This window comes from Scleropages formosus, chromosome 5, assembly GCF_900964775.1.
Source record: "Scleropages formosus chromosome 5, fSclFor1.1, whole genome shotgun sequence".
In the NCBI taxonomy this organism is placed as follows: Eukaryota; Metazoa; Chordata; class Actinopteri; order Osteoglossiformes; family Osteoglossidae; genus Scleropages; species Scleropages formosus.
In genome coordinates this window covers 19,442,941-19,564,802 of record NC_041810.1, presented here as the reverse complement: position 1 = coordinate 19,564,802, position 121,862 = coordinate 19,442,941, and the positions used below count along the sequence as shown (strand labels likewise).

Sequence of the window (121,862 nt, the reverse complement as noted above, 5' to 3'; positions counted from 1 at the left end):
AGAGCGTCCCTGGGCCTGGGCACCGGTCGGTCTGGATGGTTCCTGTGGAAATTCGAGATCAGCTTCGGGTCCAGAATATCCTGCCCAGGCACCCAGCATCTCTCCTCCAGGTCATACCCCTCCCAATGCACCAGGTACTGCATGGCCCCACACCTGGGCAAAAACCAGGCCCACTGATGCAGCTTCTGGCCGCAGTAACTGCAAAGGAAATGGCTTATGTCCTGGTGCAGTCTCTCCACCTGGCAGTTTACCTGAGGGTGGTACCCAGAGGTCAGGCTCACCGACACCCCTCACTTGCGCCAGAATGCTTTCCACACCCTTAATGTGAATTGGGGACCTTGATCTGACACGATGTCATCCGGTAGACCGTAGAGGTGAAAATCATGCTGGAACAAGGCCTCTGCATTCTCCAGCGCCGTGGGGAGTTGAGGTAGCGGAATTAGGTGACACACCTTCGAGAAATGGTCTATGATAGTCAGGATGACAGCGTTACCTTCAGACAGGGGATGATCCACCAAGAAGTCGACCCTTACGTGGGACCAGGGTTGTGCGGGGACGGGCAAGCATTTGAGCAAACCCGCTGGTTTCTGGTTTGGGCTCTGGGCCTGTGCACAGGCCTCACAAGCATCGACATACTCTTGGATGTCCTCCTGGATGGATGGCCACCAGAACCGTCCTTGTAGGAGGGAGAGAGTCCGGCGGTGGCTGGGGTGCCCAGTAGCTGATCGGTGTTGTCCGGTCAGGCTCCAGTTCACCACAACCCTGCTTGGGACAAGCGGTTTCAGACAGTGAGTGCATGCGTGTCATAAATTGTTTTTTTCCTACATGGACTAGGCACAGCTGTACCAAACTCTTTTCCAGCTACACAAGTGTATTTAGAAAAAAATGATATCCTGGTGGTTGTACACAGGGAGAGCGTGAATGGAGACACAGGGGCAATCAAAGAGACAAAATGTTTGTTGTTGAGTGATATGCCAAGCTGGAGCCCCAGTTACACACCTACATATTAGATTTACATTATTTTAGCAGATGCTTTTCTCCAAAGCAACATACATCTCCTAGAAGATACAATGTGTGTATTATATTAGCAGAAAGAGAGACTTAGATATAGATACATGATTTTTAAGTACAGTTTGTTTCTTTGCACCATGTTTCATTCCGCCATGCTAGGAATAAGTCTACATCTAGGGAGAAGCTGGTGACGAGGCAAAAAGACCCAGGTGTGCCCTGTAAACTGAAACTTAAAAGCTTTGTAAACAGACTGGACTTGGAAAGAGTTGAAAGAAGCAAATCCTGTTTTTCCTCAGCTCATCAACCTTCCTGCTGGAACCCATCCTTGGTCCTGATATGACCTTTGCCCAGCAATCTCCTTTATGTCATCTGCTCCTATGCAGGGCAGAAGTGGTAACTTCCTTTTGAAATGTAGTCCAGTACTGCTCCCTGTATGTGGTGGTGCAGCAGGTTTGACTGGTACCTTGCTCTATGGGGCTCGAGTCCTGCTCGAGGGGCATGGCACTCTCCATTCAAGACACAAGTGGCACAGAACCCATCGGAACCTGCAACCTGGGGACATTGTGCTGTTACACCAAAGTCAAGCGCCTAGGAATGAGTGGCCAATGGCTCTGGTCACGTCAACCTCTCCAAGCAGCGATGGAAAGGTCCGCACAGTTGAAGTGGGGACATCATCTCAGGGCACCTCGAAGACTTACCTGTGGCCCATCTCCGACGTCGTCCTTCTGCTGAAAAATGACTGGGAAGAGCGGGATTGAAAGGGACAGAGAGAAAACAGCTTAAATTTAGTGGCATTAGTCATGCCAGACGGGGAGTGTTCTGCCCGTAGATTTGTTTAGTCTATGCGATTGATTGCTTTGTTGAGCGGAACCTTTATTTCCGTTAAGTTATACGCAATTTGTGGACATGCGCTATTTCCATGATGCGCTACTGTTGGGATAGGCATAGTGGAAGCGTCTTGAGTTCTGTGTGCTTTTCCTACGCTCGTGGAAGCAATAACTGTAAGTTGTGAAGTTCTTGCAGACACTGGCTAAAATGTTTACGTGCTTTTAAGTTTGACCTTTGCAATGTAAACTCTTGTTTATTCAGCCGTAACTCCACGTTACTGTCCTTGTAAAACGCGTGTGAGTTCGCGCTGTGTCATGCTAAGTGTGCTATCGGCAAACGATTTAACTGGTTATTATAACGATTGTTGTAATTAGACTAAGTTTCTTTTACTGTTTCTGCTTATTATAGTTTCACTCGCATTTTCACATTTGGAGACAATAAAGGAGCAAGACGCTCATAATCCTGGCTCGTGAGAATCGAGTTTGGCTTGCTGTTAAACTGCATTAACGTACTGGGTGTGCACAACACGCAGGGAGAACAGTACACTGCATTATTTAGGAAACGCTATTATTATTATTATTATTAACAACAACAACAACAACAACAACAACAATAATAATAAAGGTCACCGTTGATAATCTAAACCCGTTTTACACATCAGCAGTGCCAGTATGACTTGTACTGAAGGAAAACAGCAGAAGCTTGGTGCCTTTATCATGTCAGCGATCTGCTCCTGCATCCCTTTCGCTAAGCCCATCTCTGTCGACACCCTTTACGTTGACTTGCATTTTAATTAAATTGCACTCATCCGCCAAAAAGAAAGAAGTGGAAAAAAAACCTTCCTGTTTCTACAGCTTGAGCTCTGTGGTCATTAGCGGCCTTTATGCGCATTTAAAAAGCTGACTTTTGTGTCTTTAACCAACTAAATGTTTAACTAGTGAAGCAAGAACTATAATTTTTTTCACTATAGACAAAACATACTGCTAGAAAAAAAATTTTAGGAAACATCAACTGCTACAAAAAGTGTATATACTACTGTTGATTAACTACAGTTCTCATACATCTGAAGTAATACTGTCACTCCTCCAACCATGTGCCCGACGACCGCACCTGTGGGTGATTAGGGAGGACAGGCCTAAAAGCGACAATTCGGAAACACCTGATTGCCGAACCTCATCTTGAGAAGAAGCAGCTCCTAGCGGTCTACAGCCAAGGCCCTTTCTCCTTGTCTCCTGTCTTGCTCCATTCTCCTTCCTCCTCCTGTGCTCCTCCGGTTTGGTTTCGCTGGCTCTTCGACCCTCTGCTCCATGACATCCACTCTGGCTTTTGTGTGCTTCCCTGATCAAAGTACGAAGATCAACCAATCCTCGCCTGTCCCTGACACCGCTACTAGTCTGCTCCTTACAACTACAAAGCACTTTCGCTTGAGTCTGTCAGCTTGGTTTCCTGAGTGCAGCATGACAGAAGGTTCCACCAACACAACAGACTCAGCGGTGCTTAACTAGCTTCACCACGCCGTCTCTGCGCAGGGTGCGCTGCTAGACTCGCACGAGCAGTCCCTAACTCGGATCGAGGAGATGCCCCAGGGGCTTGTGCAGGCACCCCAAGACAGCAGTATCATGCAGATGGCATAAACACCTGCCATGCAGGTTACCAGGCAGCGCTTGTACCTGCCACGCCCAGTGCCCCTCCTGGAGACCCTCACATTGCCATGCCCAAGAGGTACGATGGTTCACCAGACAATTGCCAGGGATACCTCATGCAATGCAAGCTCGGTTTCTCCAGCTCCCCACAGACATACCATGTGGACGAATACAAAATAGCATTTCTGGTTTCTTTCCTGACTGGTCCCGCATGTCGCTGGGCTTCGATCATTTGCCCTTGGCGCGTGCAGCCAGAGATCAGCTGGTAAAGATCCGGCAAGGTAATCGCTTGGTGGCGGAGTATTCATTAAAATTTCAGACTCTGCCTGAGCAAAGCGGCTGGTGCTCTGCTTCACTTCTAGCCAGTTTTCGGAGTGGGCTGCAATCCCACATTCAGGCAGAGCTCACATACAGAGGAGAAGACTGGACCCTCAGTTGTTTCATTGAAGCTGCCATTATCATTGACAACCTGGCCCAGGAGCAGACCCCATGACCATGGTCATCCTCTCCAGTACCCCACCCTGCAGGGGCACCTCAGGAGCCTATACAGGTAGGACACAGCCAGCTTACCCCTGAAGAGAGACAGCGCCAACTCCGGGACTGGCTGTATCTCGACTGCAGCTCGCCCAACCACTTCAGAGCAATCTGCCCAGCCCATCCACTAAGCGAGGGTGCTTCCCTGGATCACAAGGTTAGTGAACCCTGATGTGCTGAGTTCCACCGGGTTTGTAGACTCGCACACCAGACTGCTACATCTGACGATTGGGGCCTGTTACCAGGAGGATCTCACGTTCTTCCTGATTTGGTCCCCTGGCATGCCGATTATTCTTGGCTTCACCTGGTTAGTCCAACATGACCCGGTGTTCAAGTGGAGCAGCAGGGAACTGGTTGCATGGGGGCCTCAGTGTGTCAGAAACTGTCTGTCCCTGCCCTGTCGGGCCACGTCCATAGAGAGCCCTGACGTGATCCATCTGATGCCAATCTTGGCTGAGTGTAGAGACCTCAGTGAGGTCTTCAACAAAAGCTGGGCAGCATCCCTTCCACTGCCCCAACCATGGGAGTGCTCCACTGACCTCCTGCCCAGCACCTTGCTTCCCTGGGACAGGGTGTACCCCCTGTTGCTTCCTGAGCAGAAGCCCATGCAGGAGTATATCATGTTTCCAGCATTCTTCTTTGTCGGAAAGAAGCATGAGGGTTTGCGTCCCTGCATCAATTATCGGGGGCTGAATGCCATTACAGTAAAATATCCTCATCCCCTACCTCTGATCACTGCCACCTTAGAGCAAGTGCATGGGAACCAAACTAGACCTCTAGAGCACGTAAAACCTGATTTGGATCCTGAGGGGGACGAATGGACGACTACGTTCAGTAGCACTCTAGGTCACTATGAGTATTTGGTCATGCCATTCGGGTTATCTAACGCACCCTCAGTCTTTCAGGCATTTGTCAACCATGTTTTGGGGACTTGGTCAACGATGGGGTGCTGGTGTACCTAGACGACATCCTGATCTACTCCAGAAGCATGGAGCAACACGTGTGATAAGGGTGATACTGAGATGGCTTTTACAAAACCACCTTTACGTTAAGGTGTACAAATGTTTGTTCCACCAGCTATGGCTGTCATTCCTCGGGAAGGTTCAAGCGGTTGCCGAATGGCCTCAGCTGAAAACGGTGAAGACCCGACAGCGGTTCCTGGGCTTTGCCAATTTCTATGGGTTCTTCATCAGAGGATTCAGCTCAGTCGCCACCCCCTCACAGCGCTCACTTCAGGTAAGGGGGCCCGGCTGGCTTGGAGCGATAAGGCCCAACACGCCATCCAAGAACTGAAAGAGCAGTTGACGGTGGTGTCCATTCTTAGGCATCCGGACCCCACCTTGCCCTTCGTCGTGGAGGTGGACGCGTCCGTGGTGGGGACCATGTTGTCCCAGTGGCAGGGCAACGCCCCCAAACTGCACCCTTGTGCCTATTTCTTGCGGAAGCTGTCCCCAGCTGAAAGAAACTACGACACTGAGAACTCAGAGTTATTAATGATCAAGCTCGCATTGGAGGAATGGCATCACTAGCTAGAGGGGGCTGCACACCTGTTTTTAAGAGTATTTAGAAATCCTACTTAATTGTAAATCTCGAATGAATTAAGATGGGTTGGATCAACATGCAGCCTACTGTCATAGCAAAATTTAGTCTACACTGTACTTACCAAAACTATAATAAATTCTATTGAAATATGATAGTTATAGGTAGACACACAGTACAACTAAATAAAATACAACCAACCAATCTCAACAACCACTTGTCCCAAGCGGGGTTACAGTGAGCCGGAGCACACCTGGCAATGCAGGGCGCAAGAGAGAGGGACACAGCCAGGACAGGATGCCGATCCATTGCAAGGCACCCCAAACAGGACTCGAATTCCAGACCTGCCACACAGCAGGCACTGACCAAACCCGCCACGCCACCATGCCACCCCTCCCTCCATAAAATACAATGAAATAATTTCATTTTATACATTTAAGATTAAGATTGTCAGTAATTTTTATACATCGGAACTGTTCACAATGATGACTGTGGCCCTTGGCTAAAAAAAACGGTGTTGCATGAGGAGAAGAACTGTGGTTGAGAGCTGCCCCCTGTTGGAAACTGATACAATAAGAAACCAATAACGGCACAAAATGTACTCAGCTTCCAAAATGCATACCGTAGGTTTACCTGCATCCAAGATGTAAATTTCAAGTCACTGCAAAATAAGTAATTCAAAATTATTATGCACTCATCTTTGGCTCAGAATTTCAGTTTTGCTAATAGATGTTCAGTATTTTTTTTTTATGTATTTACTGCTTACGGACCTCTGGGTGTTTCATATCTTTTTCATTCCAAAAGCTTAGATCTCTGCAGTAAACTGACCCAGTAAAATGTTTAGGATCCTGTTGAACTAGTTGGCAGTGCATTATCATCACTTTACTACAAATGCCATAGCTGTTGTAAAACAGTTCAGACTTCTTTTTTATGTCTTGCCCCAAATTAATTAGAAACATTAGCATTTATTCATTGAGCTGATGATTTGACAAAGTGACTTGCAACATTATGCTACTTACAATTATTTACCCATGTATACAGCTGGTTAATTTTTCTTGAACAGTTTAGGGCAAGTACCTAGTTTGGCAGGAGGTAGGATTCAAATCTGCAGTCTTTGAGTCCAAATACAGCAGCTTTACTCACTGCACTACCAGCAAAAATCATATCAGTTAGTACACAAACAATATTTGAAACAAGAAACATCCTTTAATGAAGTCAGTAGAGCACTTTTGTGTCTTGGCCCCTTGGAAGAAGACACTAGTTCAGTATTCATCATGGAATGGATATTCCGGGTGGTCACTCCACCTGCAGAGCACAAATATTATATTACAAACAAGTACAGACTCAGCCAGTTTGTTTTGATATTGTGCACAAAAAAGTTACTGCTTAGGGTTGTACCCAGATCTTGTGCATGGAATCGTGATGATGATTGGGAATTCTGACAACTGTTACGGTCTGATATGCAAACAATAGTAAATTTGATCAAATACAATGTAATAAGAGGTAATCCAAGAATACTCTAACAGAGGGACAGTACAATATCCACTTTACAATTTACAATTTAATTAATGTTACGTTTGTCTATATGTAAAAATGAAAATGTGGAAATTAGAAAAACCAGCATGAAAGCAATCTTCTATAAAGGAAAAGAATGATCAGGAAAAAAATGATCTGCAAGTACAAGGCTGCCCACTTGTGAGCCATGGTAACCCTAAATCACACACACACACACACACACACACACACACACACACACACACTTTCAAAACCGCTTGTCCCATACGGGGTCACGGGGAACCGGAGCCTACCCGGTAATACAGGGTGTAAGGCCGGAGGGGGAGGGGACACACCCAGGACGGGACGCCAGTCCATCGCAAGGCACCCCAAGCGGGACTCGAACCGCAGACCCACGGAAGAGCAGGACCCGGTCCAACCCACTGCGCCACCGGGCCACCGCGCCCCCCTAACCCTAAATCATTGATAATGAAAACACTGCCATTTACCATTATTCTTTTTACTAGCACCTAAAATAAAAGCCAACTCTAAACATTGTCAGTTTGTAGCTGGTTAATTAACTCATTCAAATAATACTAAGGATAACAGCAGGACTGAAAATAGAACAAGCAACTTTCACGTTCAAGGGCTACCTGCTGGCCCGACACCACAGGATAGGTGGTAGAAGGATCATCGTCACTTACATGAGAAGTTCAACAAAACGAATGTTTTTGTTCAGCCCTTCAATTGCTTTCATTTCATCTTCAGTGAGGGAAAAGTCAAATATCTGTATCAGGGAAACAAGTGGTTTAAAGTTATGTGAACAAAGTTACGTGGTCGTCAATACGGTAGGAGGACACTGCTGGTTACACTCTCTAATATCACTTAGTGGATGAGCCTTGAGGGCCCACCTCGAAATCCTCCTTTATGCGCTTTTGGTTGAAGCTCTTGGGGATGACGACGACACCTCGCTGCACGTTGAAGCGAAGCACCACCTGAGCTGCAGACTTTCCATGCTTCTTCCCAATGGAGACCAACAGTGGGTCCTCCAACAATGGGGGGCACTTCAAGTTGACCCTGTAGCACAATAAAAATTTGAGCCTCTTTATTCTCCCCTACCTGCATGGGACTAGCAAAAACATATAACCCAGTTACAAAATCTTCACATAAATTTCAGTTGCTGCATATTTATTTTGAAAATCAAAATCTGCAAGATCTAGTCAATGAAATGTGAGTTAGAAGGTCATGTGATAATTGCTGGCCGACATTGTTGATCATTCAATAAAATACATTCTCCATGGAGGTAAATGCCTGTGTTGTGCAGCTAAAAAGAAAAAAACTGCAGAAAAATATTGATCCAGCCTGAATACACTTGTTTTGAGAAGACCAGATAATCAGTTTCAGATGTACATTTGGTGAGATTTTACTTGCGGAAATAGGTTTATTTTTTCAATTTTTCCCCACTTGTTTCTCTGTTTTGAAGCCTTCACTGGACATTTGGGACAATTTTGAGAATGCAATTTTTGCTTTTATCTTTGGACATTGAAATATACATATCATTTTGGGCCCCATATATTACTTTTGCTGGTGTTCATGAATATATAATTTGTATTGCTTAAATTGAGACACTCAGCTTGTTCAGCTCTACCTTGATCTCTGGTCTCATTATTTTAAACTGTCAATGAACCACTCAATATGGATCCGAAGTAATTCTTTAGCAATGCTGGAGATGGATAGGCCGCACCCTTCACAAACCATCTTCCAGCATTACTAGTAAAGCCCTCACTTGGACTCCCCCAGGGGAAAAGGAAACTAGGCCACCTAAGAAGCGCTTGGCACTGTGACCTGGAGGCAGATGTCAAGAGGATAGGCCACACCTGGGGACAGCTGGAGACACTGGATCAGGACAGAGACACCTGGAGAGCTCTGGTTAGCGGCATATGCCCCCGGAGGGGTAGTAGGCATAACTAACTAACTACTATGGCTCCTTAGTAACTCCTGACTGGCCGACATCAGTGCAAATGGTCAGGAATCTGTACATCCACGCCTAAGTTGATCTACTGTACACAAGGAGGTGGACAGGTGCTGTACTGCACTGCTATACGTTGGGAGATGTGTCCAGTCCCTGCTGGACTCTGACATCACGCAGGTGGCCTGTGGTATTCCCTGGATTAGGAGGTTCGCTCCTGAACATGGGGGTGTTCCTACCAGGAGGCATCTCTGGAGGTCCCCAGGGGGCTGTATCCTACAATCACAATGTTGTTCTGCCGACAGTACTCCAGCAGCTTGGGCTGAGTAAAATATGGGTGGCACTCAACCTGTAGCAAAACAAAACATTCCAAATTCAATATAAAAAAAAAAAAATTGTCACGGTTCTCTTGTTCACATGTGGTCCTCGACTTATGCAACTAACGACAACTCAGACTTACGATGGACGTCACATTAACCTTATTATATTATTTTTGAGTTAATGTATCGGCTGGCCAGGCTGCTACAAAGCACCATATTTCTTATTGACCCGATACGTGTTTTTAATCAGCAATTGTGTTTTAGTTACAAAAGCATAAGTTACATTTTAATGGCTAACAAGCAAAAATGTGACTGTTGTGATGGTGCAGAAAACAGATTTAGAAATGAAAGAGAAAATAGGGCAACATAAGAATGAAATTAAAAAGCTATTGTATTTATATTGTTATCCAATATTAACATTTTTAACGAACATGTGAAACTAGTGAAAAAATAAACTGCCCTGGAATATTTTTGTACTTCAGACCAAACCCTGAATTTAAGCCATAAAAAATTTTAACTTGATGTTTTGGTGTCATTCATTCTGGGAATTCAACAAAACCTCTGATCATGATGTTCTCAAATAATTCTGATCGGGACAGGATACCTGTTATCTTATTGCACTGCTTGCCAAACGGTACTCAATCTAATCTTGTGGTTGCATATTAACACTTGTATTTGAACAGTCGTGTAGGGCTCAGGACACAGACCTGATTGGAGACAGGCTTATGTTTAAGGCCTGGTTTGTTCAGAATCATCTCCAGCTGTCGGCGGTTAAAGTTAGATACTCCAATGGACTTAGTTAGTCCAGCGTCCTTGCAGGCTTCCAGTGCCTATTCAGACATGTGTTTATACAGTTAAATGAAAGTGTTTGGACCATATTCACAGACACACACACACACTTTACTGCAGTCAAAAGCATAAAATGGCCCTGCTGAAATAAATCTACACAGTCAGTGTTGTTATCATGTGACACTGCGTAAGGAGACAAGGACTCAAAGGTCAAGGGCATCTATGCCCCAATAAAGTGTGGAGCATTGAACTGAATTGAAGACTTTGTCACTGTACTGCAGTGCAAAACAACGAAATTGTAATGATATTCCCTGAGTTCTTCAGACAACATAAAACAATATAAAACAACCATTTAAGTATTAAAAAAAGAAAATTAAAGAATTCAAACAAAATAATACAGTAAAACAACAGGACAGTAGGACAAACAATTAAAGAAACTGTTGGAGTGCATGTGCAATTGCATGTATTATAAGTATATTTTTTTTTTCCTCCAAAGCAAATTACAGTGTTAAGATACTTATTTACCCATTTATACAGCCAGGTAATTTTACTGGAGCAATTTTACAGCAAGCACCTTGCTCAAGTGTACTAAAGCTGGAGGTAGAATCTGAACCTATGACTTTTGGGTCCAAAGGCATCAGCTGTCCCCTTACATACATGTAGGCACAGTGAAGATAGGATATAGTACTTATAGACATGTAAAACAGATCCTCACCATGCAGTAAATGTAAATACATAGATATAAAACGATGGGGCTGGCAGGGAGGAGCCTGACCACACCCATGTCAGACCTAGATTCCCACCCAGACTTGGGTAGATTAACTCGTTTTCTTTTTTCATTCAACAGATATTGTAAAAAATGAATTTTGATGACACGCGTGACCCACCTCCCACGTGGCGCAGAGGTCTGCTTTATGGTAAATGTACTTGCCGTTCTCATCCCTGGGGTAAAAGGTGTCTCCAGGCTGTGGAAGATCACAGACTCAGCACAAACAAGGATGATGCATTTGTTTACAAGTACATTATTGCTACACACCTCATCACACCTGCGGTTCCAATGACAGTAAACATGCTAATGAGAAGTGATCCCTTCCATTGGTGATCCAGATATATCAATGTCTATGCTGACATTCAAACTGCTAACGTTTAGACAATTCTATGGTGGTGGAGAACAAAGTCACTGTGAAGAGGTTATACCTTAAAGGCCAGCGGGAGCTCGATGATGTAGAGGTCTACATAGTCAAACTGCAGGGTTTTCAGGGTTTTCTCAAGAGCAGGCCTCACCAGCTCAGGGGGATGGAAGGTATTCCACAACTGTGGTCACCAGCAATGAATATTAACATAGAGGAAGTCAAATCAGTGCATCCTATAGCATGAATGAGCCAATGTGTGTATGGTTACTAGACTCCAATCACACAGACACACACCTTCCCACAGTAGAAGATCTCTTCTCGTTTGACGGTTCCATCTGCTATTTTCTCACAAATGGCCTGTCCAATTTCGTGCTCGTTGAAATACACGAGAGCTCCATCAAAGTGCCTGTATCCAAAATTGATGGCGCACTTCACGGACTCATAGGCTGTTCCTTTGGGAGTCTGACAAGAGTAAAACCACTGTGAAGCTGGACACTCTAAATATGATGCTGAACACAACTGTGAAGACTGAATTGGTTCTGGAAAGATTTTCAGATGTCAGGAGAACAAGGGCAGGTGGTAGCGCAGCGTTTAAATTGTTCCCTTTAGACTCAAAAGGCATAGGTTTGAATCCCACTCCCTCCTGTAGTAGCATTAAGCAAATCACTTTTCTTAAACTGCACCAGCAATGACGAGTGAATAATTGCAGGTGGCTTAACATTAAGTTGCTTTGGAGAAAAGCATCAGCTAAATTAATAACTATCACAGAAACATGAAAACGCACTGCCGCAACAGCAAATGCAACCCTGCAGGTAAGACTGTTACTGTTCAGGTGAGGTTGTGTAACATTGGCTTTATGAAATTAGTCTGATCTTGTTTTCTTCTCTGTGTAACACCTGTATCTCCTCTAAGCATCTTTACCACATGCACATCAAACATGAATTACTGCACAGGACATTAATTTCATCATCTTTCTAGCAACAAGAAAGTTTTGGAGAATTTTTATCTTTCACCATGTTGGCAGTTGGGTTTTTTAGACTTAGCAAAATACCTTTTTCCAAAGCAAACCACAACTCAGAGTAAAAAAAAGGTGCGTGTAAGCAACAGAAGGATACAGATGACTGAAAATGCTCATATCCTCTTGGAAATAAGTGTCAATATGGAACACATATGGCACTAGGTTTGATTACCAGACTCTGAGCAAACAATGTATACCTTGTGTACCCAAAAACTCAACCTTTCCCACAAAATCTCTAGCTGTTTAATCCCAACAAAAACACATATGGCGTCTCAGAGAAAAGAGGAAAGAAACAGAGCAGTTTTACTGGAATGATTCAAGTTGCACACAAAGCTATACACACAGGGCTCTCCTGAATCTTGAACCGGGCAACCCTATCTTCAACACAAACACAACATTCATGATAAGATTTAAAGAATAAACATATTTTAAAAAATCTTACTTTGTAAGGATCGCTATAGGTTCCCAGTCCAATAAGTGGGATTTTGTTTCCATCACTCAGATAAATTGAGTGGCTCCCAACAGTTAGATTCATCTTTCTCTATGATCCTTTGGAATGTAAGCTTATAGTTAGGAAGGCAGGGGTTGGAATAGTCAGCTTAATTAGTCATGTATTGTTACCTTTGGTCTCAATGAGCTCTGACCCCAGTAACACACTTAAAGAAAAGATAATCAATGCATTTGCGGTCCCTCATAAATAAAGGGAAATTAATGCTGAGGGGAGGGGGCGTGGTGGCGCAGTGGGTTGGACCGGGTCCTGCTCTTCAGTGGGTCTGCGGTTCGAGTCCCACTTGGGGTGTCTTGCGACGGACTGGCGTCCCGTCCTGGGTGTGTCCCCTCCCCCTCCGGCCTTTCACCCTGTGTTGCCGGGTAGGCTCCGTGACCCCATATGGGACAAGCGGTTCTGAAAATGTGTGTGTGTGTGTGTGTGTAATGCTGAGGGCACATAAGGGTGTTTCCAGTCCAGGTAGGAACCAATCATTAGTAAGTGGACCTACAGGAATGTATTGTTTTTTTCCACTGTATGTGGCCAGGAGACCGAAGAGTTGGTGTGGACCCAATTGCAAGCTCGTTTATTGTGGGTACCGAACAAGGAGTAAGCAAGGATCGTAGTAGGGGACAGGTGTGGGTTATTCGAGGCACAGACAGGAATCCAGGTCAAGCAGGAGATCTGGAACTGGGAACGCAGCAAATAGGGAACGAAGGGCAAAGGATGAAAAGGGACTGGAAGGATGAGGAGGGAAGCATGGTTTTATCCCTTTGTAGGAGAAGCAACTTTACTCAACAAGGTTCCACAACCAGGTGAGCCAGCACGGTTTTTTTCTTATACCCTGCTGCTCTGATTCAGGGCAGGTGCGGTTGTCTGGCGTGAGGGCGTGGGCATGACAGTATCCCCCAACCCCTCACGGACGGCCCCTGCTGCCCTACGGGCTCTGGAAGAGCGTCCCTGGGCCTGGGCACCGGTCGGTCTGGATGGTTCCTGTGGAAATTCGAGATCAGCTTCGGGTCCAGAATATCCTGCCCAGGCACCCAGCATCTCTCCTCCAGGTCATACCCCTCCCAATGCACCAGGTACTGCATGGCCCCACACCTGGGCAAAAACCAGGCCCACTGATGCAGCTTCTGGCCGCAGTAACTGCAAAGGAAATGGCTTATGTCCTGGTGCAGTCTCTCCACCTGGCAGTTTACCTGAGGGTGGTACCCAGAGGTCAGGCTCACCGACACCCCTCACTTGCGCCAGAATGCTTTCCACACCCTTAATGTGAATTGGGGACCTTGATCTGACACGATGTCATCCGGTAGACCGTAGAGGTGAAAATCATGCTGGAACAAGGCCTCTGCATTCTCCAGTGCCGTGGGGAGTTGAGGTAGCGGAATTAGGTGACACACCTTCGAGAAATGGTCTATGATAGTCAGGATGACAGCGTTACCTTCAGACAGGGGATGATCCACCAAGAAGTCGACCCTTACGTGGGACCAGGGTTGTGCGGGGACGGGCAAGCATTTGAGCAAACCTGCTGGTTTCTGGTTTGGGCTCTGGGCCTGTGCACAGGCCTCACAAGCATCGACATACTCTTGGATGTCCTCCTGGATGGATGGCCACCAGAACCGTCCTTGTAGGAGGGAGAGAGTCCGGCGGTGGCTGGGGTGCCCAGTAGCTGATCGGTGTTGTCCGGTCAGGCTCCAGTTCACCACAACCCTGCTTGGGACAAGCGGTTTCAGACAGTGAGTGCATGCGTGTCATAAATTGTTTTTTTCCTACATGGACTAGGCACAGCTGTACCAAACTCTTTTCCAGCTACACAAGTGTATTTAGAAAAAAATGATATCCTGGTGGTTGTACACAGGGAGAGCGTGAATGGAGACACAGGGGCAATCAAAGAGACAAAATGTTTGTTGTTGAGTGATATGCCAAGCTGGAGCCCCAGTTACACACCTACATACTAGATTTACATTATTTTAGCAGATGCTTTTCTCCAAAGCAACATACATCTCCTAGAAGATACAATGTGTGTATTATATTAGCAGAAAGAGAGACTTAGATATAGATACATGATTTTTAAGTACAGTTTGTTTCTTTGCACCATGTTTCATTCCGCCATGCTAGGAATAAGTCTACATCTAGGGAGAAGCTGGTGACGAGGCAAAAAGACCCAGGTGTGCCCTGTAAACTGAAACTTAAAAGCTTTGTAAACAGACTGGACTTGGAAAGAGTTGAAAGAAGCAAATCCTGTTTTTCCTCAGCTCATCAACCTTCCTGCTGGAACCCATCCTTAGTCCTGATATGACCTTTGCCCAGCAATCTCCTTTATGTCATCTGCTCCTATTCCCAAGACTCTACCTGCACCTTTCCCTGACCTAAAGACTGTCCCTAAACCCTGGTTTAATCCTGATCTCCAAGCCCACCCCTTTTACAGCTCCTGAACATCATAAAAAGTCCCTTTTGCATTTTCTGGCTCATATTCAGAACAAAGACCCAGGAAAGGAGAGGGTTCCAACTACACCAAGTACAGGCACAAAAGATTACGCTAGAAGGTAAGAGAAAAAAGGTCTAGAGATAAAAGTATAGCATTCAGTCAGAGGTAAAGAGAACCAGAGATCATTTCATGGCTGAAGGATATAACCGAGACATGGGGAATTTACACCTTTATTGCTTACAGCTTGTGCTTGTTGCATAAATGAGTTCCTTCCTAATGCAGCCTTTAGTCTGGGAGGTGAGGGTGTGGTTAGGGTACCAGATGGCCTCATATGGGAATTGTAATGTCCTGCTTGTGGCTCAGCAAAACCCCACTGATTTTAACTACATGTTTCCATATCTTGTGGTTGTGCCAGACAGACTTTGCTTATTTTCTCAAAGCAGGGCAGAAGTGGTAACTTCCTTTTGAAATGTAGTCCAGTACTGCTCCCTGTATGTGGTGGTGCAGCAGGTTTGACTGGTACCTTGCTCTATGGGGTTCGAGTCCTGCTCGAGGGGCATGGCGACTCCATATTTCTCCCTGCATATGCCTTCCCAACATAAAGAAGGCACTGGCAACCCACTTCTGTTCCTCCCTTGACATGAAAACCACATGGGTGGTCTCTATGGGTCAGGTTTATTCATTTAGCAGATGCTTTTCTCCAAAGTGACATACATCTCATAGAAAATACAATGCCTACATTGCATTAGCAGAAAGAGAGACATAGATGCAGGCGTGTAATTCTTAAGTGCAGTTTCTTTCTACCATATGAACCAAAGGAGGTTTGATTTGATAGCACCAACAACAACCTCTCCCTGTGCCCCTTCATTTGTACAGGAGGGGAAGTTCCCTCCCCAGGATCCTTTCACAACCTCATCCCACTTGTGGCCACTATACAGCACTGCATACACTTCATTGGAAGCCTAGCCTTTAATGACATATGAGAGGATAAAATGGCTTTAAGTCTTCTTCAGTCAGTGTAGAACCTCTGCAATGGAAATGTCAGGAGTAAGCACTGTGATGATTATGACTTTGCCCCTGAGATGGATAAAGTGCAGAGAAAAAGCATATGCTAAGATTTTCCTGTTTTTCTTTATTTTTGTAGCCTTTAGGCATCAGATCTTTTTGTCACTTCAGGTAGCCTGAGACAATGAAGACAGTTTTTTAAAAATGTCATTTCCATGATGTGAAGATTATTAAATGTATCGCAGGTGTGAAAAAGTTACTCCCCTCTAAATTCCCCTCATTAAGGGGTTAATTGCAGTTGGCTCTTTCAATAAAATCAAAATCAAAGTCCACAGGCCCTGTTTTGGCCCTGATGTTGTGGAATGATCTCCTTCTTTCCTTCGAAACTGTTATCCTTTTAATCATTCAAGAATGGGCTCAAATGCTTATCTTTCAGATCAGCTGTACTTTTCTCAGAATGTGTTTTCTGCTCTCTACTATAGTTCCCCTCTAAATTTAATTGAAATGAAATGGTCCTCTTCTCCAATCCTTAAATCTTAAACTGAACATTAGATTATGAAATCTTTAACAGCATAATAGTTCTTACCTGTCTGAGCTGTCAAAGAATGAATTAGAAACTCCATTGAATTCCATCAATTAATTATTCCTAATTAATTCCATCAAGTTCAACCTGCTGCAGAAACTGCTGATCTAGTTCTACTCAGCTGTCCTGTGTTCTGCTATAAGTGTCTGGTTTAGTTCGGCTACCAACTTGGACAGAAATGGGCTACAAAGGACATTTAAGATGGCTGAGAGGATCATTGGTGCACCCCTGCCTACCCTTTAGGTCTTGTACAAGTCTAGAATGAGGAAGCAGGTGGGCACAAGCATCACTGATGTTGCATGCTCCGGGCACAAGACAGACACTTCCTACTCTGCTATAAAAATTTATGTAAAGTAGAATACATATAGTCAGAGCCAAGCCTAATGATGATAATTCCAGTAAGGTTTGATCATTTTAGAGGAGAGGCTCCAGCCTATGACCCAAACTCACACACATCGTCTGAAACCGCTTGCGGAAAGCTGGAGCTTAAGCGGACAACACACAGGGTGTAAGGCTGGAGGGGACACACCCAGGAGGGGACACCAGTCTGTCCCAAAGAACCCCAGACAAGACTTGAACCCCAGACCCACCGCAGAGCATGACCTGCACCACCGCACCCCCATGATCCAAACTTTTAATTAGGTTTAAAATCTATATTAAGCAAAGTAACTGGTTGAAAATTGTAGCTGATGATGAATGGATTCTGTTGCTATTTCACTGTAATTTTTAAATATTGATATTTAATAACATTGCTAGCAGTAAACAGTAAAGTGACAGCTTAGCAAAGAGTGACATTGACAAGGCCGATGAGATAAACCAGTTCTCAAACAGGTTTGATAAATGTCTCTGCTTAGTGCTTCCTGGCACAAGACCCTTCCCCCTTCACCCTAGTTCACACTTCCCTATATCAACCCCCTCTGCTCCCCCGACACTTCCCCCTTCTCCATAAACATGGATACTTCACACAAGTCTTGTCAGCTGTGGCCGCTACCATACCTCCCCCCTTTACACCTCAGCACTACAGCCCTCTTTGGCACCATGGCTTCTGCCTTTCCCCCATCTACCACCACACAGCCACTTAGGGTCATTTTTGATGGTTTAGGATGATGTCCAAATGGTGTGGAAAAACATCCTGCTTGGTTTCAGGCAGCTGTTGGCTTTAAGTCACTATCAACCTCTTGCTATGATGTGAGACATCATGAGTACTAGGAAGGCTCTGGTTTCCTCCCACAATCGAAATACATTTGTTTTAGGTGAAGGTGGAGTCTTTCTATTGTATTGAACTGTCTATACTTCTCCCCTCTGGCAGGCGTTACAGAGCACCGTCCACCAGAATGACCAGACATAAGAACAGTTTTTCTCCCTCAGGCCATCACTCCCATCAACAGTCAACACTCCCCTGTAGGTCCTGTCAGTGCAACATCTATTGCATTGGGTGCAATTTTAACTTCTGTGCAATGCTGACCTCTTATACAACTTACCTCTACTTCTTATGTGCAATATTCAATATCCAATCACTTTTGTAATTTACTTCTTGTTTACATTTTTTTCTACTTACACTACCATTCATACTCTAGTGTAAATATCTTATTTATTCTGTGTCAGCTGTTTGTTGTCTGTAAATACTGGAAGCATGAAGAACCACATCAAATTCCTTGTGTGCGTCAGCACATCGGCCAATAAAACTCATTCTGATTCTGAATGACTGTGGGTATGATTATCTTGCCCCAAATGTCAGTTATGAACCCTCTTCAGCCTGCATTTAACAAGCAGTTATTGATAATTGAGGGGCATGTCTTCTTTCTTCCCACTTCTTAAGCACATTAAAAAAATCCCTTAGTACTGGAAGGGTAAACTGCAAAGACCATCAACTAAATAAAAACTCAAGAGAACATATTACCTCTGACCAAATAGGTATGACAAATACTATGGGGCTTGCACTAGCAAGTCAGACAGTTGTTTTGAGGGAATTCTCACACTTAATCTGTCAGATATTTTGTAACACATTTGGTATTTTGGGTTTTATGTTCCAGTTTGAAAATATTGTCCTGATGCTCTCCCTATCCATAAGACTCTGGGTTATTCAGAATTATGTTTTTATCCTTTTGATATTGATAATTAAACATTGATTTTGTCACGCCCACGCCATCACTCTAATCAGATACACCTGGAAGGATATAAGGCAGAAGCAAAGCTTGTTTGCCAACACTGCTCTTTGTAGCTCACCCTTGTTCCCATTCCTCCTGCCTGAGTCCTTCTCCCATGGCCTCTACCTTCCTGTGCGCTGATCCGTGTTTGACCTGTTGCCTCTATTCACTGACCACGATTCTGGATTGCCTGGTAAACAATGTTTGCAGTACAAAGACCCACGCCTGTCCCCAACCACGGTTCCTGTCCTGTCCTTAAATAAACTCCTGTGTGCTCCGCAATTGAGTCCGCCTTCTACTTCTGGACGAAACATGGCAGATTTAATCATTGGACCCTTTAGATGTAAATAGAAATAAAAGTATAGATTTTATTAATAGTTTTCTAGAATGTTCTGGGCCTTAAACAGTCTGTAATCTTGGTGTTGTTATTGAGAAAGAGCTTCAAGCACAAACATACGATGTCAAGTAATCCACTGGAGTATATTAAACAGGGTAATTTCATTGCACTAACTGAACCGCTATTAGTAGTTTTAATGGTATCTTTTGTTCTAAAGATGCTCGGTCCCTGTCGGCATATGTCTTTAAACTTTTTCTTTCAACCTCATTGCTGAGACAGATTGGTGTCATCTGACAATGGTGTGAATGGAGCTGACGCATTTACAATTGTAGTCCTGCCTTGTCTACGCTGCTTTAAAAAAATAATCACAAGCCGTCACAGCCCAAGTAAAAATGCAGATAATGACTGCAGCTGTTCCTTCTCTGCAACAAGAAGGAACGAGCAGGAGCAACTGGCTGGCTAACAATGATATGTCTGTTCGTAAAGTATTGTTTAGTCTAGGTTTCCATGTGTTCACATTTTGCCCCAAAAAGGGCAGAGAAAAGATAGTGTCCATTTCAGTCGGCTGTGTTCATGGAAGATGTCAACAAAACGTCCCAAAATGCTTTTTCTTCTCTTCTTAGAAAAATGAGTGTGTTTATACATTGTAAGACATATCATGTTGCAGTGATGTAAAAAGACTGCTAAAGAGGTTATAGACAGATTACATAGTTAATTTGTCATTTTTTTCCAAAGAACTCATAATATTCATTTGAAATATGATATTTAAATGCTTTTAAAACTTAAATTATTAAAAATTCATTTAGTTGAAATGGCACACGTTCCACAGACAAGAACCACAGCTGAACAGAAAAAAAACTAGATGATTCATTGCAGAATCCTGACATATCATGGTCGAGCGGGTAGGGCTGGTGTTTTATAGCACCTGCATTGTGCCCTTGGACACCCACTCAGTCTGTGCAATATCTCTTCTGGCAGGTACTCTGGGTTCCTCTCACAGTTCAACGACACATGGGTCAGGAGACTTGATGACTGTGAATTGCCCATAATATGCAAGAATGAATATGTGTATGTGTGTTACATTGCTGTGACGTGTATAAAGGGGTGAATTACAGTCGGGAGTTTCGTGCAGTGTATCTAGCATGGGAAGTCACCTTGGATAAATATGTCAAATAAATATTACATGCTAATCATTTGGGGGGTGCAGTGGCACAGTGGGTTGGACCACAGTCCTACTCTCTGGTGGGTCTGGGGTTCAAGTCCCGCTTGGGGTGCCTTGCGACGGACTGGCGTCCCATCCTGGGTGTGTCCCATCCTGGGTGTGTCCCTTACGCCCTGTGTTGCCGGGTAGGCTCCGGTTCCCCGTGACCCCATATGGGACAAGCGGTTCTGAAAGTGTGTGTGTGTGTGTGTGTGTGTGGTAATTATTAACGGTTACTTTTGAGAAACGTTTGCTAAATGAATAAATGCAAGGGTTCAAGAACCGCATGTTGGTCTTCTTAAAAAAAAAAATAGTAAAAGGGAATTGGAAATTTGCAGCTCCGACCTATCATGCAAGCTCACGCAAGTGTTCGAAAGTCGACTATAGCGACTTTCCACCTAGCGGAAAAAGATCTTTAGAAGCTGTACATTTTCCTTTAGCTAACAACTAGGGGGTGGTTAGTTTTGTTTGAACCTTCTCATTATCCATTAATGACAAGTGGTTAGGAGCCCATCCCAGAAGCAGAGCATGTGAGGCAGGGCACACCCTGGAGTGGAAGTCAGTTGATCCCAGGGTAACTGCACACACACACACACACACACACACACACACACACACACACACACACACACACACTAACTACTATTTAGTTACCACTACCCTTGTAATGCATGTCACTGGATTGTGGGCAGAAACTGGAGCACCTGGAGAAAATGGACACAACTGCGGTGAGAACGTGCAAACTGCACACAGTGAACTGAATTTAAACCCACGTCTGCTGCGCTACCATTCCATCCCCCTTATGATTAATAGACTTTTTTTCTCCATTTGACTGCTGTGTTGTTCTCATTACGTGTTTGCTTTTTGACGTTTCCTCAAAGGAAATCACGTTCTGAGGAGCAAACAGCATCAATGTCTTGCCATAATTAGAGCATGTCTCTCTGACATCTTCTCCTGGATGACTGATCTACAACTCAACCTTTCAATAACTCAGATCCTCCATCTCCTTGCCGGCCAATCCTGCTGTTGCAAACTCTTATCAGACAGCACGCACACGTGTTTTTCTTCCCTTTAGTCTCACTCGACCGGTGTTCCACAGGGCCCAGTCTTGGGCTCTTTATTTTTTCCTGTCTACACACTTTCCCACAGCTGTCATAACCTCTTGCAGCTTCCCCAGTCATTACTACGTTGATATCCAGGTCTTCCACTTTTCCCCCAGCAATTCCCTATGCATCCTCTCATATTGCGGCTTCCCACTCGGAAATCTCTGACCACCATCTACACCTCTAGCTCTCCTGAGGTTCTTCATTTCCTGTCCGGACCATCTAGCTGTTGGGAAACCTCTATCAAACAGGAAAAATCACTCATTTTAGCAGCTTCATTGTTCAAGTGCCTGCGAGTGGAAATTGACTGAAGACTCTATTTCTGCCAGTGCACTGAAGTCATAAGCCAGTTTTGCAGACACCTCCTTAATAACAATTAAAGAATCTACCAATACACGACATCACATTCCAGGGTGTACCCTACCATGTTAAGTACCCTGTGCTTCTGGGACAGGCTCTGGATGGCTGTGACCCTGCATTAAGACAGGCAGTTGTCACTAGTGAATGAGTAATATTTTTATAACAGTTTTCTGACAGTGTAAATTATGGAATACTTATGATCAGCATTTGTCTTTTTCCGCAGCTTTTCTCACAGTTGGAGACTGAGGGCCCCAGATCTGGAAAACTTTCCTATGGAGTCAGGAAATGTCCTCCTTCTAGATGCGCACCTGTTCAGAGGGAATGGCTTAGATAGCCTGTGACATTATTTTTGCTTAACATTTGCTTTTTTGTTGTTGTTTTCCTTCTAATGATAGATATGAGATGCATTCATTCCTGAGAAAATGCACGTAAGACATTATCTGATTTCGACTCTGCTCTAACAGATCATAAAACATTTTCAAGGCCGATGGGTTATCATTTGAAACATGTTTTTATTCAGGTTGCACAGAAACTGCATCTAATGAATGAGACCTTTGGAAAACAACATCCTCCCCCAGCTTAATCTACCCATCGCAGCACATGGGTATTTTAACACAAACATGAGAACATGGTTTGAAACATAGTTCCTTTATTTCTGCTTTTCCATAAAGCCCAGAAAGGGACAACATACAAAAGCTGGCGGTACTCAGAAGGGCGGTGCAAGTGTTACAATAACACAGCTGCCCGAAAAGTGTCCGCGGAGGCCAGGGATCAGCCTTGCATGAGTACCGTCTGCACAGCACAGACAGATGACATCATATAGACACGCTGAGCTGAGCGCAAGCCATGAGCACCGTTGTCCAAATGCAAAATGGAAAAACAAACAGACACCGCAAAGGAATTAAACCACATTCACGAAACCAGAGCATCTGACTGCGGATTGTGCAAGAACTGCAAGGAGACTGCGACGCCGTCCAATATTTCAGACGGAAAGCGTCAGCGAACGCAGCAGACGGTCCTTCAAAACCGCTTATAAACTCTTTGTGTTCATTTTCATCTGTCTACTCTAAGAAAGTATAGAAGGATGCTTGTGGTACACCTTTGTTGCATACCTGTGTATGTGTTTGCTTTTTTTTACATTCAGGGCAACAGTGATTATGTGTCACACTTTTACAGTTCATTCTCAGCTCTGTCTGTGGAAACTGGTGTGTGGGTTTGCATAATATTATGTTTTTTACATAAAGAGTGGTAAAATAGAACCCTGATTTTGACAGAGATCTAAGATCAGGTTTGTGACAAATGCTACTGGCAACAGTTGAGGGAATAAAAGAGCGACCGCTGCAGAGGAATCTGACCCCAGGGGGGGCCGTTTCATTTAAGGGGCCCATGACTGGGTGGCACAGACGTGGCAACATTTGGGACGGTCAGGCTTCAAAAGCGAATAAATACGGAAGATTGTTGCCATTTAAACATGACCTCAGCCGCCGCAATTACCTTAACGTAAAAGCTTCCCACTTCCATTTGCGTGTTTCTTGTTAAAACCTCATGGGGGCATCTTAAGGAAGGTGCTGTGGTGGGAGACAATGTGGGTAGTGAAGGAGAGCCGCAAACGTTAAGTACTTCTCAGATCCCTCTGGCACTTTGGTTGACCAGGCTTCCAATCTGGTTCTTGTTATGAGGCGTGCGGGGGCCATATATGGTAAAACAGCTTTGCTCTCCCAGCCCTGCGGAGGAAGGAAAACACAAGATTGTTGTAAGGGGCTTCTTTTTTTTTTTTTTTTCTTTCATTAAGCTGTTTATTATAAGTTAGAGGTTTCCATGTCATCAGTCGCTTTGGTTCAGACCAAACTCCACACAGGAAGCAATGCCTATAGTCAGTCTTCGTCTCAGGAATGCAGTTAATTCACAGGTAGGGTAATGGGTCTTATAAATAAAATTGTCCCTCAAAAATCATTCAGGAAAAAATGAGAAGGGAACTTAAATTTAGTTTGTTTAAAAGATCAAAAAAACAAGCACACTGTTGTTGCATTGCCTGCTCTGATGATAAGGTAATAAGCAGTGAGCGTCACTTCGTAAGAGCACAAGTGGTGTGTGGTGTGTGGCGTGTGGTGTGTGGCGACGGCTGCCCGGCTGGACCTGGCCTAGGGAACGGCGTAGTTACCACGCGCATGGCAGCGTTTCTGGAGCAGCCGCTTGGTGGAGCAAACATGTGGCTCCAATTAAAAGATCATTTGTGCTGCTTGAATTCGGAGAAGTGATTGAAACTGCAGAGGACCTCCACTTGTATCAGACGATTTATAACGTCTGGAAATTACCGCTGCTCTTCCAGCTTACGGCACAGCCTCTGTGTGCGCGCGCGTGTGTGAGATCGTTAAAAATGAGTATTGTTCAACATATTCATACAAATTAAACTTCGCAAGAGCAATAAGTTTTACTTCATTCTCAAGCAGCCCAGTTTAACAGACCCTAAAAAGGATACGGGTATAAGTCACTTTTTATGCGAGTAAAGAAGTCCTCAGCAGTTTGTCGTTTTTAGGGGTCCTGGTCTAACTTATTTGTCAGCCCAGCCCCTAGAAATAATATTGCTAATAATTTAAGCAGAAAAAAATATGCGCTTGAAAAAGGTAGGGGATATGTCAGGGAGAATGACATGTATAGTGTGTGAACTGCGCGGCAGCGCTTCTTCACTTTATACTCCTCGGACGCTTATTGAACTAGATTTTTGGAGTGAAGTTTTCATTATTTTTGTTTTAATTCATCCTTGCATTTGCAATCCACACTTGATTGCTTTTACTGGCCGACTTTGTCTAAAATTGTTCAGGAATATGTGAATATATTTACCTGAATTGCCATACGGTATTGATTTTCCATCCACATTTTTAAATGAAGGCCTTAAAAGGACTTATGTGATAAAACCAGCCGTTTAGGCAGTAAAATGAATGTTAAAAAGAATGTAAAATGAAGCCCCCAGAATGTTTTGTGTGAAGATATACTGTAATGTAAAGTGTAAATGAGAGCCGTTCCCACTTGGAGGACCTGTCAGTACAGAAGGAGAAGGTTCAGACCCAGCCCAGGTCTGTACTGCAGCGCCGGGCTGCAAGCGCTCTGGTTTCCACATGGCTTCGCTGCCAAGAACATTGAATCGTGTCTGAGTCAATTCAACCTATGGGATGTCATATGAGAGAGTGTGACAGAATGTAAGAATGTACCGAATTCCATAAGAAAAGTCAAGAAGAAATAATAGAAATGTCATAAACATCAGTCGCAGTGGAACATGCATGAAAGCTGTTGCATATTTGATAACTTCATGAATATATGAAGTATATTCATGTACTTTATGCACAGGAGCAGTGCTGCTGTCTCACGGTACCTGGGTAGTACGAGAGGATGTGGGTTCAATCCCCGTTCAGTCTGTGTAGAGTTTGCATGTTCTCCCCGTGTCTGTGTGGGTTTCCTCTGGGTGCTCTGGTTTCCTCCCACACCCCAAAGACATGCTGTTCAGGTTCATTCATAGTGTGTAATTGACAGAGAGCATGTGTTCCACTGATGTATGGATGAGTGACCCATTGTAAGTAGTGTATCTAGCAGTGTAAGTCACCACGGTGAATAATGTGTGTGTGTGGGTGTGAGTTCATTGGATGTCGCTTTGGAGAAAAGCGTCTGGTACATATTAAATTAATATGATTATTGAAATCGTCAAGAAGATAGAAAGGTTTTTTTTTCACCATAACTTATGCATCCTGTGAGAAAGACACCCATTCACGTGTATACATACACGCATGATAATGTATAGATATTCAACGTATGTAGATACAGACACTGTGATATAGTGAAGCGGTGAAGGTGCACAAGAAGATGTGTTTTTAGGTTTTCTCGCGCAGCACTTTAAAGCTGCTCATCTGATGATCTGTTGGTAGACGACGCCCCCCACCCCCAACCCCAACCGCAACCCCAACCCACCCCGTACCACAGCGAGACAACCGGAGCCGTATTGGGAGAGAGTCCGGCGACGCGCGCGCCCCCACCGCCGTGCCCGCGCTCGTTACCTTTCAGTGCGCGCGACAGCCGCCTACCTGACACAGACTGAGATTCCGAGCGCCGATTTCCGCGCGGCCGTCCTCGGACCCGGGCTTACAGAGAAGTTCCAGCCTGCTTGTCCCAATGGGAGCCTGGGTGGCGGCGCTCCTGTCGCTGTGCTCGCTCCTCCACGGCCGAGGTAAGTAAGTGGCTCCCAAAATACGGCGCTACGCCTACGGTACGGTACGGTACGGTACGGTAAGGTACGGTAAGGTATGGTAAGGTATGGTAAGGTACGCCGGTGCGATCGATGCGCGAGGAGGAGCCCCGGCCGGCGGCGGCGGCGGCGGCGTCGCTCCGCGTGGCTCCATTCAATCAATGAAGTCATCGCGCGTCCCACCGCCCGGGGACCGTTTTCGGCGCTTCTCCGAAGAACCCGGAGTCCTTCTTCTCTTGTCCAAAGCGATTCCTGCTGCAAGCCACACAAGAGAGAGAGATTTCTGCACATTTAGCCGCAAATTTAGTCCTTTTAAATATGTTTACTCGCGTAAAAATAAAACTTCCGCCACCCGGAGTGATGCTGCGACCTCCTCGGTGAGGCACACTTCCAGCAAGTCGTCTTTCTCTAGGCATCATTCATTCATTCATTCATTCATTCATTCATATGACATGTTACGAGAATTGACAGCTGTATTGATATAATTTCTTTAAGACTGATCTCTATCTATCTATCTATCTATCTATCTATCTATCTATCTATCTATCTATCTATCTGTTTTACTTCTAATAATTAATTAATCATTGATTACATTGTACTGTACTATAAAAGTAATATAATTACATTACATTAATCTACATGTCATAGTGATTAACATTTAAAATACTTTGAAAAATTGTTTCCCCCCCTTTTTGTCCTACTCTTTACCCCCCCCCCCCCCCACGCCCACTTCTGGTAGCCTTGTCATAGTCATAGAAGCACACACACTATCTGAAACTGCTTGTCCTAAGTAGGGTTGGGGGGGAGCCGGAGCCTAACCCAGCAACACAGGGCATAAGGCTGGAGGGGGAGGGGACACACCCAGGACAGGACACCAGTCCATCACAAGGCACCCCAAACGGGACTCAAACCCCAGACCCACGGAGAGCAGGACCCGGTCCAACCCACTGCACCACCGCACCCCTCAGGGAAATACTTCAGCACTTAATTAGGCTTAATATGTTGCATTGCATTGTGTCACTGTGGGCTGTGTGAGCTGCTGAGAACATGGTAAACGGGGAAGAGACATGGTGCACGTGCCTGGACCCCAACCAGGGTCCAGTGTAGTGACTCTAAGTCTTTTCTCTTCTGCCATGCGGTATTGGACACCTCCGCAGCACAGGGCAGTGAGATCAGAGAGACATTTGGCTTTCAAGGTGGTTTGGGGGGGTTAAAGGTTATCAGGAGCTGTGACAGACCCCTGCCAGGATGCCAGTGTGTTTTCTACCCTATGGGTTGTGTGATAACCTCAGATGCCTGCAGGATAATTTATTCTTGGTCTCCTTCAGCCCTAAATTGCTTTTTTTAAAGAATTATTTACATTGGCCATCGAACCCCCCCTCTGTTTCGGGTGCAAATCAGGGCATAATTGAGTGTATAATGAAACAATAAGCTTGAAGCTGCAGACAGAGAGTCGTGTCACTGGAAATCAGACCCAAGCCCCAGTTCCAATGACACTGAGACTGTATTTGAAACAAAGATCATCAAGTACACAAATGGTTATTAAACACCACTAACTGCGGTCAAGAAAAAAATGTTTTTTACTCATGGAGATTTATCACTAGATGTCATTGTGGGAGGAAAAACCTGCTGAATTGAAAGAGGTAAATACGCATTGTATCAAAATTATTAACTTATTATCATGAAGTATTTGCTGTGGAAAGCTGAAAAAGTCTTAAAAATGTCTTTTTCAAGTCACCTTCAGTGGAGAAACGTGTGTGGTCTTTGGGTAATTTTGTGATGGGCCAGTGGCACTGAGTTCCAAAGAATTTTGATAATGAATAATAAATGATGTCACAAGAATGACCAGATCTGACCTCATTTTAAAGTTTTATGGGGATGTTTTGTTTACATTTTTTGTAGAAAATTACAAAAAAAATCTTTATGTGCTCGAGAGGGCTCTTGGTCCGTGTAAAATGACACATTCTAGGTTTGGTTTCGTTGACTCTTTTTCTAACCCATAAGCATTATGCATTTCGTAATTATTTTCTAGGTTGTTCCCCTGTGCTGTTTAATCGGAACCCCTCGCAGCTGGATTATGTGAATTGTTGCGCAATTTCCTATGTTTTCAATTATTCATATAATTTGTAGAGGTAATTTCTAATGCTCCGTAAGATGACCTTTTGCCAGAAGCTTGATATGTGTTTTGCCCACGCTAATGCATGGGAGTCTTTTTATGTAACACTTTTTTTTGTGGGATTCTATTAACTGCTGCAAGAAAAAAAGATAATTTCAAAAGATAATTCCATGTAACTCCCCCGTTATTTAGAGCAGTTCCAGTTTCTGCTGACAACTTGTACACCAGCTTGTTAAAAGACCAGCAGGGTCTGCTTCGTTTCCTTTGCAATGTCACCCCATGACCGTTTCATCATCGCACATCTTTTAATTGAGATGATTGCTGGCTGAATGCTATTCTGCATGCCGGTTTGTTCAGATTGCAAAAATGCTCTTGGATGTACAAAGCTGGGAAATCTCAGTGAATATTTATTGGGGCATAAAATGACTGCTGTCTCGTAGATTGTTTGTAACCACTCAGCCTTCATGGACTGCTTGGAGAAACAAATAAAATCTTTCTGAAGGTCCACTGAGACAGAAAGCACTAAGTGAGTTCCAGCTTGGTGACTCAATGCCCAGTGACATAAATCGGCAGCAGTCGTTTAAACCTGCTAGTGGAAAATGCCTCCACCTCTTACATAAGGCACTGCGAGGGGGCGGGGCTTGAGAAACCATCTGCTGGTGAAGTGATTCACGACAAATGGAAAAACTGAAAAAATCTGATAGAAACAGCACATTATAGTTTAATTGGGGCAGCAGGTGGCGCAGTGGCTAGAGCTTTCACCTTGCACTCCAAGGGCCTGGTTTCAAGCCGCACCTCCAGTTATCGTGCCCTTGATGAAAGTATTTCCCATGAATTCATACAAGAAATACGACCCAGCCGTATAAATGGGTGAATCATTGTAAGCAGCCGGATGAATAAACGTAATATCTGCAATGATGAAAGGTGTTTGTGTCGAACCCCTATGGCTGTAACAGAGATGATGTGGCACAGTGCAGCTGATCCTCTGGGGATGATTGATCCCTATCTCTTGTAGGGGTTATGAATTTCTATACTGGCATGTCGTTTCAAGTTTTTTTTGAAGACTTCCCATCACGATGCGGGACAGTGTTTGGGTTTGCCTGCAGTGATAAGATCATTTAAAGTCCCACAATTACGGAAAAAAGCCCGCATGTGTAAACCATGGCTGTGTGAATTACGTTGCTCCAGGTAAATCGCACACTTGGCCTTTTATTTATCTTGGTGAAAAGGATTGAAAATGAATATGTGTCTCCGCACACAGCGCTGTACCTGTGTGTTCAGTGCATTGCATTGCTTTTCTAATGCGGGTTGCGTGTGTATCGTGTCACACAGTTGCCGCACAGATGTCGCTGGAGGACTGCTGCACAAACGGGCAAGGGCATGGGGTGGACAAACAGGAGTGTGCGTCTCTCCCCCTCATCTCCGAATCCACCAATTGCAGGTGAGTCTCTCTGACCCACACATCTCTCCTTAGACTTCTGCAGATGAGGCAGGTGTCTGGGGACAGCAGGGGGTGTAGTGGTTAGTGCTGCTGTTTTTGGTCTCTGAGGTTGCAGGTTTGGATCCCATTTCCGGCTATAGTATCCTTGAGCAAAGTATTTACCCTCAACTTCTCCAGTAAAATTGCCCAGCTGCATCAATGGGTAAATAATTGTAAGCAGCTTTGGAGAGAAGTGCTGTGTAAATGTTTCTTTGTGAACAGTCATATCCAGAGATTTACCCACTCAGGTTATGAGCATTCAACTTTATTTTTGAGATTTGAAGCGTGAGTTTTCTTTTCTTTTCCCTTACTTTGTCTCGGGAGGTGTTTTGTCGTGTATACTGAGCAGCTGAGAAGGGAGAGACCAGACCCCTCATGGGGTCGTCTTCTCAGTTAAAGTTCGGCTTCTGCCGCATTAAGTTCTCACCCCCCATCAGCCTTTGTTTGACAGTTTCACTTGTTATAATCTTAGTGATCGTGGTCCTGTTTGGACTGTCCAGTCCATGTCCACTTGTTCAGAGGGTGTGAATTCACTTTCATTGATTTCTTTTGTCTCCACTCATCTGTTTTTGGCATTAAAGTCTGAATTGATCTATAAACACACACACACATTTTCTGAACCGCTTGTCATATACGGGGTCGCAGGAACCAGAGCCTAACCCGGAAACTCAGGGCATAAGGCTGGAGGGGGAGGGGACACACCCAGGACGGGACACCAGTCCGTCACAAGGCACCCCAAGCAGGATTCGAACCCCAGACCCAACAGAGAGCAGGACCCGGTCCAACCCACTGCACCACCACGCCCCCTGATCTATAAACACTGAGTAATTATTCTTTGTGTTTCTTAAGAGTACGGTGGATAATAGCTGTGAAAGAGCTGAAAGTGCAGATGCACAGACATAGAGCAATAATAATAATAATAATAATAATAATAATAATAATAATAATAATAATACATTCAAGATTCACAGGAAAAGATGTTATACCTGCTGCGTATTTTTCAACGGCTGTACCTGAAGCCACAGAGAACAACACTCAGCATAGCCAACACACATCTCCATGACCTGAGACCAAGAAGCTTAACTGACTTCTCCAACCCACCCACCAAAGCAAAACTAATCCCACCAACCCAACCAACAAACCAAATCTTACCCACCAACAAATAACCAAACCAAGCCTAATCCCAACAACACAAATAACCAACCATAAAACCAAACCAACAAATCAAGTCTAATACATCAACTTAAAACCATCAAACCGTACCATCAACAATACCAAACCCACCAAAGCCAAACCAACAGACCAAGCCTAACTCACCAACCAAACCAACAAACCTCACCAGCCGGGTACCAACATGTGTATTTCATTGAGGTTATCAAGTGGGCACATTGTCCATAATAATAATAATAATAAAGTCATATAGTATTATAGAGTAATTAATGAGGGTAAGCCTCCTCCTATATTGTACTGTGATAAGTAATGCTAATTATTGCAGTAATTGTCCATTTTAATGGGATTTATTCATATTTTAGCATAATGCATGCCAGTTTAAGGGCTCAGGAACACATAGATTTTTTTTTTTACTGTTGAAACTAATAAGACTCTACAGACTTATCTGAGTACAGTGTCCTACGTTCTGCTGCTATTATGTTGTTACAGCCTGAGCGTGATGTCGTAGGAGGACCGAGCGGTAAATCCAGAGCTGACATGAAATCTGCTTTTCACCTTAGCTGGAAGCTGATATCACAGTAGCAGAAACAATACTAGTAGGGGCAGACGCTGGTGTTCTGCCAGAGGTGCATAACCAAAAGGACGGAGTTCCAGCTTCTCGCGGCAGCAGCATTTGTACTGGCAGCCAGAGCAATAGAGGATTTGCACAAATCATATGGCGAGCGGGAAGAGGGTGCTATTGGAAGAGGGAATTCAGAGGTAGTAAGCGGGGAGGGGGCTGACATTGCTTAATCCCGGAAATACCGTGGAGGTGAAGCGCTGCTCGGAGTGATGAGTGCATGAGAAACCTGAGAAATGGTCTGTCATGGAAAAAAGAAGATTAAGGAGGAAAATGGAGAAACAGTACCCAGCGTGTGTCCTTAAAAGGAGACGTGAGGCCAGTTCTCGGTTGGGCCGGGGCCCTGGGGAACAATCACGCTCATTAAGAAAGGATTTCTCGTAAGCAGGGATGATGTGGTCCTGTTGGGTCAGAGAGAGGATTCATTCTACTTCTCTAAGCCCTAAAAAGTGTACAGTGGCTCAGCAGGTAGTGCTGGTGCCTCACAACACCTGGATTGTGCATTTGGGTGTGGGTTCACATTTGGTTCCATCTGGGTAAAGTTTGCATGTTCTTCCTTGTGCTGTAAGTCACCTTGGATAAAAGTGTCATGTAAAATAATTCATTATTTTATGTCACTTTGGAGGATAGCATCTGCTAGATGTCAATGCAATAGCTTACTGAATGCCTGCGAGGTAGGAGCGATGATCAGACTCAATGTTCTTGACACACGTCTAAATGTGTGTTTTTCAAGGGGTTTCCAGCTACCCTTACACCTTTTGGTCACATATGCACATTATCACAGCTCTGGTTCTCAAGCGGGGTGTGATGGCACAGTGGGTTGGACTGGGTCCTGCTCTCCAGCGGGTCTGGGGTTTGAGTCCCGCTTGGGGTGCCTTGCGACGGACTGGCGTCCCGTCCTGGGTGTGTCCCCTCCCCCTTCAGCCTTACGCCCTGAGTTGCCGGGTTAGGCTCCGTGACCCCGTATGGGACAAGCGGTTCAGAAAGTGTGTGTGTGGGTGGTTTTGAAGCACACACGTTGTCCTCAGTGTTAATTCACCAGCACCATGAGGGATGTATATGTTGTGCCTTTTGATAAATTAACAAAAGTGAAAACTGCAGTCGAACACCTGGAAACTACTTTGCTGCCTCTGAACCTGATATGAGACATTTAACTCAGTACTGGGTGTTATTGGTGTCAGAAGTGTGATCAAGTGAAATCGGTCATGGATTTCAAACCAGCGTCCATCCAGAATTTGCACACGTGTCCCCGAGCACTGTTAGTCATGGTGTTGCTCTTTCCTGGCAGGATTGCTCAGGAGCAATGTTGCATGGCAGCGCTGGAGGACACGTCCTGTACCCAGGGTATTAACATGGCCAAGGACGAAGGGGACTGCAAGTCACTGCTTTCTGGAAGCTCCTGTGAGACCAAGACTGCTAGGGTGTGTGAAACACTGTCTACAGTGGAACACTAACACTAACACTAGCAAAACATAAAAACATCACAAATAGCATTTTTAACCTTTAAACTTGTGTATAATATGTTTGCGCATTCACATTTCTGTCATTACGTCCGTTTTTGCAAAACAGAAATGGTAATATGCTCATAACTCTCTCCATTTTAGAGCACAGGGACATAGTGGAAACCTTTATACAGTTCATCCATGCATGACCGCACCTTGGGTGACCCACTGTTGGAATGAGTGGATAGTCCAGTGCATCACAATTTGTAGATATGTAATTTATTCTCCAGAACTGTTTAAAAAAGTTAAAAATTGGCAAAGCGGAACAAAAATTGTTCAAAAACCTTTTAATAATAACACATAAGATTATTATTAATGCAGACACAGTAGGGACGTGTTATCAACATGTTCCAGCACGGCACTATGGACATCAGTAATTTTTTTTCTCTTGAGCGGTTGGTTAAAAAAGAACTTGCTGTACTATCATGTCAAAATGATTTAAAATAACATATATGGTACATAGGAATGACTGGTCAGTCCCATCGAGGGGCACTTTGACCTCACAAACCTAGTTGACCGTGCTTCTGTTCCCCATCTGATGCTGCTTTGACCGCAGATGTGCTGCGAGTGCTGTCTTCTTGGCCGAGCGCTCCAGGACCAGAAGCTGAGCTGTCACCTGGGTCTGCCTGTGAGCCACCAGTGTGGTCAGGTGTCCCATGCCTGCTGTTTGGACGGAGCCCCCCAAAATCTAAACAACACTCCACCAGGTAACCGTTAGAACCATTTTGGAAACCGCAACACCGAGGACAGAGCATGACCGCACGGTAATACGAGAGATGAGAGGTAGCTTTAGATGTCTGAAGGATTTTTATATTAGATACATATCAGTCATGAAGAATCGGTTTGTATCTGTATCTATAAGTAATTTAATAATTTATTTACAATGAACATTGTACAGTCCTGCTTAGAAGTATGCGAAGCCTTTGTGCCCCTTAGTTTTACCATGAAATGGCTATTTAATGAGAATCAGTGTTTCTCCTGTGACATAACAGGTGTGTAATGACCAGTTCCATATGTTGCTTCAGAGGGAATTATGTGTATAGGAGAAACACACAAGTAGTGCAGCTGTAAAAATACGTGAAGTACAAGTTGCACTGGTTATACCAAGTAGGTAAGTAGAATCAGGGGTGTAAATCATAGTCATCTGTTAGTTTTATACATTTAAGATTTAACATTTCGATGTTATACGTTTATTTAAATATTTTATACAAGAATAATGACCATACCTATATGTTTCACGTACTTTGAAGCAGCACTATATTGTATATGCACAGAACATATAAACAGAATTTATACTTTAAACCCAAACTTATTTTGTTAAGGGAACTGACAGATGTGAACTATTTACTACATAGACCTACAGTTTGTGTCAGAAAATGTGGTGGTGATGTTTCATATGTGGTTACATAATGTATAATTTCAATGTTCTAATAAAACTGTTTATTATTAGGTAGGATTTGTAAGATTTTTTTCTTCATTACAATTTATTTTTCCATTTTAGTCTGTTATTTAATTTGGCATCCCCACATTTTGGTGCTCCTAGCTTTGCCTCATTATAAAAGCAGCCCGGTCCACAGCACTTCCATGGTTTGTAAAAAAACAACCAACAAAGTAATATAATAACCAATAATGCAAATGTTTCAACGAGAACAAAAGATGAAAATGAAGCGTCTCTTTTTCCTCAAATTTTTATAGTGGGAAGAGACAATAAATATAGATTATTGTCTTGAGTGATCGTGATTGATACCCGGTGTATCAGACATCACGTGCCACGTGTCATGTCCTACAGTACTTCTCCATTTCCGGTACATGTATAGTGTCGTTACCCGGTAACAACGATACATCTGGGTCTGTGAACTGTGCTGATTGCAGTGCAGGTCCAACATGGCATTATGTTCCCATACAGCCACCGACACCGAGAAGAAGCAGGACGATGAATCGGACGAGCAGTGCAGAGGTTCGAAGCTCTCTCTTTCTCCCACACCATCCCAGAGACAGCCATATCTTGCACATTTATTGTTTCTATGTTTCTGTAACGTTTTGTCTTATCTATTGTATCAGTGCATTGATCAGACAAAACCTTTACCAAACACTTAAAAGCAGAAGTTGCAGGTCACTATATCGATCTACTGGACGACAGTATAGTATTTAAATTTAATTAATTTAGTTTCTTGTTTTGTACATATGTATGTGTGTTCTTCTCCATTCCAAATATATATATATATATATATATATATATATATATATATATGTATAGGTGTATGTATGTATGTATATATATGTATATATGTAGACCCTGGCTTATGACATTTGTGACTTACAACAATCCGGGCTTATGATGGGCGTCCCATGAACCCTGCATCATTTTCAAGTCTCGACATTCAAGTCAGGATCACTTCATCTGCTGTACGATAACATCTGCTGGCTATGCTGCCGCAAGGCACCGTCTTTCTTGTCGTTTAGGCTTCGGTCAGTGTTTGGACGTTTAGCGGTAATTGCGTTTTGTTTTGTGAATGTGTCTTTCATTGCCTCCAAGGTATTTAAACAGTGACTTTCAAGCAAAAAAAAAGTGCCTGTTTTTTGCAAAAGCAGAAGACAATAGAGGTCAGATGAAAGGAAAAATATTAGCGCGGCATGAACATGTAATTATGACACTGTATATATATATAATTATTATTCCATGTTGGTATTATTTTAACACGACTAATGTGTGGAAATACTGTAGTGAACAAATATAACAAAGGCCTATTTTACCGCACAGTATTCATGCATCTTAATTATTTATGTATCTTTATGGTTCATATAACATAGAATAAGGGGATTTTCAAGTAACACCAAAGCCAGCTTGTGATGAGGTCATCAGAATGGAACCCCACTGTAAGCGGAGGACCCCCCTTGTATGGACAGGATACCCTTAATAAAGCTTTGTTGCCCAGGACACCATGTTCATGTTTGCCACGAATGACCGATCCTCTTCCGGGGTGTCCGAACTCTGTTTTTTAGCGGCCGGCAAATGCTCTCAGCGCTGTCTGGGAAACGGCACCTGTGGCTGCTTGAAGGGCTACAAATTAAAGCCGGACGGCCACAGCTGCGAAGGTGATCATGTCCTCTTTCTCTCATCATGCTGAAAATAATGAGTTTCCCATGTTATTGTGTGGCTCAGCCTTGATGTCTAATGTACCACATCTGTTCCCTCTAATCCCATCCCTACACTGGCCCCTCCCCCAACCCCGCCCTCACACTGGCCCCTCCCACTCAGACATTAACGAATGCCTGCTCGGCTCCTACAACTGTCGTGCCGGCGAGCGCTGCATCAACACCGTCGGCTCGTACCGCTGCCAACGTGTGGTCAGCTGCGGCACCGGCTATGAGCTCACCGAGAGCAACATCTGTAAAGGTGGGTCTTGACGCCCCCTGGTGTTTTTGATTGGGAAACACAAGGACCAAGTTTAGCTCAACGTGTGGCCAAAACACATCTGGATTACAGCAGCTATTCTGCTAAAAGGTAACAGGCTACAGGGAACCTCAAAACGAAACAGAAGATAATCTGCAGTCAAAAAATATATTTTTCTTGCCGTGTCACTCTTAACTCATCTGTCCTGAAAAGTAATTTTGCAGTGATATTTTGTAAGACCTTATTTAATGAACACTGATTAAATAAATGTAAAGGATCTATATTATATTATATATACTTAAATGTCTCCTCCGTGAACCGCCACCTTATCGTGGTGGAGGGGTTTGAGTGCCTGAATGAGTCCAGGAGCTATGTTGTCTGGGGCTACATGCCCCTGGTAGGGTCTCCCATGGCAGACAGGTCCTGGATGACAGACGAGACAAAGCGCGGTTCAAAAACCCCTTATGACAAAAAAATCAAGGCGTCCGTTTACCCCGCCCGGTATGGGGTCACCGGGGCCCCACCCTGGAGCCAGGCCTGGGGGGGGGGCTCGCATGCGAGCGCCTGGTGGCCAGGTCTATGCCCACGGGGCCTGGCCGGGCTCAGCCCGAAGCCACAACGTGGAGCCGCTCTTCGGTGGGCTCACCACCTGCCGGAGAAACCATAAGGGGCCGGTGCGTTGTGATTTGGGCGGTGGTCGGGGCCGAGTGCCCGGCCGACCCAAACCTCGGGCGCCAACTCTGGTTTTTGGGACTTGGAATGTCACCTCACTGGCGGGGAAGGAGCCTGAGCTGGTGCGGGAAGTTGAGAGATACCGTCTAGATATAGTCGGGCTCACTTCCACTCACAGCTTGGGTTCTGGAACCACTCTACTCGATCGAGGGTGGACTCTCCACTATTCTGGCGTTGCCCAAGGTGAGAGGCGGCGGGCTGGTGTGGGCTTATTAATAGCCCCCCAGTTCAGCCGCCATGTGTTGGAGTCTACCCCGGTGAATGAGAGGGTCATCTCCCTACGCCTTCGGGTCAGGGAACGGTCTCTCACTGTCGTTTGTGCTTATGCGCCTAGCGGCAGTGTAGAGTACCCGGCCTTTTTAGAGTCCCTGGGGGGCGTGCTGGAAAGCGCTCCCACTGGGGACTCTGTCGTTCTACTGGGGGACTTTAACGCCCACGTGGGCAGCGACAGTGATACCTGGAGGGGCGTGATTGGGAGGAACGGCCTCCCTGATCTGAACCCGAGCGGTGAGTTGTTATTGGATTTCTGTGCTAGTCGCGGTTTATCCATAACGAACACCATGTTCATGCATAAGGGTGTCCACCAGTGCACTTGGCACCAGGACACCCTAGGTCGGAGGTCGATGATCGACTTTGTAGTCGTTTCTTCTGACCTTCGGCCATATGTCTTGGACACTCGGGTGAAGAGAGGGGCTGAGCTGTCAACTGATCACCACCTGGTGGTGAGTTGGATTCGATGGCGGGGGAAAAAGCTGGACAGACCTGGCAGGCCCAAACGCATAGTGAGGGTCTGTTGGGAACGTTTGGCGGAGGCCCCTGTCAGAGAGGTCTTCAACTCCCACCTCCGACAGAGCTTCAACCAGGTCCCGAGGGAGGTGGGGGACATTGAGTCTGAATGGACTATGTTCCGCTCCTCCATTGTCGGTGCGGCTGTCCGGAGCTGCGGCCATAAGGTCTCCGGTGCCTGTCGCGGCGGCAATCCCCGAACACGGTGGTGGACACCGGAAGTAAGGGATGCCGTCAAGCTGAAGAAGGAGTTCTATCGGGCCTGGCTGGCTCATGGGACTCCTGAAGCAGCTGACAGGTACCGACGGGCCAAACGGAGCGCGGCTCTGGCGGTCGCCGCGGCAAAAACTCGGGCTTGGGAGGAGTTCGGTGAGGCCATGGAGGAAGACTTTCGGTCGGCCTCAAAGAGATTCTGGCAAACCGTCCGGCGACTCAGAGGGGGGAAGCGGTGTTCCACGAACACTGTTTACAGTGGAAGTGGTGCGCTGCTGACCTCAGCTGAGGATGTTCTCGGGCGGTGGAAGGAGTACTTTGAGGATCTCCTCAATCCCTCCGACACGCCTTCCGTAGAGGAAGCTGAGGCTGGGGACTCGGAGGGGGACTCGTCCATTACCCTGGCTGAAGTTGCTGAGGTAGTCAAAAAACTCCTCGGTGGCAAGGCTCCGGGGGTGGATGAGATCCGCCCCGAGTTTCTCAAGTCTCTGGATGTTGTGGGGCTGTCTTGGCTGACACGCCTCTGCAGCATCGCGTGGAGTTCGGGAACGGTGCCTCTGGACTGGCAGACCGGGGTGGTGGTCCCTCTTTTTAAGAAGGGGGACCGGAGACTGTGTTCCAACTACAGGGGGATCACACTCCTTAGCCTCCCTGGGAAAGTCTATGCCAGGGTACTGGAAAGGAGAATCCGACCGATAGTCGAACCTCGGATTCAGGAGGAGCAATGCGGTTTTCGCCCTGGCCGTGGAACACTGGACCAGCTCTATACCCTCACTAGGGTGTTGGAGGGTTCGTGGGAGTTTGCCCAACCAGTCCATATGTGTTTTGTGGACCTGGAGAAGGCATTCGACCGTGTCCCTCGTGGCATCCTGTGGGGGGTGCTTCGGGATTATGGGGTTCGGGGCTCGTTGCTACGGGCTGTTCGTTCCCTGTATGACCGGAGCAGGAGCTTGGTTCGCATTGCCGGCAGTAAGTCAGACCTGTTCCCGGTGCATGTTGGACTCCGCCAGGGCTGCCCTTTGTCACCGATTCTGTTCATTATTTTTATGGACAGAATTTCTAGGCGCAGTCAGGGAACGGAGGGTGTCTGTTTTGGTGGCCGCGAGATCTCGTCTCTGCTTTTTGCGGACGATGTGGTCCTGTTGGCTTCATCAAGTCAAGACTTGCAGCGTGCACTGGGGAGGTTTGCAGCCGAGTGCGAAGCGGCGGGGATGAGAATCAGCACCTCCAAATCCGAGGCCATGGTTCTCAGTCGGAAAAAGGTGGATTGCTCCCTCCGGGTTAGGGGGGAGTTGCTCCCTCAAGTGGAGGAGTTTAAGTATCTTGGGGTCTTGTTCACGAGTGAGGGAAAAATGGAGCGGCAGGTCGACAGACGGATCGGTGCGGCGTCTGCAGTAATGCGGTCATTGTACCGGTCTGTTGTGGTGAAGAGGGAGCTGAGTCGTAAGGCGAAGCTCTCAATTTACCGGTCGATCTACGTTCCTACCCTCACCTATGGTCATGAACTCTGGATCATGACCGAAAGAATGAGATCGCGGATACAAGCGGCAGAAATGAGTTTCCTCCGCAGAGTGGCTGGGCGCACCCTTAGGGATAGGGTGAGGAGCTCAGTCACCCGGGAGGAGCTCGGAGTAGAGCCGCTGCTCCTCCGCATCGAGAGGAGCCAGTTGAGGTGGCTCGGGCATCTGTTCCGGATGCCTCCTGGACGCCTCCCTGGGGAGGTGCTCCGGGCTTGTCCCACTGGGAGGAGGCCTCGGGGCAGACCCAGGACACGTTGGAGAGACTATGTCTCCCGGCTGGCCTGGGAACGCCTTGGGGTTCCCCCAGAGGAACTGGAGGAGGTGTGCGGGGAGAGGGAGGTCTGGAGTACTCTGCTCGGACTGCTGCCCCCGCGACCCGGCCCCGGATAAAAGCGGAGGAAGATGGATGGATGGATGGATGGATACTTAAATGTTATATAAATAGAAATTATGTTTAATGCGATGAGGGTAAGTTTAAAAAAAAAAAAAAAAGTATCCGCATTTGAGCAGAATTTTGATAGTGATGCAATATTTTTTACAAGCGTACTTTCTGACTTGTACACTATAATTGTATAATTCTCTATATGTAGAAGGAGGACTTAGTTATTTGTTTTTAAATGCAGCTCACTGAATGTGTACATGTGAAAAGCGGCAGCTATGTGTGTACGCGAGGCCAAACGGCGCATTTCCAACCGGGACCTGTCTGCCTCCCCCGCCTCTCTCAGATGTCGACGAGTGTGAGACGGGGACGCACAACTGTGGCCCGGAGCTCGAGTGCCAAAACACGCAGGGCTCCTTCCGCTGCCGGCCGCGCGTGCGGTGTGGGTCGGGCTTCATCCAGGATGCTCTCGGCAGCTGTATCGGTGAGCGGCGCGGCCCTGCGGTGAGCTTTAGTCAGCTTGTGCTCTACCTGCCTACAGTGGCGTTGTCCCTCTCCTCTCCCCTAGATATCAATGAGTGCCTGAGTCAGACAGCACCCTGCCCCTCTGGCCAGCTGTGTATCAACACCGTGGGGTCCTACACCTGTCAGAGGAACACCGTCAACTGCGGGAGGGGCTACCACCTCAACGAGGATGGCACTCGCTGCGTGGGTATGCTTCTGTCCCGGCCGGCATGGCTCCGGCTACCCCGCTGAGGTTGACCACGGTGGAGACCAGGCCCGATACGAGTGTTTGCACACGTCCGCTCTGATCGACCGCTCTCTCCCCAGATGTGGATGAGTGTCAGGGGCCCGACGCGGCCTGCGGGGGCCACGGCTGTATCAACCAGCTGGGGTCCTACCGCTGCGAGTGTCGCGCAGGCTACGCTTTCAACAGCATCTCCCGCTCCTGCGACGGTAGGGAAGGTTCCGCACTCGTACGTTCTCCCATTGGAGCGCCTTGCTGAGTCAGTCTCGTGAGCTTTAAACCAAACCAGATGAGGAAACTGTCTGCTATGGTAATGAGAGTCCTTTGCGATTGTGATCACGATGGCGTCAGCCGTGATGATTCAGCAAAAATTTTGCTAATGTCATCTTAGATGCTTTAATGTCTTTCACAATGGTTGTTTTATTTTAACTTCCTCAAGATTTTTGAAAAGATCCAGCTACAGTAATGAGAACCCATGGTGCTGTATGGGTTACAGAGAGAACAATGACATTTTCACTGTATGAAATACAAAGATCATGTCATCTTCTCGCCTCTTTCATCTTCACTTCTTAATGAGGCATCATGGGAGAATCACACTCAATTTCCCACCTTGTCTGTGATTATGGCAATCACTTAAGCCAATGTAACAGTAATGAAAAAGCCATCTAGATATCATGATTTTACTTACGTATAGTACTTATTACTTATTTATAGAAGATTTTTTAAACAATATTTATGCATCTTTTCACATTTTAACAAGATGTGGGATGCTCTTAAAATAATTTAAAAAAAAAAAGAAACTGTTATTACAATTACTATTATTAAATCTGATTATAGAGATTTTAAAAAAGGATGCATTAAGGTGATAAGATTTTTAGAAAAAAATCTCGTATAGACTGAAATTAATTTCTTTCTCTAAAAATATTGAGGCTTCTACTAGAGATATTGTGTTTTTCAAAATAGTGTTGATGACTGGTAGCTTGCTGAAGGCTAAGTGACCGGAGACACCAGACATCCCGTGTCACTGGCATTGAGACTGATATACCCGCTCAGTGGTCTTTTCTGCCCAGCATGTCTCGGATTACTCCGACAGCCCAGAGGCATTGTAATTATTTGCCACATTTCATTCAATAACATGTCCTTCCATAACGGTCCTCCCTAGATATCAACGAGTGCCGGCACTATCCAGGACGTCTCTGCGCACACAAGTGTGAGAACACTGTGGGCTCCTTCCAGTGCAGCTGCACGCCAGGCTTCAAACTGGCCAGTGATGGACGGAACTGCGACGGTAAAACAGATGTACACCATTTCCTTGTGTTTTTCAACTCAGATTTTCTTTTTCTTTCTTTCTTTCTTTCTTTCTTTCTTCAAGCCATAATCTAAGGTAACCCATTGGCCAATGGTCTTTAGTAGCTATGTGTCACTTGATAAGTTTATCACAATTTTCTGTTTGTTCTCATGTTTGGGTCTTTATGTATCTGACTTTGATTGTCATTTTGAAATAATTTATAACTTTTTCCGGTGCTTGACTGGGCACGGAAATAACCAGGAATAGGACATGGCTGCCGAACCTGATCTAAGGGGACACCTAGCTTATTACTTATCTTTTGAATGTGATCGTGATACCAGCAATCCTAATGACATTGTGTTTACTTAAATTGAAAAATCAAACATATATGGCCAATATGAATTTCATTCATCAGTTTTTAAAGGAAGTGCCCAGTGTCGTGAGCATTACAATGGTTAGGTGGTGGAGTGAAGGATCTGGCGTGTAAGATTATGTGTTTCATTGTTCTTGAACACATAGGCAGTGTTGGCTGACTGGAAAGCAATCATTCGAAGACTATTGTGGGATGTTATGTGACCGGAAATTCTGTAGTGTGCTGTGAACTGATGTTTGATGTGGTGCAGATGTAAATGAATGTGAGAGCAGCCCCTGCAGCCAGGAATGTGCCAATGTGTACGGTTCCTACCAGTGCTACTGTCGCCGCGGTTACCAGCTCAGCGATGTGGACGGGGTTGTCTGTGAAGGTAAGAGCTGATGCCCGGAATCGTATCTTTGACACGGACATTTTACCAAAAATCTCTCACCGGATACTGAAACAAAGTGGAAGACTGTTGATGGCACAGCTGTCTCAATATATGAGTTCTGTAACAGTGACATTTGAGCTGAAGATGTGCTGAATTCCTCACAGTACGTCAAATTAATCTTTGCTTAAACAAAATTAACAGGAGTAAACCCATGCCAAAATGTATAGTGTAAATTCTTAAACCCAAATCTACTCACCAACTACTAGAACATAACACAAGGGCAAAAAGACTGCTTGATGAGTAGTCAAATTATGTCCAAGAAAAACTGAACTGATTTTTAAGGATATCTATAACATGTCTTTCAGATAGGTTCTTTAATGTACACATATCTGTCTTATACTATTAAAGTGGACATATGCAGAAATAGTTTGAATACCATATTATCAGTAAATATAGTCTTACTGCCTTAGGAAAAAGCTATATTTACTATTGCCTGACTAATCATAGGTCAAGGCTTGTGATAGCTAAGTTATCGATCTGTACTACTAGTATTACTAGTTATTATCAATGGCATAGATGGATGACTGCTGCTGGCCACACCTCCCTCACCTTAAGAAAACTCTGGATGTTCTGTTTTGTTTTAAATCCTTGTCTGAGTGATGCTCTACAAAGTACTTGCTCCCTTCCAAGGATTGAGTCATGAGACAATCCACCTGAGTTCATCCAACTGAGTGTGTTTGTCCTTCTCTTCCTCAGACATAGATGAGTGTGCCCTTCCCACTGGAGGACACATCTGCTCCTATCGCTGCCACAACACCCCTGGTAGCTTCCACTGCACCTGCCCTGAGTTAGGATACAGTCTGGCACCCAATGGGAGGAACTGCCAAGGTAAGAATCCAATGGCTTCTTGAAAGGAGATATTGAAAGGGAAAAGGGGGAGGGGACTTGGTGGGGTAGAGGGTATCTTGGATAAAAATAGGTGGGGCGGTGTTCTGAGGGACTAGTTAAGTGCAATTGAGCTGAGTGGATTTGGCTGGCTGGGATTAGTGTCAGTGATGCTGAACTGGGACTATACTGGGAATGAGACTGGGTTTCATGAGTTTAGGACGGTTGAGGGTTTCTTGGTTAGACTGGTTTTGGTAAAGTCAGATTGAGTGAATTATGACTGAATTACAGTGAGTTGAATAGGATTGGGTTGGATTTATTTGAATAAGGCTAGTTCACTGAGATTGGATTTATTTCAATAAGGTTAGTTCACTGAGATTGGGTTGGGTGACTTTGGGTTTGGGTCAATGAGTTTCTTGAAATTTAGGTTTGGTGGGACTGGAGGATGGATGGATGGATGGATGGATGGATGGATGTACGGATGGAGGGACGGAAGTGATACCAAGTCAAGTCCAGCTCATGGACTTAGTTAAGGTCAACTCTGAGACCATAGACCATGACAGTGTCTCCTCCAGGATGGTCAGTCCATTAGACCAACTTGCACTCCTCAAATGTCCAGTTTCTGCATTTTTTGGTCTCAGTCGCAAGCAGGTGTACTCAAACTTTTGACTGCTCCTGTGTTTCCACTGTGGGCAGACGTTGCAAATGTCATCCTTGGCATGACTGTACAAAACAAAAATATCATAAATCTTTCAGCCCAGGTCCTTATCAAAGATGTAATGTTTTGAATGTTTGTAAACTTTTTTCATCCTTTTTTGACATCATCTCTTGTTCACATTTAGACATCGATGAGTGCGTTACTGGAACACACAGCTGTTCAGTGACAGAGAGCTGCTTCAACATACAGGGGGGCTTTCGCTGCCTGTCCTTTGAATGCCCAACGAACTATCGTCGTTCTGGGGAAGCGTGAGTACCGATGTTCCTAAACTTGTCTTCGGACCCTTGGCTCTGATCCCTCATTACAGACATATGTGTCTTCCATGTGTCATCCAGTCATATCCGTTCAAGCTTGGTATCAATCTGAATCACTTGCAGTATGTTTCACCCCTGGAGTTTTCCAGTCCTAAGGCTGGAACGGAGCAGAACACAGCGTGACATTTTTTGGGTCGTTTGAAAGGTGCATTTATCGGGAGTAACAAAGATTTACAAAATGCATCAAGCGAGCAGCTTAGGGATCTTCATGAGACCTCCTTGCGCTGAGGTGTTGAAAGCTTTAGTGAAAACTGTCTGATCTTTGGTGATGGTTGAGCATGACTGTTGTCCTGAAAGATCGATGGCCTCTGTTGCTTGCAGCTGTTTTAGTTGAGATGCAGCGCACAGCTCCGACAGGTTTGTATCTGCGAGGGTCACACCATTGCAAAACAAACTTTGTGCATCCCGTTTAATACCCTCAACCAGCATGCAGTCACAGTGTGGCCTGGGAGCCACGCCATACAGGTCTGGTTCAGCTGGGTCCTGGAACAGCATTAGAAAAGCCTTTCAAAATATCCTTGTCTCAGCAGCAATGTTTTCCGTGGTTTTCGTTCTCTGTTTTCATGTCGGCGCTGGTGTCTACGGGACCACTTGTGACCAAACGTACAGATTCTAGAAATATATGAAAATTTGAATTGTGTTCTTCCATATTTAAGAATAAATATCCATCTTTAAATATGAAAATTTAAAATACATTAAAAAAGGGGAAGGAGTAATCATTCTTTACAAGCGACTGACAAACAACATTAAGCATCATTTTCCTCATTAATTGTCAGTCCTGTTGGGGTGGAAGACACTATATAGTTACATTTATTCATTTGCTTGATACTTTTCTCCAAAGCAACTTACAGTGTTAAGTTGCTTTTAATTATCTGCCTATTTATACAGGCAGGAGGTTTTACTGGAGCAATTCAGGATAAGTAACTAAGCATTTTCCTGAAGGGTATTGCAGCTAGAGAGGGGATTTGAACCTGTGACTTTTGGGTTCAGATGCAACAGTTTTAACCGCTAAACTACTTGCCTATGATCGCAAGTGGAGATTTTATGATGAGTGGCCAAGTCAATTTAGGTGAACCAAATTATTATGTTTGCATCATTGTAAGATTCTTTATGTTCCTGTTTATTCACAGCATTAAAAAAAGGTGTTTTTTCATGTCATAGAAGTCTATGTTCAACAGTACTTCTGCCTGACTTACTAAAAGTCATTGCTGCAGATGGCATGCTCCAGCCAGGAGTTTCTCAGCTATTTCGTACACTCTTTGTAGTTTTTCCTTTTTTTAAGGTAAGGTAAGCATTCTATGCCGTAGCGTTACAAGACGGTGCATAGAAATGTTGTATATGTATAATGAAAAAAAAAAAAAACACAGAAAAATACTAAATGCCAAGTCTATCCTTGAAATAAATTAATTTTCTGTTACCTGTCACATTCAGGCATTGTATATAATGTAATTAGAGTGCCGAAATAAGCATATTTAGCTTTTTTCTAATTCTGTGGCCATTTCACAGAAATTCCCACAAAAGGATGGTGCCCACCCCTGCTCTGTACATATTTTTGTAAACAAATACATTTATTCATTTAGCTGACACTTTTCTCTAGAACAATTTACAATTATACAGCTGGGTAATTTTACTGGAGTAATTTAGGATAAGTACCTTTCTCAAGAGTACTGCGGCTGGAGGTGGGATTCAAACTTGCGATCTTTGGGTGCGAACGCAACAGCTCTAACACCAATGCTACCAGCTGCCCTCAACAGAATAGAAGCATTTCCTCTCCAGCCCAGTAGGTAGCAGTGAGCCTTCCTCTCTTCTCCAGTTGTTGGAGGCTGCTGGCCCCGTGGCCCCGCATGGCGAGCGCCGCACTGACGGAACCCTCTCTCTGTGTGTCTGTTCCTGTGTTGGTCCGTCTGTCTTGTCTTCTCTCGTATGTCTTACAGTCGTTGCGAACGCTTGCCTTGCGGTCAGAGTAGCGAGTGCCTGGCCTTGCCTGTGAGAATAACCCACTACTACCTCACTTTTCCCACCAATATCCCTGTGCCCACCACCATCTTCCGCATGGGCCCGTCCAACGCAGTGCCCGGCGATGACGTTCAGCTTGCCGTGGTCAGCGGCAACGAGGAGGGCTATTTCAGTGCCCAGCGGCTGAGCTCCGGGGGCGCGATCACCATCCAGCGGCCCATCACGGAGCCCAGGGACTTCCTACTGTTCGTGGAAATGAAGCTGAGGCGCTACGGGACCTTCAGCACCTTCCTGGCCAAGATCTCTGTCTTCGTCACACATGACCTCTCCGGTGTCCTCGTCAGCCCGGCCTCCTTTTAGCCGCAGCTCCAGCCACTGTCGTTCTTCCCCGTTCATCTGCGCTCTGAGATGATCGGCAGCGATGTCTGGGATCATCGTGGAGCAAATGGCCCAAAAAAGTCAAAATAATTGGACTACGCTAAATGCCGTTAACTCAGCACGTGTGGCTAGGTGGCGCTCTAGGGCAGAGGGACAAAGCAGGAGTTTGTGGTCCGAACCGCCTCCGTTTGCGTGTTGTGCGAGCGCTCTGCTTGGAATGTTTTCTGGCTCTAGTGTCTGGTTTATTTACTTGTTCAAAAGCATGTTTTTTCTATTAAAATCACATTTGAAAGATACTTGCATAAAATCAAGTTTTCTCCTTATTTTCCTAGCTGCTTTAGTCTGCACTCTCTTGCCACTAATATTTCCTCTTAGATTTTTTTTTCTGCCATGAATATATGTATTCGTTTTTTAAATATTTTTTCATTAATTCAAACGGAGTTTTAAGGAAATGATGTTAAGAGGTGAGTTTATCTCGATGCCGGCATCATCTCTGCGGACCTCACTGACCCATCCATCCTCATGGTGCTTCTGCCGGTTATTTTACCTGTACGAGATTGTTCTGCTGATGGTTCGTGGTTCTGGGTCTGGTGGGGGCGCTACTGTCAGGCCAGACTGAGGTGAACTCCCACATAGCCCTTCTATCAGGTAATTCCAAAATGGTTCGTTGAAAGATGCCACACAATGGCAGTTAATCCGTCATGATCTGTACTCTATAATTACAGACGTGATTAAAGGGTTCACGGGTGCACATCTGAGCTGCGCTCTAGACCACATGCGCCGCATCAGACCACAGTAGCCTCGAGCTGTCTGCTTCTGAACAGGGCTCTGTTTCATTAATATCTGGTGCAAATTGGTTCTGCAGATTTCGAAAAGTAGTGCAATGCCTGGGCTCCGTACACGCAGCATTATCAGATCTTTCCACAGGGTTTGCAAGTATTGCTTCGCGAAGCCGTTCGCCGGTCTTTAACCGTGCTTACGGGATGTCATCAGACTCCTTCACTTTCTCCAGGGACTTACTATAGAATGGACTGAACTGATTTTTTGCTGCCATCAATCAACATACTATTCCACAATCACAAAATGAAAATTAAACTACACTGGTCAACAAAACTATAACCTTTTTTTGTCCATCGAACTAAAACAGGTGTATTTTATAGTATGTTTTACGCTGAACTCAGATGTGCTTTCGGAATTTTTCTGTCAGACAGGGTTTAAAAGTTACAAAGCAATTAAGTTTTGAAAAAAATTTTTTACTTAGGCAGGGGGTGTGGTGGTGCACCGGGTTTGGCTGGGGCCTGCTTTCTGGTGGGTCTGGGGTTTGAGTCCCGCTTGGGGTGCCTTGTGATGGACTGGCATCCTGTCCCAGGTGTGTTCCCTCCCCCTCCAGCCTTATGCCCTGTGTTGCCGGGTTAGGCTCCGGTTTGCCGCAACCCTGCTTGGGGCAAGTGGCTTCAGGTAGTGTGTGTGTGTGTGTTTGTTTTACTTATTCATAAATAAGACTGTTATTGCACCTAAAATATGTACAAACTTACTTGTAAAACGTACGAGTGCATGTTTTTGGCTGTATTTGGCCTCAGGAACATCCCTTTTCAGTGTCCAGCAATACTCTGCCAACATATTGGGACTCCACTTGCCTTGGTACCATTTTTCCATATCCAAAATGTCTTGGTGAAATCTTTTGCCATGCTCATCGATGACTCCCCTATTAGGCTTGTGCTTTCAAAAATAAGATACTTCACAAAAAATGAAAATAGCTGTGTTTTTGTTTCAAATGCCCCATATAGTACTGGTACCAATATACTACACAGTATGATATGTAAATATACTTGTACATAAAAGCTATGGGGGATAGTGAAATTCTGAAAACATATTTGAACTCAGTGTGCAAAAAGACATAGAAAACAGGCATTTTTTTCCTGGGAGAAAAAAAAAAAAAACCTGTTCACCAGTATTATTACAATTTATGTATTTATTTATTTAACTAACTTTTTATTAAAAATGGAAAATTGATATCTTCCATTTACACAGGCATTCAGTGCCTTGTTTCATCTTTTGTAGGACCTTCTTTAGCAGAAATGAAAGCTATGAGTCTTCTTGGGTATGCTTCTACCAGCTCTAAACATCTGGATTTGGGCAATTTCTTCCATTCTGCCTTGCAGATCCTCTTAAGCTCTGTCAGAATGGATGCGGGTGTTAATGAACTGCAAACTTCAGTTCCCTCCAAAAGGTTTTCTAGGGGGTTCAAGTCTGGGCTTCAAGTTTGGCAGAAACTGCTCAAATGCAGGTGTGCAAAGCTGTTAGAAGCTTTGGTTAGGCCACTCAAGAACATTCAGAGACTTATTCCGAAGCCATTATCTTGGCTCTGTGCTGCAAATTGTTGTCATGCTGACAAGGGAATCTTCACCCTAGACCAAGGCTGTTGGCATGCTGGAGCAGGTTTTCTACAGAGACCTCTCTGTACTTGGCTCTGTTCATCTTCCCCTCAATCCTGACCAGTCTCCCAGTCCCTACTATTGATATGCATCCCACAGCATGATGCTGTCACCACCACACTTCACTGTAGATTGTGTGAGGTACTATGTGTTGATTGATGAAAAAAGAATCAGTGTGGTCCATTTTGAAAACAAGTGTACAACACACCGAAGCATGGAAAAAGTAGATGGGTCTGAATACTTTCTGAAAGCACTGTATTTAAGATTATAATACAGGACTGCAAGTTTTTTATTTATTTATTTTGCTTAGCAGTCACCGTACCGTATACAGCTCACAGTTTACACTTTATTCATTCATAAATCTTGCCCATTCATAGAGCTGCATATTAGTAAAACAATTAATATTCAGGAAGGTGTCCAAAGGATACAACAGCAGTGATTTTCCAGGCTATTTAGCTTTTAGCCTTTTCATGAGAATTCTGAATCTTTAACTGTTACACCACCTAGCTCCCTGGCATTACATTAACAGACCTGGACTGATTGTCTAGGTTGCCACAGGCGCCAAACTGGAATTATCTCCAGAAAATTTTAAATTAAGTAGAAATAGTATCAGGAACTGTGAGGTCTGTCACTGGTCTGTGGGTTCTAATGATGGCAAGTTCAGGTTGCTCAGGTTCCAGAACTCAGCTGAACCACCAGAGGAATATGGATGCACTTCTTCGGTCAGGATAACCTTAAAATAAATGTGTGGTGCATTTTTTTTGCACTTCCTGACACTGAGTTATGGGGTCTGGTCTTTGGCCGGTGGTCCACACTTTTTGCGGTAGGGCACCGTCACTGCGACGAAAATGAAAAATGTCCTCCAGTGTTTGTGTTGGGACGTTATCAATGCCTTGACTATAAATAATGGGGAAAAAAAAAGTGCTCACGCTTGACCAGAAGACTTCCATCCAACGATTTGTTTTTCTTTATGGTCTGAAACATTATGGTTCCTGTTGGGCTGGGTCTCGGGAGCAGCCCTGGGATGAAAAAACCCAGGAATGTGAGAGCCTTTATTGCAAGGAACGAGGGGAGTAGTTTGCTTTCCACTTGTCTCTCCATGCGCTCTCTGCTACCACTGCAGCCTGCGTGATTAATGATGCTCTCACTAATTCAGGTCACCCTCACTCCATTGTCTGAATTTCTACACTCTGCTGAAGCACTGGCGTTAAAAACAAAAAAGAGCACTTTGTGGCTTTGGCCCATGAAGAAAAACTTGGACAAGCCTGCTTATGGCTAATTACAAGCCCCTACCCAGTGGTGGATTTATGTTTTTTCAAGACCTTCTAGATCCCCTTCATGACAAAGAGCCCTGCAATTTGATCCCGGGTTCTGGGTCGGTTTCAGTTCTGAGGTCCGGTGGAGAGGCAACATGCTGAGGGTAGCAGCAATGTGCACTCAGTTAGGCACAGTAGATTTTCCTGCGTCCCCTAATCCAAATTTCTGATCACAGATAACACTGTTTGCGGCATAATTATCTTTCATCGGTTGTGTTACATCAGTTACATATCTCCACCAAACATCTGTCCAACATCAGCAGTGCCATCAGCCGTAGCTTGGATGGTGGTAGAAGTGTGTGTGGCGGAGTCTTGTTCTCAGTTTGCTTGCTCTTCATGGAAAAGCTGATTTACGGCAGGCAAATTGCATCACCATGTTGCACCAACGAGGCTGAGAAGATAGGCGACAACAGCATCAGATAGGTCGTAAAATTTGTTTTGCTCAGTCCAGCGGCCGTGGCCCATCGTGTCATCCTCTGTATGACTGAAAGGCACGGCCTTGTCGCTCGTGTTCGAAACCCATAGACACAGCAAATCCGCCTTTTCGCGTTGCCTTTCGGAAACAAACAAAACTCTAAATAATCTGTAGAGAGTGGTTCTGAGAGCTGTGAGAGTTGCTCATGTTCTCTCAAATTTATGAGTTTCTCAGAAAGCCAGCATCGATAAATCTTGCAGCCTTCTTTGTAAAAGTATGGGAGAAGGCACGGGGCCTCTCGAATGCAAATATTTTCTTGTGCAGCCTGTAGATCAAACCATAGGAGGCCTCCATTTCTTCAGAATCTGAATAATTATTCAGTAAGAATAAATGGCCATGCAGTTGAGTCATGGACGAGGCTCCTGGTGCCATCGGCAACTGCACGGCCATTTATTCTTACTTTCTTCTTAGTGTTGATATACAAAATAGTATCCAGATTTTAATGCTTATTTCTACAGGATAATTTTTGTCTGCTGTTTTTGATGATGTGGTACACCCATGATTCACCACACTTTACTACTGTTATCTTCTTAACGGGTTCTTACTTTTGTAAATTGTGGCTGTTAACACAGCTTGGTATTTATTGACTCAGCTTATTGAAGTTTCTTCTACAACTGCAATATTCTAGTACAATATTCGAGCGTAAAGACAAATCATGTAGGCTCACGGTGGCATGAAAGCCCTCTTTACTCATCAGCAGCAGGCCCCGGGTTGAACGGTCGGACATCATCCGCTGCGTGAAGTCCTGCCAGCCCAATGACATCAGCTGCATCCTGGATCCGGTCCACTCCGTGTCACACACGGTCATCTCCATGGCCACGTTCAGGGATTTCAGCAAACCAGAAGGTACGAACAATCAGTGCTGGTTTTCCGTTAAAGTGTCGCCCCACGTCCTCTTGTGGTAACGCTGTTACTCTGCTCCAGCGTGAGAAGAATGTTGACATCTTGTCCTGTGAGAGCTTCCTTCTTCCTTACTTATTTTTATTTCCCATTGAATAGTCTGAACTCCATTTCTAGCCTTTCCCTGTAGAGTCAAACATGTAGAGAACTTGAGCCTGTTGAGAACGGTGATGCTTAGCACTGTGGTGAGGGAGAAGACTGATTGATTTTTCTGTACCCTTAGCTGAAGATTCCTAAGAAACAATAGAGTCTTGATTATCCAGCCTAAATGGGAACGGAGGTGGGCGGGATAATAAAAACCATATAAAATATGAGCTGTATTTGGAAACGAAAAGCGATTAAAAAACCTTCAGTTATTCATTTTCGAACATAGGTGGTAATAGTTTTTTCTGTTTTTTAAAAATAAAACTTAAAGCAAAGCAAAATTAAGCTATAGCTGTTACACTGTCACAATTCAACACACAACTAGGAATGGTAAAACAACAGGGAAAATGCACTAAATATCACTGCTTGATGCTTTGCATCATTCTAAACTGGATGGGTTTCCAATAAAAGGCATTTTGCGAAATGTCCTGCAGAAAAAAAGATGAAAAATATCTGTGGCGGGATTACGCAGAAAGCCGGATAATCAAAGACCAAATAATCAGGACTCTGCTGAATAAATTTTAAAGGCTATTTGCATCTTCAGTTTCATTGGCTTTCAAAGGTAAGTAGGCAGGTCATCAGTTGAGAGTACTTCTCAGAGCACTTACAATTTCATATTTTTATTTTACCAACAGAGATTGTGTTTCTGAGGACCATGCAGCCGGCATCCTTCTCCATGGGCGTCCCTGACATCGTCTTTGACATCCTGGAGGGCAACGAGCACAACTACTTTGACATAATCAAGCGCTACGAGCACGGCATGACAGTGGGTGCGTGCCATTACCTTGGGGCCTTATTCCGAAGGTCTTACACCACACCCCCACCCCATTACCAAAGCGGGGATAGCGGCAGGCCATGAATTTTGTCACTTTGAAAGACAGCGGCCCTCTGCTGTAAATTAACATCGTGGAATGGCTCTCATTGGCAAACCAAACGCACATGTCTTTTTGTGTGCGAGCTGGCATGGCGAGGAACGGAAGTCTCCACGCATCAGCCTCTGGGAATAGCCTCATCAGAGAATACTATAAAAACAAGTCACAGCATTTGCTCTCTAGTGGCAAATATCTTTTATCGCCGCTTACAGTACGTCTTTTACGCACCGCCTTCCCAGGACGGTGGTCCATGCGGTACCCTTTCTGAAGTGGGTGGGATGGCAGAAACAGGGCCAAAGGGCAGTAACCCATCAAGTACCTGGCACTGATTTCTGCTGATGTAACAGCACGTGGTTTAATTTACTAAAATTATTTCTCGACACAAGAAACACGTCGATCTAGATGGCGTGAGTTAAGAACGGAGCTGCGGGTGGTTTGTCCGTGTGTTTGTCAGAACGTGTCACTCCTTCAATGGCATTTTGTCTACTGAGTAAATGCAGGTGGTTTGTCACCTTGAATACACGTTTACCATATACACATGTGACTGTGTGCCTGTGTGAAAGAAAAATATTTTTATTGCAACAGTAACACTGGCTCACAGTGACAGGTTTGATCCCCACCCCTGGCTGTAGTACCCTTGAGCAAGGTACTTACCCTAAAGTGCTCCAGTAAAATTACCCAGCTGCGTAAATGGATAAATAATTCTAACCTTTACATTATAAGTCACTTTGGAAAAAGCGTCAAATAAATGTAAAGAAGGATTTTTTATCATTATTTGACCCACATGAGGGGAGGCATGGTGGCGCGATGGTGCAGGGGGTTTTGCTGGGTCCTGCTTTCAAGTGGGACTGGGGTTCAAGTCCCACTTGGGGTGCCTTGCAGTGGACTGGCATCCTGTCCCGTCCTGGCTCTGTCCCTTCCCCCTCTAGCCTTGCGTCATGTGGTGCCGGGTTAGGTCCCGATTTCGCTGCGACCCTGCTCGAGAGCAGCAGTTTCAGACTCTGTGTGTGTGTGTGTGTGTGTGTGTGTGTGTGTGTGTGTGTGTGTTTGACCTACTGGTGACTTGTCCAGTACAGCCTGGCCTTATTTCCCTCAGTCCAAAGGTGAGACAAGGGCATGTTTCAGCAGCAAGTGGATGGACCACAGTGACTCCACAGCAGCACATCCAACAAAATTTTACTGGTGGGGTCAGTAAGAACATTTGTGGGCTGGTAGAGTTGTGTGAGTTAACTACATTTGCAATGCACTGCTGTAGAAGCCCCAGCAAGACATTCTGGAATGAAGCGGTTGTGATTTTCCCTTTGTCCTCAAAACTGCTCCAATGACGTCATAGCGGCCAATGGCAATACTACGGCAATCCGTTTTGAACCTGTGCGCACCCGGTCTTCCCAGGCGATGCGGGTTACTGATGTGGTCGGTTGCGCCAGCGTGTCGGGTCTAGCGTGTCCGCAGTTAAACGGCAGACCACATGTGAGACATCAGGCTGCCTTTGTAGTGCATAGTCCATGTGCTGAACTCAATCCTGATTGGCTGCAACAATGGTGCGGTATGTTGGCTTTGAGGACAGCCGCCCACAACAGTCTTCAACGTCTCCCACTACCCAGCACGCAACAGGCGAGCGGGTGACACTGGTGCTGCGGTGAAACTCTGGGGTGAGACTTTGGTTCATTAACTTGTTTGCGGACAGCTGGTTTGTGTGAGGGCTGGTGCCACAGCTCCGCTGCAGTCCTCTGTAGTAAGTCTAGAAACCCCACTATTCTTCGCTATTCTTTGCAGCTCTAACTATGACAAGCTGTTAAAGTGAAGAAGAAAGACCAGCACTGGTTCATTTACAGACTATCTGAAATCAGTTTAGTGTCGACAGACGCAGGAGACACACCACGTCGCGATTCAAAATATTCATTTTGCCTGACTAGAAAAAAACGTTTTCCTTTTGTTTAAAGACCTTTCTTTCTTCCATATCTCTTTTGCACATTTGTTTTGAGTGCCCTTTTTAATGCAGTTCTTAAGCTGATGGAAATGCTGGACTTGATCAGTCAAAGGCATTGTGAAGCCAAAGACGTATCATGTTCCAAACCCAGGACCAAAAATGTCCACTTGGACACTGGCTCCACCCCTTTATCCAGCCACAAGTCATGCCCGCATACAAACAAGGTTGTGTCTTTATGGTCTTTTGAAAAAAAGAAAGTCCTTTTGCCTTGAACTTGCTACATCCCCCTAGTATCCCAAGAAAGGACTTGACATTTGCTGTTGTAACAGGAAGGGTTTCCAAGGGTTTGAAGCTCGTCATGAATAACTTCCGATGAGGTCCAAACCTGTACCTTCCCTGCTACAATGGCTGTCTTCCTCACACCGAGGGTCTTCACAAGGAGCTGGAACTGTGTTTGTTGCTTGTATGGGGCAGAGGAGAAGGGGGGTGCCGTGATGAGGGGTTATGGGTTGAGGAGGTGGCAAACAGTTGGGGAGGGTGGAGGTAAACCAAGGCGTGGTCTCCCAGAGCCCAGTAGAGCGCCAAGCTCACAAGGAATCTTTGTCTGTCAAAGTAGGATTATGAGAGATAATCAAGGTGGCGTCCACAGCCAGGGCTCTGGGGTGGTCTGGGAGCAGCCCACGCCGCAGCTCTACCACTCCCATGATGTGATATGTCAACGCTACTTGACAGTCAAGGCTGAGAAAAGCACAAACAGAACTCCGACCGTCTGTTGTTTACCTCTTTATTTATGAGATTGTTGCATTCAGCCCGTCACTGGTATGCAGCATTTTTAGTTATACACATCTCTAGGGGGTTTTATTTAAAGCATGACATTTCTTTGCCAAGGCATATGCGCAAACATGTGTGCAAAATCTGGTTGTTTCATAGTGAGTGTCATCTTAATCCAGAATGATTGTAGTCATTCCTGACTGGCAGGGATTTCTCATGTTTTTTATTTTTGGAAGTGGTATTATTTCACACTTTGACATTCCAGGGGCTGAAGGTCATGGAAACCCAAGTAGAACCTACAGGTTAAACTCTGTCTTTAAGCTCTCGTATGTCCTGCCACTCATAGCAAGACATCAAGGCCTCAAGTCACCTCCATTAATATGTGCCACTTTGCTGGGCTCCTTGAGGATTTGACTGGATGTTGCTTTGACTGAGGTTCTGCTGCAGAGCACTACATAAGCAAGACCAGGTGGCGACACGTAGGTAGGCTCTGAGAGCTATGACTGAGCGAGCCTTCACCTCTTGACCTCAAAATGCCAAACCACATGGCTGCCCTTTGAAAAGAGCAGGCAATGGAATGTGACCCTTTGGTGTGGTGGGCAGCGGTGTCTTGACAATGACCAGCTAGGCGTGAACAGTGAAGGTCAGGATGCTCAAACACACAAGAAAGAGTCCTGACGATGAGCACCCATTGTCCCCAAAGGTTAACATCACAGAGCCCTTTCCCAGTCTACCGCAGCAACATGTTCCACAGGACATGTACCGGACAGCCGTTCCCATGTCATTATACAATAGTTTGGTAAGGCCAATGCATACTTTTAATTTGTCTCGGTGCTACACCCATTCATTTTGGATTTTGTCATACACTTCCTCAGGGGTTTGAGAAACCATAAAACCCAGGAATTGCACTGTTTACTTGTAACCCTTCAATACTGCAACGCTGTGCAGCCATAGAAGATGACAAATGCCTGCTGGCATTTACTTCGCTCCGTTTTGTGGCAACGTCCCCGCTACAAGAGTGCACTTAAGGCTATTTTTTACTTGCAGCCTATTTGATGGTGGCCCGCCTGATTCACGGATAAGCAGGTGGACTGGCTGAATGGCTATGAATGGTCCGGACGGTGTCGGCCCATTCAGACACCATGGTCTCACTGTGGTCACAGAAGTCAGAGCCAAGATGATCAGGCCATCCTGCTATCCACCTCATCTAAAACTGCAAGCCACCGTCCACTTCCATTTTATAGGTTGAAACAGTGATCTGAATCAGTCATGTGATTCCCGCCAAATTAATGTTTTTTTTTTTGGAATAGGAAATGAATTCATAGTAGGGAAAAGTAGAAGTAATTTCCCTAAGTTTTTTTGTAAATGCTTTGTTCGGTTGGTAGGTTGCACAGGTTCTGTTTTCAGTTGACCCGTCTTTGGTAAATGTGAAACACCAAACAAGCAACGAGAACCGAGCTGTATGAACAGCTCATCGCACGTTTTCCACATTTTCTGAGACCGACTTCAAATACTCTCTCATATTTGATGCAGCACTTTCAGTTGCTGGCTGGGCAAATAACTTTTTTTCTCTGTGTTATTTCTCTGGGTCAGGGAGTTAATGCAGAGCTTCTGAGTTCACGCTGAGGTCCGCCTTTCACGATGGCGACGGTTTTGAAACAGTAAAACGAGATTTTATGTTCATCTATGGAGTGTCACCGCTCAACTGCGGGACGAAACATTACGAGTGGCGGCGGGAGCCGCGGGCCACGGTGGCACGCTGACAGATAGAGGCTGCTGGCATCCCCAGTGAGATGGGATTTTTTCACAGCCGCAATGGGCCAAAGATGGAGATCAAATGGAAGTGCTCCATATGTGCATTGCGTGACTTCAGCAACCCCCAGTATGGAGCAGATGGCATCTATTAGCCCCGTCTTCCAGCGTATAGGCTTAAATATGAACCTCGTCAAGTCGGGAATTGATTGGTACTCACCGTCCTCTCACTCAGCTGGTCCTTGCACGATGCTTCTAGTCACCTTCCAGCCTTGCCCTCACTCCGTGGCTCTTCACACGGCTCGCAGGACGAATCCTTTTCTGGGGTTTTTCATTCTAAATAACTGGTCCGTCTTTGTTTTTGGATGGTGCCAAACAAACTAGATTTGACTAGATTTTATCCCCACAATTAAAATGGTGTTGCCATCCGAGACCCCCTTGGATGTGCACCCTTGGCTCTGACCTGCACCTGGCAGAAACAATGGAGAGAAGGAGAACACTGAGAACCTGAGAGACAGCAGAGGGATTGTGTTGCCTGATTGCATCTGGTGGCTGTTCAGACAGAACCAAACTGAAATGTCACCAGCAAACCGCAGAGAAAAGAGCCGCTGACAGCTTGTATAAACAGAGCTTTTTTCCCCTCTCTGTAATCGCATGTTCACTTAAAAAGGGGCTTCCAACAAATTCTTGGGACATTCAGTCATTTCTTGGTCTCGGTGATGGTTTGTTTTCCCCACATGCCCATGATGTAGGCGTAGAGTGTCTTGTGTCCTACTGGAGATGGAGAAGGAGGGGGTAGCTGGGGTGGGGTTGGGGAGAGGCCTTTGGGAAAATGGGAAATAAACAAGAACCAGATGCCCTGAAGTCTCAATTTCCTCTTATCAAGTCAACCATATTAACAGTTATGGACCACCCATTAATTAGGATGTATTTATGTTTAGCCTTTATTGTCTGTATTGCTGCATGTATCACAACTTTCAGGTACCTCAGGCTGGAATAGAGTGGTAATTTAATACATAATGCGAAACATTTCCTTACACTGTCTGTTATGAAGCAAAATCGCTTACAAACAGTGTTCATTTCCCATCCTTCCCATGAGGTTACGCTCTGATGAAAACTATGCGTGTCGCTTTCAGGTGTTGTCCGCCAGGTGAAGCCCATCATCGGCCCCCTGCATGTTGTGCTGAAGCTGGCGATGAACTATGTCACTTCTGGTGTCGTCTCTCATCGCAACATCGTCAACGTCCACGTCTTTGTCTCGGAGTTCTGGTTTTGAATGAAGATCCCACACCACGCTCCCTCTGCCCCCTCCCCCCCCCGCAATCTCACCATTCCACCAGGCCTCTCTTCATAGCTATGTGGAAGTGAAGAATGTTTCAGGGAAAACGAATGAGACTTTGCTTTGTACATCGCCTTATAGCCAAGTGCCACTCGTACTGAGGAGTCTCCATTGACATGACAGCAGTGCTTGTCCACTAGAGTGTGAGGAGACTCCTCTCTTGCTTCTTACTCTATGAATCAACAGTACAGCTTCATGATTCTGCATTGCAAGCTATTGCTCCTCATGTCCTCATTGCATGTTACTGCAATGCAAGTCTATGAAATGAGTTTAACAAATGGCTTGGGAAGCAAATTTAGGAAAATATCCTTTATGCAAGAAAGCTTCCATGTTTTTTTTTTTTTTTTTTTTGTAGAATGCGGTGTGAACTGATGTTGCAGCTGGTGAGACGCAGAAAAGGACAAGGGCTGCAAGTGTGTAAACTTCTGAATGAATATTTCCATCTCCTTGTATCACAGTTCATCTTTAATGATGTTATTAAATAAATGTTTTGATATTTTATTTTTAACAGTGCTGTATTTTATGTGTGAGAGGGAAGGGGGTGTAATGAAGACACACTGGAAACTAACAGTGTACAGTAATATCCATACAACTTATATTCACAGTACAGGCCTGTGGGTTTACTTTTATTTACTACTCTTTACTATGTACAATACACACACACACTGTCTGAACCGATTGTCCCATTCGGGGTTGCGAGGAGCCAGAGCCTAACCCAGCAACACAGGGCGTAAGGCTGTGGGGGGAGGGGACACACCCAGGACGGGACGCCAGTCCATTGCAAGGCACCCCAAGTGGGACTCAAACCCCAGACCCACCGGAGAGTAAGACCCGGTCCAACCCATCGCGCCACTGCACCCCCATGTACAATATACAGTATGTGTGTTTACAGTTGGTCCTTGAGTTACCAACAGCTGAGCGATGATTTTTTAAATTTTTTTTTACCAATTAATAGAGCATCACTGGGTCACATCAACACAAACAGAAAGAGTACACAGAGAAATGGTAAACACACACACACACACACACACACACACACACACACATTTTCAGAACCGCTTGTCCCATATGGGGTCACGGGGAACCGGAGCCTACCCGGCAACACAGGGCGTAAGGCTGGAGGGGGAGGGGACACACCCAGGACGGGACGCCAGTCCGTCGCAAGGCACCCCAAGCGGGACTTGAACCCCAGACCCACTGGAGAGCAGGACTGTGGTCCAACCCACTGCGCCACCGCACCCCCACGGAAATGGTAAACACATCCATGTAAAACAGGGGCTAAGGTTTACAGTATTTCCGAGATCTGATCATGAACCACTAAGAGTCCCAAAAAGGCGTCTAGATATTCCAAAATTTGACTAAATTATCAGGCAAAAACAAATGTTAATTTTTCCTGTGGAAGAAAGTTAAATGCTTTGGTCCTCCACATATTGTATATATTACTGTATAATTTCAGGTGTAGATTGTAACAATAAAATACATTTCATTGCCAATTATATAAGAATAATCAAAAATCCCCCACCACTCACCATAATTTACACATGCTAGGTGAAGGTTACACCTAATTACTACCTGTCATCCCCAGCTGCATCATCACCCAGGACCCACTGTGAGAAAAACTGAGTAAAACCGTCAAAGACGTTAAAAGCACAGTAAAATCCATTAAAACAAAACAGAATTCTGTGTCTTTCAAATACTTGAGCAATTCACATGTTTGCTTTTCTGGCCAAACAACTCATTTTAGGACCTTTTTCACTGCAGCTCTGCCAAGTGCTGGTCTTCAGGGTACAGCAGTGCGTGGTAGTATACTGCACTTTTAAATAAAAGTCAGAAATTACATTTTTATAGGACTACATGTCAGCTCTTGCAATGAAAAGAAACTGTCAAAATGTTTTGACATTAAAACCTCAATCATTTAGGGCAAAGTGAGTCAAGGACAATGAAATGACACAGTGATATCTTTTCCTTAAACCCCAGTTTTTTGGTACCTGCATCATACATTTTCAAGTATTACTCAGTTCAGCATAAACAGTGACATCATCTTATAGAAGTTTGTGATGTCATCTGAAGACTTTGGCTCTTTCTGTTTCATTACTGAAACACCTATTAAATTTTTATTAGATCTTCTTGTATATTCTGCAAACACCAGTTATTGACAAAAACATTCACATTTCAAATTACTTACTGAAATTCACATTTGTGAACATCCATATATTATACAAACCACTAAAAGCACTTGCTATTGTGATGAAAATGACAGCATACAGCTGTGCTATATAGAAATGTGACATATGCACTTTCAACATTTTCACATTACGTGAAAGTAAGAGGCAAGGACTTTTGATAAAAATACCAGAAGATTTTGGTGGACAGTGTACCCTAGTTTTAATAACATATTTAAATTTGCATGTATTTCTCTTCTGGGTACTTTGGCAGTAGAAATGTGTTCATGTCACATCTTAAGCGGCACATTATTATCCCACTGAAGTGCCAAATTATATTACATTTATTGATTTAGCGGATGCTTTTCTCCAAAGTGACTTCCAATTAACTCTATGTAGTGTGATGAGCTGACACACCTTATTCAGCAAGGTGACTTACACTGCTAGATACACTACTTACACTGGGTCACTCGTCCATACATCTGTGGAACACAATCTCTCTTTCACTCACACACTATGGGGGACCTGAACAGCAAGTCTTTGGACTGTGGGAGGAAACCAGAGCACCCAGAGGAAACCCACACAGAAACAGGGAGAACATGCAAACTCCACACAGACTGAGTGGGGACCAAACCCATGTCCTCTCACACCACCCAGGCGCTGTGAGACAGCAGCGCTACTGACTGTGCCACTATGCTGCCTGTATTATTATACCAACCATAATAGCAGCAGAAATGTCATCGGAATATATTTTTCCAGGAAATCTACCGTAAAACATGGTATTAATATTTGCGACATGGATATGTGAAAATCGAGGTCCAATGTACCGATATCAGGCACTGTTGAGGTGGATGACTGTAATGTCCTCATAGGAGTTAAACTTAATTTAATGTTTACAGCACATATCTGCATGGATGTCTGATCCCCACCTCCAACTCAACCTCTCCAAAACAGAGATTCTTTACCTCCCATCTGGCCTGTCCTCCTGTCACGATCTATCAATCAAACTGGACAACTCACTCATTTTGCCTAGCTCCTTTGCTAAGAGTCTGGGAGTTACGACTGACATGAGTCTGGTCTTTCTCTCAGCACATTGAAGCCACAACCCAGACCTGTGGATACATCCTGCACAACATCCGCAGGATCCAACTTTACCTCACAACAGACTCTGCCCAACTACTTGTCCAGGCAATGGTGACAAGTATGGATTACTTTTTGGATTACTTCAACTCTCCCCTGTCTGGCCTTCCTGCTACTGCCATCAAACCTCTACAGCTGATACAGAACGCTGCTGCACGCGTTCTGTTTGACTTGCCAAAGCGTTCCTATATCTCCTCTACTCGTTTCTCTGCACTGGTTTCCTATAGCTGCCCAGATCAAATTTAAGACCCTGGTGATTGCCTACAAATGCATCAGTAGAACTGCTCCCAGATATCTACAGGACTTGATCAACCGCTACATCCCAACCAGACTGCTTCTTCTACTTCTGCCCGCTTGGTGGTCCCGTGCACAAAAGGTAAAGTGCAGAAGTTCTCAGTTCTGGCTCCGTTGTGATAGAATGATCTCCCCCTCTCACTCAGAACTGCTGAAACTCTGTCTACTGAGACTCTACTGAAACTCACCTTTTCCAGACTCACTTCACCTATGATCTCTCAAGCACATGTATGATGTAAATGTTCATGCACCGTAACTTTATGATCATGCCCAGATAATCCTTTACACAGCCGCTACTCTTGTTGTACGCAAATGTTTGTGTATCTCAAAAAAAAAAAAACAAATCTTAATCTAGGAAGGTGATCAGCAATCGTCTCTGAGTTTTATTATGCAGCTACTCTAGTGATGAAAACTGGTGCATAGTAGTGGAAAGAAACAAACTAGGTTTACTCAACAGTCACAACTATCATGTATGTCTCTTTCTTCTTGTTTCGAGAAACTTTGCGTCTGTTAAATATAATGTACTGCGTGAACTCTTACAAAACCGTGGCTGTGACCATCCTTAAATTCACATGAAATAAATGAAAATATTTTAAATAATAGCATTTTTACTATTTATTACTTAAAGCGTTGCAAACTCTGAATGGAGCGATCAATTCACTCTTTACAACAGATAATATTGCACTCACACCTTCAGAAACCTGGCGCCAGTGAAAAGCCGCGGGGCCCGCCCATTCACCATTGTTATCCAATAAAATCTCCTGAAAGTCCGTAGTCCCGCCCTATATATTCAATTATCCAATCATGTTCAGAGTCTGTTCGTTCGTCCCGCCTTCTTACACTGTCAGCAAATGTTATCCCTTAGAGCTTTAGCGGAAGTTGTATGTCTGTGCGGAAAACAAAAATGGCGGCGCCCAGTGACAATGTGCGGGACTACTGTGTTAAATTAAATGAAATGCTTACTGGAGATTTCGTCGAGAGACATTTGCATACTCTACAAAGTTTAACAAAGGCTTTTCGCGAGCAAGAATTCAGGTATTTGTATATGTTTAATTTGTGTACGTAACCCGAGACGCCGGTATCCATGATCATCATGATGTTCACCTGGCTGAAAAACGCCAATCAGTGGTGCTGGCGCGGTATGGAAAACAAGACAACAAATTTCGTAAGACACTCTGACTTTGTAGAAATGGTTTTCCTCGATTATTGTTAACTTCGATGAAAATCTTCTTGTCGAAATACTAGTACTAGCTCGTTGTAGACAGTCAGTGTAAGTGTTGTCGAGATGTGTGCAGCCAGTTACAATACTGATTAATTAATTAATTAATTTAATTAATTAATTAATTTTTTTTTAATATCTGTCGTTTTCCCTAGCGACTTACACAGTTACACAGGAGACGTATTAAGCAATTTAGGTTTATTTACTCATGATTTATACGTGTAATTATACTGGAGTAATTTAGGCTAAGTCCCTACAGTCAGCTGGACGTGAGATTGGAACCTACAACCTATGGGTCAAGGCAGTAACTGTAACCACTACAACTGTGTTTTCTTAATCAATATATGTAATTGCACAACTACAGTATATTTTAATGAACTGTTTCAGAGACAGCGTGGACAGAGAGGTCCTCCAGATGCTGATAGAGACTGTGTCCAAACTCAACGAAGGGATGGATGTGCCTTGTCCACCTCAGGCTCTGTACATACAGCTCACAGCAGAGTGCTTCAGGAGCCAGAGGAACGCGTGTGTGCAGTGTCCCCGCAACCAGAACCTCATTAGGTCTGTAACCGCTACCTTGGCTGGTCCCCACATGGCACACGCTGTCTTTCATTGCCTTTCCGCATCCCAGTCGGACGGCCAGACTCTTTCTGCTTTCTTAGGATGCATTTTCATGCACCTTACAGCTGGGTAATTAAATATCCAGTTAATTACCGATTAAACACAGGGAGCTGTTGTCAAGGTTTCCCTGGAGTCTTTTTGGAAGTGCACACACTGCCTGTAGAAATTATTTTTACCATGTTGTATGAAACTTCCCTGTCCTCCTTTCCTCGTTGACGCTTCCATGTACTCATATGTTGCTACTTTAGACTCATTGAAACATTAAATTCTGAAAAGAAGGTGATGCTCACTTTCTTTAGTTTTTATTATTTCTAGGCATATTATACCTATTATTTAAAGTGTATTTAAACGGTTCTAGTGAAAGAAAGCCTTCAGATCAGAATATTATTTATTTCTTCATTTTTTTTCTATATATTCAGCAACATATTGGTGTTTTTTCTCTTTTGTCCCAAAATAATAGGTCTCCGTATTGCTGTTATGCATAAGAGTCTATATGTTCATTGAGCATATTATAAAGAAGTACTAAACAATGGAGACATTTGCATGTTTATGGAGTAGCTACAGCACAAAGTTAGTAGTTTTAGTCATCAGGAGGAAGTTTAATGAAGTCAAATTGAACTTTATTGTCATTCTGTCGTGGGCGTGCGGTGGTGCAGTGGGTTGGACCACGGTCCTGCTCTCCGGTGGGTCTGGGGTTCGAGTCCCGCTTGGGTGCCTTGCGACGGACTGGCGTCCCGTCCTGGGTGTGTCTCCTCCCCCTCCGGCCTTGCGTCCTGTGTTACCGGGTAGGCTCCGGTTCCCCGTGACCCCGTATGGGACAAGCGGTTCTGAAAATGTGTGTGTGTGTGTCATTCTGTCTATAGATGAGTTACACATACAGGAGAATGAAATTCCATTTCTCTTTGGACCTCTGTGCCACATACAACATACAGCGCATTTTATAAAAAAAGATAAATACCACAGATGAATGCAGAAACAAGAAAGACAGTGCAGTACACAGGCCAGAGTCTGGCGGCAACTTACACATATTTAATTTAATATACACTTTCTTTTACTGAGGTACCTTTGATCTGTATGCTTAATATGATGTTCTTCGAAGAATATTCAGCTCTAAAATGCAAAGAGTTAAAAATTACACACGGTCAAATGGAGCGGTACACATCAGTGAAACAAAATGACTGGGAACAAGCGCCAGGTCCCCTTCTCTGGATGTTAGCATTATCACTGCAGGGCTGTATAGCTGTTTGCGCATCCATCGCGTTTCTTTTTTTTTTCTTTTTTCTTTAAAAGATTTCCTGCAACCACACAACAACAGGGATTCTCACATGACATGCTGTGGCTGACATTCATTAATGCTTCCCGCTGGTGTTGGACAAGCATGTCCTGCTGTATGCTCTTCTGGTTCTGCATGGTGAAAGCTGTCAGTTTTTCAACAGGCTCCAGAGCTGTCCCTGACAATACTGATGTCACCAGGAGTTTCAGTTTGTACAGACCCCCTTGCGTGCTCAGGAGGTGGGCTTGCAGTTTTGTGTAGCGACTGATTTACATCCATTTCCCGCCGAAGGGCGAAGCCTTGTCGTTGCTGAAAAATGTACCAACTGCTTTAGAGGTGACCCGGTGGTGGTGTTGTTGCACAGTGGTGCAGCAGGTAGCGCCTGTGTCTCACAACTCCGGGGCTCTTCATTGGGACAGGACTTCTGGGTCACTCTGTGTGTTTGTGTGTATTTCCATCCGCAGTCCAAAGACACGTTTTAGGTGGGTCGGTGAATCTAAATTATCTGTAATATGTGTGTGTTGCATAGCTCTGTTATGTGTACAGATAGGTAACTGTTAGAACTTAGGATAATATACCTAGCATTTAAAGTTCTTTAATCAATGGTCAGTTGTTATTTTTAATAAATTTTTCATCCTTTTTTCGTTATATTCTCATGCAGTATTTCTTTTTCTTAAAACTGGAATTTAGGGCTGATTTGATTTGTAGTGAATATCATTGGCCGGTGCTGTTTAAAGCTTCACTAAAGTGTTTTGAGCACATGATATTTTTTTTGTTTATTTTTTTCCTATCCCTTAGCAAATGACTCTAACGTAAGATTAGAGTTATAAATACGGAATCTGACTATGAGGAAATTAAAAATGGATTTTTATGTGAGATTTATGGTGGAGAATGGGATGTCGGGTCATTATAATTCACTTATAGGAACAATCCATCAGAGGCTTTTAGGATAGGGCTAGAAAATGCCAGAAACCTGGAAAAGGAAGACTAACAAATAAGAGGGGCGGGGGGGGGGCGTCTCGTCCTCCACATGAAAGCGAATGCCGTGACCTCTGTTTGGGTTCCTTCGGTTCCAGACGTGCAGCCTGTCTGCGGACCCCTCCCTCTTCAGGCGTTTTGTTTCTACGCATGACCGTGTTGGACCTCGTCGCTGTGCAGGAACCAGTCTGGCGTCCCCGTCGCGCTTAGAGTGCCCTTGTTTTCTGCATTTGTTTGTTTCGCATGGGGCCTTTTCAAATAAAATCCCCACTTCTGGGGTGTTTCTTAGATTCTGCGGCAGTGACTCTTGCATAGCTTTTCATTTTGTGGCCTTTTCCCATGGAAAATAAATCCACCGTAGACAGACGCCTTTTTTGAATTTGAGATGAAATGAAACTAGAATGACTCTTGCTGATGTTCTCTTCGCCACAATTAAGTGCAGACTGCCCGCGTCTCGCCGACTGCCTGACAGCTGAAATCTTCCTGCTTTTTGTTATTTTGTCGCATCCCGAGACCAGACAAAAGAAATCTTAGCACGATTCCGTACTGTTTCATTTTTTTCACCAAAATGATGCAATAGCCATTTAATGTAGCAATGCTGGGTATATATGCAAATAAATGTCTTTATTGGCATGGTTTCATCTGTGCTCTTTCAGCTTTTTAGGCTGCCGGTCTTTTTGTCATAAAAATAATTGTGAGGGGGCATGCGTACGTGTGTGCGTGATCTGTGTTTGGTCGTGTTCGCCTCACTGTGGTGGTGAAACACAAAACAGTCTCGCTGCCCTTTACCTTCAGATGGGTCCCGTCTGGGTCCTGAACATCGTCTGGAAAAATAGATGTTGATGTTAAATACACCGTGCACCAACGAAGGCTAGGATGACTGTATTTTCCATTTTCGCAAATCAGTTTGAGAAAACGCAATCGTAATTTTTCCAGCTCTGTAAAAATCGCTGTTTATCCGGCAAACGTGGGTATGAGGAACGAGTTCCGGCACCCTAAGACACCTTCACGGAGAAACTCGCCCGGAGGCTTTTGCCCGCGAGACGTCTTTCCTTGAGTCCTTTCTCCATGAGACGGCCCAAGTGAAGACTCGCCCTGAGATCTTCATCCACAAGGTAGCTCATCCTGAGGAATCTCACAGAGAAAGACCCTTAAGGATCCTCTCTCCATGGTACCTGTCCTCAGCACCCTGTATATTTGATGTGGGGCAAGGTTCACTGTACTTGTGTTCATCGAGTTGTTTGATGTGGACAACACTTGATACAGTCTCCTTAATGGCATCTTCTTTAAGGTAGTCTCATAGTGGAAGCAGCTGAGAGACAAATGGATGCTCATCAGTTATCTCTGTTTGATTTAGTTGCTTAGCATGTTATCACACATCACAGGCTTAGCCTCAAAAATCCTTACATTTAATTTAATGAACTTAATGTGTAATTTTCTTCGTGAATGGCTATGGATTTCACCAGCGGTAGCCTAGCGACCCCATCCCGCACTCTTTGTGCATCGTTGTGGGACGCACATCCGTACCCCAGGCCCTGGGGGCGGGACACCCGGGACACCCAGAACACCTTTCATGCCAGTGTTGCAGCCCCGAACGATGGGTTGCCACAAACAGACACCGCTCGGCACCCGCCGACCCGTCGCGTCTCCGCCGAAGCTGCTGCCAGAACTGATCTCGGGTCAGAAGACGAGCATTTAAAACTTACTTGACCACGGCCACCACAGCATACCCCAAATAATCTGTCACAAATCACGCTACCCAGATACTGGAACCACTGATTTGTCTGAACTTAGTTAAATGTGCTTGTTTTTCTTCACCAGGGACCTGGGATTCATTAAAGTGTCACTCAGGCTTCTCCGTGCGCTCCTCGGGCTTCGGCTGGAGAGCACAGACTGCCTATTTGAGGGTAAGTCAGTTCATGTCATTGAACCACACATATTGTCTGATTTCAGCGATGATGTTTGTGGTGGTCTTCTAATGGAGCAGCAGCCAGCAGAGCATGGACTGCGTGACACAGTCTCATCATGGAAAGAAAGCTTGATATTGATACACCGAGGGCTGAACGGCATTGTGGATTTGCCCCCCGGCTGCTTCATGTACTGATTTCACTGCTCGATGGAGGCTTTGGTGGAATAATGTAAAGTGTACCTGTTTTACGTCCCAGGAAAAAGTGCCCCAAGGCTCAGCTAAAAGTGTATAACGTGACTGTGGCACAGAGCTCAACACACATACTTTAAGAGAACGCACATGTACGGAGCACAACGTACACGCACACAGAATGGAATGTAACACATTACCGTTACCGTCCTGGGTAGCCCTGCCACCTAACACATACACCTAGTTACCATGACTCGCCCACTTAAGAGAGACGGAGAGGGATCTGTTCCGATTCCCTTCTCCCTGACACCTCACCCACCCTGAGGGCTCCAGAATAAAGGCTGTTGAATTCATAAACCCAGAGTTACTCATACTGTTGTCCCATGAACCAGTACATTTGTCACAGGGCCTTATAGTATAGTTAAATTGATTAATTTGGTAGACACTATTTTTATCCAAAATGAGTGGCAATGCTACACGGTACTAAACTCCTGCAGTTATTTATGCAACGCGACACGCTCACTCACACACTATGGGCGAATTAGAGCCACCGTGTCACCTGAAACACGTGTCTTTGCACTATGGGGGTAAAGCAGAGCACCTAGAGGAGAATCATGCAAACGTGGGGAGAACGTGAAAATTCCACATAGGTGCAGTGGGGATCGAAGCCAAATGCGCGGCCCACATGCTACGAGTCACCAGTGCTACTTGGTGAGCCACCCTGCCAACTTCTACCTCATAATCGAATGCATTAATAATCAAATTATGGAAGTATCTTTTAATGAAGTAAGTAATATTTCTGGGTGCGAGTGCAATGTCTCGCCTGGGACTTGAACCTGCAACCTCCTTGTCAAAACGTAGGCTTCGATTAAAGCACCATGCCCTGGCTTTGTTTGGAAGATTTCCAGTAAGGAAGTCGGCGAGAACTCATCCACACCGAGCCACAGATACTGTTTTGTGTTATATCCTGCTGTCTGCATGACATGGCCAGTGTGCAGGTGGACCTAGGAGAGACCACTCTGTCTGCTGTCCTCTGGTAGGCTGAACTCATATGGTGGTTTTTTTTTTTTTTAGCATAAAATAACCCACATGCTGTAAACCTTTTGTATTACAGCGTAAGGAGGTGTAGAACCGAGGTGTATATCTGCCTTAGTCTTAGCCGGATGGGTCACAGCGGTCCAGAGCGTATCCCAGAAGCACAGCTAAGGCTAAGCAGGGTACGCCCTAGACGGAACGACCGTGTGGCTTCTGAACAAACAGTTCCCATTATCTGTTAGAGGACACTTTTATTTTATGTGTCCCCAAAGACAAGTTCACTCAAAAATTACAAACGTTGCACTTAAAAACAGTGAAACTCCTGACAAATATCAGTTAAGACGAATTACGAGTACTTCATTAAGCAGTGTCTGTAAGCATCTGTTCTGATGTTTAGTGTCATACACGGGGACTGTAAGTTTACCGCGGTGTTCGTGAACTGGGCCGTCTTGCAGGATCACGATGATGGCGCCGGGATCATACGGTCGCGATGTTCCCAGGCACAGGCGTGCTGAACGCGCCGCTTGGAGCGCTCCAGAAGTAAACATGTGGACGGCTTTTCCGTCGACAGCAACGTCACTTTCTGCTCCAGCGCTGATATATGGTGTACTTAATTGTACAGCGGTCACCCGACGGTTATAAAAAGCAAGGAAGACCACACAGTTTGACTGGGACTTAAACCGGCCGCAATAGACCTTATTTTCAAAAGTGCAGTTTATCCTCCCGTCCTTTTTCTGCCATTGTTGCACTGATTTGGCATTTCGAATCGGGTGCCTCTGGGCTGTTTGTAAGCGGGAATGTCGGAAGGCGCTGAAGGCTTGGACCCGGTCCTTCTGAGTGGCGTTCGGCCTGAAATTTAAAGGAAAATCTTAGTTCTGAACTTTGGCTGTCCCATCATGCACCGCTCCTCTACGTGCATTGGTAGACGAGGCATTTCGGTCTATACGGAAATGACCCTCAATTTACGAGATACGCAACTCGTACTTCAACGACGGTCGTCCCGTCAGCCGTATTATATTTTTCAAGTTTTTCAAAGGTCGCTGCAAGGCACCGTATTTCTTAGCAGCAATTGTTTTGTTTACAAAACTTTTTTTCTTTGCGATTCCCTTCATGAGTTTGTTATTCATTAATGAGTAATGTACAGTATTAACTGTAGTATTCAGTTACCTGTATTATAGTTTATAATTACTGTGCTGTGTTCTTATTCTAGGATCGTGTTATTTTAACACGAATAACGCAACAAAATTTTTCAAAGTTCTTAGCGATGTTGATTTTTGCGTTGATTATGATTAATTAAAGTAAAAGTTTGCCAAAATAACACTAATTCTTCTAGAGTGCCGATTTACTTTGGTACTTCACAGCCATTGGAAGATTCTAGAAGGCACCAGAAAGCATCAGATCCTAAAAGGTATTGGAATATTTGGTGCTGGGAACCCGATGCTAAAATTCGCAGATATTTCTTAAATTCAAGAATGTGGAATATTTTTCTTAAAAATTGACATGTAGTGCGAACTAACACCAAAAGTGTGTTTAATCTAACAAAACTGAACGGAAAATGGAAAAAAAAAAGTCCTGTTGTACACCGTCAAATTCATGCATGTTAATTGTTCTTATATCCTTATGGTTTATATAATGCAGTATAAGGGGATTTGGGACTAACGGTGGGCTCGTTGCAACAAAACCGCGTTGTACGTCAAAGACCACCTGTGGTTCTGCATCCCTGTGATTACTGTGTGACCAGCAGGAGGAAGGTGTCGAGAGATGACGGTTTGTCACGCTTTCAGCGCTCGAGGCTGAGGGCTGCAAGAGGAAATGGGCCGGGACGGGGGATTATCGATCGGAGGTGCGAGGGATCTTGAAGACTCATTGGGCCATTCGGTCCAGTCTGGTTCAATTTGACATCTCCAAGGCTGAAATAGTGCAGACGAAGGGTGCGGAAACGAGAGCCTCGAGCGCCTAGACCGGCGAGTGGAGATGCCGCGACGGACACGGACGCTTCAAGTCCTGGCCAGCGCAGTGAAGATTTACGAGGTGATAAGTACAGTGCTTATCCTTGAGGGGACGGGACCCACACAGCAACCCCGAGGGCTCCTGCAGGACAGGCAGAAAAACAGGCGATGTTCTTCAGGGCTCTGTGGCTTCTGGTCTGGCCTTCTCAAGCCCGGGCTGAGATCTCCCACTCCTAATGACACTTTCAAATTAGCTGCGGTTCTGGTTACTTCAAACACGCAGCAGATCCACGCAAATACTTCTCCCCACCTCACCTCTTGCCGCTCAGACCCGGGGTAACCGCACGCCGGGGTCACGCTGTTCTCAAGAGCTGAGCCAGACCCATAATTTCCCTTTTGTTCCTCATGTAGCCTCAGTACCTCAAATTTGAAGATTCAGAATATGTTGGAAAGGTCATAGAAAAAAAAAAAAAATATATATTATATAATATATATATATATATATATATATATATATATATATATGGAGTCCTATGTATAACAAGCCAAGGGAGTACAGTTTTCGACAAACTAACGGAGTGTGTGTTCACGTCCGTGTGTTTTTGCAGAGTGGAACTGTAATGATATATAGTTCTCCCCAAACCACTGCTCATTACACCCAATTTGCCATTTTCTGTGCATCGGGGTACGGTATTATTCTGAAATGTTGGTCCCGGGGGCCCGTTTAAATGTGTAAAATCCCGTTGCACATTTTTTGCCATTAATTCTTTGCCGTTATTTTTGGTGAGAGTTTAAGTTTCCTTTTTCAGGCTGGTGGGAGGATTTTGAACGTAAACGAGACAAATCACTTCATGACTTTGCAAAATAAGTTAATTTTAATAGTTGTAGCCTGAATTTTTCCCTTTCATATATCATTCAATGGTTTGTGTTTTCATAGAGGATGAAAATGGTTTTTATTATTCCTTCTGGTGGTTCATTGTTACTGCTTAGTACTCGTTTGCCAAAACCAAGAGAAGAAAAAGGCTCTTCGTACAAGTTTATATCATTTTAGTATATATAGGTAGTTTATTAGTAATGTGATATCATGTGTGTAGGAGTATAAAGTGTTTAAAGCCCATATTCAAAGGTTACTAACCTTTCTGCTTTGAATGAAAGAGTCACCCCCCCCTCCCCCCACCAGTACCCAAGACCCGTATCCTCACGTTTCTAACCCCTCCTCTGCTTTCCTCATGCCCTCTTGGCCTTACCCAGCGCTCCCCAGTGCCGGTTATCCAAAACTGAGGTCTTTTTGACACGTGAAAGTGAGAATGCACAATCTTAGTAATTTTTCATAGCTTTTCCAGTCATGTCCTTTGGGCACAGCAGGAGCTCAGGGGTAGGGGAAAGAACACCAAGCCACAGCTTCCTCAGCAAAAACAAACCACTTCCTGTCGAAGCGGGGCTCGAAACGTATCCTAATCCGAAACCTCTGCTGTTTTTAGAAGTTCCTTTTGACTCCGAACACACTGTTGAGCCCGGAGGTTCTGCGCGATTAGCCCCGTTTCCGGCACGACTCCGCCACCGTGAGCCTTGGGGTCGGCTCGGCTTAAAGTCTATTCCTTTCGTCTCTGTCATTGTACTAGAATAACCAGGTTGGGGTTGTTTCGGTGTCTCGATGTCAAACCACCACAGAGCATCTCATCCTGTTGCTGGTGCGATTTGTTCCGATGCTCTTTGCCACCAGAGTGTGAGCTTTGTCCAGACCGTAATACCTCTCAGTTCCGATAGACCCCAAATCAGCTCACGTTACATTTATTCATTTAGCAGACGCTTTCCTCAGAAGAGCTTTTTATGTAGGCATGCAATTTTCAAATCACAGCCAGTTCAACTGCAAGGGATTCAGTAACTCTGAGGGACAAAGGGAGCTCGTTCCCCCCCCCCATTGGAGACAGAACTGAGAACCTGTGGGCTTCCGAGCTGTAGGGAGGATCAAGGCCGTAGGCATTGGAGTGCAGATCCTTGATCGTCCTGTAGGCCATAACCAGAGTTGTGCTGGAGATAAGAGGAGATTGGTATGTGAAGAGTTCATTTTAGTTTTATTATTACGTGATTTCTAAGACTGGTGCTCTTCTAACAAGCGTTTTGCTACCAGTCAATAAAATTGCAATAGTAACATTGTCAGCTTGTTGAAAGTGAGAAGGGGGAGTGGGCGGAGTCTATTTGAAGAGATTACCAGGTGGCCCCTAAAGGTGGATGGTCATGATTGGCTCATCGGTTTGCTTCCAGCTGTGACCTTTTGCTGTTCTTTTCTGCTACGTGAACATATACGTTTATTATTTATACATTTTTCTCCAGCGACTTAGGATGTTAATGTACTTGGAGTTATTTACATAGACAGCTGGTAGCATAGTGCTACTTTTGGACCCAAAGGTTGCAGGTTCAGTTCCTAGCTACACATGTAGTACCCTTGGTCTTTACCCTAAATTGTGGTGATAAAATTACCCAGCTGTAGAAATGGGTAAATAATTGTAACTTAACACTGTAAGTCACTTTGGAGACAAGCGTCTGATAAATGTAAATTTACCCATTTATACTGAGGCAGCAGACCTATGTACAGTGCTGCCGATGTACAATATCATCATTTATATGGTGTCGGGTCTGGGGAAGAGCTCCAGGTGAGGCCTGACTGTGAAAGGGATGCTAGTGTGAGTGTGATGAGCCTGCGCTGTCCTCGTGGCGTCTCTTCTCTAGTCTGGACACACCGCTGACAAAGACCCACTGTTCTCTTCTATTTTCTGGCGCAGCTTTACGCTGTGGGGTGCAGTTCCTCGGGAACCTCGCCGTTGGAAACCAGGTTTGCAAAGACGACATCTGGATGCACGCTTTTCCACATCTCTTCCTGTAAGTGTTTGTATTTGAAACCGCTGGCAGGTCTAACCTTGTCTTTTTTTCTTCTTTTTTTAAAAAAATTTTTTTTTTTTTTTAAAAGCTTTTATTAAAACACAAAGTCAGCGAAGGCCACAACAGTCACAGTGTTCCACACAGGACGCGTCTCCCGAAAGTCGCTTTTAGCACAAGCAGAAATAACCCTGGAAGCTTTTGAAGCGATAACCTAAATTCGGACACCACGTGATGTCATTTGGCCTCGTATGACCCAACGGAGGATATCTGTCTCACGTTTCCATAACAGTCGAAGTGATGGTCGGAAAGACTTCGCGACCGTCCTCCGGTCTCTTTGTACCGTGGACGGCGGTGGTTCGAGCACCTCTGTTTAAGGTCTTATGGAATTATTAAATTGCCGTAATGGATTGCGTGATTGTAGACTATACAGAAGAGATCCCGGTAAACAGTTTTTACTGCATTAAAAAAATCCCACAGACAGTTTGACTCTACGTGCACTGCCACTACTTCCACCCTGCAGGAATGTTTATTTACGCTGGGAAATTCATGATGCGTAATTGCCTGCTCAAGTGCCATATGGCATCAAAACAGAGCGAGCCCATTGTATGTTTTCATATTTCAAATATGCTAATTTGTCTGCGCTCAGAATGTGTTTCCTTTATGCTCAGTAAACATAGAGGACCACACTATTTTCAGCACAACCTTAGTCCTCAACCCAGATTTATATCCAGTAAGTAAAAAAAAATAGCATCTGTGTACTGTACTGTGCATATTTTAAATATTATAGTATAGTGGTTAGAGCTGCTGCTTTTGGACCCAAAGGCTGCAGGTTTGAATCCCACCTCCAGCTGTAGCATCCTTGAGAAAGTACCTACCCTAAAATTGCTCCAGTTAAAATTACTCAACAGTATAAATTGTAAGTAGCTGAAGACTGTAAGTCGCTTTGGGGAAAAACAATAGCTAAATGAAGTAATGTAAAATACTCAGTGTTTTTGCAGTTTTGATTGTAAGAGACTGCAGCCAATGCTTAAATCAGTGCTTTGATAGGCTTCATTCGCATTTGTTTTTATTAATAAGGTGCAGATGTCTCGTTTGTTGCAATGGAGGCTTGAAACAAGGTTGTTCTTTAAAATGGGCGATGTGACGTAGACATAGAACCTGGAGCTTTTGGACGTCAGACCATCTCAGTGCCACAGTGACATCTCGATTACACTGGTCTGGGATCAGTCACATTCCAAATTATCTACAGGACATTTCTGTAAGGTCAGGTGTTTGTTTTTGGACAATTCGTAGTGCATCTCTCACACTGGTAATTATCAGTCCTTTGGAGTATTTATTCTTTATGTAGCAAATCTCAGTTACACGTAAAATGTGTGAAATATTCTCTTATAAATGTTAAAATACATTTGGTATTTGAGTTATGAAATATGCAACTTATGACTTACGACAGCCATCCCACCAACTTTCTTATATTATTTTTGAGTTGTGACGTTTGGTCATAATGTCTGGAAAAAATATTAAAATGGCTCGCTAGGGAAAAAAAAAAGTGTTCATTATTCATTAGTGTATACTATCTAGTGTTGGGTATTGTATTCAGAAATAATTATCTGTACATTATTATTATTATTATTGTCTATACTTGTACTGTTTCAACATGAATAATGTTTGGAATTAGTGGGGAAAGGCCTTTTTTTTTTTTACAACATAGCATTAATGCATATATCCATAGTAATTGTGTATATAGTGTATATCCTAATGGTTTATATATTAGAGGTATTTTTGACTGAGGAAGTCAGTATTTCCCTTCGTTGAACCAGGTAACCAGCTCTCAGCGTCACTGAAACTGAGTCCTACACTCACGCGAACACTGAAACCGACCCCAGGATTACAAGCAGCGATGCTCGAAAGAAGAAACAATTAAAGATGGTCTAGTGGTGACTGTCAGTGCCACTCACTGATCATTACAAGCTGTGGTGATGTCATGCGACAGACATTCTTCTCGCCCTGTAAGTTAGTGTTTTCTAATTTTATCCTATAAATTAGTCTAGATTCTCATGCCATGATGCAATGGGATGTACAAAAGACGCTGATGTCTTCAGCAAAGCAGCATCTCTTAACTCAGCTCCTCTGTACATTACTCACATTTTCATTAGTGGCAAATGTGGTTGTCGTTTTGGTCAGCATGGTATAAATAACCGTTAAAATTTCCCTGTCATGAGTAGTGTTCAGATTCATTCTTCAGGACTCTGACAAACCACATCTGGTTTACAAATACATTTTGACACCAAACTTGGGCAATGAATACATTTCGTAGAGCTGCTCTTCTAGATCTTATTTCTTTCCATTTAATGAAGCTTTGAGATGATTTTAAAACATCGGTGACATTTTTTTCCTAAGCCGTTCCGATAACAATCCACCGAGAGCTGTCTTATAGGGTAGTTTATCTGTGTTTTGCTGTCAAGTTAGTTTTGGGATCCACACACTCAAAGCCTTTTGTGTTGAACTTGGAGAAGGTGTACATCTCCCTTTGATGGGACTCGTGGTGAACTACTGTACCCAGTAATGAAGCACACTCTTTCTCCAGTATCCAATGCTACACTGGTTCCTCAACTTATGAGGCCATTGAGACCATTCAAACTCCAGTCCTTTTTACCACCAATTCACAATCAGTAAAAGCTTAGTAAAATGGATGTTCTCCAATTTGTTTGCTGATCAGGTTCGGCAAAATGTCCGATAAAGCTTTAATAAGACATAAATTTTAACAGTCGTCGTCATTTTGTGTTAGTGTCAACCAATGGATATTTAATTTAATAAGAATTTTTCCCAGTGATTTTAATCTTATTGTTGTGGTCATTTCTACAACCTGCTAATCTGTCCTGTGATCAGTCCTCAACCGTGTGCAATAAATGTCTACGTTGAAGATTTGTTATCTTTTATTTAGGTGCAGTGTGTGTTCAAGTGTATCTGTTTACTATAACTGATATTCAGTAAAATTTACAGTACTCATGGTATGGCATATATTAATTCTGCAAATGTTCTTGGTGGCCATGTTTTGTCAAACTGCATGGTGGACAACCCTGGTGTAGAGTGTAGGTCCTTTTCCAGGATCTACACTAAGATAGACGGTGACTGAGGTCTTCTCATGTGGTCGTAGTCCTAGCTGATGGAGCACCTCTCAGTTCTTCTCACTGTCTGGTTTGCTTCGGTGACTGTAGCTCTAATAATGGGGTGTAGAGAGTCCCGGTGCCCTATCGCTTACCTGAATTCCATGACCGATATCGGGTTATGGAGCACAAAGACTTTGTCTTCGTCGAGCTCGGGCCCATAGCCTCTGCTGCCCTCTCCCGCCACCCCCGGACCATGCCACGCCGTGCCGCACCGCACCTCCGCCAGGTGGATCCTGGCCAAGGAATGCAAGGCAGCTGACCTTGGCTGGCCCACCGATGCGGCTGGGCGCTTCCGAATGGCACTGGGCTGTCTTCACCACCCTGTTGGGAATGTGCACTCTTTTGCAGGGACCCCTATTGGGCTGCTACTTGCCACTACTCTCAAAGGCCCTTTTCACGAGGAGGAATCTCGGCATGGTCATGAGTCCCAGCAGAAAGGGAGGAAACATTGGGCGCCAAGCAGATCGCTTGTAGAATCACTGATGCTCTTGATCCACTTCAGTGATCACACTGTTTTAGTAGCTGACAGGATTATAGGTACAAGTTACAGGCACATTCAGGAATTATTGTAATCATCTGCTTCTCACTTTGTGCTGTCCATTGGCTTGATTGACACTTATCTACTTTTTTGTGTTTTAAAGATCTCTTGAAACCTGATGTCTGTTGATATTTGTATTAATAATTTTAATGTGACATTTATTCTAATTTTGTAGAGCTGTAAAATTGTCATGGGGGCACGGTGGCGCAATGGGTTGGACCGGGTCCTGCTCTCCGGTGGGTCTGGGGTTCAAGTCCCGCTTCGGGTGCCTTGTGACGGACTGGCGTCCCGTCCTGGGTGTGTCCCCTCCCCCTCCAGCCTTATGCCCTGTGTTGCCGGGTTAGGCTCTGGCTCCCCGTGACCCCAAATGGGACAAGCAGTTCAGACTGTGTGTGTAGAATTGTCTTATTTGTCATAAGGCCATTTATTATTATTATCCATCCATCCATCCAATATGATGCAGACATAATTAAGGCTGTATCACCATATTAAGAAGAAGAGTTCTGGTGAAATGGCATAATTCTGGAAATCATGTGATGAAATGTCAAGGTCAAATAATGAATTTTGGGAACTCTACCTCCCATTGTGTGGGAATATTAGGAAAAAAGCAATGGGGGAGAGCAAATTTAATTTGCACAAATTAAAAACTGTTCTGGGTGAGAACATTTTGATGCAAATTTTTAGTTTATCTCAGTCTCACAGATTTAAAACATAGTCAGTCATATATTATTAAGACCTGCCGGTGACTGTTTGCTGTAACATATTAGATTTAGGTATTTCAGTTTGACTCCTGAGCATGAGTGTGTTCCTTTGGCAGAGACCTCCTAGATCACAAGGATAGGAAGACAGCAGCCTACGCCTCCATGTTGCTCTACACCTGCCTCGACTCACTCAAAGTGGACGAGTTGACCCTGCAGCAGGAGAACCTGGATGTGGCCAAAAAGGTCATTGGCTTGTGCCAGAGACAGCCAGAGCTCGACTGGACGTACGTATATTTCATTGCCCTTTGTGGGAGTGGGTCTCTCTCAGTGCACACCTGGGGTAGGTCTCTCTTGGGGCAGACTGATGGTGTGGGGCCAAAACTGAGCGTCCCTTAGCACAAACCCTGGGAGATGTTGGTGAGAGTAGGTCTCCCTCATCACAAACTCTAAGTGTGCGCTCTGGAAGGTACAGGAATTAGACATAGATCCCTTAATAGGACTGTGGAACTGATATATAGTTGGGTGTGTGAGTCTTACGGGTATAGTGGCATAGGTTCACGTCTGGATCATGGTATATGGAGGTGGCGCGTTCTTTCGCATGTTTGTAACCCAAAGACATTCATAGAGGACGACTCGTACTCTCCCCTACCCAAAAAAAAAACCATACGAGTGATCGGGGTGTAGTAAGGATACCGTTGCCCCCCCCCCCCCCCCCCCCCCCCCTTTTTAATGAAATTTGTGCTGACATCCCTTTGAAAAATTAATTTTGGGATGGGGGGTCCCCGCTTGAAAAAACATAGCAGTAATTATGCTGAACAAACAATAATTTGCAGGAATGAAAAAGATTCAGTTTGCAGATGGTCCCCCCCCCCCCCCCCCCAAAAAAAAAAAAAAAAATTGCAGTCCAGGAGGGGTTCCCTCTTAAAGGAAATTGCAGCTATATAATTAAATAATGTGCTTGACTGCGCTTCTCCCTCCACTGTAAATCTCCTTGGATTTGAAGGTTCAATTCACATCAGTGTATTTTTACATTTTTAATTTTAAGCTATGCAAGCAGAAACGGTGGAGATGAGGTTTCTCACACTGGACATCATCACCTCGTCATTTTCTCCTGGGCCAAGTAAAGGGGGTGGTATATGTGAATGTTAAGTTGTTTTGAACGTCCCTAAATCATCTAGCTACTTAGAGACTTCCTTTCTGAGGGTGTTTCATCTCAAAATGTCAGGGGGAAAAAACCTAAAATAAGACAAAGCAAAATAAAGGTTGAAAGGAGATGCTGACGTCCTTGGATGGAATGAGGAACAGAAGACAATGCAACATCTAGTCTCACAGAGTGCTTTGACCTGGTCTCCAAAACTTTCCAAAGTCTTCATGGGAACAGGGTGCAGTTATGGCATGCCGCGCAACATTTGCGTTGGCCATGTCTTTTGCAGAATGCAAACACAAGTCAAAAAGTCAAAGTGGTCCACATCAGCTGTTTGCGATGCTGGTTAAATAAACTGCCCGCAAGAGCACTGCAGCGTCTCTCCAAGAATTCGAAGGAGCAGCTCCATTTTCCAGGCTCGGTCACCAATTTTGAGAATTGGTGCTCGTCTGAAAAACAGTGACTGCTCCATCAGGGAACAGATGAACTGCATGGTAACAAAGTACAGCTGAAAGCAAACCACCATTTAACAGTCACGTTCAGGCCGAGCAAACGTGTTTACCCCGGTAGAGGCGGAGGGGAAAAGAAGCATTCCAGCTTGGATCGCTGTCCAGTCATTGTAGTGTCTGTGGGGAGGATATTTAGGTTGAGCATAACAAACAATCAAGGCTGGCAGCCACAAACCAGATGAAGTATCTTACAGGGATGCTGGAGTTTGGTTCTCCAGCCCTGAGGTTTCACTTTACAGCGAGGGCCTGCTTTCGCTCCGCTCCTCTTTCTCGAGAGCGTGCCGCCCGGAGACGTCCGAGCTGACAAAAACCGGCTGGCGAAGAAAGGCTGTCGTCACACATCTTTCTCAGTACCTGAAACTCACGAGGGCTTTTCCCCCATTGGTTACAATTGGTATGAGGATACTGATCAATGCAGTGCATTAAATATGATTTCTGTGTTAAATCACTGTAAACTAGCTGCTTCTGACCCCTTTGTTGTGCACCTATTTCTCACATTACAGGGTTAATTTCCTTTTATGGAACCACCACGTTAGGCAAGTTCCTGTTGTATGGAGGTCAAATTAGCATTATTTCTTATATATATATATACACACACACACACAAACATACATACAGGTGTATCCTGATTTACGATGGTTCGACATGCGATTTTTTTTTTTTTCGACTTTACAACGGTGAGCTTGCAACAGACATTCCAAAGAAACTGTACTTCAAATTTTAAATTTAGATTTTTTTCTCGGGCAAGTGATACACGGAACAATACTCTCTCGTGGTGCTGGGCAGCAACAGCGATCCGCATCTCCCATTCTGTCACGCAGAAGTGTGTATTGCGTGTATTATATGCATTCTTGACTTACGATATGCTCGACTTTTGGTTTTGGGGAACGTAACCCCATCGTAAATCGGGGACCACGTGTGTGTGTGTGTGTGTGTGTGTGTGTGTGTGTGTGTGTGTATGTTATATATTTAAATATAGTACACAGTAATATGCATTATATATATTTGTAGCTTATGTCTAACCTATTCCTATGCTTTTTTTTTTTTTTCCTCAAAACTGTGAGGGAAATTTACACTCAGCAACTGAACATGAGATGTAATAACAGATATGCAGGTAGCAACAAAGTGCAGATATGAGATGAATAATAAATAGCAAAATGTAAAAAAAAAAAAAAAAATTGAGAATCAAAATTTGGAATTTAGTTATACTCAACAAATGTGAAAACATCATGGCAGTGAGGAAAGAAATGGTACTTCAGATTTTTGGACAAAGAAGAGCACTGCTCTGTTTATATGAATCCCACTAGCTGATATATAATAGTTTGAAAATAATGTTCTTGTGTGCATTGCTGTGTTCAGTTTACCATAAATACCTGCTAAGTTGTCTCAACATTGAGAAATGGGGGGAAAAAAAATTTTGTCCAGCTTGGATGCAAACCAGAGATATCTTGAGAGCAGATCTAACGGTTCGTCTTCTGCTTTGTGCCTCTGCTGCGTTTCAGGGTTTTGATTGTCACTCAGCATTTCTTCAAGTCCTCCAAGCTTGTTGAGAAGTTATATGTTGGACTGAGTAATCAAGAAAGGTAATCCTCCAGAAGCCACGTTATTTTCATTGTTCACTTAAAGGAACATGGAGTTCAGACTATTTATTGACTGTAGCAACTTTAACTTATGTTACATTGCTTTGTTGTTAAGAAGATTGTTTTTAATTCACTGGATACATGCTATAGAAAGATATGGGTACGGGGAATAATTTACTATGCAATTCCGTATTGAGTGCAGTTAACTTGCAATGTCTCACCTTTATGCAAGACAATTGAAATCTAAATATATTTTGAAAAAAGGCAAAAAATTGATTTCTGCACATAGATGATGCTTTTGAACAGACCACAAAGACACTGAGTTAGCAAGCATTTCAATGCTCTCCAAGGGGTTCATGATACTGCCAGATACCCTCTCATACATCTGGCTCTTTCTTTTACAGGGTTTTTAATTTGTAATTAAAAAATATTAACTGTTTTTAATTATGTGTGTGAGTCATTACTATGTTTTTATGAACATTTTATTATTATATGCTTTTTATATTATCGTTATGATATTTTAATTACATTTTTTATTTTTAATTTAAAAAATTTATTTATGTGAGCCAATGTTTTTTATTAACATTGTACCATTTTTTAGTATATGGGCCTGTTTACAGTACCATACCCAGTAATAATCATATGCAGAATCTGTTATACTGGATTTTTGGATTTATGTTCAGTGTCAATCCTCAGATCCCAGTGAATGTTTTTTGCAATGTCACACCTTGTGGTGACAGGGTAATGTTCCTGGAGCTGGTCACTGCCCAGCTTGTAGAGCCTCGGGAGGCTGCAGGGGACTCTGGCATCCCTGCCGAGCTGGCTAAATTCTTGGCCTCTTGCTTCCTGGATGGATGCAGGGCTGTACTGGAACTGGCCTCCTGCCCCTCTGCTGCTGATGAGGTATGATCTGCTTTCAGAATACAACTAGCCAAACATACTTATTAGGGGACCGTCCACCATCCAGGACATGCAGGTGGTGATTGCCGCGAAAGCTTCTCACTTACAGGTTGTGGTCAGATGATATGTCTCGGTCCTGCTCCAGATCCTGGGTCCAGGTCCTGCATTGCTTCCAAACTCTTACTTAATGGTGTTCAGTTGGGTTGTTATGAAATAATGAAGTTCATATTGCATCTGCCATTAGCTACAGACTACAGATCCTGCGGAGGGACTGCTAACAGAGCGCTTGTGGGAACAGCAAGTAAAAAATTAAAGGCAACATTTTTCATTTCAGTGTCAGGCACTTTTCTTCATCTTTGTGACACAGTCACCCTTGTAACCTGCCAGTTCTCAGCCCCTCAGCGTGGGGGGGTTAGCACCAGCCTGTTTCATTTTTCGTATCATTTCCAGACGTCTGCAACCCTTGTATGTTTTTAATTGCCAGTTTTTTTTTTTTTTGGATAAATGTTCTTCGGATTTAGCCTGAATAGCAGTGCCGATTTAAAAGATTAGGCTTATGGAACACAGGTCGCTCCCCCCATGCCCTTGGCATCTGTGGCTATCAGAGTGCCAGGATACAGAGGAGTCTGGCAGGTAGCAGCGGTTAGATTTAATCTGCGGTTAATTTGGGTAAAGAGGAGCTCTAGGCATCAGCACGCTGGCGGCGAGTTTGTGCACGTTGCGTTCCAAAGGTCACAGTATGCTTTGAGGCTCTCCTCTGTGTTAATGCCTGTCTTCTAGAATGGTGCGGAGAGAGTTGAAGTGGGGATCAATCGTCAGGAGCAAAAACGCTAAGCTGGAATTAGCAGAAAATGTCAGTTTTGCCAGAATACAAAAATATCGGTGTAAAGATTGGTGGCGTTGTGATTGCACTTGAAGGACTGGGCCTCAGATCCCACCTTTTGCTGTAGTCTTCACTGCTGCAGTAAAAATTACTCAGCTGTAAAAATAATTCAGTAGCTTAAGTTTGATGCTGAGTCGGAGAAAAGTGTCAGTTAATTAAGTATTAAAAAAAAGTACTAGTCAAAATTATGAGGAAAAACATTTAGATTAGCTGAGAAAATGGTCTGTCTTCAAATTATATATAGTGCATCTTAAGGGTTGACTAGAGGGAAATATCTGCTCAGCATGGGTAAATATCTATCGGTATAAATGCTTAAATAACTTGAAGTGGCTTAATATTGTCAGTTGCTTTAGAGAAAAGAGTCTAAGTAAATGTCAAAAAAAAAAAAAAAAGACAGGTGACCCAGCACATGTTGTCGGAGCATCTCAGTGTCCCATGGCAGTGATGGGATGTGTCTGTACAGGGGAAAAATCACGAAGCTCCCCCATGACCAGGTGTCATCCTCGGTTTGTCCTTTCAGGAGGCTTTGACCGTAATCAGACTTCTGGACGTGCTCTGTGAGATGACTTCCGATCGCCAGCCGTTCATGTTTCTGCAGGACCATCCCACCCTGCTCAGCACGACTGTCGGTAAAGCCCGCTCCGCTCTTTAGATCTGACAGGCATCTCGCACCTCCCTCTGGGCTGTCTGCATTAGGCCTAATTAAATCATACTCTGTCATCGTGGCCTTTTTGGCCCGTCTTACTCAGAAGCTGGAGGAATTTTTACCTCCTGTGGGAACAGTGTGACACATGGATCGGTGGGAGTTTCCGTGACCTTATCAGGCGCTCGCTGAAGGGTGAGGCCTAGGGTGCGAGTCAAGCATCCGCATGGCATGCAGGCTGCATGCGATCGTTGTCAGATAAGTGGAAGCCCCCCGTGGAAACACACTCCCAGTTCCCACCAGAGGCGCACACCCCCAGCTGTCCTGTCTGCACCACAGCAGTGGGCACGCAGCCACTGTCCTCAAACACAACCGCTGTCTCTCATCACTCCGCTATCTTCCTTTTTGGAGAGAAACACCTGAGGCAGTGTTCTGGCACAGGTATCGCTGCTGAAAGCTGTCATAAATCATTGGCCTTTGAGGCCGTCTGCACCGCTGTTCCCCGTCGCTTTTTTTCTTATCCCCCATCCCGGCCTTTCTTCTTCCATCAGAGCTCCTGAAAGAGGTCCACTTTCTGGGCAAGGTGGGTCGCAACATCTTCAGCGCTCAGCAAGACTTCTCCATGGCGGGACCGGCTTCCCACCCAGCCGTGAGCTTCAAGGCCCACCTGGTGCGGCTCATTGCGAACCTGTGTCATGGCAACTCTCACAACCAGAACAAGGTAGCCAAGTGCCACTTTGAGTCCACTTCTCCCCCGTTAACCGCTCCTGTTCCTTTCCTGAAAGCCAGTCGAAAAATGATTCAAAGCAATAATTTACACATAGTGAAAATACACATTGTTATTTACAGTTTGTTTACCCCAAAAACACCCTAAATGATGCCTACTATAAGGAAAAAAGTTGAAGAACAATATTTTAAAATATTGTAGTGTACCCTGAGTTGTATGTCATCTTGGAGAAAAACATTTGCTCAATGAATAAATGTAGGTGCAATATTTTCTAGGATTTCATTAAAAAAAAAAAAAAAATCACAAAATGCAACAAAAATTGCTGGAAAAAAAAAGCTTTTTTCCAAAAGTGATTTACTTGTATACTTTTTTTATTAGATATGACATACAACAAATAACATACAATTAAATATAACATTTATATGACATATAATTATACCAAAGACTATTGCAGATTTGAACAACTGTTGTAAATGCCATGCTGTCTTCCAACATGGCACCATAATGGTAATTTTTCTTTTAAATGATTAGTTAGTTGGCGAAATGAAAGCCGAACTTGTAAAGAATCGCTTACTGTCCTGTTACATCGACATGATTTAAAAACTAAAAACAATCACATACATGATCAGTTGGAAGTCACATGACCAGACCCCCTTTAGTCTGGTCACCCAAGGAAGGATGCAGTTTAACGTACAGGCACTAGGCACTAGGGTAGTCCAGTGTAATTAGTGTCCCATGGCTCTGTACTCCAGTGAAGTGTTCCAAAGCCTTATTGCTCTAGTGTAGCAAGCCGTCGTCCTGCAACCAAAGGACCCGGGTTCAAATCCCACCTCCTACTGTAGTACCCATGATCAAGGTACTTCTCTGAGATGCATGTTGCTTTGGAGAAAAGCGTCTGCTAAATCAATAAATGTAAATGTACTTAACCTTAAAATGCTCTAGTAAAAATCATTGTTGTGCAAATTTGACGAATCACTAAGTTTCTTAGTATACAAAAATACAATGTTGTAAGATGCTTTTGAGATAGGGGTCTGCTAAGTTAATAATTACGCAGGTGGCATATTTGATTACTGCAGTAGAGTTTACTATGGTTATGTACTGCGATGGCGTGTTCTGGATGAGCTCTATATTCATCTGCTGTGCTTTTGAGGTAGAACTTTAGCCAAGATATGGTGAACCCGACGTCACTGTAGATGGAGCTGAAACTTCAAGCGCTTACATTATGTAAGTTGCTCCAGCACACAAACACCGCATTTAGCCAACTTCTATAACCATTATGTCTGCTCGACTGTACGCTTTTAACCTCATTTCATTTCCAGGTGGTCTTTCCTGTCACTCTTGTTTTAATGAAATGGTTTTTCATGGAGGAAAAACCCGTTTGGCCCGTTGAGTATTAGAAAAAGCCTTTTAATAAAACGTTGTAGCATGTCAGTTGTGTCCAATGTACATATTATCCAAGGAGGGATTGTTAAATTGCTCTGTTTTCGACGTCCATATGGCTGCCGCCGGCTGCTGGAACGTGCTGTTGGCCGTCTCCGTGCTTCTGTCCACAGGACAGACCCAGCGGCTCGCAGCCCAGCGCGACGGACTCTAAATCCCCCTCCCGTTTCCTGTTAGTTGGGGCGGACTTCCACGGAAACAATGGCATGGGCTAATCCGGGGATTTGCCACGACTCTGGATAAAGGCCCATGTTCCTGGACTGCAATTTCTTGTTATAAACGTCTCATCTCTCCTGTCCCCTGCTTTGTTCTGGTCATGAATAGCCTGATTGTGGATTACTGGAGGTGCAGCATGTCCAATTAAACTCCTACTTCTCCCTGACCCACCCCCGGGTCTGTGGGATTTCCAGCCTTTAGATATGTGGCAGGGCCATTAAGGGGCCCGAGAAGCCCCCCCCCCCCCCCCCCCCAGTCAGTGGCTAACAATGTGAGAGGAAGGTCAGAGGTCAAAGGCGAAGCCTGAGAGGCCAGGAGAGAGGTTGCAAAGTTGTTGTGTTGTTGCTCTGCGGTTCAACCCCTCGTGTGTTTTCCCTGCCCAAGGATGAGATTTTCCAAAGCTGTAATTCCAGAAGATTAATTAACAAAATTTACAGCACCCCCTCCAGCACCGCACACACATATTCACCCGGTCTCTCTTTGGTGTGGCAGCCAATTGAAATGCCTAACCAGTTGATACGGGGCAACAATTAAAGATCCGTTCTCTGGCTCGCGTGCGACAGGCTGACACGGTGGGAATGATGCCCCCTGGCACTTGCACACCTCCCTGGCACGGAGGTTCTTTCACTAGGAATGGACACGCTATTCGTTATTTGCATGCAGCCATCACCGGCGCACAAAGCACTGATAATGACCGGGACTGGAAGCTGGCGGCCAGCCAGAGCCAGCAGTGCCCTGTTCCGCTCCCAGGCTGGGCAGCACAGGATCCCACCATGGTAAACACTTCCCTGGCAGAGGCTGTCGTGGGCCTAGAGCCTGTCCTCTCATAAGGCCTCTCATCAGGCTGTGGTGCCATCAAGATTTGCAAATTGTTGTAACATTTGAAATGTTTAATTTTCACATTTATTTATTTATTAAGACAAAAATGCCCCCTGTTCTGTGAATTAAATGCTCTGGTTTGTAGTGCTATATTTGCATATTTCGGTATTCTGAACTGCATTTACATTAAGCTCTGTTTTTCTCCAAAGCGACTTAGTGTTAAGATACTGACAATTATTTACCCCTTTATACCCAAATTACACGAATTGTACTAGTTTTGTTAATTTCAGGGTAATTTCAAGTCTTTTACTCTAGGGTATTACAGCTGGAGGTGGGATTCGAACCTGCAGCCTTTATGTTGAAAGGCATTAGCTCCAACCACTAAGCTACCAGCTGTTATTAAACAACACTTCTCCTAAACTAATGCTCTCTATTTATAAATACAGGCAGTTATTAAACTCTACTATTGTTGGCTATTATAGTAACAATAAATGATGAAAATTTAAAGGATTAAGTGAATTTTCTAGGTTTTGCACATGATTTTAAAAAGTTGAAATCGAAAGCATTAGTGCAGTTGCTGGCTTTATATTACTTGGTGAGTATATGAAGGTAGAGGCCTTTATATTTTACACCCCGTAGAACACAAAACGTTTATGATTTAAAATTGTTTTTGATTTAATCCTTGATTTTTCAAGGAAAGGTTCTACTGTGTGCTGCAAGTATTTAACAGCAGAAGTTGAGACGTGGAAGGTGTGACTTACAGTGTTAAAATAATTACAGCAATTTACCCATTTATAGAGCTGGGTAATTTTTACTGTGTCAGTTTAGGGTAAATACCTTGAGCAAGTGCACTACAACAGGAAGCAGGATTCAAACCCGAGTCCTTAGCGTCTAAGGCGGCAGCTGTAACCACTACGCCACCTACTGCCCTAGCGCTTGAATATCAGGCTCGTTTTTGTGTATTGTTGAAATTGTCATATTATTGTTTTGATTATTATTTTGTTCAGGTCAGAGAGATGGATGGCATTGCTCTCATCCTTGACAACTGCAACATCGACAGCAACAATCCCTGTATCCTTGACTTTTTTTTTGTTGGTGGGGCAGAGGTAGGGCAGGGCAGGGCAGGATCACTATAATTCTTGGTGAGTAACATAGCAGTAGTGACTTCACTTCTGATGCATTTTTAATTGCTGTGTCTGTCTTTCTTTGCTTCTTTTTTGTTTCTACAACTGAAATTTCTGAGTGCAGTCGTGTAATATTTTTCATGTAAATGTATCTTGTTCTGCTGGGAGGACATTGCGTCGCGTTTTTAAACATTCCAGCTTTTTCCCGTCCTTTAATGCTGCCGTAGGTCTGGAGTAAGGATATCTGTTCAATAAGTAGGACTTATATTGCAAACCAGCAGATGGGTTCATTTTCCTACAGCTCCTCTTTCTGCCTGTCACGGGTATCATTGGTATCATCAGTTGTGTCCTCCTTTCCTTGTGGGGAATGAACATTTTAATGCAGGGTAAGACCACTTCTGCTGAATTACGGCCTGCGTGCGGATTTGTTGCGAAACGCTGCCGAACAACCCTTTGCTCTCTGTGATGCAGGGGGCCTGTTGTCCGGCTCCACTGCTGGGTGAAAACGAGGACTTCTACATTTATTCATTTTCTCCGAAACAACTTACAGCGTTAAGCTGCTTACAGCGATTTACCCATTTATACAGTTGGGTAATTTTTACCGGAGTAATTCAAGGTAAGAAACTCGATCAAGGGTACTACAGGAGAAGGCGGGATTCAGATCTGGTTCCTTTGGGTACAAGGTGACAGCTCTAGGTACTATGCCACTTGCTGCCTGCTCAACTGCATTGGATTTAGGGCTGTGTGTGCTTGTGTTTTTACATTCATAGAACCCAGCAGCCCTAATATGCTTCTCAGGATTATGAATATATTTTGTATTTTGACCAAGCTGCCAATTTTACACCAGTAAAAGAGCCCTGGTGTTTACCCTGCTTCTTGTGTTGTGTTCAACCCTCGGGTTCTGGGTGTCCCATCTTTGTCCACGCAACAGTTCTTACTGCTTTCCTTGTACCTCATGTTGCCAAAATTCAAGTTATGGATTTTTTTAAATGTACAGTATAGTTAATTTTTCTTTATTTTAGAAGGATTGTTTATTTATCACAGCATTTTTTGTGTGTGTTATTGCTATATCTAAAACTTTAAAAGAAACTACCTAGTGAATAAATACAGATTTTTGTTGCTACGTTTTTGTGACTGCAAAGTTAAATTAGCATATGGTGGCAAACGTTTATGTCATGGATTGGTTACTTCCTTGTGGCCGGTTTTGTTAAAGTTTAGCACGGGATGCGAAGCCGATATTTACGGTTATTTTTACCAGATCAATTAAAGCTAAGTACTTTGCTCAAGGGTACTACAGCAAGTGGTGGGATTCACACCTAGGTCTGTCTAGTCCTAAGGCGATAACTGTACCCACTACATCACCTGCAAATCAAAGTTATGTTGATGAATCACTGAACCAATTAAAAAAAAGTGTTTTATCATTAGCAGTTGGTGGGATGTCTCCTTTACTTCTCCCCGCACAGTAGCTGAGAAACTTGCCGAGGGCTTCCCGTCAGGCACGTCGCACGTAAACGTGAAAGTGCTCTTTCCCTATGGGCTTGTCTGCCTCGACTCGAGCGACGTGCAGCGGGCTGCTGCCGCCAGACACGAGGCAGTAATCCCCCATTCCCTGGGGTTTTGCCACGAAGCTGCAGCGCGATCAGTCATAATAAATTTGTCACGTCTCTCTCAGAGCGGAGTACAAGTGCTGCCCCATCCACCGGCCCCAGTCACGGATGTTGCCGACTGCTGACAGCACGGCACTCGGACAAGCCTGTCACGTGAAGATGGCTGTGACTCTGAAAGGGGCTCAGCGGCAGCACGTCACTGCCAGCAGTAACATTTGTATGCAAGATCTGCCAATCACCGATGAATACCACCCTTGTAATCCCACAGAAGCTCAAACTGTGCATTATTTTGCAAAGAGAAGTACAGGACCATTCATCTCAAGCGGTTGGTAAATGTTTCCAGGCAGTGTTGGCCCTTTACTTTCTGTGTTCAAACCATTGGGGAACTTTGCATGTTGCAGGTCTTCTAGGGTTGTTGTCGTGTGAGCACGGAGAACCACATGTGGTGGTAGCGGTTAGAGCGGCCGAGTGCGGATCTGAAGGTCACGGGTTCAAATCCCAGATGCGGTGCCCTTGACCAAGATGCTAACCCTGAACAGCTTCAGTTAAAATTGCCCGGCTGTATAAATGTTAGTTTCCTTCGAAGGAAAGCGTCAGCCAAATGAATAAATGTAAGTGTCTTGATTTTTCTGTAAATGTTTTTGTGTGGATATGTGCAGGATATTTGTTCGGTGTATTCATGTGAATCTGGCTCGTTGAGAGCGACTCTGAAAGAACTTTCTACAGCGTGCTGCAGTACTGTGTGCGCGGACATGTTTGGCACCTCTTTTTTCCCGTGTTCGTGTGCGTGTTTGTCGTGTGTGGAATGGACTGACGAGTTGGGAAAGGAGATGATGGCATCAATCGGTGCGGTGTTTGCGTGTTCCAGCCCTCTTCACGGAAGAAAAATTAAAACGCTGAAGCGTGCCAAGCTCGGTTCCCAGAATTTTAAAGGACAGGGCATCTAAAAAGATTTCTCCATTGGTCTCAGTTTAAATGTCTTTATTTGCATGATAATAAAATAATTATAATTAGTCCTGCTCGGCTGGAAATGTGGCAGGGCTCTCCTGGTCAAAGGCTGTCTATTCTTTGGCTTCGTCAGTTGTGTTGAGTTTCCCGCTAGACACGCCCATTTCTTTTGGGAAGCAGGGATTGTGGGGAGAGCGCCATGCCCATCCTAGCTGTGCCAATTACATGAGAGTCTTGCTGAATCCAGTTGGGGAAGAGAGGGCACTGTGCCAGTTTGCTCACCATCTTTGCAGGGGAAGAATAGCAGTTTGAGTCCAACCGGCTGCACTATCTGGCTGTTTGAGGAACTGACCCCGTTTTATGTGTGGTTTGACACTAAAGATGCTGGCAGGTCTGCAATGGGTCAAGTGCCTGTCTCTCTTCTCTCTTCTCATTCTCAACTTGGTCCTTAATTTTACATCAGTAGGCGCATAGTATTCACTAAGTAAAAATGAATTAAAAATGAATTTGTGTTTCACCTTAAATACCGACTGCGTGTCCCATGCTAAACTTAAAACAAACTGCCCACAAAGAAGTGGTCCATGCGTTACGTGAATGTTTGTCAGCATCTGGTTGATTTAAGTTTGTAGTTTAAAAAAAAAAAAAAAAACAATAATAGAAATGTATCTGTTTATTTGCTATTTTGTAGTTTCTGTAAAAGTCTCGGATATAGCAATATAAATACAGTGACTAAAATCTGTCTTTGAAACGGCTCCCCCTCTCTTCCCACAGCGTTGCTTCAGTTTCTGTTTTATCTGAGTATGCTTTCCTACCACAATTTGCTATGTTACAGTCAAAAGTTTTATAGCACATTTGAACTACTTGAAGTTTTGGATATGGGTGGGACGTGGCACAGCGCCTGGGTGGTGCGAGAGAACGTGAGTTCGATCCCCACTCAGTTTGTGTGCAGTTTGTATGTTCTCTCCGTCTCTGCGTGGGTTTCCTCTGGGTGCTCTGGTTTCCTCCCATAGTCCAAAGACATGTTGCTCGTAGTGTGTGGGTGACAGAGGGAGCGTGTTCCATAGATGTATGGATGAGTGACCCATTGTAAGTAGTGTATATAGCAGTGTAAGTCACCTTGGTGAATAAGGTGTGTGGGCTCATCGCACTACATAGAGTTCATTGGAAGTGGATTTGGAGAAAAGCATCTGCTAAGTGAATAAATGTGAATCAGGTTTTTTTTGTGTGGTTAACAAAACGTACTTAACATTATGATATGTCGTAACCACTTATTTACATACAATTTACATATATAAATTTACATGTATTAATTTAGCAGATGCTTTTCTCCACAGCGATGTACATCTCTGAGAACAACACGAAAAGTGCATAACATCCATCCATCCATCCATCTTCCTCCGCTTTTATCCGGGGCCGGGTCGCGGGGGCAGCAGTCCGAGCAGAGTACTCCAGACCTCCCTCTCCCCGCACACCTCCTCCAGTTCCTCTGGGGGAACCCCAAGGCGTTCCCAGGCCAGCCGGGAGACATAGTCTCTCCAACGTGTCCTGGGTCTGCCCCGAGGCCTCCTCCCAGTGGGACAAGCCCGGAGCACCTCCCCAGGGAGGCGTCCAGGAGGCATCCGGAACAGATGCCCGAGCCACCTCAACTGGCTCCTCTCGATGCGGAGGAGCAGCGGCTCTACTCCGAGCTCCTCCCGGGTGACTGAGCTCCTCACCCTATCTCTAAGGTCTTCGGTGGGCTCACCACCTGCCGGAGAAACCGTAAGGGGCCGGTGCATTGTGATTTGGGCGGTGGTCGGGGCCGAGTGCCCAGCCGACCCAAACCTCGGGCGCCAACTCTGGTGCATAACATCAACAGAAAGAGATTTCAGTGCGAAACCAGTATACATTACGTGAGTAGCTGCATATAGGGTTCTTTGCTATAAAAATTTTTAAATATTTTAAACTGAAAAATCGAGCTTTAAAAAGTATTCACCACTTTAACATTTGCTCTCATTAAAAAGCGCAACCTCAACCTGTTTCCATTACAATTTAAACAGAATTCACCTCTCTTTGTAATGTTAAATACATCTGTTTGTGTGAGATCAACCTATTGTGTACAGAGCAATTTGAAGACAAATGAACTTCTTGAAGTTCTTCTCCGACACAAGTTACTGTATATATGAACGGCCATGGGATCATTTTGAATTTGATTCTCTGGATTTTAAATGCATAATTGCACTTTTACCTTTGTTGTACAGTCGGTGACAAAGAAAATGTACCTCTCGGATATGTTGCGTGGAAATGACACTCGGAGCCTTCAGGGGCGCGTCAAGAAAAGTCACTCGGCATCACACGTTTCAATTATGCCGCGTGTCTGTGTGTGTTGCAATGAAGCAAGTTGATCTGTCATTCTTTCTTCATGAGGCAGGCAACCCCATTCGTGCGGTCGAGGTATTTTTCTGTATTGTTTTTAAATGGCGGCTTACTTGCGTACCTGGCTACGCCCGGACATGACTTGGGGAGCAGGCTAGCCGCGGGTGACAAATGCAGGGCGGCCTGTCTGCAGCGAGTGAGCTGGGAGTGTTGCTCCTGCGGGCTTCCAGGGATCCTCTGATCATGATGGACTGGTGTTTCCCCTGTCGTGTGGAGAACTGTTAGTAATCAAATGAGCATTTAATTATAAAGTCAACACGCAGGGAGGCTGATGGGTTCTGGAGCTCGCGTGTAACTGGAGCACTCCACACATCCCGGTGCAGGAGAGTCGAGGAGCTTGGGTGCTTTCCTCGCAGTTACACTCTCTGCTGGTACAGCACAGCAGTCTGTAATGGGAAATATGCCCCTAGTGAACTTGTAAGACTTTTTTTTTTTTTTTTTTTTTTCTTTTTTTCTTTTTGCAGTTGCTGTGATTTTTCTGCAGCTGTGATACAAGAAGTAAAACTGGTGAAAAGCTTTCACTTGTTTGGTGTGGAAGATGGAGGACCTGATTACCTCTTCTTGGCACGTGTTAGCCTCCACCAACAGAGGGGAGGATCTCACAGTGGTTCATTTACATGCTTTTACACTAGATGTCAGTGTGGTGTTTGACTGCTGTGCATACAAAGATGAAGCCCCCCCCCATCCCCTCCTTTGTGTCTCCCAGCCTTGGCTTTAAGGTCCATCTTCACCTGCTCCATTGCTATATACCAGAAGTGTCAAACCTTTCCTGGCCAAGAGCCACAGTTATTGTTGACTGGCCTATGTGTTTAAAAAAAAAAAAAAAAACAGTGACATACTGACCTTAAATATCTTAACTTAAAAAGTTTTTTTTTTTTTTTTTTTTTTATTTAGTTGCGGTATATCTATAACTGCATTACTATATGATTAAATAAAATGTACAGTATTTTTGGCAGCTATAGTATGTATTAATAAAAAGTTCTTGTTGGCCACATTTTGTGAAACTGCACACTGCATATAACCCTTAGGCCACACTGTGGGACACCCCTGCTCTATACGGTACCATGGTGTTTAGGCTGTGTTCAAAAATGTTACCCTGGGGAATTAAGTGTGGACTCTCAGGGGTCACATAGCGCTGTCCTTTTTTCCAGCAGGTTCGACTTTGGTGTCGGTGATTGTCTTTTAAGTGTGTGTGTCCTTGTAGGAGCTATGCACGATAAACAGGCATTATTTAATAATTAGAGGTTTTGGTCTAACTGCTGAATATAATTGTTAGTTTTTTCCAAACACTGTTTATGTATTATGAGATTTTTATTTAGCCGTGATGGTCGCTTTGTTGGAGGCTGCCTGTTGAATGTTAGGAGTCTCCTGGAGGTATGCTTTGTATGTCCATTTGGGCGAGAACTCGCATGTGACCTCCCACGCCCATCCAGGGTGCCCCTCTCACACACACACACACACACACACACACACACACACACACACACAAAAATCTGCTGCAAGGACGCCTTGTTCTGGCTCTAGCCTTACAGCTTGCCTGGGGCCCTCTCGGTGGAGTTTGTTTTCTCTTTTTCCTGACAACCTGGTTGCAGGAATTCATGGTTCCGCAGAACAATGGAAGAGCCCCTACCATTTGCATGGGTGAGAGCTCTCCATGCCACTATGCCGCAACTGTATAATGAGTGTGCGCAAGTGTGTTTGTGTATGTCTGTGCACAAAAGTGTTTCTGTTGTTTGGGTTCAGGTTAAAACCGGAGACCCTGGTCTTTTCGCTCAGGTCACAGTCTTGACCCAGTTTGCATGGTTTCGCAGACTTAGCCGGCAATAGGCAACCCCGATCTTCCATTGTGTCCTGCTGTCATATGTCCAGAGTCTTGGATTATAAAACCTTTTGCGTACTGAAACGAGCAAATGAGTCCTCTGCTGTCTTTAGCCTACAGCTCCATGTGTGCAAAAGGTGGTTCTCTAGTTATGTCGGTTGCCCAGGTGACTGTGGAGAACAGGAGGGCATCAACACACTTCAGTATTGTTCATCCTCCTCCACACAAAGGTAAAGAGTTGTCCAAATTCGAAGCACAAGCGCCAGATTTGACAAAGGCAGATTTATGCACTGTTTTTACGCAGAAGGAACTGGATCCACAGTGATAGGCCTCACATAGGTAATTATAAGATTATGGTCTTGGGTTTTGGTGCTAGTAATTATCCTGAGAGTGGTCTGCAATCTGTGGTATGTTTGTGATGCGTGGAGCATTGCTGTGATTGTGTGCGAGGCCCACAGGACTGGTGTCGGTTTCTTCAGCGCTTATTGTTCATGTCCCAAAATGACAAACTCCTGTAGACTATGGACCCTTTAGTTGCCCAGGATCTTGCAAATGGACCTATAAGGACAAACACTTATTCTTCACAGCTCGCAGTCTTTAATGCTTTGCGGGGAAAGAAATATAAATATATAGCAGATCCGTTTGGATTTATGTATTAACAGTGCCAACTATTTGAATGACTCTTTTAAATGTCAGGAAACTCAGGATATTTTTCAAAATGTAATTTGAGCCTGGCGCAGCTGGTTTGGCCGATGCCCGCTGTGTGGCGGGTCCAGGGTTCGAGTCCTGCTTGGGGTGCCCTTCGATGGATTGGTGTCCCATCCTTGGTGTGTCCCCTCCCCTTCAGTCTTGCACCCTGTGTTTCCGGGATAGGCTCCGGCTTGCCGCGACCCTGTACGGGACAAGCGGTTGTTGCCGTTGGTTGGTGATTTACATTTGCAGGAGACCAGTGTATCTCACTTCCACTAATTTGCGGCAGATTTGTGTAATGGGCATTGAACTGCAAACCATAGAGTAACATCACTAGTAAGGCTGGAAGGAGATATCATTGAGCTCCACAAGGGATATGCCAGCCTTCAGCCTATTTCAGGCGCCTTCTGTAACATCCTGCAATTAATGTAAGGAGATCAATAGCCAGAATCTGTTCCACCAAAGAGAGCCCACACCCTCTGGTTATCATTTAGCAGACATGTTGCTAGGTCTCTAGTTTGCTTTTAATCTGTCATCTTTAGCACAAAGGGGATGGGTGTTTATATTAAACATTTATCATTCTTCTTTAAAGTTTAACCGGGAGCTGATATATTAGTGCTGATAATAATGATAGGGGATTGAGGTAGGAGCAGGAGGTGTCTCACCACGCCTGCTGTTATTCTCCCCTTCATGGGCTCATACATCCACTCGTTGGTTTGTACCACCTATGGGTTATTGGTTTTGTCACTGTCAAAGTGTAAGCTCCAGCAAGATAACTTGTCTTGAACCTTCAGGCAACAGGACAGTTTCTTGCTTTAGAGATGATGATGTGATGGTGACCAGAAATCAAATTTGCCTTCCTGAGTCATCCGTCAATCACCGGTTTCATGCTGGTGTTTGGGTGCTGATTCTGCTCTTTTCTTGTCTTTGACAAATGCTATGGAATGCCTGGTCAGCAGCTAGGTCATGGTGTTTCCTTGTATTTGTAGAGCTTCTGAGAATGTGCTCCAATGCCTCTCTCTTTGGACGTAATGAACATGATGGAAAATCAGCTTTTCCCAGATGAACAGGTTAGATGGACTTGGCAGCACAGCACAAGCAGCTTGGATGCAGAACTTAATATCCTGAGACTCTGCTTTCCTAAGACAGACATTATGTTCCAGCACTAGTTCCCACTTTGTCTATCCTCCCTACTGTTGCATCCCTACCGTCCTAGTAATTTGGGGTTTTTCTTCATTGCTTTTTGTACCTCTTCCCATTGTATTACCTACCGCAGCACATCGCCTACCTAACACATTAGTAACGATGTAGAAGAATCACCACTTTGTGGAGAGGTGAAATTATTCACCAGTACTAGGAAGATGGTCAAGGTAGAGGGTAAAATGGGTAGAGCAAAACATAGTCATCAGTCTGCAAAAAACCAAAATGGGCTTCACCTTCTAGTAGAACAGCAAGGACAATGACCCAGCGTTCAAAGCTCAATTTTAGTTTGTGATTAATGTTCAGAACCCAGACTGGTAAATTTCAAGTTTGTGAAAAATGGGAGCATTTAAAAGGTTTTCCGTAGATCACACAGAAAAATCCAAGAGAAGGGTTTTATGTGGGTTTGTGTCCTTTCTTTAGAAGTCTCTTAGATTCTTAGATACCAAACATCTGTCATAAGGTGTCTGAGGCATGGAGAAGCAGATAATATTTACACAAACCCTTCTCAGAAATGGCTTGTTTAGACACTGATACTTTATGTGTTCCTCTCTTTGTGCAACAAGAATACTGGTGAAATTATTCCTTTCCTTGGCTGTAGCTGTGTGCTAAAAAAAAGTGAAGGCCTTTCTGTCTCAGAACAGACCATTCAAATAATTTCTGTTAAAATTAAGTCAGTTTCACTTATGACGACGTATTGTTTAATTTGGCTTGTGCCACGCTAAATTCGTATCCTCCATTAGCCCTTCTTTGCTAGTTTCAGTTGTAATAATCTAAGTAATCATGGCCCCATTTGGACTGTCCGGACATTCTCAACTTGTTTCATTGATTTCTTTTGTCTTACTTTTTTCTTGCATTGCTTGAATCAATGTATAATCATTTTATGTTTTGTTTGTCGGCATTTGGTAAGTGTATGGCAGGTAAAGTCAAGCAAGTACAGCTAAACAGAATTAGAGAGTATTTAATAAAGGGAAACTGCTTTTTTGTGTTATGAACACCAATGGTAACTACTGAGGGAATTGTCTGTTTTAATTGCGTTGTGATATTTTAGCATAAAGAACCTCCACCATATAAATCATCTTGTTTAAAATTGTGTTATCAAATGATTTTCGTTTCAATCACGCCAAACTGAGCAGCAAATAAAGTAGCAATAATGAAGTCATATTTAGTTTGTTGTCTGATATGTCACACATTTCCACAATTACGATGGATAGCTCGTAGTGTAGTGGTTAGCGCTGCTGCCTTTGGATCTAAAGGTTGCAGGTTTGATTCCCACCTCTGGTTGCAGTACCCTTGAGTGAGGTACTTACCCTAAAACTCCTCTATTCAAAAAAAAAAAAAAAAAAATTACCCAGTTGTATATATGGGTAAATAATTGTAATTTACTTCAGAGAAAAGTATCAGCTAACTAAATGTAAAATAAATTGTTAAATAAAACTGCTCAGCCATGTGGTCCTTTTTCACCTTGATTATAGTCATTGTGTTGATGGTCTATTTTATAATTTTCTTCTCAGTGGGTGGCAGGTTGCTTCTGGGCCTACTGGACTTGGCATTGATTGTGGAAGCATTGGCTACATAGCCTTATCCACTATGACCGTTTTCTGATGGTCATCATGTTACCTACAACATACCTAGCTAAACTAGCTAGTTAATTAACCTAATGTAGCTAAACATCCTTATATAGCGAAACTACTATTAGATCATTCTTCTATTATAACATGGACCCCAACTCACAGTAATCATCGCATCATGTAATGACAGAAAATGCTCTTAGCCAGTAAAATATGACTTTTTTCTTCTCTGTAACTGCTGTGTGTTGCTTTTTGAGTCCATTGTACTCGCACTGAAATGTCAAAATAATCTCAGTATATTAACAGCTGTGTGTCCACTTTAAATGAAAAACAGCACATCAAGGAATGTCAGAAAAGGAAATAGATGCGGCTTTATTCTTGAAATTTTTTTTCATGCTTTGGAGAGGCTGGCAGGGCGACTCGTATTTTTGCGCAAATATCCCTGACTGATTTATCGCTCCCCTGGAGTGTACTAATGTAGAAATTATGGACTCCCTGGTATTTATTAAATTTTATTGACGCACGGAGTCTTTCATTTTTCAGGAAAGTTCCAGTCTAGATTGACAGTTTACATAACACTGCATTGATCCTTCTTTCAACAAAAGCACTATTTGCCTAAGTTAGTAACACAAAGAATCACTTTATTTAGTTTAAAAAATCTATTAATGTGAAAAATATCATAGTACTTGAGCAAATTTTTTCAGTGCATTGGTACTTCCTGCTTCTAAAAATTAATTTTTCACATAACAATTGCTAGTGATTTTTGGTTATAGAAATATAGCAGTTCCTTGTAGAGTTGGGACTAAATCGATTGTCAGGGTTAGTACAGTGAGTTTGTCTTGGATGGACAGTGTATAAGCAGTCAGTATAGACAGTTTGTCCTGGGTTAATTGTGAGTCTGCATTCAGTGTATTGGGATTGTCCTGGGCCAACCATATGTTTTCAGGAAATGTTTGGGTTGACCATGTGTTTGCGGTCAGTGTGGAGAGTTTGTCCTAGACCTATTGTGTGAGAGAGAGAGAGAGAGAGAGAGAGAGAGAGAGAGAGAGAGAGAGAGAGAGAGAGAGAGAGATCACTGCAGGCAGGGACAAGGAGTGGCAGACAAAGAAAGGAGGGACAGGAGCTAAATATATTAGCTATTAACTGTTATCTACCAACCAATAAATATGATCAAATATTAACAGTTTAAATAAATCTCAGATACAGATTTGACAATATGTATGAACTGTTTCCCACAATCTGGATTGTCTTATAAAGATTATGAGTCAGTTGTTTGCGTGAGACTTGATGACCAAGGTAGACCGAGACATGAGCCCATTACTCAAAACCTTCAAGTCCTCAGGACTGGCACTCCTGGGTCTGCCGCCCTTTGAGACAAAAAGTAAGAGTCTTTGTGGGATCAATACAAGGTATTCACACCCAGCACAGAAGGTCAGCTAGTGCTTGCTGGAATTCAGTTCTACCTACTGATAAAGCCAACGCTTGTTTCGTATCCGCAATGAACTCTCTCGGTTGGGTCTGCTTGGTTGTTCTGTTGAGTTTGTCCTTTATGCAGATTTGAAACAAATAGCCTCTCTTTCTTTTTGTGTGAGCCACAAGAACAGGAGAAGCTTGTTAAAGAGAAGCGTAGAACACAATAAAGGTGCTTAAACTGTTGCTGGGATTAGGAACTTTTAAACATGTTTAATTTCACCCCTATGGGCAGCGGGAGAAGAGGGCGATGAGAATATTACCTCACACGCATTTTAATCTCCTGTAGCCCTTGAGCGCCGCCGGTCTAGATGGGAGAATTTGGGTCCAGGTCTGCTAACAAGCCAGCTCATGTAAAATTCATCACCTTCTTTATGGAGCTGTTCACAAAGGGGAGGACATGCATTGAAGAAAGCCAGGCTGCATTTTGGTACATGAGCAGGACACAGATCATCATGTGTCTCTTCAGACTTCTCCAGTTGCTCTTTGAGTTGGATGTGAAGGCTTCATGCTGATTTATGTTCGAAAATATCTCCCACTTTGTATATGAAAAAAGACACTTGAGCTTTTAGTGGCCTTGTGTGGTGGGTGTCCTGACGTTTGTAGTATAGTATACTAATAGCACCGCTCAGCCAAAAGCACCCCCCCCCCCCCCCCCCAGCCTAATGAGTCACACCGCAATTGAGGCATGGACTGAATGGTTCGACCCTGAATGGTGAAGGCATTTAGCGCCTTTATTTTTTGTTTGGCGAAAACTGTCATTTCCCTAAGATCTGCCCTATTTTGTTGAACATCTTATGAAGCAAATCCTAAAAGCAGTGTCATGTACTCAGATGTCTGAATTGCTGAAACAGACTGAAGACACCTGTCTTGTCCAGTAAGCAGACTTGAGTCAGCTGTAGGAGTTGCTGCAATGAGGCTTTGAAATAGTAAGGAACCATTCCTGTGATAGCAATACCAATATTAGCCTATCTGTCTGAATCTCCATTTGTGGCTCGTTTGTCAGAAGGACACCTGTATGGGCCACGCGGAATACTGGTGATGGGCAACTTGTAGAAACCTATGTTTCAGCCCACTTTGACATTTTATGCAGATTTCCTGCAAGGCAGCTCCATGGATAAGCCATACATATAGGATATTGTGACCCACCATGGCTTGGTGGGTTCAAGGAGTGATCAGTTTTATTTTCCTTTCCCATAATTCTTAAATGTCAGCAAATAAATGAGAAATATTTTCAGTAATAACCAAACTACTCGGGTTTCATTACTGAAAATCAAAGATCATGACCAAGCATAAGTCAACCTTAGCACAAAACGTAAAAATACAAGTACAATACAAAATATCTGAAAGTTCCATTTTTGCTCAAAGGTCACCAATGAAGAAAAGTTTCATTCTCCTGCCTTTATGTTCAAGTCCTGTTTCTTCTGAATTGGCCACTCCTGGTACTTATTTCCTCCTAACAAGCACACACCAGGTGAGATTTAGAGTCCAGGCAAGGAGTGGAAGTAGACGGGCTTCTTTCCGCCACCGATACATTAATGAATCTACCAGGTTGCCCCATTTTGACAGTCCATCTGAACATTGAGCTTTAACACTTTTTATAGATACTCCATCCTTAGATTTTCAGACACACCTTTTTAACTGAGACTGAAATAGCCAAATCTAGAGGAGGTTAAAGCAGTGCCCTTACGGAAAGTACTTTTGGAGGGAGGGAGGCAGGAAGAGCCTGAGGATTCTTTCTGGAATGCTGGGGAGTTACTGTGAATTTATTGTGGGTTAGATGGATGAGCCCTCCCCCAGGTGCAAGAGGGACATTATGTTAAAGTGTTCATTTGTTTGGGTGTAGCAGACTTGTGTGAGGAACAATATGAGGAACTTTACAATGATTTAAATTCTGGAGATTGGCCCCAGTGTCCTCATTCTGGCTGTTTGAGTACTCATTTACTGTCCGGTTCTCTCTGAAATGGGAAAGGTTTGTTTGTCTTTTTCTTTTCCTTTTTTCTGAGTTGTCACTCATTTTATGAGTGGTGTGGGTTTCATAGTAAGATCTTCTGCACAAACATCATTTGAAGTTGGAGGAAACAATGTGTGATGTGATGCTGACAGGATATTTTATAGCCCATGTACTCCTAAAAAGAGCTTGGTTTAGTCTTCAGCTTCCAGTCAGATTTGCCAGTTTCTTCTTCCAGTTTTCTCATTGCCAAGGCTGGCCTCTTATACCTGTTAGTGCTTTGAATACTGTTTTCATGTTTTCTCTTAATCCAGATGGAAACCAATTGTCAATTTGTTTTTCCGTAGATGAAAGTCGTCGTTCATTGGCCATCAGAGCGCTCTTGTTAGGTGTTTAAAAAGCAAGGGGTATATCCATCAACTGGAGCCAAAGCTGGCCATAGGACCATTGCACCTATTTGGTCCATTGGGGGTCTGTATAGTGCTGGTTGCAAAAAAGGAAGCAATGAAGCCAATTTCATAATCCAGAAACTCTGACAGTCTTGGAATTCCTTGGTTTTGATGCTTTAATTTTTTAATTGCTCTGCACACATTTTTGACTGTCAGTCACGGTGATGTCAGCGGAAGAAGCCTTTTCAAATCAAAACTGATCAGATCGTATGTAAGGTGAAACATGCTCCAGGATGCTCAGCATCCTTGTGACGTCAAAGCAAAACTTCTGAGTTTGCAGAACAGGAGGCAAAAATAACATTTGTGCAAACAAATCTGAAATCTCACACTGTCTGTCAATGGTCAAAAAACAAATCAGATTCCTCTCAGAAGTTTCTCAGTTAATATAGGTTCAAATCCATTCAGCCTTGACCTGTGGTGGACAGATCTGTGATGCTCTAAGGCTGTCCCATCCCAGTGTGGTGGGTTTTCCCTCAACTCATTTTTAGGGAATGTCACACAGAGACTTTGTCACAGTGTTGTGTGCTGTCATCTGTTCCCTTCATTGCCTGTTCAGATGAAGACCTAGCTATCCCTTTGGGCAGAGTAGAGGCCCCTGAGGGCCAGAGAGGCCAGCAGGGCCCCTGGGATAAATGATTCACTTCTGCTGCTCTGCTCAAACACTGTATCATCAATTAGTCACAGGCTGAAACCCACATCTCAGTGCTGCTCTCCCCCCTCAATCTGAAGGATGAAGTTTCACTCCACCATCCATACAGCAGACTCTTTGCAGAGCAAAGGGCTGTGGAGCTGGCTGACTGGTGGAAAAAGCACTGAATGGCCAAAGTGCTATGATATGTCCAGAAGCGACTGTGTCATGACCGCCCCTTTCCTGGAAGGCACGGTTGTTCTGGGGACATCATCCAAGCAGAGAGACTGATTGTAACGGTGCTGTCGATAGCACTTATTTTGGGCAACTTCTCTGGGTGTGCGATTATACTTTTATCAGTAATATACACACTTTAAAGTAAGTCATAGTTGTTCTCCCACTACTTTGTGGTGTTTGAATGATCTTTTGACACGTTAAGGTTCTTTGGAGTCTCAATGATGAGGCACAGTAAAGCTCAAAGATTATTACCGCTTTTGCGGAATTTCACCAGGTGTTATCCGTCATGGTTGTACGCACATCCTTGAAAAAGGGGCAAACACCCGAGCTGATGTTAACGCGCCTGTGTCTCATATGCGTGTCCCGTGTGCATGCCTGCACGTGCCCCTTCTCTATCTTAATACAGCCTGAAACTTATCAGTATGTTCTTTAAAAACTAGATAAGGCCTTTTTTTTTTTTTTTTTTTTTTTTTTTTTTAGTCCATGTGTGGAAATTCACCTTAGACGGAAGTGCGCCGTGTTCCAGAATTTTCTATATGCGGTTTCACAGTAGTAAGAAAAATACAAAAGACATAAATGAATAATACAGTGAACAGTAAGTGATGGGTACATAAACTGGGTATACTCCATCAGTGGTTTGTCTGATACTTCTGCCTGTTTGCTGTTTCTGGCGTGTGTATGCTTCAGTGTGCATCCATGCATGGTGTGTGGTCTGTCTGTTGGTACCTATGACTGGTGTATGATTCCTTTACCAGTAACATCTCAGTCATCAGTCAATGGGCTATCTTTGCTCTGCGTGTGATCTTGGACCACAACCGGAAGAACCAAGAGGTGGTGCAGGCGCTCGAGCGTCGTGGGGTTGCAGACGACTCGACCCTCAGGAAGATGGGCTTCCGGCTAGAGGAGAGGGACGGGAGCTTGCTGCTGAAACCCATCCGCAAGGAGCCCTGAGGACTCGGACCGGGAGCACCGGGGCGGATGGACGCATAGGGAGCAGCTCTGTGATTTAAGCTCATTTTAAATTGGGCATCATTAAATCAGGGGATGGAAAATTGCTGTAAATAGAAATGGTGACTCACTATGTAAATTTAGAAACAATACATTTATGCAGTCTGTCCTTTTTCATCCAGAGATGTTCTAAATGAAAGCGCTAATCATGGACTTTACAGTTATTGAATTTGCTAAGTTAGTTTTATGCTGCTTTTGCCATCTCATTAAATTTAATTGCATTTCTTCTTTCTCCAGCATGATGAAATGCAATTGTAGTTCTAAGGGGTATCGTGATGAATGCCGTTACTTCATACAGGCGTGTTTGAGGATTTACATGTTTCAGGTTTTTCACTTACTCCATTGCTGCATTCTGTGCAGGAAATCATTGGTATGAGTTGTACAGATAACTGTATTAGACCAATTATGCAAAGAAAATGAGTTGGAATGAAAAACAGGTGACACTACAATTTTTTTTCCCCTCCTGAAAACAATTGATCCAGCTTTCAAACCATCTTCAGTCTGTCCAAACTGTAAATAAAGAAAAGTTGCACATATATTTTTGTATGTTTTTTTATCTTCATGAGGACAATAGCAATGTAATATAGAAAGTTGATTCAAACCCTTAAAAAAGAAGTTAAGAAAGGCTTGATTTCAAAAACGTAAGATGTTAGAAACAATTTTGAGCATTTTGCAGAGTTGCACTGGTATTTGTGTAGCTATAAAAACAGAGATGTACTGTAGTTATTTGGTGGAACCCGGCAGTTTCTCCAGATGGAACTTGTTTTGAGTTGCATGCCGACTCTTCATCCTTCACCCACTCAAGTTTCCATCAATAAAACAACTTAGTGTTTTCACTCTTTGTTCCTGAAGCATGCAACTCTTAATCCTCCTATTAATTTTCCACCACCGGGACGACTTTTCCAGGTCTTGACCGTCTTTGTGTCCCTGTGAGCTCTGAGTTTCACTTCATGGTACAAAGGAAGCAGAATCCAGCTATTTCACAATCTGCATTTAATTTTTAAGGCATTTTCTTTAATTTTCTTCAAAGATTTTTTTATGGTTCACAACAATGAACAATGTAACATTTAAAGTCCTCCCTTTACATTTATTAATTTGGCTGATTTTTTTTCTCCAAACCAAATTATCTACAAGAAGGCACTCATTTATACAGGTGGGCAATATTACTAGCTCAGTTTAGAGTATGTACTTTGCTCAAGGGTATTAGAGGTGGGATTTGAATTTACAGCCTTGGGATTAAAAGGCAACAGCTCTGACCACCATACTACAAGCTGCCTTTTACTAATTCCCTCTGCCTTTTTTTTAGCATCATTAAGTACTGTAGATTTTGGTGAAATTGTTTAGGGTTAGGGTTATTTTAAGGAAAACTATAAAGTTAAAATTTTGAATAATAAATCTATAAAGTAATTTATTAATAAGGAAATTTGTTGTAATCCAAAGTTTTGGTATCCAACCTCGACAACCTTCACCACTGGTAGCCAACACTATGTCTCTCGCTCCCATTTTGTGGGGTACTGAACACGATGCCCTGGTAATCCAGATAAGATGGTATATGAATGGGTATTGGGGCGATCAGAAAGGGGTAATACCCTGTGTTTTCTGCACGCTGGGATGCAAAGCTTTTCAGAGTGAAAACACGCTGATTGCTGTATTGTGGTGTGGCTTGTGGTTCCCCTGTGGGCCTTAATCCCTCCTGAGCACAACGGCACCCCTGTCTTGCTCCAAAGAGACTTCCATTAGTGAAGAGGAGGGATTAATCCTGGACCCTCTCGCTCATGAAAGAAAGCCAGGCACTGTTGAATGGTGGAGTGCTGGGCCGGTGCTCCACACCTTTTGACCACTGCGTCTCATTCTTCCCAAAGAGCCAGGTTCACAGGTTGTTGTTTCGTAACAATGTTGGGGCAGGGGTTGGTAGACAAAAGCCCCCTGCCGTACATTTTTTTCCTTTGAATTTTTTTTGGTTTTTTTTTTTTTTTTTTTGGTCCCCCTCCCCCTCCATGTTTTTATTCTCGTCTTTCTGATAGTAATTAGAGGGGGAATTTCTCCGTGGGCCAGGGTTGGCAAGGGGGAGCAGGGTGGTCGTCCTGGTGTCTCAGGCCCAGCAGAACAAAGGCAGTGGCCAGGCTGGAGCATCAATAGACAGCTATGGTACTGAATTGGTAGTCTCTGCTGCCCACAAATGCACTCTGAGCGCGTACGTACGCATACACAATCTGTAGAACAATTTTTAAATAAAAAAATATAACTAGAAGTCTGTATTTATAGTTGCAGTCCTAAGAATGAACAATCTGCATCATGTTCATAGATGTTACACATTTGTATTTTCTCTGCTAGTTTCATTTTGAAATTCTGAAATTTTGATCAAACCTGTGTATCCAGCAAGTACCAAACAAGGAATTCAAACAGGAGGAATGTATTTCTGGAGAAACTTCATCGTAGTTTGAGCAGCAGTGTGTGTGTGGCAGTAAGAGGGCTGCAATTCACAGCCTTCCCTGCAATCCCTATTGCTTTAATTGTGAAAATATGTAGTACGCTGTTAGGATGAAGGGTTGCGTGTGCAGTGGGGTGGGTGTGCACAGCGCCCTCCAGGGACTCATTTGTGAAGGTCTCTGTGCAGGTGTGTATTTAAATTGAATTCTTTCAGCAGTTGTTTCCCAGACCCTTTGGCAGTTGTCTACCAACATGTTCCAGGCAGAGGGGTCACATGACCCTGGGACTCCCGTGGTCCAAATCTTCTTTGCCAGGCATCAGTCACTTCAATGCACTCTGACCTATCCTGTCCAGCTCATTTCCTTACCAAAGTCCCTCCATAGGAGATTTTCAAGGCAAAGAGGGGGTTGTATTCCTTCTGGAGTTTATGGACCAATGGACTCCATTGGAGGGAAAGGGGGGGAAAGGAATAGGAATGTTTGGGTACCAGTAGGATTCTAGGGTGGATACCTACAATCTTGTTCTTACATTCACCACCCAAAATCTATTGCCAAAGGTGAGGATGAGGATGCAGAGAGAACAGTAAATTGCACCACCACTTTTCTGTAGAGCATCTCTAATACTGCAGCCACTTCACTAAGCCATGGGTCGAGCTCAGGATTGCTCAACACATTGGAAAAGGACCCCAAGGTACTTAAAACATATCACTGGAGATATGAAGGTCAATTCCATTACACCTAGTTGTGATCTGCACTAGTGCATGCTGAAGACCACATTCTGATGAGGCTAACAGGATAGTATCATACATAAACAAGTGGATACCCTGCAAACCTCAACTGAGCTTTAATATCCTGTCCATAAATACCAGAAACAGAAGAGGGGACAAGACACGTCCTTGGCACAGCCCAATGCCTCCAATGGTGTTTGACTTAATCCAGAAAATGTGGGCACAGCTCTCTCTCTGCAGAAGGAAAGGCTTGGAGAACTGACTCTAGTACTCCATTCTCCTGTAAAACTTCCTACAAAATAAGTTGAGGTACATGATTGAATGTTTTTCTATCTCAACAGGATAGGACTGGAATTACAATGAAAAAGGTCATTCATCCATTCGTTATCAGTAAGAATTGTCCAATGCATTGTTGCGGGGGTCCAAAGCCCATCCCAGAGATATAGGGTGTGAAGCCGGGTACAGACATATTCGGGACACCTATTCACCCGAAACATGTATTTGCATTATGGAAGGAAACCGAAGCTCCAGGTATAAACACAGGGAAAGCATGCAAACTCCGTAGAGAATGAGTTCAAGGTGTCCCTAGTTCAAATTCATATCCCAACCTACAGCCAAGAAACCGTGAGAGCTACCTGCTCTGCCACTGTAGCACCTGCAGTGACAAAGTGTTTTTGATAATTAATGACCGACTTATTCCTCCAAGCAGTGATAAAAACTGAAATCTATCTTGTGTAAAATCCCCTTTTAAGACCTTCGGTAAAATAAACTTACAAACTATTATTAAAATTCCTGATGGTGTTTGATGGCTTGAAGTAAAACCGACTATTCCTGTCCAGAGGCATATTTATACTGAAATGCTGTTTTGTAATTCTCTGGTGATCACACTTTTCCTATTTCCATGTGTTTTCTGCTTGTGACAGAGAAATCCATGAAAAAGGTCACATCTTACGCATTTCACTGAAAAACACATATCAGGAAAAATCGTTACTTTGCGGCACCAAGGTTAAAATAAGTAAGAAAGACGCGCCGGCATTGGTTGTCCTGCTATATTTGGTGGTGTGGTGGGATTTACTGAGCTGGGGCTAGGGTGTGCTGGCAGGTTGCAAGCGCAGCGCAGCCATGTGGAACGCTGCCCTGCTAATCGTTTCCACCCAGGGTGGGAGTGGTGAGGGACACTTCCTGTGGTTGGTTGGGTGGGTACTGGCCACAGAAAGGAACATGCCTTGTGGCAGGAAGCCCCACCCCCAGGATTCAGCTATACCAGGTGCTTGAGGGGTGTATGTGGTGGGGAGGATGAAGGATGCTATCAAGGTACCATCAAACATATGGGTCAAGAGTTTTAAGTGGAGAAAAATGCACAGCAACCAGTTTCGAAAGACGATGAAGATTAATTTATATCTTTGATGTAAGGTTGTATGCGTAAAATCAATAAATGGCTGGTTGTCTTCAAGGAGGACAGTTGAAGACATTGTACTGTTCTTCATGAGGTTTAGAACTTCTGCTTGCTGAACGTAAACTCTGAGGAGCATCTCCAGTCCAAGCACGTGCCCAGGTACAACACTGAGGAATCCTGGAGAAGCTGAAGGTCATGCCTCACTTTCCAAGACAAGGCAATGACAATGATATTAAACTCGTGAGGAAGAGCAGTATAAATTTTGAATCCAAAAGCAGTGAAGTGGATATTGAAGGGCTGCAGAAATTTGCAGCTTCAGTGTGATAGAGATATGCTCATGGGTCATGTCATGGTCTTTAGGGAATTCCTTGTTCAGGTTGCAGGATTGGAGTCATTTCTCCAGATCTGGTTGTAGAGTAATTCCTTCTTAAAGACATGACACAAAATTTCTATTACCCAGAAATTCTTCATATTTCGAACAAGTTGAGTTTACACTTGACACTTAGAAACAAGCGACTTAAGCTATGTAAATGATAAGTAATAGCCAAATGATAACAAAGTTAAATAAAAAAGCAAACATCTCTGTTTCTTCAGTCCTCCCTCAGTTTCCATGACCCTTAGAAATTCCAGGAGCACTTCCCTTAGTCCTCAAGTAGCCATGAATTTCTTTGCTACCTGAAGGATACCTGAATGAAGACATGAACACACCACCCCAACCATCACCTTTGAAGACTATTAAGCGGTTTAGTAGAACAGTTATATCTAGTCTCAGCCAACTGGACTCTTACACTTTACGAAAGTCAGAGTGGGCAGTGATTCAGTGTAGTGGAGTTTTGCGGCCTCAATTCTGAGGAAGATTCCAACCCCAGACACAACACTGAAGTTTACGGGAGTCTCCCTGGCAGAGGGGGGTGAGTCATAGCGAAATGCTCGCCATATCTATCAGTGTGTACTCACATAAATTTGTTGAACTGGAGTGAAAATGTCAAGTTAAGATGCGATACGCTTCACTGAATCAACCGTGGGTCTTACGCTGCTACTTTGTGCCAGACATATTGAAATTCAATGCCAGACAGCTCTTTAAAATCTGAGGAAATAGATGGGTCCGGCATAACGTTGAAATTATACCCTACCATGTTCGATGCATTCTGAAAGGTTTCTTTTGGGGCTTTGTTTTGTGAGTTCAGAATGTTTTCAGCAGATCTACAAAACAATGGCGTAAGTTTTGGATCCAACCCCATTGGCTAACATCGGATCGTAGGTCTGTAGTGACTGGTGGAGCTCGTTCAGTGATACATACTTGCTTTACAGTGGGGCTTTAAGTGATTTGGGTCAAAATTAAATTTTGGTTAAGGTCCTGATGCTAGCAATATGAGGGGAACACAGCAGTAACATTCTTCACTACTTTCGAGAGTTTTGTAACGGTTTGTTCTCACATGCTCTGAACCTCAGGCGACATTATCTACATCGCAAAGTCTACAGTGCAAAGTAAATACGTTGGAGAGCTTTCTCTGAGCTGGCTATAGTGATTCCTAGAAAGGCTGTGTGGTCACTTCAGTGCTAAACCATCCTGTGGTCTGTTTCCCAAAAACAACCTTGAGTTCAGTGACTTTCTATTGAACTGTGACCGTTGCAATCAGAAACGGGCTACTTAGAGGAATCAAATCTGAATCAATACATGTACTAACCATCTGAAAGTATTAAACTAAAGGTTATATTGTAATCTCATTATGTCTAAAACTATCCATTGTATGGCTGCATAGACATTCTCAGATTCCTAACTAAGGCTGGATCTACTGTAAGTCCTACTCTCTGTAACAGTGCTTACACCGACCAAACGAATGCATTGAGATGTTTTTAATAACCAATTAGTGCATGCTGCCTGGGAAAAATTAAGCATATTAATAATTGGTAAGGAAATAAAATGTTTAAATGGCTCATTGCTGGGTGAATCAGAAGCCAAAAACACCCCCAGTCAACCAGAGCAGTGCAGGAACCACGGATGACCAATTTCTGGTTGTGTGTGGGTGCGTGTGTGTGAAAGGCTAGATGGAACCATCCCGCCAAATGCCGTGGCCTTGAGCTGAGCCAACCACCGCTTGGCACGTGAGGGTTGACGGTCGCCTGCTGGAGTTTCACACGGCTCTCCCCAATGCAGCGTTAATTAAAATAATTACAGAAACAAAGCATAAACAATAAACACTAACCCACAGAAGCCACAATTTCGCCTGTACCATGGCAGGCCACTGCCAAGGAAAGCAAATACTGTAATAAATTCAAGACTTGTTTCCCCCCACCAGAAAGCCTTGATCCACATGGGCTGAAATGAATTGCATTATTCAAGAGACAGAGCCTTAAGGATGTCAGTCAGTGGAGGCTGAGCAGGCCAGCGACACGGTGCTCGGGTTTCGCTAAGGCTGGTACTGCTTTGCTGCAGATGTTCCACTTGGCATTTCCAGAAGGTTCCCTCCAACCCCGGATCATAGAAGGGGAAAGGGGTACGGGTGCATGTGTGTGTGAGTGTGTGTGTGTGTGCCTGGAGAGGGGTTGGGGGGCAGCTGTAATGGAATCACTTTATAAGTAACATACCAGCCCGGGTACAATAGGCGGCCACAAAACCAATGCTGTGGTAGGAATGTTTTTCCAATATGGCATGTATTTATCCGGAGCATATTGGGATTAAAAGTATATTATTCACTCGTCTAACGCAAAGGGAAGAGATGTGGACTGCCATTTCTAAAACTAAACCGTTGAATAAGTCTTTCCTTAAGAGACCAGAGCCACATTTGCAAAAGCACTCATGGTGACAAGAGCTTCCATTTGTAAAAACATTACTCATGGTGTCCATCTGTCATTTTTAGCAATATCTCTGCATGGCTAAGTTAAATCTTAAAACCGATGTTAACTATGTGAAGATCATAATGAATTCAGCAAAAAACTCTTCAGCGTAGCGAATGATTTTGCAGTGCCATCAGACGCCAGAGTTGAAGGGATCGGGATGAAGTTTTCAGTGCTGTCAACCGTCAGGGTGACAAATAAGGACGATTTATTACATACAGTAGATGAATGGTGATGTTGAAGGGTGGAGGTTGCAACACAAGAATCACAGCACTAAGATGATAAAGGAAATTATATTTCGTACAGGAAGGGATATTTCTCAAGGTATGTCCCTGACTTAATTGGACAAGATGGACAGCATTCCAGTCAAGTGAACGAAAAAGTCAATAAATGACACGTGCCTTTCTCAGCCTATCAAGTGTCTTCTCTCAGCCATTGCCGTGTCAGAGCTGATTACCGCTGTCCGGTGGACATCTGTCACAAAGTGTTGAGGGGAGGGCTTTCTGGCCTCGTGATGCCCCTCGGAAGCATCTCAGAAGAGAGGGACCACACAGCGACAGCTTAACATTCCACTTGCTCAAAGAGTCAAGGGTTCGGGGGTCTTCCGGAGGGCTGTGCCGCTCTGCTGAGGGGGGAACACATTTCGCCAACCTTCTCCAAACTGTGAGCTCCCTGGAGAAAGGAACGATTCTCAGCAAAACATACAGCAGTGATTGTCTTGGCAGTAAGCATTTCTTCACTCCTGCACTGATTCTTTGAATGAAGATTTTTCAGAACCGCTCGTTCCACATGGGGAACCGGAGCCTACCCGGCAACACAGGGCGTAAGGGGAGAGGACATACCCAGGACGGGACCCCAGTCCACCGCAAGGCACCCCCAGCGGGACTCGAACCCCAGACCCACCAGAGAGCAGGACCCGGTCCAACCCACCGCGCCACAGCACCCCTCTCTTTGAATGAAGATGAATTCTGAAATCAGCCAAGATTTGTATGGAGACCTGTTCATTTACATAGCTGGATTTTTTTTTTTTTTTTCTGCTGCAATTCAGGATAATATTTTGGAACAAAACACTTAACCGGAACTGTCCCACTTAAAATGTTACCTAAGCAATGAAATAAGTGCTCCAGAAATGAAGAGGCAGCGATCAGGTGTAGAGCTTTCCAATTCACCATCACATCAGAGATGGTATACTGTGCTTGTTTATGATTTTAAATTATTTAAAAATATCTATCATTTTAAATTATTAATAATTACAGCCCGTGTGAGCAAAATTAAATTAACTGGAACTCTAACACTTAGGTGGGATGTGAACTTGCAACCATCAAGTCCAATGACAGTAACCCTAACCACTAAATTACCTGTTGCCCTCTTTCAGTGACATCTATTGGCACTTTGATCATTTACGTTTATTTAACAGGAAACCTTACCTGGGGTGCTGAATGCTTTATTTCGCACGTATTTTACCATTTTATACCATGTCTGTCCTGAAGCACCCCTCTAACGGTTAAAGAACCATCATGATCCAAGGAACCAGTGACTGTCCATTGTGCTTTCAGCACAGCACCACTGTGGGGCCAACGGGCAGCATAGTGGTTAAAGCACTGACTTGCACTTGAAGGGCTTGCTGCAGTACCTTTGAGCAAGGTGTATACCCTGAGACTGGAAAAATTACTCAGCTGTATAAATGTGTAAAATGTTGTAAAATATAAGTAACATTATCTGTCACTCTGGATTAAAGGATCAGCTAAATGAATAAATAAAAATATCATGGAACAATGTAACAGCTGCCCTTTGACCTCAACCCAGGCCTTTGGAATGTCAGGGCCGAATTCTTCATCAATGCCCAGTGACCTGACGGGGCTCGTGGACTTATCCTGTACCGCTTTCACACAGAGGGAGCAGAAAAAGCAGAAAGTTACTGGACCATGATGACCACACTGCGAAAAGACTCGGATGACCTCTGGTCCAGACTGACATGGTCACTTCTGGGAGTGCAATGTGATGGAGGATCTTAATTGACTTTGCAGCCCAAACCAAGTAAAAGATGTTTCATTTCAAGAGGAAGAAAGTAAGTCTCAACTCTACACACAGAAATGAACATTTTATTTTAAATCTAATTGATGGTAACTTACCATTCCGTGTTTATTTTTGGAGCACTTATCTCGCTGCTTAGCTAATACTTTATTTCAAAGGTTATTATTTTTTCCTTATTTGTACAGCTCGATATTTTACCAAGAAGTATTTTACTCCAAAATACTACAACATTGAGGTTCCTCAATTTAAAAAAAAAAAAAAAAACATATAGATGTATATGTTTTATATGTATTATACTGTATATACAGTATGTTTAAAGAAACTAATACATTTTTAGGGTTTGGATTTTTATTTTTTAACTGTCTTGAGGTACATGAGAAAAACTTTTTCATGTTTTGTATTGGGGTGCGGTGGCATGGCGGATTTGGCCAGTGCCTGCGGTGTAGCAGTTCTGGGGGCCAAGCCCTGCTTGGGATACCTTGCAGTGGACTGACGTTCCATCCAGGGTATGCCCCCTTTGGCCTTGTGCCCTCTATCGCTGGGCAGGCTCTAGCTTGCCGCAAGCAGTTGTGGAGATTGGTTGGTATTTTCTATACATTTGTTTTTAGAAATCACTTTGATAATGAGATTGTGTTTCCATGTGTTCTTCTGTTTCATGCAATTTTTTGGCGCTGCCACCTTCTCTTCATTCCACCCCTTTGCCACTGACCACAGAGAGGAGCCTTAGACAGGTATCCACAGGCTCTGCCTCTTCCCTGGTGAGAGAAAAACTGCAAAAATTGTCCCCATTCCTACTTTTTGATGCTAATCATCCTAGGAAAATATCAACATTGTGCATGTTTCCTTCATATGTAATTTGTATAAATAAATCTGTACTATGCCTTTTCATGGATTTGGTGATAGTTTACAGTTCACATTAATGTTTGTATAACAGAAAACATAGCTATTTTATACATTTATTATTTTTGTTTCTGATTTTTCAACATGGTACACAATTGGTATACTTTTATAGCAGAACTATCAAAGACACATATAAAGAAATGTCATCTGTGCTCCAGCTCATTGCTGATGAATTTTTGACTTGGTTTGCTAACTTCTGCTGAACTATAAGAAGAACACAAAATCTCATTTTTAAGATCTGCTGTGGCCTGTTGTGCGCAAGTAACACAAGTAAACCCGATTTGTGTGTCTGTGTGTTTCAGCACTCTCAATCATTTCATAGTTTTCAAAAGGTCAGTTCACATTTTATTGGTGGTGCAGTCAAATACACATGAACATGTCCAAGAATTTCTGTTTTTGGCAACCAACTGACATATGCAGAAGTTTACAGGCAATTTCAATGAAAGGAGATGTGGGCAGACCATGGAACACATCTTCCAGACACACATATTAATGCAGTGATCACATCATTAAAGTACAATTCCAGCTACTAGTCTCTAACTTTTTTCAAATCTTATAGCTATGTTTGACAGCTTCACAGGTTGCCTAGGGTTCTGGTTAATTTGTGCAGCTGAAGGGCCAACTTCCCGATACAAATAGTACTCTTAGCCATTTTAAGACAAATACGTAGCAACAATTTTCACAGATAAGTATAAAAGGGAAACTGTCACCAACATGTCTCACGGGTGAGCCGACCTGAAGTAGGAGGTTTTTAATGGTTGGGGCTACAGTGCTGCCTGAAATTAGACCTTTATTAAATTTTTTTCAAACAAACGCGTCTTAATCCTGGATTTAAAGGCATCCAAAGTAGGAAGCATTCCCAGTTCCGCTAGCTCTAATAGCAGTAGTTCTGAAAGGTACAATTCAAACTTGAGTCCTTTAAGTGCAACGTGGCCATGTTAACCTCTGCAATTCCTGTCACCCTTTTATTTACTGTTTTTACAAACACACCTTCAGGAATAAATTATGCTACACCGGGGAGGTCTGTCAATACATCTACACACTGCTATGAAACAAGTTTCTCTGTCCTCTTTGAGAAACTGCATTACATTTCCTTTCAGAATTGCTCATCCTGGATCTTTCTTCTCTGTGACTGAATTGCCTCATGAATGGCTAGCTTGGAAAACCGCAAACTGAATCCTCTCTGGTTAGGTTAACACTTCCAGACTCCCACGGCAACTTACAGCAATCCCAAGTCACTGTCGATTCTCTTGCCCACATCTGCAGTAGTTCTCTGTGGCATTCCTCCTCTCGAGAACATAAACATTGCTCTGGCACTGATCTCACCACTTTGAGTGGGCCCCAGTTGCCTTACTGTAATCGATGCATGTTGGTCCACTTCTAAAATGAAACATTTAACCCCAGTACTCCAGGCATTTGGATTTTAATGTTTCTGAATTATCATGGACACTTTATGTTTAATAAACAAAGAAAAGCCCTGTGACTCATCTCAAACTGAAAAAACTGTATGAGAATGTATTGCAGGTGGAAGGGTGAAGGGGACCTTCCCATCATCCCGTGTCCACAGTGCGTATGTATTGTTGTAAGTATGCTTTATGCGCAAGAGAACAGAACTGGGTCACAACACTCTTGAGACATTGTCAGTATGCAAGGGAAAATGTAAATGCAAGCAAGTACATAATACAACTGAAACATAACAGGTTGCCGTAGTTAACAAAGATGGTCATACAGCTCTTAGAAGATTGATTGATTGATTTATTGATTGATTGATTGATTGAGTTAGTCAAATAAATAAATAAGATTGAATGAATGCATGAATGAATGAATGTGACTTGGTTTTCCAAAGTTCATTTAAATAATCACACCCCCCAGGGAGACTCAATCAGTCCTAACATTATGTAGCTCTTTAGCCACCTTCTCTACCTCCTACTACTAATCATCCCCAGCTGCGCCATCACCCCATAGTCCACAGTAAATAAAATAAAAAGAATGGAACCTCTTTAATAAGTTAAAAGTGCAATAAAATCTGAAAGGAGAAAACTGGGGATTGAGCTCTTTCAAATACTTCCCTATGAACCAGTTTCAGTCCTTCACAGTTGCCAGAAAAGCACTCGCTAATGTTGGGAACTAGTCAAGCCTTGCCTTGATGTAAACATCTCATTCAAGTGGGGTAAGCAAAACCATAGGAAATTTTCCATTGGAAAAATCTTTAGAAACATTGCTGAATTCACATTACATATGACATAAAGATGCAAATCGGGGTAGAATCGCAGGGGGGGACCTATACAAGAAATGTCACACTTTTTTCCAATATCTTTGACAGAAAAGCAGAATACAGTTTTTCCTTATGAACGTAACTCATGCACACTGTCTGAAACAGCTTGTCCTGAGTGGGGTCACGGCAAGCCAGGGCCTAATCCGGCAACACAGGGTGCAAAGCTGGGGAGGGGATGCGCCCAGGATGGGACGCCAGCCCGTCGCAAGGCACCCCAAGTAGCACTTGAACCCCCGACCCGCCAGAGAGCGGGACCCAGCCAAGCCCACTGCGCCACCGCACTCTCATGAACATAACGCCATTGTGAAAAACTCTCTGAATGTGATAAAGTATAACAATAATTACCATTAGTTTCACTAATTTTTATGAATTTCAGAGCCCCATTTCTGGAAAATATCACCACCTCCCATTAAAATTGACAGTTACTTCAACAATCAACATTAGTTGTGAAAAGAAGGCAAGTACTTAGATTTGGGCAAAAAATACAGACAAACTGAAAATGCAAACACTAGTAATTAATAAATTAACCTTATCTTAGTGTATGAGTTGAGCGGTATTTGAGCTACATTTTTAGTGCTGCCATAATGTGTTGCTGATGTGCAGAATATTTTAGCCGAGTATTTAAAATCATTCAGATTCTACAGAAAAAGAAGTATTTATTGGTGTCTATTGTTATGGCATGCAGCTGCAAAATTATTTTTTTCCAAGTTTGACTTTGTTGAATGCTGTACTCATTTTATGCACTTGGAAATATATATTTAACCCTTCTTCCTTAAATATACCGGCGGCTTTTCCAATGATGTTGGTTCTGCTGACTGATTTGCAGAGTCATACTTTGTAACACCTTACCTGCAGAAACAGAAAAGTTGCGTATGTATGTGAAGGATTAACAGCTCATCTCACAGTCTAACTCATTTTATGCTCCATTATGACTTAGCTGCGTTGTAAAAAGTCTCTTAGCTTCCCCTTGGTTAGGTGCATGACATGATTTTTTTTTGGTTCCAAAGCCTCATATGATTTGCATGTAACCTGTAATTTTTATAGATTTATGTTCCTGTCTGCCCCTGTAATTATCCAGATTTTTAATATTTAACTGTATTAAGTATATTTTATATTTGTATACATATATACACATATACAATATAATTATATATTTATAGAAAATTTTAATTGCCCCACATCTCAGCACAAATGCAGCAGCTGGTATGTGAGCTTTCAACTGTAAATATGTCTGTTTCCATGTCTGGTACAGTGATCTGGCCAACACCCACTTCCAGTTCAAGTGCTGTTCAGTAGCCAAGTGTTTGTCTTTTGGTTTCAAAAAAGGGGGATTCCTCTCATAAAAATGAAGTTAGGCCTTTCATTATAAGATGTCAGAAAGCTTGAGGGCCATGTGGAATTTGTCCAAGTGCTCAGGACAGAGAACATAAATAAATGTGAGCAAGGAAATAAGTTATGTTGGTTTTTTGTGTGTTTTCTGGAGCACCTATGTGTGTATGTGTTTTTTTTTTTTTTTGTGATGGAAACAAAGCTGCATTTCACATTCACTCATTTAGCCAATGCTGTTCTCTAAAGCAATTTACAGTGTTAAGCTACTTACAGTTGTTTGCCCATTTATATAGCTGGGAAATTTTACTGGAACAATTTAGGGTAAGTGCATTGCGTAAAGGAAACATAGCTGGAGAAGGGATTCAAACCTGCAACCTTTTGGTCCTAAAGCTGCAGCGCTAACCACTACTCTACCAGCTGCCCAATTTTGTTATATGGTGTCATAAAAAAAGACAGTCAAAACTATTGTAACGACCTGCATTACTGGTGTTCGAGGGAGGAATGTGCTTATTGTAAATAGTTGCATTGTGGGTAACTTGTAAATAACATGTTCAACCACTGGGGGCACTTCTGGGAAAAATGATGGGGTGACTGTGTCTGGCAGTGAGAAGGAGAGAGTCCAAGAGTGCTAAATAGGCTGGGAAGACTGGCTGGAAGCATAGGTACTGGAGGGAGAGAAGTCCTTGGCACGAGAGTATTATTTCCCTGTGTGCCGGTGTTCAGATAATAGGTGCAAGATGAACGCTGCCCGTGTGTCCTTCTTCGCCCCATCCCATCTCACGGTGCTGTCTGCCTCACTACTTAAAATTTGCTATATTTTTTACCTTAGAGAGAGAGAAATTAACGTTTTAATTCGGATCAACTATAAAAGAGCCTGGTGTCCAGGAGCCCATATTTATTACAGCTGTGCTTCTTTCCATGTGTGTATGGGAGGAAAAAGGCACTGTACCATGCCCATCGCCGGAGTTCTCGGACCGGACTGTGGCCCAGTGCAGTCCGACAGATGCCCTTCTTGCAACCACTGTCTGACCGCTCTCTCGGAAACGTGGTCTCGTAGGAAAGCCTGAGCACATGCTGGGGGATGCAATATCCCCGCAGCCCATGTGGCCCGAATGTTTACTACCAGACTGGACTAAAATCCCAGTCTCAAGGCCAGGGCACAGACAGGGTGATAAAAATGGACTTTAGTCATGGTAGGAGAACCAGTGGAACTTCTTCAAATGCACTATTGCACATCTCCATTTAAACAGCTTTTTATAGTTACTCTGTGTAGTTAACGACAGAAATGCAACATCTGGAGTCTGCTGTAGAAAATAAATCTGTACTATCTTAGGTATGCAGTATGTACATAGCACAACACAAATACAATGCACAAGGGCTGTAAACATAAAAATAGAGTACTGCTATTGTCAGGTGGGTATATTCGCAGGTTGTTAAAGCAGCTATGCAATAGCCATTTTTTCACTGTGGGACACTTGGTATTCATAGCATAATTTATGAATGTAGATGGGAATACACAGCTTTTGTTGGTGAATTGTCACTGGCTAATCAAAGGATTTGCAGAATACAAAATACCAGTTTCAAGCACCTAATCTCAAATAATGTTACGAAAGAACAGTTCTGGTCTCTCCATTTTTACAAGTGTTTTATTTCTAAACTCGACTGTCATGTTTCTGGCTTTCCTGCCTCACGGAGGCACTTTCATATTCACAGAATTTCAAAACAAAAAAAGAGGGGAATAAATTTACAGTAGCATGCAAATGAGTGTTCTTTGAATTCTGGGTATTTATTTGCTAAGAGAAATGGTAGATTGAAAAAGCTAATTTCTGGATCTTTGTAATTTTGAGTTATTGAACCCAGTTAAATGTGAAGATTCTTTGCTTGGATAAAAGCTGCAAAATGTTTGCTGCATATCTGTCCCAGGAAGGGGTCTTCTAGGTCCTTTGGTGAAGGCATTGTGTGTTCATCCTACACTATGCTTCCAGAATGTGTGATGAGTTTTAAACAGAGATTTTATTTTTCCATTATAACCATTGTGGTACTGGGGGTTTAGTCTGTTTCTCCTCTCTGGGGGGTCTGGGGTTTGAGTCCTGCTTGGAGTACCTTGTGGTAGACTGGTGTCCTGTCCTGGATATGTCCTCTCTCTCAAGCCCCATGCCCTGTGTTGCTGGGTTAGGCTCCGGCTTGCTGCGATCCTGTTCGGGACAAGTGGTTTTGGTCAATGGGTGTGTGTCTGTGTGATTACAACTATTGTCAAACTGCAAACAGTTAGTAACTAATGTTGCTATCAGTTTGACATCATGTAATGTACTACACTGGAGGTACAGAGAGCACGAGAAATCTCAACAGGTCCATCAACAGGAATTAATTGTTCATCGAAGGTAAGGAGTGACCGCTCTTCGCTCAATGTGATTTCTTCAGTATATTCAAAGTAATATTCACGATCGTAAAGAGAAATGGCTCAGAAATGTTCAAGCTTTAAAGTGATCCTCAGCTGCAGTCAAACAACATAAGCAATGAATCATTGCTTAGACTCCAAAAAAAAAATTTGAATTAATCCCTTTAATTCCTCTTTTTTGAGAGACTGGATAAATTCAAATCTAAAGTGAGAAATGCTAACGGAATATACAATGCTGTATTGTTTTTATGACATGTTATAACTAGATGTGTCACCAGTTTGATCTGGTTACACTAAACATGCAATGGGGGGCTTTACTGAAATCAGTTCCCTTTTTTGGGGACCTAAGCAAATGGAACCCGGTGCCTATTAGGATGCTGGGTGTAACTAAAGGCATGTAGTTGTGCCCCCCCCCCGCCCCCCTTGTTGCCAGGGTGACCATAGGCAGTGTATGAATGCTG

The 121,862-nt window shown here is 43.9% G+C and overlaps 3 protein-coding genes across 7 annotated transcripts; 2 read left to right on the top strand and 1 right to left on the bottom strand.

Moving 5' to 3' along the window:
- Nucleotides 1-6,741: 6,741 nt before the first annotated feature.
- On the bottom strand, nt 6,742-19,136 carry LOC108925654 (3-oxo-5-beta-steroid 4-dehydrogenase). Of its 2 annotated transcripts, none has more exons than XM_029252449.1 (9): nt 19,011-19,136; nt 11,555-11,722; nt 11,325-11,441; nt 11,015-11,092; nt 10,046-10,168; nt 9,258-9,367; nt 7,961-8,126; nt 7,754-7,836; nt 6,742-6,860 (listed from the first exon to the last, which is right to left on the bottom strand). In XM_029252449.1, exons 1-9 carry the CDS (start codon nt 19,020-19,022, stop codon nt 6,818-6,820), a joined length of 900 nt encoding a protein of 299 aa, XP_029108282.1. In that variant the 5' UTR covers nt 19,023-19,136; the 3' UTR covers nt 6,742-6,817. The 2 variants fall into 2 exon arrangements, with proteins under 2 accessions (XP_029108282.1, XP_029108281.1); XM_029252448.1 differs by lacking the exon at nt 19,011-19,136 and adding an exon at nt 12,721-13,035.
- Nucleotides 19,137-25,919: 6,783 nt separating this feature from the next.
- Nucleotides 25,920-59,476, top strand: fbln1 (fibulin 1). Of its 3 annotated transcripts, none has more exons than XM_029252353.1 (17): nt 25,920-26,148; nt 29,615-29,723; nt 32,840-32,972; nt 33,610-33,760; nt 34,960-35,010; nt 36,057-36,149; nt 36,313-36,450; nt 40,424-40,561; nt 40,646-40,789; nt 40,909-41,034; nt 41,988-42,113; nt 42,737-42,856; nt 43,613-43,744; nt 44,584-44,707; nt 52,034-52,179; nt 53,013-53,147; nt 58,839-59,476. In XM_029252353.1, the coding sequence occupies exons 1-17, from the start codon at nt 26,094-26,096 to the stop codon at nt 58,976-58,978; spliced, it is 2,061 nt and encodes a 686-aa protein (XP_029108186.1). In that variant the 5' UTR covers nt 25,920-26,093; the 3' UTR covers nt 58,979-59,476. The 3 variants fall into 3 exon arrangements, with proteins under 3 accessions (XP_029108186.1, XP_029108185.1, XP_029108187.1); XM_029252352.1 differs by having other exon boundaries at nt 52,031-52,179; XM_029252354.1 differs by lacking the exons at nt 52,034-52,179; nt 53,013-53,147; nt 58,839-59,476 and adding an exon at nt 46,708-47,330.
- A 4,066-nt stretch (nt 59,477-63,542) lies between these two features.
- On the top strand, nt 63,543-105,600 carry atxn10 (ataxin 10). Of its 2 annotated transcripts, none has more exons than XM_018754836.2 (11): nt 63,543-63,672; nt 64,250-64,417; nt 68,550-68,635; nt 74,594-74,690; nt 79,213-79,380; nt 82,252-82,332; nt 83,070-83,232; nt 84,633-84,741; nt 85,307-85,476; nt 88,965-89,028; nt 104,833-105,600. In XM_018754836.2, the coding sequence occupies exons 1-11, from the start codon at nt 63,593-63,595 to the stop codon at nt 105,015-105,017; spliced, it is 1,371 nt and encodes a 456-aa protein (XP_018610352.2). In that variant the 5' UTR covers nt 63,543-63,592; the 3' UTR covers nt 105,018-105,600. The 2 variants fall into 2 exon arrangements, with proteins under 2 accessions (XP_018610352.2, XP_018610351.2); XM_018754835.2 differs by having other exon boundaries at nt 64,244-64,417.
- The last annotated feature ends 16,262 nt before the right edge of the window (nt 105,601-121,862 follow it).

Coding starts and splice junctions, on each gene's coding strand:
- LOC108925654 (XM_029252448.1), bottom strand. CDS start 12,813: ATGAATCTAACTGTTGGGAGCCACTCAATTTATCTGAGTGATGGAAAC. Junction 10,169..11,014: donor ACCTCTGCGCCACGTGGGAG/GTGGGTCACGCG, acceptor ATGTCTGAATAG/GCACTGGAAGCCTGCAAGGA. Junction 6,861..7,753: donor CGTTTTGTTGAACTTCTCAT/GTAAGTGACGAT, acceptor TGTGCTCTGCAG/GTGGAGTGACCACCCGGAAT.
- fbln1 (XM_029252352.1), top strand. CDS start 26,094: ATGGGAGCCTGGGTGGCGGCGCTCCTGTCGCTGTGCTCGCTCCTCCAC. Junction 32,973..33,609: donor GTGAGACCAAGACTGCTAGG/GTGTGTGAAACA, acceptor CTTTGACCGCAG/ATGTGCTGCGAGTGCTGTCT. Junction 43,745..44,583: donor CAATGGGAGGAACTGCCAAG/GTAAGAATCCAA, acceptor GTTCACATTTAG/ACATCGATGAGTGCGTTACT.
- atxn10 (XM_018754835.2), top strand. CDS start 63,593: ATGCTTACTGGAGATTTCGTCGAGAGACATTTGCATACTCTACAAAGT. Junction 82,333..83,069: donor GGACTGAGTAATCAAGAAAG/GTAATCCTCCAG, acceptor TTGTGGTGACAG/GGTAATGTTCCTGGAGCTGG. Junction 83,233..84,632: donor GCCCCTCTGCTGCTGATGAG/GTATGATCTGCT, acceptor TTGTCCTTTCAG/GAGGCTTTGACCGTAATCAG.